A 144,179-nucleotide genomic window follows, 5' to 3' on the forward strand; every position below is an offset into this window, starting at 1 on the left:
TGTAGAGTTGCAGCTGCTGTAATGAAGGAATATTACAAAGTTCCCGACAGCGACTTCGCACTCAACCAGGAACTACTCCATGCGTTGGCCGAGTTCAAATCGTGTCTGTTGCAGTTGTCTGCTCTGAACAAGCTGTGTGGCGCGGAGCTGCCACCGCCGATGTTTTCGCGAACCTTTAACGGCACGCTGGTCTATAATCTGCTTTACGCCGCGACGCATGCTCCAAACCAACAACTCTTCCTAGACAACCTGTTAAGCCCTGCTCCCACGGTCTACACTTTCTTTAAAGGGCTCTTGGAAATTTATAAAGCCCTTTTGTAATGTAAATAGCTCCTGAAAGATAATGCTTTAAGTATGGTGAGATTTTATAATTTTGACCTATCTAATATGTATGTAGGTAAGTATGTAAGGTTTTTTTATGTTACAGAATTTTCGATATTACTGATTAATGTATTGAGGATTGTATTGACTATTTAACATATTTAAACATAATTTCAACCAAAATTTACCTGTTATTAAATAAATAATTAATAAGATATATCAATTATTTAATTAAAAAAAGCTTATATTTAAATTTATTAAAATTATCACCTTAGTACTTTAGTACCTAATTACAATATACATACATCAACTTTCAGGAACCTTAGCTTCATCTTCAATTTTTTCAATATCTTCAATACTTATGTCTCCTGAAAATTCATCATCATTGGTAATAACACTGCCCTTTTTTAAGAAAGGCTCATGCAATGCTTTGTAAAGTTTTTTTGCTTTAGTGGCTCCGAATCCAGGGCATTCTGCCAGCCTACTCTCAGTTGCTTTGATTATGTTTGCTAGAGTCCCAAATGTTGTTAGTAATGTCATGGCATCTGTTTTGTTGACTGGTTTTACTGAAGATAATGCATTAATGATCTGAAACAAATATACTTTTTTAGAAATAATATATTCTTACAAGAAAGGTAATAAATAACAAACACGAGGTAACATAAAGGGTTTTTATTTCAACCAAATGCCATATTTTGAGAGGTTAATTTATAGGTAGGTACATACTGAACAACTTTCACGATTAGACCAATCCCGAAATTGGCTGTTGGCTGTTTCATACATTTTGGCTGGTCAATGTCAATGTTTTCTATGGGAAAGCCAAATATTTTGTCCTGATTTTCTAGAGACAGTTGCTCACCATTTCAATTTGGCTGAGGGTTAAATAACACCCACATAAACTTAAACCCACAGTTTAGATTCAAATCACTTCACTGTATAACCTATCTATATCCAAATAAATGATTAATACTAGACTAGTAGTAATAATACCTATTAGGAGATTAGGATCAACTATTCAGCTATATTCCTGTAAAAAAAATTGATGGTGGGGGAGATTCCTGTCATCAATTACAATAGAAAGATAAAAGTTTATTCATTCATTTACCTTCTGATGTGGATCATTCTCAATCTTCTCCATGATTCGATCAGGTGGTTTGTTCTCATATATTTTGTAGTTCTCAATGATTTTAGCGGCTTCCTCGGGGCTCCAAGCCAGCATGAGAGTCATATCAGTCAGGAGGCATATCCTCGTTAGATTCTTTAATGCAGCATGAGGATCTTTAAGGTCAACCTGAAATATAGTTTTGTTGGTAGTAATGAGGCTGTAGCCTGTAGAGATGACCATGGTACAGCAGTAACATGTCAAAGTACCTATTTTATTTATTTAAGTAATATCCACTTTATACATGATCCCATTTTATATAATTTCTCACGTAATACGCGATTTGTACTGCTTTTAGTATTATTCACAGATAACATAATACATTTGAAACACTTTTTACTGTATAACTGGGTTTTACTGTATTAGTAATACTTTGATTTTACGATAATAAATGTTTCATATACTTTCTGCAAAAATATAAGTGATTAATTTCCTTACCTGAACTAAAAGAACTCTCAGTTCATATTTCTTTCCTAATTCCTTTAGTCTATTGTTTATATAGTCCGGGTTCAGATTGTGGTATCTCACTGAGAGAAATAGCACACAAATAGTTTTACCTATCTCATAATCTGGAATTATATCATCATATTCCCATGGGACACTGGTCACAAACTTTAGTAGAGGGTTGCCACGCTATAAAGAAAAAAAAACAAGTTTATTATGATATTTGGAATGGCCATAAAACAAGTAGGGTAAGAAGGGTAAGTGGCCAATATTAGAGGGAGCGTCCAACATTAAGAGTACAAATAAAAATACTCTTTATGGCACACTTTACAAAATCGAAAACAGTAGAATAAAAATTATCACACATTCTCCAATTCATCTAAGCACTTTCCCAGTGCATTCTAAATGAGAACAGGGTCTACAAAAATCTTAAACATGTATTTTAGCAAATACCTTGTGCATATAAGGTTTTACAGCTTATTATCACGATGATACACTAACCTGCTTTTGATTTACTAATACACAATGAGTCTTAGATGACGCTGGTTTTGATGCTCCTTCTGATGTACCTGACAAAGAATGAAACTTATTTTTATAAAATAAAAAAAGCGTTTTTATACGACACGACCAATTTTATTAGTTATGGTGTTGTATCTTTCCAAAAGTTAAACTTACTTGGCTCATCCAGTTTCGGTTGCTTAGGAGCCGTTGGTTCACTGATTTCTGCCAAGATATCGTCAAAGCCATCCTCAAGCTCCATTTTGTCGAATATAATTATATTAATAATTTAGGTTCGTATTCTATCATTTATTTATTTTTATATATAACCCGCAAATTCTTGGATTTCTTCACTTTTTGACGGATAACGGAGGATCCGAGAATGGGTTTGTTTTGAAATTTGACAAAAAGTGTATTTACAAAGGTAGCATCAACAATCACTGCAATGGTATATTAATTGATGGTCACTTTTCTAATTGATGGTAAATATAAAAATAAAAGTGTTTTCAGTGGATAAATATATAAGACAGCGAAAAAGATAAGAAAATGTATACATATATTTCTTGAAAATTTGTAACAGGCTGTTTCGATAGCAAACTTTGTACATGTTAAGATTATGTGACATTCCGAAACCAAACAAATTTTACGCGATTTTATAAAAAAAACCTACTAATAAAATGATCGTTACATTATAGGCTATGAGAGTCAAATTAAACGTATGCAGTTAAATACATTTGGCACATAAGAGATATATTTCTTTACAATAAATATATTTCTTTAGCCTGACCTTTTTACATTGTTAGGAAACAATTCAGATTTCGAACGCTTTCGAATCCTAACCTGTTTATTTAAACTTTGACAGCTGGTAGCTGGTGCTGTTGTTGTTTTCTTTGCAATGAAAATTATACCATTAAATTTATCTAAGAAACAATTTACATATTAGTTATTGCAATCGGACATCGGACATTTTATGATGAATTAGTTTTAGACATGAATAATTTTAAACAAAAGTCAAATAAAAACGATGGACCCGGTGAAGATGACGATCTATTTGACGATTCTTCAATTATGGCTCATTTTGAAAACAATTCGTTTAAAGATAGATCTAACTTCTCTAAAAGTGTAATTAACGACTCCCTGAATAACAGTCATAATTCTTTTAATGTCAGGTAAGGTATTTAAAGTAATAATTCGTAAAACGAAATAAAATTTTAGTTTCCCGCCACTCCTGATTTGTACAAGATGCTTGAAGGTATTGAATTTAAAGTTGAGACCGTACGCCACGTACATGCTCTATTTCACTATCTAGCCATGCCAATTATTAGATTATTACCATGGTTTCATATTTCCATCTGGCTCAGACCGGACTACTTAGGTTCACCCACTAACAAAGTACTTTATAGAAACATACTCAACTTGTGTTGTAGTCTTGTGTGTGACTAGTCTGTTCTGACAGACTAGTTGTGCAAAACATAATATTCTACTTTGCACTGTGAGTTGAAAAAGAATATTTAAATTTAAATGTCATCTTAAAGGCTGGCAACGCACTTACAACCCCTCTGGTGATGTAGGTGTCCATAATTAGGCAATGGTAATGGTGGATCCCTCCTATATTAAAAAAAAAAACCGGATAAGTGCGAGTCATACTCGCCCACCGAGGGTTCCGTACTTTTTGTTATAGCGGCAACAGAAATACGTCATCTGTGAAAATTTCAACTGTCTAGCTGTCACGGTCTGTGAAATACAGCCTGGTGACGGACGGACGGACAGCGGCGTCTTAGTAATAGGGTCCCGTTTTACCCTTTGGGTGCGGAACCCTAAAAGAACCAAAAAAAAAAAAAGAAAAAAAAGCGAGAGAGAGAGAAAAGGAAGAGAGAGAGGGAAGAGGGAGAGAGAGAGAGAGGAGAGAGGTAGAAGAAGAAGGAAGATGATCTGGTGGTAGAACTATAGTTTCTAATTATAATTCTGTTTCCAGTGCTCTGTGTTGTGATGAAGAGATCAGTGGCTACGACCGGCTGACTGGCAAGACATGGATTTATCCCACCAACTACCCTGTCAGGGACTATCAGTTCAACATTATCAGAGCTGCTCTAATGAAAAACACTTTAGTAAGTTTCATTACTTGTTACTTTCAAAACTAATTTTATCAGTCTGTTGTCAGTCTGCACTGATTGTGTAACCATGTCCATTTTCCATCATTCTGGCATCAGTCAAAACATGAATAAGATTCAAGTCAAAATTACTATTTACAATTATTTAAATTTCATAATAATAAAAGACGTTTATTCAAGAAGTTTGAACATAGGTATTTAAGAAAATGTGATATAAATATTGATAAAACAATAATATAAGATAAGTTTCAATGAGCATTTTTATTTAATAGGTGAGCCTGCCCACAGGATTGGGTAAAACATTCATAGCAGCGGTAATAATGTACAACTTCTACCGTTGGTACCCCCTCGGCAAGATTGTGTTCACCGCCCCGACTAGACCGCTGGTGGCTCAGCAGATTGATGCTTGCTACAACATCATAGCCATTCCTCCTAGTGATACTATTGAAATGACAGGTATATCTCTTTCCTATACTTTACGGTGTTATATTAATTGCAATAAATACTGCCTGTATATAGGATAATTTTTGGACCGTTAGCCATATTATGCGAGGTGATTAGGTAGGTCATACTGAACAAGTTTTTCTAATTGACCAACCCCGAAATTCCAAAAAAGATTTGGGCTTCCCATAGAAAACGTCGACATCCACTCGACTAAAATGTATGAAACGGCCAAAAATTTTTTGTGATTTCGGACTTTGGTCCCATAGAAAAAGTTGTTCAGTATGGCCTACCTAATCACCTTGCACAATATGGCTAACGGTCCAAAAGTGACCCTGTATATGAAAGGGTAAAAACGGGACCCTATCACTAAGGCTCTGCTGTCCGCCTGTCCGTCTGTCTGTCCGATTGTCTGTCTGTCTGTCCGTTTGTCTGTCTGTCTGTCTGTCCGTGTCTGTCTGTCACCAGGCTGTATCTCATGAACCACGGTAGCTAGGCAGTTGAAATTTTCACAGATGATGTCAGATCTAAGTGGGGATCCCATACAAAAAACGTGATTTTTTTTGCCGTTTTTTGCGTAATGGTACGGAACCCTTCGAACAGTGCGCGTGTCAGACTCGTACTTGGCCGGTTTTCTTGCCGTATCGCTACACTTTATAAAACAAAGTCCATCGCCGCGTTTATCTGTTTGCGTGTTTGTTCGCGATAAACTCAAAGAGTACCGAACGGATTTTCATGCGGTTTTCACTTATCAATAGAGTAATTCTTTATACGAAGGGTGTATAATTTGCTAAGCCGGGGCGGGTCACTATATAATATTTAAGTGTGTCCTATAAACTTCCTAATTCGGTCTGCTTTGTAATAATTTCAGGGCACATGCCAGTCAACACTCGAAAACTCCACTGGCAGACTAAAAGGGTATTCTTCGCCACACCCCAAGTCATATACAACGACATCAAATCCGGGATCTGTCCGGGCGACAAGATCCGGTGCTTAGTGGTGGATGAGGCGCACCGTGCGCGCGGGAACTACGCCTATTGCCAGATTGTGTCCACTTTGACCGAGATGAAACACAAGACATATAGGATGCTGGCCTTATCAGCTACACCGGGGAGTAAAGTTGATGATGTTATCAATGTAAGTTATGTATTAATTGGTAATCGTACGGTAATGGCATACTGTACAGTCAGCAGCAGAAGTCGCTAAGCGGGCGAGGTATTCAAAATTACCTACCTTGACATGCTCTTATTCTCTCAACAATAAAGTCGCGTCAAGATAATTTTGAACAACTCGCCCGCTTAGCAGCTTCTGCTGCTGACTGTACCTTTAGCCAACAAAGTATACAACTGATAGCGATTTCTTGTTATCTCACAACTAAGTGTGCACTAGACATGTGCGCCGCGCCGCCGCGCCGCCGCCGCCGACGATTTTTCCACGCCGCCGCCGCCGCTAAATTTGACCGGCGTATAATCGGCGTGGGAAATTTTGATACCTATCGTGTCTTATTCCATGTTGCGTAGTGAGTAGATAGTGTCAGAGGTATAATTTAAAGATCCTTATGCTTTTTCGCTTATTATTTGCCAGTGAAGCATATTAGCATAATTTTTGTTGTTGCGGTGTTAGCTGTGATAACGATTTAGCGTTAATTTAAACAAGATCTTGTTTCTGGATCTCAGGTTATTATTTGATATTTTATCGCACAGCTTTTTTGTACAACGCATTTTGTTTTTATATTTATTTATATTTATATTTATATTTATTTATTTAATGAAGTGCAAGCTTACAGTACTACACCAATTCACTTACACACTAGAAAGATATATACATGTCAGAAAAATTACAAAAAAAACATGCAAACAGAGAAAATGTCAAGAGGGATAAAATTTACAAATTCAGTCAATTAATTAGCTACAATATTTTAGATGTCGACAAAGATAAAATTTACAATTCAGTCAATAACTTACAATATTTAGAATTGAGAAAGATTCTAGCCGTATTGCATAGGTATGCTAAACTACTAGCGAACATGTCGGCATCTGCGTGCTGAGCGAGCATTGAGTGTAGAGTCCATAAAGCGCGAGAGGTAGGAGCGTGCCTCGCGTAGCATGTGCGAGCGGAAGGGCGCTGCAACAGGCATGGCCAGCGGCGCGGCGCTACCGCTCCGTCCACATCTTGGGGTATCCTCTTAGGAACTACCAATCCCATCCTCTCCAACACCTCTGGGCTGTCGACTCGATGATGAACGATCGAGAGATAATGAACTAAGAGTAAGAATTTCCTCCTCAGTTCAAGCGTATCCTGCCCGACCATCCCCGAGACAAAGATGGAGGGATAGAGGTACGGATAGTACCCATAGGCTTTTTTATATAACCAGCGAGCAAATTTGCGCTGTATTCTCTCCAACATTAGAGAGTACTTGTTTTCGTGAGGATCCCAGACAAGAGCACCGTACTCTAATTTGCTGCGCACATAAGCGTTATATAGAACTTTAGCTACTCCAACATGAAATTGTTTACATATGCGCATAACAAATCCTAAAATTTTACTAGCCTGTTTACTAATATTAATAACATGTGTGTGAAAGTCAAATTTATCCACAAGAATTAAGCCTAAGTCGCGGATTTCGCTAACTCTCTCCAGAGTGACGTCAGCTAAACTGTATTGAGTTAGGAGTGGCGAACGTTTGCGTGAGAAAGTTATCACTTTGCACTTATTTACATTGAAAGGTAGCCGATTTAACACACTCCACTCAGCTGCAGCATCAATATCAGCCTGCAATGCCACACTGTCAGCCACACTACTGATACCTCGGAACAGCTTCAGGTCATCAGCAAAAAGGAGGCATTTAGCAGTGCGAGCTACGTCAGGCAAATCATTCACCATAAGGAGAAACAGCGTAGGCCCCAGAGTACTGCCCTGACTTACTCCAGACCGGGTGTAGTAATCGTTTGATTCAAAACCGCTCACCCTGACATACTGTTGCCGGTTGGACATGTAACTCGCGAAGAATTTTAAGAGTTTCGGCGTAAAACCAGCTAGCGCTAGTTTCCCCAACAGAATGTCGTTATTGACCAGGTCGAAGGCCTTCCTGAAATCGAAGTACGCAGCATCAACCTGGCGTCCCTCATCCATCTCTTTACAGACATAGTCAGCGAGAGCTACGAGATTAGTTGTTGTAGACCGGGATTTACGGAAACCGTGCTGGCTTGGGTGCAGACAATCAGCCACCTGACGACTTATGTGGCGGTTAAGTACCATTTCGAAGACTTTTCCGAACACTGGTAGAACTGCTATTGGTCTAAAAGAGGTAACATCAGTGTCCTGACCTCCCTTAGGAACTGGCGTAACTCTGGTGGTTTTCCAACAATTTGGGTATCTGGATTGATTTAATGAAAGGTTGTACAAGTGCAACAGAGGCGTCATTAAGGCAGAGGCACAATCTTTAGCCAAAAATACAGGGATACCATCTGGCCCTCCAGATGAACGAGGTTTAAGGCGCTTAATAGCCATCATGAAGTCAGTCTCACCAACCAAGGGAATTGAGATCGACCTTGAGTCGCTCGAGGAGTAAGCTACACGCGCCGCGGCTGCAGCGTCAAGGCATGGCTTGTCCTGTTGAAACACTGAGCTGAAGTACTTAGCGAAGGCATCCGCAGCACCCTGCCCACTCACTATCTCACCATCAAAATGAAAAGAGTCATCACCGTGATGTCGTTCCCTTTTTTTGTCCTTAACGTAATCCCAAAACTTTGCCGGACAATTTACAATACTATTTTGGAGATTAATTATGTGTTGCTTATAAGTTTTATCGATTAAATATTTCACGTGCGCTCTATAATATTTAAACAAATGTCTATTGAAATCTTTGCCCTCACTCCTGAATCGCTTCAAATGGAAATATTTGAGTTTGATGTAATGTATAATTTCTTTAGTGTACCATTTTGGATAAACGTATTTGGAATGGTATCTAGTGCGTTTTTTTAGGGGAACAAAATTATTGATGCAGGAGTAAAGTTTGGCATAGAACATTTCAGCAGCAATATCGACATTATTGAAGTCTAAGAGATCGGTCCAATCAATAGCAGAAAGGCCCAAATATAGTGATTCATAGTCTGCCTTACGCCAGTCCCAGTCTGGACAGGAACCAGCGCGCGGGGACGGTGTCACCACCGGCAGCGGCGAACGTATGCCGCACGGCAGTGTGGCTGAAACCATAAGTGGCGGGTGGTAAGCATCCATAGGCACTAACATTTCATCAACTCCCGCGTATACCGTTACTCTATTCTCATCCAGATCACTCAGCACGAGATCCAGCATACCTCCATGTTCATTCACAATGTTGTTATGCTGAGTCAGTTTACAAAAATTACAAAAAATGTCAAAGTCAGATTTTACATTAGTACTACACGAATTAAGATTAAAATCACCGAACATTATGAGACACAGTTTTACATCAATAGTCTCTTTATTGTCAATTTAATCAGTGAACTAAAGTCAAGAAAATAGCAGGTTCATATCCTAGGACATAAACATGCTATTTTCTTCTTAGAATCTCCAGCAAGCTGTAATTGCGTAATTTATAATTTCTCGTATGATTCTGGTGACACGCATGAGGGTCATCAACAAGACATCAATGTCATCATATGATAGATATGATTTGAATTATTTATCACATAATATACAATTCCATTTAAAAATACACACGATCAATTCTTAGTCATTTTATGGTGATTATCAGCTTCTTTTACTTAGTAATATATATTTCAATCAAAATTATAAAAGTCAGGTTAAAACTTCGTAATAAGCATTACCTAAACAATGATACCTACTTATAGGAACTTAAATCACCAAATATCTTCACTAAGCTAGGAGTAAAGAAAACAAAGTAGACCTTAACATTCTATAAAACGGGACACTCCAAAGACATTCTGTTGAGCGAATCAACCGGCCAGATAAGTTTACTTTCGAAAACGACGATATCTTTAGTCTTACATAGTTTTCTGTTAAACTTCAGTTCAGACAAATGTAAAGTATTCATCATTATATCGTAACAAATCCTAAGTGAGGCGACAGCGGCTGCGAAAAGTCAATATAGATTTAAGGCAACTTAAAGATTTTTTTGTGTTTTATTTGTATTTCGCTTAAAAGTAAGTAAAAATACAGCCTAAAATGTAGCGTTTTAAAGTATCCTTTTTAATTTAATATTTAAACATACCGTTGGTAACTATTAAGTAGGTATTGGTAATAAATGGTTGCCAAGTGACATGCCGGGATATAATTTTCGGCAATAATTTAGAAAACACACATAATATGCTTTGGATAGCCTAGTAAATTATGCCACGCCGATTTCACGCCGATCACGCCGCCGCCGCCGGTCAAAAAATCATCGGACGCCGCCGCCGATGATTTTACCATCGGCGCACACCTCTAGTGTGCACTGCTGGTTCTTGGTAGATTCTGGAATATAATATAGAAAAGGAAGCAAGATATAAAATTTTGTTAAATTTGACGATGTAATTAATGTACCTACTAGGACAGTGACACACTGGAGAGTAAAGTTGTCTACAAACCATATGCTTCCGTACAGCGCCATCTACGTCAACTGGCTAAACTACGACTCTTACCAGTATCAGTTCTTTTTTTGTCTTTATTTATTTAACCTTTATTGCACAAAAGAAAATCTTACAGTACAAAATGCGGACTTAATGCCACATGAGGCATTCTACCAGTCAACCAGTCAGTGTTTTTGATAAAAATAAATTGTCTTTGTATTTTACTCATTATCTTCTTTTGCATAAGTAAATTGGACTCTAATTTGAATAGTTTTTATTTAATTTCAGGTAGTGAAACACCTAAACATAGCCCATTTGGAGCTGCGAACAGAGAACTGTATAGACGTGGCGCCGTATAGCCACTCGAGGAAAATCAACACTGTTGTCGTTCAATTAGGACCGGAGCTGACGCAGCTAAGGACCCATTATGTTGAGGTAAACTCTATTTCTTAAGCAATAAGGCTGACAACTGTAGCTGCGACTTGATAACTATAATATCCGCAAAACAAACTGACAACCGGGGTCGTAAAACTTCTCGTTCACACTTGTATAGTCGTAGTAGGAGTGAAAGAGATATGTTAGTATGATCTTAGTCGTCATTTTGGTTTGTACCTTGCTTACAGCTTGGCAAAAAAGAGTAGAAATTAAAAAGTGGCAACACTGTAGTGTCGTCCCGTTTTCTTATATAGATCGGTTTGAAAGGGTTGATCCCAATTGGGTCGCAAAGGCATAGACTAAAGAGCGAAATCCCGTGCCGTGATTGGTCCGTTCAAAGACACGGACGTCACACAAAGACACTTTCGACTCGAACATGGAGTAAAATTACCGTATGCGTGGCAGAGGGGGTAGCGCGACTTTGCTCAGCCTGGAGGATGTTTTGTCTGTGCGCAACGGCATTGGATATGTACAGTCAGCTGCGGAGAAAAGCGACCCCTCTTGCAAAGAAGTTTATAACCGAATAGTATTGCTGACTGTAGTTGTAATTTACCGAGTGGGGCTGATGAATCTAATTAAATCACCATGCTGAGGTTGTAGCCACTTGCTTGGTATTTTGAACTCTATTGCCTAGGTAATAAGGCTGACAGTTGAATACGAATATAGCTGTTAAAACTCTTTTGAATGAACAAAGACAAATTGATAATCGTATACTTACCCGACAAACGCCAATGTATCGGGATAACAAATACAATGAAAAGTAATGTGGTTATTTCTATAATCTTAGATTAAATTTAAAAGTGGAAAAATTACTGTTAAAAATTAAATTTAAATTATTCTAAATTTAAATTTATTCTAAGCTAAATAGCGTCGTTCGCAGACGTATCTGCTTGTTAAAAATTAAAATATTTCTATAATTTTTGTTAGTTTTCAATCAATCAATCAAAGCATTTACAAATAAAAATATTTTATCTTTGATTTGTGTTATTTAAGTAGTCAGTTAGTCACACTACTATATTTGAGTTTATTGAAATTTTCTAGATTTTGGATGGGTACGCGAGAAGACTGAAACAAATGAACATTCTACCACACAACATTGGTAACTTGTCAAAGGGTCGCATTGTGATGCTGTATAAGGAATATCAAGGAAAGGAGCGGGGGAGTAGGTATGTATTATCAGAGATATATATAACTCCGTATAAGATAAATAAAGTCTAAGACAAAAACACGCCTCGGAAATCAAGAAAAAGTCATTCTCGAATAGATGGCGCCATTACCTTTGGCCTATTCTCGACTAGATGGCGTTGACGACACCGTTTGATATTTAACAATTTTAACACATATCAGTGAAAGAATATGGGTCAGTATGGAACAATAAAAATGAAACATCATTTATTCGTAAACATATTTTGATTAATTTATACATTTTCAATTTTATTTTAAGTTTTAATCGTGTGTCGATAGATGGCAGTAAATGTACCGTGACCGTGAAATTTACTTTGGCAATAGCCCTCTATACTATCTATTCTCTTTGGTATTATGAAAGTCGCTTCTGCTCACGACTTCGTTTGCGTGGTATGATGATTTCCGTGATAAAACCATCCTTATCCTTCCCCAGGACTCAAATTATCTCCATTCAAATATTTTATCTAAATCGGTTCAACGGTTTAAGCGTGAAGTGGTAACAGAAAGACAGAATTACATTCGTATTTATAATATTAATAGAGATTAACTATAATACCTACATATTGCCGGCGATAGAACGACAAACTATCTTCTTTTGCAAGAAACGTACGTGGAGAATACAGATTACGTGTGAATGAAACAGATGCATTTTGAAATACTTATAATAAAATCGGACCAGTGTGGACTCACCCACCGAGGGTTTCGTACGAATTCAACTTTTAGTATTTATTGTTATAGCGGCAACAGAAACACATGTCCTGTGAAAATTTCAATTGTCTAGCTATCACGGTTAATGAGATACAGCCTGGTGACAGACAGACAGACGGACAGTGGAGTCTTAGTAAAAGGTTTCAGTTTTTACCCTTTGAGTACGGAACCCTAAAGAAAGAGTAGCGATCGTACGCGACACCACGGTAACATTTATATATACACTACCACTGACTGTTTAAATTTGCAGGCACCCACAACACAACTACATAATGAAAGACTTCACACTCCTAATAGCCTTATACCACGGCCTAGAGTTACTAGTAAAGCACGGCGCTCGAGTCTTCCTTAACTTCTTCGACGACCATCCCGAGAAATCGTGGCTTCAAGCCGATGATCGGCTCACGGCGTTACTTGAACGGCTGCGCGATGATTTAGGAGTGAACCCTATGGCACTCGACACTAGTGTTCTTCCAGATGGTTCTATACCTGATGTAAGTATTTTCTTTGACTTCTTTAACAAAAATTCAGAGAAATTCTGGCTTCAAGCCGATGATCGGCTCACGGCGATACTTGAACGGCTGCGCGATGATTTAGGAGTGAATCCCATGGCGCTCGACACTAGTATTCTTCCGGAAGGGTCAATACCACATGTAAGTGATTTTTCCAAAATTCGACGAACATTTAGAGCTTCATTCTGGCTTCAGACTTCAAATAACGGCAAATTATTTAGGAATTTCAAAATTCACAAATAATTTTATTTGTGAATTTTGAATTTGATATTGAGAGCATGTCAGATGTTGGATATGTATAGTTGACAAAAGAATAAATGAAAACGATTTGCAAATAGGTAATGAAGGAACTGACGCAAGGAGGAGTCACATTTGTTATTATGATTTAGAAATTGGCTCATATCGATATCGAAAACACTTGAGTCTATATTTTTAATCGACCACTGCATTTTTGCTCTCGTCAGACCAGCGCTTCAGAAAATTAAGCTTTTTTTTCAGGTACCCAAAGACCTGCACTTTGGCCACCCAAAATTCGACAGACTGAAGGAGATCATGCTGGAACATTTTCAAGCCGCGAAGCGCAACGGACAGGATACGAAAGCGATAGGTAAATATGAACATGACAAGTTTCTGTCTAAGTATTTCTGTATAACGTATTAGGTTTAACCACAGAATAAATAATAGTACTAGGTACAGAAGACTCACTCTTTAACAAAACGCGTCTGTTACGATCAGGACAGATATGGCCGCTAGGTGGCGACAGCGCCACGCGCGGCTTATGGTTAGCCACCAATATTGGTGTGGAACGGATGTACTTGTAGCTACCTGTTGCAAAGCAACGAAATCGCGGATTGAGCCACGCCTGGTTTAGCTTTCTCCGAGTGCCGTGAGAAATAAATACCGGGGTGTAGCTTAAATGTATATTTGACTCCTGGAGTACTTGGAGTTTTCATTTTTAAACAAAATATTACAATTTAGATATATTTTCGTGGGACGAACATACCTAATCTGACAATGTTCAAAATTTGACCCAAGATATGGTTCATAATCTATTAAAATAATTGACAACAACACCTAATTTTCAGTATTCTGCGAATATCGCGAGAGCGTGAACTTGGTCCATTGCCTGTTGTTGCAATGCCGGCCGCTGATCGTACCACAGATGTTCGTCGGCCAAGGCGCCTCTGGTAAGTATTAGTCAACATTTGTCACAATTCATGTAGGTACATCATCATACAAGAAACATTGGCCGTCAAATTTGAATCAATGCTATTAAAAAATAAAATTTTCATTTTAAAATAGAACAAAAGCAACTCTGTTCCATTTAATTATGATTTAAATTTCATTGGAGGCAATTCGTACTGAAATTAGGACCGGGGAATGCTAGAGAAAAATAAAATCGGCTGTCTATAATAGTACACCGGTCAAATCTTACAATAAAAAAACAATGCGTGATGTAGTTCTGTATTTTTTGTATATTGTTTATAGTCCTTAGAGGAATGTGAGACTATGTTTTGCAAGCAAAAAAAAGTTGTGCTCTCTGCGTAATTTGCGAAAAACTGCAAAAATTTCGGACTTTTTTCAGATTTTACAGTTTCATCATAAAACTATGGGTTTTTGGTCAAAACTTGCTATGTAATGTTGAAAGAATATTAAATTTGGAACAATTTAAGCCCACTAACAGCGCCGCATGTCAAATAGTTCTTGAGATATGGGGCTTTAAAAAAAGGGTATTTTTTCCTTGGAATGAAATTACAAGTTTTTCCTATATTTTAAGACAAATATCGGCACAACCGCTCATGCTATGATATATATGGCAATGAAAGTTATAGCAAATTTAATTACCTTTCATTTAAGTGCTAGAAAAAGTCAGTAAGTCTTACAGTACTGAAGTTATCGTAAAAAAATGAAATTGCTATAATGGGGAAGGCAACTAATGTATTGTTTTAGGCATTATCAAAATCCCTTCAAAAGGCAGTACCATTGTCGAGAACGCAATCTACGATTATCTTTTACCGGTTTTCCCCGATAGCAGTAGAGCGACGTCGGAGATCAAACATTTTTAAAATGCACTCACGCCACTCACCTCTTAAGCACTTCTTTCATTCATTAATGAAATCAAGACACAATCTGTAGTTTGGCTTGTTTCTCGGCTCCACTTTTTGGTTGTAGCCGTAGATTTCATGATGCCAATTCTGATTTTACAATCTGTTATGGTTTTGAACTTGTTTTAATACGACCGACCTTGACAATAGTTCACGGTAATCGGCGTGGTGTTGGTGAAACACACTGAAATTACTGGAAGTCATGTCATTAGTATCTAGCTTGCGCTCGCTTATTGGTGCTCTTGAGTGTACTCTGAGTCGTGGTAATGGTAATACAAGATCACGATAAAATCCTAACCATAACAAATTGATACATCAGAATCAGTTACCATTACCCACTCTAGGTATACGTTTGTGTTATAATCCACGGGTTTTAACTGGCAATATCCTGTTACTACTAGTCTTTACTAGATAGGTGTATAAACTGACAAACCAAATCATTTATAGAAAAAGAACTGAACGAAACACGTAGGTAAGTATAGATAAGTGTGTGTTAACATGATGTGCCAAGCCGGGCGGATTGCATACATTTGTTTCATATCGGTAAGCTTACATACCGGTTTCTTTAGCCCTTGACTCGTATAAGCGATATTAATAATGAACTACAGCATCATGTTGAGTAACTGGCGTGATTGGCGTTGGGCGAGATTTTATAAGATAATTAAAGAGAATATTAATTAAGTTAAGATTAAAAAACCCGTTTTGAACACCCTAAATCCGATAAATTTCCGAATATTTTTAGTTAAATGCCTATATCTACAATCAGAAAAAAGTTTCACTTGTATCGTGGTTTCATAAAACCACACAATTACTTGTTTTCTATTGATAAATTGACCCATTTACTTTCCAATTATTTTTATTTTTTTACTATAAATACATTTATTTTATACAGTAAATACTACTAGTGAAAGAGGTATTGCTAGTTACAACCCATGGATTGACAACTCTCTGAGCAGTAGCACCACATTCATTTCAGCCTAAACAACCATTGGAAATGAATTTGTAATTTATTGTGTAAATTCGGTAAACCATTGAAGAAGTTTTGATATACTGGTTACATGACAAGACTGAGTCACATACATGCCCTATAACTAAACGTTTACCTAGAGTGGGTAATGGTAGCTGATTCTGATGAATCATTATGTTACGGTTAGGATATTATCGTGATCTTGTATTACCACGACTCAGAGTTCACTCAAGAGCACCAATAAGCGAGCGCGAGCTAGATACTAGTGACATGGCTTTCAGTGTGTTTATCCAACACCACGCCAATTGCCGTGAACTATAATTATTACCGTCAAGGTCGGTCGTATGAAAACAAGTTCAAAATCATAACAAATTGTTAAATCGGAATCGGCATCGTGGGATCTATGGCTACAAGCAAAAAATGGAGCCGAGAAACAAGCCAAACTACAGATGGTGTCTTGATTTCATTACTGAATTGAAGTGCTTAAGAGAGGGGTGCACTTTAAAAATGGTTGATCTCCGACGTCGCTCTACTGCTATCGGGGAAAACCGGTAAAAGATAATCGTATATTGCGTTCTCGACGATGGTACTGCCTTTTGAAGGGATTTTGACAATGCCTTAAACAATACATGAGTTGCCTTCCCCATTATAGCAATTTCATTTTTTTACGATAACTTCAGTACTGTAAGACTTACTGACTTTTTCTAGCACTTAAATGAAAGGTAATTAAATTTGCTATAACTTTATTTATTGCAATATATATCATAGCATGAGCGGTTGTGCCGATATTTGTCTTAAAATATAGGAAAAACTTGTAATTTCATTCCAAGGAAAAAAATACCCTTTTTTTAAAGCCCCATATTTCAAGAACTATTTGACATACGGCGCTGTTTATGGGCTTAAATTGTTCCAAATTTAATATACTTTCAATATTACATAGCAAGTTTTGACCTAAAACCCATAGTTTTACAATAAATCTGTAAATTCTGAAAAAAGTCTGAAATTTTTGCAGGTTTTCGCAAATTACACAGAGAGCACAACTTTTTTTTGCTTGCAAAACATAGTCTTACATTCCTCCAAGGACTACAAACAATATACAAAAAATACAGAACTACATCACGCATTGTTTTTTTAGGAGATTTTTTTGTAAGATTTGACCGGTCTATAGGGTATTTGACTGTATTTAAAATAAATTATTTTACACCTTGCATGAAATAAATCACTAAAAGATTAATAAAGAAACGTAGACAGCAGTTATTCTTAGACACAATTTATATTTTAAAACCCGTATAAAACTATAAAGAGTAGTTAATTTGATTGTGACGTCACGTGCTAGTGATTCAAAATTTCTAAGTCAAATTCCATAGTAACCTTCGAGCAACACCGGCTTCCGACACATCGGTACAAAATCGTTTTGACAGTTCGAAAAAAGAAACTGTTTTGACTAGTATACCTATTGTTTGGTATATATCCACAGGGAAGGACAACAAGCCAGTGGTATCACAAAAGCAGCAGCTGCGAGTGATGCGACAGTTCCGAGAGGGCGCGTGCAACGCTTTAGTGGCGACTTGCGTCTGCGAAGAAGGCCTGGATGTCGGCTCGGTCGACCTCATCTTATGCTTCGATATCTCTACAGCATCGCCAGTGCGGCTCGTGCAGAGGTATACCTTGTCTTTGTTATTGTGTGTCGTGTGATGCCACAGTTCCGTAAAGGCGCGTGCAACGCGATGGTAGAGACTTGCGTCTGCGAAGAAGGCCTAGATGTCGGCTCGGTCGACCTCATCTTATGCTTCGATATCTCTACAGCTTCGCCAGTGCGGCTCGTGCAGAGGTATACTATATCTTTGTTGTTGTCTGTCGTATGATGCCACAGTTCCGTAAAGGCGCGTACAACGCGATGGTAGAGACCTATGTCTGCGAGGAACTTCTTCGGAAGAAGGCCTGGATGTCGGCTCGGTTGACCTCATCAATCTCATCATGCTTCGATATCTCTACAGCATCGCCAGTGCGCCTTGTACAGAGGTAAACTAAACCATACATGATATACAAACTATCTTGGAAAATAAAGTCAGTAAAAAAGGGCGCAAATTTCTAAATCGAACGTTCGTCCCGACAATTTTCAAATAGACCGCTAGGTTCCGTGACCATTAAATACCGATAGGTTCATTTTCCGTTGGAAATAGGGCGCTTGACACTGAAAGTGTTATTAAAACAAATGGTTTAATGTACGTAGTTATGTATTTTAACTAGCATCCATAAAATGTTTCAACCAAATCATTCACTCTAGAAAATATATTTTGTCGGTAATCAGTCCATAACTACTGTAAATTGCTTACTGGTTCCACCAGCTCCAGTAAAATCAACTACAAACTTATTACTTTTTTTATCGTATTCTATTCCTTCGCTCATAGTACCCACTCTAGAAAAGTAAGGGATTTTTAATGTTATCACACTATCCGACTGGGTCGGATCTGACAGAGTGTAATCCTGTTGGGTACCGTTAATTTGTCTCATTAGAGATAAAGGTTTGTTGCTGCTTATCCCTGCAATCATACCTCCTGTTTCACTCCAAAAATTAATACCTAAGTAGCCTTTGTTTAGTATTTGTATGGCTTGAATTTGTGCTGAATTTTCTAGAATCATAACAGTTTTACTGTTAGCATATTTTTTAATCTCGGACTGTTTAACTCCTGGCAATATAACATATGTGTATTTAGCGTCAAATGGCATTTGTCCGTGATCGATTATAAATTTGCGATATATTCCCGTGTACAAATTTTCGTTTGCATTTATATTTATATCCTTATAAGTTCCAGATCGTGTCTCAAAAATAATATCAACAGTTTGTCTATCAGGAAAATAGTAACCGATCGACGAAAGTTGATGATCTGATTTTAGTAATAGCCAGTTTACAATAAGTTCTTTTGTTGATTCTTTTATTTGTCCATTTTCAAACCAGACTTCATATTTATATGCATCATTTAGGAGTCTGTTCTCAACAATTGTTTCGATCGATGCTGGTGTACTTCCAGAAATTCCAGCAACCGAGTGCTATTATTTGTCCTTCTACTATAAACCACGATTTTTGTGCCTTGAGATCCATTGACAATGATTGGTCATAATTTTCAAATCCTTCTTTATTTAAAGCCATTCCGACCACCGCTTGGCTGCCACTGGCTACACCACCGACCCAATTTTCTTTTGAAGTAAAGTGTTGCCAACTTGACAATTCATCATTCAGGTCTATAGTATCGACTGTTGTACTTGGAATTCTATACGGATCAACCGTTGGCCAATAGGCGTTCCTAAATTGAACGTCATCATAGTTAAATAAATAAATGGCACCATCTGCGGTGTGCCATCCACGCGTATTCTCATTGTTACCTGATTCGAACGCTGAAATACGATTGGAGTATAAACTTAAACCCAACGTATAATTCATAGTTTGTTGAACAAAGCGATCCATTGATGCATACATTTTTGCTCCAACGAATGGCATCTTATCTCCTACTATAGCAGAATCATTTAATAAACTAATCGTAATTAGTAAATCTTTATACTTTCTTGCGTTTGTAAAGTAGTAATCCGGATTCTGGCGCATCCAGTACTTTACTGACTCTTTTAGTTTTTTCTTATTCTCAGCTGATGCGAATGTTGCTATAGTCAACAATGTGTACATGACATCTGAGCCAATTTGTGTAGTTGACGGTTGCCTAGAAATCGCACGACCGTTGACTGGGGCTATCATTTCCCCCCGATATACAAGTGGTAAAAAAGCTCGTTCTACGCATTCTACAAAGGGTTCTACTCGGCGGGAAGATATAACAAATTTAGAACCTTGCGTAATTACAAGCATGTCACCCATTTTTTTAACTAGATCATTACCATACGCCCCTGTGTAAGGAATATCGTAATGCTCAATATAGGACCCGTCTTTATAAAACCCATCATATTTCGTCACCGGTAGCATTACTTTGACAATACTCTCTAGTGCTTGAGATATTTTTGCTTCGTTTTTTGTTAAAATCCCCAAGCCTAGAACAGCTCTCGCAAGTTCAACTCTCTGCGAACTAGACGCTTCGTTTCTTGACATGGTTACTATGTAAAATGTTTCATCTTCATCCGTGCTTTGCAGTTTGTAATATGGATCTTGAACATATGCGCTAATAATATTTGTGTACTGTTTCAATTTTTCATCTGTTAGTTTATTATTAATTATAATCAGAATATCAAGTAGATATGTCGGCGCACCGATTTGCCAATGCCACCAGTTTCCATAACATCCCTCCCCATCATACCGTTCTGATGACACCATAAATTCTAGACAATCTTTTACTGTTGAGAGAAGTGTTGCATTCTTATAATATATTGTTCCGTTCGTTCCATAAGCTAAAGTCAGTATATACAACATACGAAACTGTATAGACAAATCGTCTGAACGTGTAGCTCCTTTCATGTCTGGCCAGAGTATTTTTCTACGAGGACTTTTGTCTAATTTTCTATAATAATTTTCAGCCTCTTCAGATATCGCATTAACGTACTTAATTACTGCAGCATTTGTGTTGTCGAAATCGTCAGAAACTAATAGGTCCCGGTATTTGTTACTCAAGTTTTCAAATTCGTTTGTTACCGTTGATTTTATTAATTCTTGAGGTGATAGAAGTTTCCGTTGTTCGAAAGTCGCATCAATTTTATTTTCATATGCTAAAATACAAAAGTTACACACATTCCATTACTTAAATAAAGTAATATACAAAGTTATCACAGTAAGAAATTAATCCACTACTTACTTTTATCCCGTCTATCTATGAATGTTACAAAATAACTGTACACATAATAAATGCTTCCCGACACCAGTATGAATAAAAAATAATTCACTTTTATTATACGACTGTCCATAGCTTCCTGCTTGCTTCATATTCACGAAATGCCGGGTTATCCTACGTATATATTAATTGTATTTAGAGCATTTTCCTTGAAATCTGACTCACTCTTGACCATTTATATTATTTGTTGTTATGCAAATAGGTACATAGCTATATAAAGCTGTTTAAGCTTATAAATTTATCTATAAAACAACACCATCAAAACGTGGTCTCTATTTTTTTTTTGCAAATCCCCGTATGTACCGTTTGTCAAATATTTATACCGTTTATAACAACACACACACACCCACACACACACACACACACACACACACACACACACACACACACACACACACACACACACACACACACACACACACACACACACACACACACACACACACACACACTAGTAAAAACAGGAAACGCTAAGTGATTTTCCTAGTGACATAATTATAATCAAGTTTTATTTTGTGATATATGAATACTATTAGTGACATATATTACCTACATATGTCCATACTGTAGACATAACTTTGCGTGAGTCAGCGGAAAACTCACAGTTTGTGTTAGGTAAAATCTCTTACACGCTACATATATTTAAAAAAGCTGAAATTTAGCACAACTTAGTTATTGTTTAATTTGTAGGTACTTATGTCCGCATTTTTTTTTATATAATAAAAGTGTTAAAACAAAAACACAAAATGACATCTGTACTTATATTATTCTGACATTACAATAGTTACCAATGGACACGTCCAAAATATCATTATTTAGCTGATTTAGGCAGTACATTCTAGCGCTTAATTTCCTTCTTGCACACTGTTAAAAATTATGTAATTTTACATGCAAAAAAATTACATAATCCTGTAAAATTCCTGAAAAATCTGGGAAATTTACGGAAAAATATGACATTTTACGTAATTCTCGTAAATTTTTCATTTTTTCGGTAAAATCAATAATTTTTATGTAGTTTTACATAAAATTTATGTAATAATCACTAAGCCATGAATATTTACATAAAATCTGTAAAATTACATGGAATGTTCGGGATAAATACATTTTGGTATGTATTTTTTACGATTGAAGAGGGAATTTTACTTAGAAATCTCGCAATATTACCTATTTTCGTGAAAAATACATTTTTATGTAAATTGACTTACGTCTTATGTAATATTCCGTAAGATATCAGTAAAATTACAAAAAAACATTATGAAATTTCCCAACATTTCTTTAATTTTACATATATTCTGTTCAATTTACTGTTTAAATGGTCTTTTTACATAACATATATGTAATAATCACTAAGAGATGGAAGTTTACATAAAATCTGTAAAATTACATGGAATGTTTGGGACAAATACTTTTTTTTATGTGTTTTTAACAATTAAAAAGAGAATTTTACATAAACATCTCGTAATTTTACCATTTTTTTTTCAAATTACATATTTGTGTAAATTTACTTACGTGTAATGTAATATTCGGAATAATGTCAGGAAAATTACAAACAATAATATAAAATTTCCAAAAAATTCTTTAATTTTACATATTTTCTGTAAATTTACTGTTTAAATGTGTCGCTTTACATAATAAATATATAATAATCACTAAGAGATAGAAGTTTACATAAAATCTGTAAAATTACATGGAATGTTTGGGACAAATACATTTTTTTATGTGTTTATATCAATTAAAATGGGTATTTTACATAAAAATCTCATAATTTTACCTAATTTTGTGAAAATTACATTTTTGTGTAAAGTTACTCACGTCTTATGTAAAATTCCAAAAAATGTCATTAAAATCACAAAAAACATTATGAAGTTTCCCAACATTTCTTCATTTTACATATATATTCTGTAGAAATTACTGTTTAAATGGTATTTTTACATAATAAATATGTAATAATTACTAAGAGATGAACGTTTACATAAAATCTGTAAAATTACATGGAACTTTTGGGACAAATACTTTTTTAATGTGTTTTTAACAATTAAATCGGGAATTTGACATAAAAATCTCGTAATTTTACCATTTTTTATTGAGAACACATTTTTATTACAATTTACTTACTTCTTATGTAATATTCCGAAAAATATCAGAAAAATTACAAAAAACATAATTAAATTTCCCAACATTTTTTTAATTTTACAAATTTTCTGTAAACTTCCTGTTCAAATGGGTCTTTTTACACGATACATATGTAATAGTCACTAAGAAATGCCCGTTTACATAAATATCTGTAATACTACAATTGATTTTTAACAATTGGAACGGGTATTTTACATAAAAATCTCGCAAATTTATTATTTCTTTTGAAAAATACATTTTTATGTAAATTTACTTAAGTCTTATGTAATATTCCGAAACATGTCAGTAATATTACAAACAATATAATGAAATTTACCAATATCTTCTTAATGGTATACCTACATATTTTCTGTAAATTTACTGGTAAAATAAATAAATAATATATAGGACAATTTTACACAAATTAACCTAGTCCCACAGTAAGCTCAATAAGGATTGTGTTGTGGGCACTTTAGGTATAAATGTATAATCGATACATTCTTGAATACATAGGCAACATCCATAACTCCTGATGAACAAATATATTACGTGATAATAGACACACAAATAAATGCTCTGACCAAGATGCAAACCCGGGACGTCCTGCTTTATAGGCAGGGTCACTATCAACTAATAGGCTAAGGAGGCCGTGAATATGTTTTTTTTTTACATATTCAATATGTATTGTATAGTAATCACTAAGACAATGGACTTTTACATAAAATCTGTAAAATTACATGGAATGTCAGGGACAAAAATAATTTTATTATATACGTATTTTTCTATATTATATAAAGCTGCAATACGACTGACTGATGACACAATTGTTCTCCCAGAAGGAGGTTCGTGGTGTGTTAGACTTTGACAGTTTCATATAGAGGGCGGTCTCGTGATCTCCAGAAAATTCCGACTTTTGGTCTACCGCTTCCGGTCAGAAAAATGTTGGACGGGCCGGCCAAACGGTCAGACCTAGGTGGTGCTCGACCAAATGTCATAGAGGGACCCTGGCAGTTTTTAACGCGGCGCTGAGCTTCGAAACCCAGCGCTGCCGTGTCACGCGCATCTCATGTAACTTTAAAAGTCGAGTTTCGAGATAATTACGTTTAAAGTTTTAAAGATTCAAATGCTGTTATCGTTGACGGTTCGTCGTAATTTTTTTATTTTATCTAATCTACATGTAGGAAATATGGTCACAGACTGGGCCCTTTAATTTATGTTTCGCATAATTGAATAGTTTTCATTTTATTCGAATTAAATGTTTCCGCATGATCAACTCTTCCATACTATAGTGGTCACACGAAGTCATGTAAGTCAAGTTACATGACATTTGCGTGATCAGACGTGACACGTATTACTATAGGAATATTGTTGTCGTATAAATCAAGCGCTCGGCCAGTCATGCCTAACTAACTTAAGAAACGATGTTGATATTTTGGTTGTGTCAGTCATACAACTTAAGTTAACTGAGTTGTGCCTGACGCCATCGGCAAAAAAATGAAGTTACATGAGTTAGCCATATGCTTTTCTCAGTAAATAATGAAGATTTTCAAAATTTTCTTATAGAAGATATATATTTAATGGTTTTTAAGACGATTTAGACTGGTTATTCGTAACTCATGTAACTCGAGTTAACGGAGTTAGGCGTGACACGGCAGAGCGAAGGTCGAAGGCCGAGCTCCGCGTAGGGCCGAAGGCCCGGAGCGTCCTTTTCGATTTCCCAAACACGCGAGGCCGAAGGCCGAGCTGCAGGAATGAAGTGCTCGCAAGCGGATCTTTTTGTCCTAGCAAAAGTACAACTTTATTTCTTTTTCCCTTTGGAAAACAAACTACTACACAATTACAACAGCAACAACAACATTACCAACAACAACACATCAACAACAGCACCAACAGCAAACAACACGCGTACCGCGGGGAACTTTACATAAAAGTGTCGTGATTTTACCTACTTTCGTGAATTTTTTTTTATGTAAATTTACTTATCTATTATGTAATATTCAGAAAAATGCCAGTAAAATTAAAAACAATACAATAAAATTTTCCAATATTTCTTTAATTTTCTGCAAATTTACTATTTCAATGTGTGTCTTTACATTACATTTTTATTTATTTTATTTCAAACAAGTTAAACAGCATAAAAGTAAAAATACCAAACTACTACTTAACTAACTTAGCGCCACTTGCACCGTCCCACTAATCCGAGGTTAACCGGTTAAACCGTTAATCCAGTGTCAAATTGTACTGGTAACCAAGGTAACTCCAGATTTAACCGGTTAACCCCGGGTTAGTGGAATGGTGCAAGGGGCCCTTAGGGTGGTATTCCACCTGTCAAATTTGCATTCAATTTCTTTGTCCAATGTCAGTGCATCTCACTCTCTCATTATTAAGTGTGAGTGATAACAATAAATAAGTACCTACTGTGTGTTTATAACTTTTTTTTATTATTTTGTAAGTGTTTTTATATTTTACTTTTATATTCATATTATAATTAACCTAACTTAAGAAGAAAAATAAATAAAGAGAATAAGTACTAAAAAGTACGGAACCCTCGGTGGGCGAGTCCCACTCGCACTTGTCCGGTTTTTTTCACATTTATGAATTCCTAGCTCTTGCCCGCGAGTTCGTCTGGTAACATACGAGTACCCATTAAGGGTGACTCACGTTAGACCGGGCCGTGCCCGGGCCGGAGCTTCCGGCGCATCGTTTTCTATGGAATGCATCACGTGTTCGCCTGTCATGTCATAGAAACGTACCTAAGCGCCGGAAGCTCCGGCCCAGATGCGGCCCGGTCTAACGTGAGCGTGAGTTATCCTTTACCTACATACATATAATAGAACACAAACTACTTAATGCCTAATGGTAACATTCCATTTCTAACCGCAGCTGCATTACTGTCAATTTTACTATGGAAATTGACAATGACAGCGACGCGTTCAGTACCGGTAGTGCAGCTGCGGTTAGAAATGGAATGTTACCATAAAGCTGCTAACAGTGCTAACACATTACCGCACCGCACCAAGGACATTGTCAAGGTTGTTGTCAAGGTCTTACTTATGGGTGCGTCGCAATGACCTTGGTGCGGTGCGGTAATGTGTCCAATGATATGTTTGTCCAATGTCATGGCATCTCACTCTCTCTCTCAAGCAAAATGTGAGACAAAACACACATTGGACAAAGAAACAGAAACTGGACAGGTGGAATACCCTAATACAATTCCGTGAACAAGTTTTAACCTGCTGAGAATGCCGCCCGTGCGGTCGAAATTAAGAAGGTACTTAGGTACTTACTTAGTAAGTAGGTACAGTCACCTGCAATAATATGTTACTCTTCAAAGGCCGCAAAAATATCTGACACGACCTTATCTGTAGAGCCATAAGAGCGTGTCACATATTATTGCGGCCTTCGAAGAGTAACATATTATTGCAGGTGACTGTACTTACCTAATTAATTTTAGGCAAAATCGGTTTGTGCTCACACCACATCGTTACTACTAATACCTACTTAAAGATAAATAGATTCATTAATATTATGTAAAGATAGAAATACTTAGTTACTTAATACGAAATCTACATACATATCTAGGTAGGTACCTATTTATTTGGGTTCGTCTTTGACGTCTCTAAAAATAAATATGTCAAATATTCATATCAGACATAGGCATTTTTGAGAAAATTTTACAAGAATAGAATAACTTACAAAAAATGTATGTGGTTTGACAGTTTTTATGTCAAAGCGAGGTAAAGTCGCTAATTCGCCACCACCACCTGGCGGGATAAAAAGTTAGTTTTCCTCCCAATTCATTTTTAAGTAAATATGGGATAGGGTAAAATGCCCCAATTAGAAAAAAGGTAATCGATCATGACGTCTCTTTTTATTAAAAAATTAAGTCACAGCAAATATGTTACAAAAAATTATTAACTACATGTAATTAAAAACTACATAAAGCTACAACTAACTACAATATAAACTAAAATTATAAATAAAAACCTGGCTCCAGCTCTGTGCCTTTGGGCAGAGTGCCAAGAAGGCTGGCGGCATTGCCGCGCTGTCCAATTGTATATTTCCACAGTTTTGTCTTTTCTGGTTCCACTAGGTACGGCCAGGGTTCAGCATCAGCTCAGCTCTATGTATACTAATACCTTCTCCCGAATGTAACAAACACTTTTCTCAAAACCACATCAAAATCTGTTCAGCTAAACGCGAGATAATCGCGGACAAATACACCGTGTAACATGAGGAAACCGAAATATTTTAAACCGAATAATTTTAACTGCGTATTCCTGATCATATTTAGAGACAAAAATGTCCTATAAACTTTTTTGAAACTCGCCTAGTTTCAGAGATAATATTAATTAAAAAAAAACAAGTTTTTATTGTTACACAGTGTAAAAGACCTTTTTGATGGTGATGTTGCTGCTATGGGACGTAGTCTAAAATATCCTTCTTGATAGATATCAAAAAGTGACAAGTAACGCTTTGCAAAAAGTAGGTTTTACGAAAAAAAATGTAAAAATCAATTTTAAGTGAAAAGTTTACCAATCAACATCAAATAACATTTATTTTTATGTACATGTACATTCAAGAAATTGAAAAAACAAAACAACAACAAAAATTTTTTTTTGGTGAAGTATACCTAAACTCATCTTACATTTTTTCTTTCTTTTGACCTCAGAAATGCGTGGTTAAAGCTATTCGGTTTCCTCATATTACACCGTGTATACTTACAAACATTCCGTGTAGTTTTGGACATATTATAAAAGTTATTCAACGATTAATGCAGGTGGCTGGTAATAGGGCACTTTACCCTATGATAATAAATCTTCCTCGCGCTATCCCAGCTTTTTGCCACAGCTCATGGGAGCCTGGGAACTGCTTGGCAACTAATCCCGGGAATTGGCGTAGGCACTAGTTTTTACAGAAGCGACTGCCATCTGACCTTCTAACCCAGAGGGGAAACTAGGAAACTTGTTGGAACTAGTCCGGTTTCCTCACCATGTTTGCCTCTTCACCGAAAAGCGATTGGTAAATATCAAATGATACCTATTTCGTACATAAATTCTTTTCAACTTTACCGTATGATAAGCTACAAAAAAAATTAGAAAACTAAGGGATTCAGATAGGTCATTCATTGGCTCCAGGGAACCCCTTAATGTGAATTACAGCATCAAAGTTGGAAGCAACAAAACTTACGATGTTATTTATAGGTACCAATGTCAGCAATTATTGGTAAAATTGTGTACCTAATTATTAATTTCGAAAAATAAACTATAAATCTTCAAATATGAATTCATATCCGTTAGCACTCGCGGATTGGACGAATTTTGTGCGGCACTGGCTCACACCCAATCACGGATCAATATTATAACGCGCGCCAATGGCGCGCGAGCTACATGGATCACGCGATCGCTAGTCAGGCGCACCCCCCCCCCCCCGCCACGAACCTGTAGCTGCGCAGTTCATGAGTTCACATCAAAATGGCGCTCGCTCACTCGCTGTGCGTAGAACGTAGTACTTGTGTAAACGTGTAAATAAATTGGAGATAGCATACAAGAAAACAGGTAAATATAAGTATTAGATATACCTTTACTTTCTTGCATCGAATATCTAGTGAAATCTGCATTAGACCTCAAAACGTTATGTACTTCCAGAAAGGGTTCGCGGTTCAACTTTTTTCTAACGGTTTCCTCGGCGTCCTTTACAAAGTCCAGTTGATATCGTGTCCTGTCCACGTCCAGGGTGGACCTGATCTACAAAATCTTGGAGCAGCCGCTTTCGTCGTATGCCATTAAAAAAATGTAAGTATTTATTAGCTAAGTACATCTAAATTTAAAACGATATTAGTACATGCTTGATTGTGTAGGTTAATTAAATAGTCACCAACACTAATAAATTGTGTTATTCTTTTACAGTAAAACATGCCCGTTATTAAAATTTGGTCAGTAGACCAAACAATCAAGAAAGCTGTTCCAATAATGGACCCAACTTTAAAAAATATCATTGAAAAAGGTGAGTAAATCTAAATTAATTTGACTTTTCGTAATGAAATATTTTTTGTGTAATTGTAGAATGTAGTGTATTGTAGAATAGACTATAATTGGATACCTACTGTTAAGCATTAATGTGCTGACTCAAACCACATTTATTTTGCAGTATGATGTCAATTTAAAAATTTGACGCTTGAAGTTGACAAGATAGAGCTGATGCTGAACCCTGGCTGTACCTAGTGGAACTCAGGTTTGGTGCAACATAGGCCCACGCTATTTTGATCATCCGTCACATAGAGGGAGAGCAATACCCAAGATATAATTCATAATCCATTTTCTTCCAGATGAGGTACCATCCTAAATATAGTAGTTCCATTTACTAATCTTATTAACTTTTTCTTTTCCAGGAACCATTAACCAGGGTTCAAGTTGCAGAGCTATCCGAAATAGCTGCGCCTAACATTGTATTTTTAGGTGAGACTTAATTATTATTACAATGATAAAATGCCTTACCTGCGAAGCATAACACTGTATGTTTCATATAATTTATAATTAATCATAATATAATCTATATGAAACATACAGTGTTAAAACGTAAATGTATTGAATAAACCTGTGGCCCTAGTGAAAAAGGGTACAAGTGTCGCGCAGCTTAGTTGTAAAAGGGGCATGGAACTTACACCCTTTTAAAACTGCGCTGCCCGAGACTTGTACCCTTACTCACTAGTAGTGCCACTTAACGTAATACGATAAATTATCTTATTTGAGGAGGAAGTATTAAATTTGGGGGCCTATTATATTACCTGTTTTAACCATTATGTTTTTTGTCCACAGATAATGAAAATATAATTATATTACTTGCTGGTAGAAAAAACGATTGTTAGCGAAACTGAGATTCTGCCTACGTCGTTACAACTATTGATGGCGGCTTACTGCAACTTGAATATGGAATATCCAGTGGACTGTCAAAACACATTAGAATTTATACAAAGGTATATTTTTAAAATAAATCCTAAAGAAGGAAGTCATAAGTAATAGTTTTTGATTTTTAAAAAGCGTTTTTCAATTAAAAGACATGTCAAGATCGCTTAACTTCTTGCAAGTTCTTTCTAATGCTAAAAAAACTAACTATAATTAATGTCAGTAACAAACATTTTCAGACAATTCGTTACTTGAAATGGTATAGGTTTCACGCATTAGATTCACATAGGCCTTATTAACCGAAACTTTTATAAGACTAATTCATAAGAAGTACTTATGTACATAAGATATAATTTATAGTGTCGTATATGTCTTCTACTTTTTGTACTCTGTCACAGAATAAATAATAATAATATGCACGTAGACGTGTATATACGCGTGTGCTCTATAATTTTAGTGTGTGAAAATCAATAAATTTATTTCTTTGTAATTTTGTTTTTTATTAAATAACCTCCAAACTGTAAATTGCTTGTTGTTTGTATATTATGACTGATAAAATTAGTTCGTTTTACATGTTATTAGGCGATATTTCCTAAAGAATTCAATACAAATTTTGTACATTTACATGCTATCGATAATTCTCAGGATTTTGCTATTAGCAAGTTGGTATTTTTTTTTTCTTATGTACTTTAATAAATGCAGTCTGCAGACAGGCTGCATTAATTAAAATACATAAGAAAAAAAACTAACGAATGGTTAATAACTAAATCCGGAGAATTACCGTAAATGTACAGAATTTGTATTGAATTTTACAGAAAAATATCCCCTAATAACATGAAATATTACCTAATTTTACAGGTAATAATACACAAACAACAAGTAATTTTACCTTGCCCATATTTAAAATCACAGTTTTCTTATGTAAAAATACATAAATTGTATCAGTAATATTACCGAATAAAATGGAAAAATACTTAAAAATCATTAAAAATACATAAAGTTTGTGGTAAAATCACATACGCAAACTGTAATAAAACACGATAATTTTGTAATATTACTGAATAAAAAGTAAATATACTTAAAAAAACATTAATAACAATTAAAGTTTGTGTAATTTTACAGACGAAATCTGTAACAAAATACATAATAATTCGGTAATATTCCCGAATAAAAAGGAAAAATACTTAAAAAAATCATTAATAATACATGTACTTTGTGTAAATTCACATACGAAATCTGTAATAAAACACATATTACTTCTGTGATATTACCAAATACAATGTAAATATACATAAAGTATCATTAATAATACAAAAACTTAATGTATTTTTACATACGAAATCTGTAACAAAACACATAATAATTGTGTAATGTTACCGAATAAAAAGTAAAAATACTAAAAAAACATTAATAATACATTAAGTTGGTGTAATTTTACACATGAAATCTGTAACAAAATACATAATAATTCGGTAATATTACTGAATAAAATGTAATCATACATAAAAATCATTACTAATACACAAACTTTATGTATTTATACATACGAAATTTGTAACAAAACATACAATTACCCTGTAATATTACCGAAAAAAATGTAAAAGTACGTAAGTGAAATTTTACGGATATGTAAAATTACATAAATGAGATTTTACAGATTATGTAAAATTACATAAGTGAGATTTTTACATATCTGACAGTATGATTATGTAAAATTACATAAATGTAATTTTACATAACCGTCAATTTGTTTGATTATGTAAAATTACATAAATGTAAAATTACATAATAATGAAATCAGGTCGATATGTAAAATTACATACGCCTTGTAAAATTACATAATTATGTAAAAATACAGAAAAGTTAGGGCAACGAAAGTTGCCCTAAAATTATGTAAAATTCCCTGAATATTTTTAACAGTGCAGGTGTGGCCGTACCGGACGAGAGCGCGGAGGCAAAGTCTTCATTTTGGTGACAGAAGGCAGAGAACACCAGGTTAGTCGACTACGTCCCTTAACCTTTTCAACACCACAGACGGCAATTGACGTCAACGCAAAATCGTGACAACGACGCCAAAGACGGCATTTGACGTCGATCGTTTTTTGATGGATATCTACTGAAAAACACCACACAAATTTTACCCCCGTGGCATCAGTGGCACGGCAAATGGATGCGCCGTTTGGCCTTCAAAAGGTTAAGTTAGTTCGTTCTTGAACATTCTTCCTCGGGGTTAAGAGGACGTTTAATCTAATATCGAGAATTTTTTTCGCCTAAGTGGCTTGAAACTTCGTAGAAAGACATTGTGACAGACAAACGTTACGTGTTGTCAAATTGTTAAACCAACATAAAATATCACGCGAACGAGGTCACGTGAACAGCTAGTTACCTATTACCTTTTATATAACAGTAATAATCTCTATAGACATTAATCCCGGCATGTGTCTATTGATCAGTTCATAAATCTATTTTTAAATGATTTGTACAATTTTTATGAGAATAAATAATCGGACCGAAATCTACTCTTCGGACTTTATGTGTCGTGGTTTATTTTTTATGATATACATCTAATACATTTTTTTTTGTTATTGGAATCGACGTAGGTACTTCGTTCTAAGGGGGCCCACTGATTACCAGTCCGCCGGACGATTGTCTGTTCGGAAAGAGAAGAGTCGTGGAATGTATTGGGCCGTATACATTAAACGACTCTTTTCTTTCCGCACAGACTCTGGGCCCGATTCGGATTTTGACATAGACATCTATTAGATATCTTTTAGACATCACCAAGATACGATAACGATATGTTTAAGATCTAACCTGTCAAATTTCCTTTAGTACCGTTTGGTAACTAAAAATTGGTAACCAGCTTCGAAACGGGAAAAAATACCAATTCGTAACTGGCTTCAAATTGGGACTTTTTCATTACCGATTTGTAACCATGTTTGGTAACCGGCTTCGAAACGGGAAAAATAAATCCCGGTTTGTAACTGGTTACAAAATGAGACTTTTGAATTACCTATTCATAGCCACGGTTGGTAACCAGCTTCCAAACGGGAAAAAATATCCCGCGTTGTAACTGGTTACAAAATGGGATTTTGAAGTGATTCATTAAGTTGTATTAAGGGTGGAAAGTAGAGATAGGGCAGTAAAGGCAGCTTGCTGTCACTCGAAAATGGTCTTGGGAAGCCATCTCTGTTTAAGTGGTGGCAATTGGCATTCACAGATTTTTGATAAAATGTACAGTCAGCGAGAAATTATCATTAAAACTTAAAATAAACGTATGCAACGACAATAGGTCTGAAGTGCTTTCGTATGTATATACCTACACCGTTTTAGCCTCGATTTGGTAGAATAAACTCCGATCAGTAACTCTAGCTCATCATGATGGGGGGTGACCGGCACGTATGGAGGTCCAAGGGGGAGGCCTATGTTCAGCAGTGGACGTCTTATGGCTGAGATGATGATGATAATGATGAGTAACTCTAGCTCAATACGTAACCGGCTACAAACAGGTAATTTTGAATTCCCATTCTGTAGCTGGTTACGAAATTTTGGTTACCAAACGGTACTAAAGGTCAAATTTGACATTTGCGCGATTCTGGAGATACTCTTGAACGGTTTCCACAGGATATGACTTAGCGATCCAATTAACATCTAATAGATATCTTACTCTATCTAACGTAAAAGTGACATTGGTTGCCCGAATTGCGCTGCAAAAAGAGAACTAGTTGATATATAAACTATAACGTATCTAGAATGGATCTAATACGTGTCGTCTCTTGTGAATATCTTGAAGTTCGAATACGGCAGTCTATCAGCCTGTCAGTTAAACGCATCAACTGACGTGCTGATAATCTAACTGGTAATCTGTCGGCCCCTTAACAATGCGAAAATGCAAAGCTTTTTCTTCAATATTTCCTTTCACATCCAGACACTAATGGACTGTATGCGTCGTCGAGATGGTCTGAACGCCAAAATCCTTCAGTCCAAGGATGTGGCCAACAATCTGTACAAAGCCAACCCTCGCATGATGCCTCACGATTTGACGCCGGTGTGCAAGAAGATGTTCATCACCGTACAGAAAAATGAGACTAAGGATACGAAAGCACAGACAGACAAGGCAAAAAAGGTAAGTTATGATTTTAGTTTTGAATGATTCACGGTTAGTTTCACTAGATTTATAATTATCATTTATTTATTTTTCTTCTTAGGCTAGGTCATTTATAATATGAATATAAAAGTAAAATACAAAAACACATAAAAAACAACAAAAAATAAGTATAAACACATTATAAAAAACCTAACCTAGGGTGCCGCCAGCAGCGGGGCAGGGCCCAAGCTGCCGGTGGTCAGGGCCGCAGAGAGAGGAACCGGCGGACTATCCGCGCCGTGTCCAAGATTATAATTATTATTATTATTCAGCCTATATACGTCCCATTGCTGGGCACAGGCCTCCTCACGAGCGCGAGAGGGCTTGGGCTATAGTCCCCACGCTAGCCCAATGCGTATTGGGGACTTCACATACACCTTTGAATTTCTTCGCAGATGTATGCAGGTTTCCTCACGATGTTTTCCTTCACCGAAAAGCGACTGGTAAATATCAAATGATATTTTGTACATAAGTTCCGAAAAACTCATTGGTATGAGCCGAGGTTTGAACCCGCGACCTCCGGATTGCAAGTCGCACGCTCTTACCGCTAGGCCAGCAGCGCTCCTTCTTCTTCTAGACTTATATCGACCGGGATATGAATCGTGATTATTTTACTTTTTGTATTGTTTTCGAGCTCCCGATATTTCGACGCAATTACATGCATCTTGTTCAAGGGTTGTTGCGTCGAAATATCGGGAGCTCGAAAATAATACAAAAGGTAATAATCACGGTTCATATTCCGGTCGATATAAGTCTAGCGAAGTTATGATTTATAAAGCACATTTGGAGTTTTTATGCTCAAATATCAGAAAAGAGTTTATAGAAAGCAGATTCAGGACTGACATCTGTCATAATTCAAGTAATGCAATAAATAAACAAAGTTATAATAATTTTTTCACCACACCAGCTTGGAAAGGCTTACTTTGCACTTCAAAAACTGATAGCAAAGTTGCATTTTATTCACAAGTGAGGCTAAGTAATTAAATGCAAATTCTGAGTTGTTTTCTTATGTTGGCTGGTAGAAGTGGTAGAATTGACTTTTAAATGATGATTTTGGATGATAAATATTAAATAACATTCATTTGAATTTGATTTTTGTTTGATATTTTACATTTAATATTTGCTTTGGGTTGGTGTGGTGAAAAATTTTGTGTTTCACTCGGGGGCAAATTTTGTTTAACCCTCGTGCTTTAAAACCCTCGCTACGTTCAAGATTCCATTTTTCGAACCATTCGCTACGCTCGTGGTTCAATTTTGGAATCTTTCGGTTGCTCGGGTATCAATATCAGCACGAGCGGTTAAACAACAACTTTGCACCCTTGTAAAACAAATATAAAAATTTTACCTTCCAATAAAATTATTATTATGTTTCCTATCCACATCGGATATCTTCATTCATTGAGAGAGTAACGCGATCGTTGACCAATGATGCCGCTAGCGTCTATGTAGTCGCTCCGCCCCACGCCGTGACGTAGTTCCGCTTCCACTTCCTGCGAACCGTTGCTCGCTTCCCGCTACTCGCCACCGCCATGTCATTGTTGAGGAGTAGTACCGTCGGCATAAAAGTAGCCTAGTAGCCTGCCAGGAAGGCATTACTCAGATATCCGATGTGGATAGGAAACATAATAATAATTTTATTGGAAGGTAAAATTTTTATATTATGTGTTCCGTACTCCACATCGGATATCTTCATTGAGACCTGTTTATTATCTCCTGGTGGCGAGTTAGCGGGCGCGCAAGCGATAGGGCTACACCTACTGTCATAGAACTCAGAGAAAGAATAAATATGTATACACCATATTGCAACCCATGAAATCACAGTGACTCGTTATAATGTGAATTACAGGAAATTGAGAATTGAAATTGTAATCTCAGGTTCGAATCTGACGTTAAACTGGTTTAAGAGAATTCTCATTCGAAATCGCATCCGATCCGCAGAATCTCGGCGAGTCATGTTCCCAATTAACATAAGCGAAAATATCGCTAAGTGAATAGCTTTCCAGCCAATTTAGTTATTAAGTACATCGTGGATCAAAAGCAATCGTAGGCGAGGCCGGCTTGGATGAGACTGTGGCTGAAAGAAATAAGCGAAGTGTCCCCTAACATTTTGTGTAATTCTCGCAAGGTGACGGACCCAGACTACCTACTGATACTTTATTCCGGAGCTTCTAAGAGTTCAGTCGGTAAGACACGTTATCTGGTTTAGAGCCGAATTTCGGACACAAAATAATAGCGTTAAAGTTATCTATGTAATTGCCCGGGCTACAGTGTAGTAGAGTAAGGTCATTGACCCTGCGGCCTGATGCTAACAGCAAAAGTGCGGCAGCTATTCTATCGTACTTCTTCTAACGTACCTAACGTTGTAGGGCTATTTAAATTAGGGCAAGTAGATGTCTCGCGTCCCAAGCTGGTGCTTTGGGAGGCGCTGGTCTCGCTATTAATGGCGTTGGAAGAAGGCATAGTGTCCGATAGTGGTTCATACACAGCACTTGTGAGAGGCTTATGAACGAGTATCGTTCTGAAAGCTAACATGGATAATAGAAATAGACGTCTGAGATAGCTCGCTACTTCACTGGATAGAGGTACCTGGCAGTTGATCTTATTTTTGATGCACCATAAAGACCGTTTCTACATTGTGGCCGTACATGCAGCCTAGACAAGGGGACGATCTAGGGGCTCCCGTTACTGTTTTCTATACAAACACAGTACCGGAATCGGGAATATCCGGTTCTTCCATATTAGTGAGACAGTGACAGTTGCGTTTCGTTCGCTACGTAGCGTTAGACCTTGGCATGTTATATGCATGCGCCAGTCACGCCAGTAGCGGATGTCACTCCTGATCTCGCCAGCTCGGTGTTGGAGCGTCCTATCTGACAGGAGTTACGCCTCATTCTTAAGGTCGTTGACTCGTAAGGGAGGGCGGTCTGACGTTGTGTTCACTAGGACCGCCAGTAAATTGCAAGCTTACCACAGCTGCTTTAAGACTCCTTATCACGCCGTCGCAGTACACAGACTAGGCTGGGAGGTGGAGACATCCATGCCAAGTCTCACAGGCAGCTGTCAAAGGTCGTGGTAGCAGTTCAATGAGTCTGTTAAGAAATACCGTGGCACAGTGCGAGGGCTCTCGAAAGCGGAGGCCGGCCAACAAGGCGCCTGTCAGGTGAAGACAGTCTCAGCGGCTGCTGGGCGCAGCTGCCACTCGGGCGCGCAGTGACTTCTTGATAAACCGTCGCCCTCGGGGGTTGTACCGACCTGGCAAGTAGCAAGCAACCAGCGCGACCTGTAGACGATCTGCTGGCATCAGCAGTTTTTTGCGACAGCCGTAGTAACGGAAGGGATGTAGTGTCGCCGTCGTTTTATGTATACTGTACCGGTGCGGTTGTATGTTTACACTTCTGTCGTCAGCGCTGCAGATGCGGCCCGTTAACGGTTACTCTTCGCTGAAAGGGCCTTACCTCGTACATTGTCTACCAATATTGGAGATTGTAACGGACTGTTTGCATAAGATGAGGAAGAAAGTGGTGCGAGGCTTTCGGCAGCTCCGTGTTGTTGGGGACTGCCAAGGCTTCACCTTCCTCCATGAACTAAAGTTTGCGAATTTGAGACTGAACAGAAGGCATTGAGTCTCATTTCTGCGAGAAACTCTGCAGCAAGGCAGGCCTGTATGTCGTGAAAAAGAAAACTTTCAATCGGTGTGTTGTGCCGCGTGTCCCACGTGATGTCTAGGAGCGTGATGGTCTAATTCGCTTTATCCGAAGAGACACCCTATATCGAGTTAGTATAGGGCATCGAGTTAGTAGCATGCTTTTAAGGAAATCGAACTGATGAAATCAAGTCTAAAATCGATTTTGGCGCTTTGCGTAACAAAACTGTTTCGATAAAGTCGAATACAGACAGATGGAAACTGCTGGAGTCCTCCTGGCCCCTTTCTCTTAGCACCGGAAACTCAAGCTTGTTCAGGCGCAGCGGGTTTATTTGTCCCATTTTGTTTATTATGGCTTTTCGCACGAGTTCGTCTTTGTAAGACGGAACTTAAGCTGGAGAGCGCGAGCAAGCAGAGATAATTATGTGAAGTCTGCAGACCTTTTCGATGCCTTTCACCTCGGTTTCGAGCGGTCGCACAGGGCCTTGTCGCTAGCTGTTCTCCGGTCGGACCACTCCATGGCCTCGAGAAGTCGTAGGAACTTCGAAGCGACACAGCGAAGTCGATCAGCACCTTTATGAAGCCCGGGAACACGACGTATTTTCCTCTGAGTATCGACATATCTTACCGCTTTCAACTCCGGGCAGTCGAGCCGCGCTAGGACGGGGCTCTTTACGACCTTGTCTGCCGTCGCCGGAGGATTCTTTAACCGAAACCAAGACTTAGCGGTTAGGCTTAGCGGTCTGTTCGTGCTGTACCATACCATACCTATACCTGCACCATAGCTATAGGCGCCTGCGTACCTCAATGGAACCATGTGGACAGGACAAAACTGATACTGTGGCGCCCAGCGAGCAAGGGACGACATCGTCGTAGTTGCAGCATCGGCGTGATTGTGGCAACCGCCGCCGCTCGGGAGGCGCCGGTGCGTGAAGCTAGGGGCGCCATCGTGGCGGCCGGGGGGGGGGGGGGCACCGGTGCCTGAGGCCGGGCGGCTCATGGCGGCCGCCACTGGTTCGGGAAGCGCTGGTGCGTGAGGCGAGGACCCATAGTGGCGGCCCGCTCTAGAGGCGTTGTCGCGTGAGGCGGGCGGCTCCATCGTGGCGGCCGCCGCCACCGGCTCGGGAGGCGCCGGTGCGTGAGGCGAGAGGCGCCATCGTGGCGGCCAGCTCGGGAGGCACCGGTGCATGAGGCGGTCGCCGTCTGGCTGGCTGGTCTGGGAGGCACTGCTGTGAGGCGAGAGGCGCCATCGTGGCGGCCAGCTCGAGAGGCGCCAGTGCGCAGGTGGTGGTGCCATCGTGGCGGGCGGCATCATCGTGGCGGGCAGCGCCATTGTGGCAGCCGCCGCCGCCGCGTCGATGCGTAATGCGAGAGGCGCCATCGTGGCGGCCAGCTCGGGGGGCAGGCGGCGTCATCGAGCGGGCGGCGCCATCATGGCGGCCACCGTCGCCAGGCTCAGGTGCGAGAGGCGCCGTCGTGGCGGCCAGCTCGACAGGCGCCGGTGCGCGTGACGGACGTTACCGGCACGGGAGGCGCCGATGGCTAGGCTCGTAGCTGCACACATCATCACGGCGACGCTGTTGCCCTCGGCGGTGCCATCGTGGTGGCCACCACCGGCGCGTAGGTCACCAGCGACGTCATGACGGGCGGCAACCAACGCGGCGATCGTCGCTGTACTCGTAGCATTTCCACTGCTTACACGTAACTTACCTTCCTTCCGCTAGAGCAGTCGGGACGCAGAAGCGGTCCGCCTTCACCTTGGCGCGATCCACCCGCGATGCGCCCGCAGCTGCAGGAGCGGGCGTGTGACGTCTCGCAGAGCCACGCGGATCTCTCGGAGTCCCGCTGGACTGGAAGCGTCCGCACCGCAACTGCAGCAATAGGAGCGGGCGTGTAACGTCTCGCGGAGTCCCGCGGACTGGAGGCGTCCGCACCGTGACTGCAGCAACAGGAGCGGGCCTGTGACGTCTCTTGGAGTCCCGCGGACTGGAGGCGTCCGCACCGCGACTGCAGCAACAGGCGTGTGACGCCTCTCGGAGTCCCGCGGACTGGAGGCGTCCGCACCGCGACTGCAGCAACAGGAGCGGGCGTGTGACGTCTCTCGGAGTCCCGCGGACTGGAGGCGTCCGCACCGCGACTGCAGCAACAGGAGCGGGCGTGTGACGTCTCTCGGAGTCCCGCGGACTGGAGGCGTCCGCACCGCGACTGCAGCAACAGGCGTGTGACGCCTCTCGGAGTCCCGCGGACTGGAGGCGTCCGCACCGCGACTGCAGCAACAGGAGCGGGCGTGTGACGTCTCTCGGAGTCCCGCGGACTGGAGGCGTCCGCACCGCGACTGCAGCAACAGGAGCGGGCGTGTGACGTCTCTCGGAGTCCCGCGGACTGGAGGCGTCCGCACCGCGACTGCAGCAACAGGAGCGGGCGTGTGACGTCTCTCGGAGTCCCGCGGACTGGAGGCGTCCGCACCGCGACTGCACGCACCGCGACTGCAGCAACAGGAGCGGGCGCAGTAACAGGAGCGGTGTCCACCGTGGCCCGCAGCGTCGCGGTGTCTCGGAGTCACCTTGGACGACAGCAGAAGACGCGGCGCGCGCGGGCGGGGGCGGGCGCCGGGCCCGCGCCCCCGCGCCGGGGGACGGGGCGCCCCGGTCGCGCCGCAACTAACAACACGAGGTACTCCCAGGCTACTGCCTGAGAACCCTCCGCGAGTGACGAAGTAACTTCTAGAATATCTTAAACTGGCTCACCGGATGGTTCGAGACAATCCAAACCTCCTTATCAGCGAAGCGCGGCACCCGGCAGCGGCGCGCGCAGGCCGTCCGCCGCCGCGCCGCCCGGGCGCCGCCGCCGCCGCCGCAGGCACGATGACCGCGCGTTCCCTCTCCGATGCGGAGCGACTTGTTACCACTTGTTAACAAAAACCACTGACGCACTTCCTACTTCGATCTCGAAAATGCGAGTTATCGGTAACGATTTTAGCAGCATGGAATGTGAAAATTAATTTAGCAAGAAAAAAGTGGGTAGAATCGAAAAGCACCGTTCGATGGCTTCGATCGCGAGACCGCCAAAAGACTAATAGTGGCGATCATAAATCGCCACTATTAGTCTAATAGTGGTGAATAGTGGTGTCCATATCTCACTATTTTAATCGACCGAGCTTTGGATCGGAAATGTTAAAGCACCATGCTGCAAAAATATACGCAAAAAATATTTGCGGACCATCGGTCAAGACGGTCGACGAAACAATGACATGGCGGTGGCGAGTAGCGGGAAGCGAGCAACGGTTCGCAGGAAGTGGAAGCGGAACTACGTCACGGCGTGGGGCGGAGCGACTACATAGACGCTAGCGGCATCATTGGTCAACGATCGCGTTACTCTCTCAATGAATGAAGATATCCGATGTGGAGTACGGAACACATAATAACTATTGAACCGAGAGTAATTATGACTACAAGTATAATTTAAAAAAAAAACAAACGTTATGTAGATACAAATTTTATAAGTATAACTTACAAAATCAATACATTTTTATCAAGTACATCCGTCTGCTCGTTTGCCTCGTCCTACATCATAAAAAAATGTAATAAAAAAGGCGACCTTTTATGTTGCGCCGTCGCAATGAAACGGTATTATTTAAAGACTTACCTCCTTAATAAACGCGCTACAAGCCTCAATTAGCTAATAATCGTTTGTCTTTATCTGTCATTATGACTTATGTATTTTTAAGAAAGGGATAAAACATAATTTGACTAAATCAGGCCCATAAAGTTTTACGAATAAGAGGGTTACGACATACCAACGACCATTTAATTAATGCAACTATTTTCATCGCTTTTTGCAGACTTGTCCTGAAAAATTTTCTTTACTTTTTTTTTCCTTTTTTTTCTTTTTAGAACCAAAAAGACTTGCGTAGCATGCTTACTGCCAGTACAAGCTCTTCCACATCTGCCAACACTGTCGAAGGGGCCGGTTTCATCACGAAGAGCGAATTTCAAGAGATATTTCCCGATGGGTATCAAGAGACGGATTATTTGCCTAAACCTAAGGAGGTCTGGGCCATGGGTAAAGGTAAGCATCGCGATTTATAATATCCCCTCAAAAGTAGCCGACTATAATCACATGATTTACTTGAGCCCATTACTTGATTTTATTGTTTTAGAAATGTTCAAGGATGCAGCACGCGCCGAAGGCAAATTGAATTTGTCAACTTGGCTGGAATGGCAAAGGAACCCGCAGAATACAGTGAAAGTCGAGCACTCGACCGACACCCAGGTTTTGACGTCCCTGCTGCAGTACAGTGACGCGAAGAGATTTGATTTGCCGCCTTCTACACAGAATCCCAGTAAGTTATCATTTAATTGCCAAATGCGTTTTCATCATCTGAATCTTGCTTTATTCACACTTCCTATTTCAAAAGTATCCTCTATGGAGTATCTGGGGGCACGGTAGTGCCCCCGCCAAGACGAGCAAAGAGAAGCGCAAGGGCACTACCTACCTTTTCCCGAAGCGCTTCGTCGTTTTTTTAAACCCTCATAACTTGGGTTTTGATTATACCAGATACTTACTTTTATGTTGATCGCTATCAAAACTTAAAATCATAACGCTTGACTTAGTAAATATGATTATTTATCCTTACTCGTATGTTCACTTTTAATTTTTAGCATTTAGCACACAGAATTTGGCAACACAAAATTTCTCTACACCCACCCCAGAAAAACCTAAACCGCCTAAAAAAACTAAAAAAGCTCCAGTGATCAAGTCCCCTGTAAAGAGATGCGGCGGTGACATTAGAGCTCTTTTCAGCACAGCCACCAAATCTACCAAGAATTACACTAAATTAATAAATGATCTGGGCATTCAAAATGACGGAAGTATTCCAACTAGCTTGATCAACTTACTGGTGGACCTAAGGTTAGATAATGAAGTAGTGCGGAACTGCTTAATTTGTCAGAACATATGCGATTGTACCTTCATTGAAAATATAAGGAAGCACCGGAAAAAAGTTACAAAACCCCTCTTTTTAACCAACCTAATATTGCCAGATATCAATTTGATTGACGACTTGGATGCAGAGACGCTTATGGCGCGAGAGAAAACTATTAATAATAGTCAAGACTTATTTGAAGATTACAAAGACAGCACGTATATGGAAGTTAAGAACAATTGCAGTAATTTTGATTTAGAATTCGATTTTGGCTCGCCCGATAAAATTGCTAACTCAGATGACAAAGTTGCTGAATCCGTTGAAAATACTGACAAAAATTTTGATCTGGGTGATATTGAGGAAATATTCGCTGATAGTAGTCCCGAAGAAGCCATTATTAAAGAAGCAGAAGCTAAAAATGACAGTGATCCGAAGGAAGCTTTGGGTTTCTTTGGATTAGACAGTATTGAAGACATTTTTGGTGAATCTGATGAAAGCAGATTAGAAGCGTTACATGCAAAAGAAAATAAAACGGAAATCAATGAAAATAATAATCACGTTATAGATCAAGTTGATAAGTTCAAAGTGCAAGTAACCGAATCGGAAATCGTGTGTCCAGTTAGTCCGTCAATTTTATCAGGACAGATGAAGACGTCAAAGAAACCCGAAACATCACCCACGTCGCCAATACTTTGCACTCAGGTTCGTAAATTTCAGCTGAGTACAAAAAGAAATCAGCCAACGAGTTCCACACCATTAGGAAATGCTAAGAGACAGTTGATACCTCCTACTACAAGTACTAGTAGCAACGTTGATCCTATGATATACAATAAATCAGATTTCAATGTAAATAGTAAATCAGTGACAGATACAACAAATAAGAGCATGTTTACGATAACGCAGCTTGTCGAAATGATCAATAATAAAACTGATCGTTCAATAACTCAAGCGAATATTTCCAAAACTTTAGAAGAACCTAAAGTAATGGAAGAGGATGATAGAAGTACATCACCTATTCTCTTAACACAAGCTGTCAGAAAGAGAACTGCACAGAGTTTAAATAATTCAATTAAAAGTAATAATTCTGTTATACTTGATAAAAAGGCGGAAAGCCTGATTGTTCTTGATAGTGATAGGAGCAGTGATTCAAATGAAGCTACTCAAATGTATGATATCGAAGACTTAAAAAATTACTCTGAAATCAACGAATCAAAGATTAAAGAACCTTTTAGAAGTCCTTTAAGTAACAAACGAAAGTTATCTGAAGATGATGACGTGACTTTAAATGCTTCACCATATTTTAATAAACGTCAAAAATTTGAGAATCATGAAAAACCGCTTACACTGCAAGAGAAAGTGCTTGCTGCTCTCAATCGATCCCAAAAACCAGACAATCATGACAGTAGTGTGAACTTTATGTTTTCTCAAAAAGAAAACGAGAATCCTCAAGAAAATATTATAAGCCCTAAAGATGAAGTTGATAAAGAAAAGTATGTAAATAGAATGAATTTAGAAATGCTTCAAGCTTTCAGACGGGATAGTCAAGTAAAGAATCCTAAGCGGTTGTTCGAAGATAGTCGGATAAGAAAAGTGTCTTTGCAGAGGAGGAGACCATTGAGTGATAGTGATGATGATTTTGTCAATGACGACAGGAGAAGTCAGAGGCCGGTGGTTAGCAGGGACAGTCACAAGTCAACTACAAATCATAAAGTGAGAAAAGTAAGTAGCTCTTGTTAATGTTTTGAATGTGATCCATTCAGTCGTATTAAATATATTAACTAGACCTTGGATTGAAGTGAATTTAGTGGGATTTAAATCAATTTTAAAGGATAATCACGCACATATACTTTTAAAATTCAGATTTGAAAAATTATTGTACATTACAAAGCTAAATCTAGTATCCAGTTAATCGTCACTTTGAACCTCGCATAGGTATTTACCTAGTGCGAGTTTTTTGTGTATTTTCATAATTCACATAACTGTCATGATGGACTTTTTTAACCTTTCTGAGTCCTTGACTTTTAGTGAAACATTTTTGTTTGGTTATTTTAATATTAATTATGGTTTCTGTTTCCAGAAGAAAGCAGGAAATTCGTTCCTAGAAATAGAGGCGGAGGAATCAGACGACGCGTCGGGCAGCGACGACGAGCATTCAGACGACAGTGTCGGCAGCATCGTCGACTTCATCTGCGACGAGCCCGTGTCGCATTCGGACATACAGGCGCACTACATGAGAGCTGTCACGTGTGTATCATTGTTTACCTTACTAGACCTACGATAATTCGTTCCTAGAGATAGTGGCGGAGAAATCAGACGACGCGTCGGGCAGCGACGACGAGCATTCAGACGACAGTGTTGGCAGCATCGTCGACTTCATCTGCGACGAGCCCGTGTCGCACTCGGACATACAGGCGCACTACATGAGATCTGTGACGTATGTCCAGCTACTGAAATTACCTTATACCTATAGACTAAGCTCTCCAATCTCTATACAAACTGGTCTTCCGAAAACGGAAGGCATTGCGCTGACAGTTATTTCTTCATAAATATACCCCGGGCACCCCGGCCCCAGCTTATAATATTTACCTAATACAGGATTTTTCGCTATTAAACAAATTGACTAATGAAAATTTTATACGTCAAACCTTCTGCGCGGTATTACAATATCTGGCGTTCTCAAACTGCGCGCTGTACAGATGAATCGCTCGCGGCGTGGGATTATTTTTGAGCTCTAGTCACGCTTTTTCAAACAACGAAACTGGTTACTAGAATTACTGTAGGTACTATATTTTCTATTTTGGTAAAGCGTATTCTTAATTGGTTTCGTTTTATTGCAGGGGTACTGTGAATGGTGCATTCAAAATTCCTGAACTACCCACAAGGTTTAAAAGGGAGGAGATATTCTCGCAATTTGTCGAAGAGGACTCCTATGAAATGGTAAGCGAGGCGTTTTCGGACGTGTATCCCAATAGTATATTCCGTCACAAGAAAGCAGTGGGGGATGAAAAAAATATTAGCAGCCAAGATAAAAGTATTTTTTCACATCTGTTCTGTTCTAGCTAGGGCACTAATTTTTACTTTTTAGCAGAGTATTTTTTATCTTAAATAAACGTGAATAATTTCCTCATAGGTGATCTCATGTAAAAAGCAGTATGTGTCACATGGTAGCAAAATTATTTCCACCTTGGCCGTCAACCGTTCCCTCACTACGCTCAGAATCCTATTTGAGAATCACTTCGTTCAGGATTCAATAAATATGTCATTTTGCTCCCTTGTGTCATTCACACTCGCTTGTTAGTAGGTAGGGTGAGACAGATAATGATATGACCCAATTCGTCAGTTTGGTTTGCTATTGCATGTGGCATTCATTCATTCATGTGATTTTCATACTATCAATATGGAAAGTAAAAATCCACAGGCATGTTACTTTTTGTTTTTTTACAGGATAGCTTCTGCGTCGATTCCCACATCGGATTAACCCAAGTCAACGACGTGTCCGAGTTAGAATTAGCCGAAATAATTCTCGAAGAGAGAAAAGCTAAGAAGCAATCCAAACCACCCAAGCGCCAAGTCGATACAACCACCAATGGCGATAGTCCTTTAGTAATACGCAAAAAGAAAAGTGCCATAAGGCAGATACAGAGTGACTCTGATGATAGTAGTTAGGAGTAGAACTTAAGTTCAGCTGGACTGAACCGTTTTTAACTGTGATATAACTTAATACTTCAGTGTATACATACTCTAATAATTTTTATTGATTTTGAAATGTATAGATACCTACTAGATCCATTTATTAGACTTGTAAATTGTGATTTTATTTCGTTTCGATCGATGTTTTTGAATTTGTATTCAGAACAAAACAAATTCAACCCTATTTCAAATAGCACTAGTTTTAAATTCAGCTGTCACATGGGGTTTACTAACGAATGGGCCAAAAACGTCTCCCAAAGTATCACATCCCAAACTATGTTTCCCAAATTATCATTTCCCAAAAAAATGTTTGGCAAAACAACTTATCGCAAATGTTCAGTTAGCAATAGTCTTTTTTGGCAAGTTATTGTTTAGCAAATAATTACTTGGACAAGTTTCATTTTACCAAATATTATTTAGTCAAATGTATCATTAAGCATAACTTACATGTCCCAAAATATTGCATGGCATACAATTTACATACCAACAGAGAGCTTAGGAGGCTGCAGAAAATGTAACGTCAAAAAAAAAACATTCTTACTGCCAAAAATATGTAGTAAACTCCAATTTAATGTAAAATGATAACTAGATTTGTTACATCTTGTTATTCTATTAAAGCAAATAACACCAAAGTAATCATTGTAACCCAAAAATAGTAAATAACCACCAATATTTAAACCACATTTTAGTTTAAAATGTCATGCAAATTTTTTACATCTCGTTATACTATTAAATTAATTAATCCACTTCGATGACCTTTTTCTGGTACATAGTATTTCGTTTCTGTAAGGATCGCAGTTCTAACCTAACCTAACCCACTTTTCTAATAGCATTTCGATTCTGTGAGGGTCACAGTTCTAACCTAACCTAACCCACTTTTCTGATAGCAGTTCCGTTTTGTGAGAATCGCAGTTCAAACCTAACCCAACCCACCCAAATTACGTAGAATTTAACGTACCGATATTAACATAACAAAAAGTACAAATTTAAATAGAGATGCCTATTTGTCAAATTTGCAAAGTGACAATTTTGACCAAACATCTTTTTGGAATATAATATTAGACAATAAAAAACGTTTGCTAAATAAGTTTTTGTCCTAATAACATTTGACAAAGTAAAATCATGCCAAATGATAATTTGACCAAATAAATTAAGTATATGCGAAGTGTGACTTTGCTAAAGGTTCCTTTGGGAAATGAAACTATTGCGATAAGTTTGTTGGGAAGTGAAATTTGGCGAAATGTATTTGGCCCAAACGAAAGTACACCGTCACATGGTATTTAAAGTGGCATCAGGAGGGCAAATGGCCTCGACTGTTTAATTAAGCTAATGTATGAATAATTAAAATTGTAATAACGATTTCGAATAATTCTGCAGATAATTTAATGACTTTATAAATAATCATGTTGATAAAGACGTGAGAATAAAAGTTCTTGTTTTTATTTAATTATTTATTGATAAATTCAATGAGGGAGTCAACTTGGGAATACAGTGTTTTCATGTACAAACAATAGGCGTTTATTTATGACAGTATATATACGAATCAGTATTATAATTTTATTATTGCTTTCCTTGACAACCGAATTATGGGCACAGCAAAACATTTTTACTTAAATAACAACGTCGTCATCTGCAAAAATATCTGCACTCTTATCGCGTAAATTATCTCTTGACACCAATATTATGTTGACATTTAAATAGCTACTAACGCATATACATTTTTCTAGTGATAAACTGATATACGTACTGAATTAGAATGTGCCGTTGCTATATAATTTTAGCTCACATGCCGTGCTCTGACTAGCCAAAGTCTTGGCTAGGCCGCCAGCCGGCCTAGCCAAGGTTACAATCGCTATCGCTTCGACAACGAACCGCTTTGTGCCTCTCTATCACTCTTCCATATTAGCGCGACAGTGACAGTTGCGTCTCGATCGCTACGGAGCGTAAGCGATTGGCATGTTGGCTATGCGGCAAGGTCCGTTAAAGAGGTAAAGATCTGGGCAATGTTATTCATACCTTGATAAAACATTTGAAGCCTACTAACCATACTTTACCTTTTCGCCGCCATTGACTTAATATAAAGTCAGTACATTTCGTTCCCCACACGCCACGACTTCATATCAAGTCGCGGTTTTGGTCAGATACGTGCAATTTTTGACATGGCGTTGACACTTTATTACTTCATTGACGTGGCGGCGAAAAGGTTAAGGACGACCTAACTACATAGTACTTTGTGGTTTACATCCTAACAACACGATTACTCTTCCACCTTCTCTCTCATATCGACATCTTTCATCTCCCTCATGTCGACGTCCTTGAGCGGGCGGCTGTTTTTCTGTAGGTCTTCTATTTCGGCCTGCAGCTCCGCGTACCGCTTCTGTAGCTGCTTCTCACGCTCCGTTTGGCGGTTCACGTCTTCCGTCAATGACTGAAAGGATAGAAATGAAATATATGAACGACAACGACAGCCATTAGTAGGTAAGATAAATACGAAAATAATGGCCACATCGTAAGATCGTAACTTATTATAACACTGCAGCTTTTTCAACTAATCTCTTTCAATTCACTCATCTCGATACGTAGTCGACCAATCCCCGCGAATAGCCTTTTGGCTGGCCTTGCTTTGTTTTAGCTTGTTTGTGGTACTTGCAAACTTCTCTAAGAAAACGATCCTTCGACGGCTACAACAGATATAGTCGCGGACGGTCTGGAACGCAAAATGACTAGTGACTAAGAGCGATATAGGCAAAATGTTACACTAGTCATTTTGCTTTCTAGACCGTCCGCGAATAACCCCTACAACAGTGTGACAGTGTGTTTAAGGTCCAAAACCGGTGTTTAAGGTAGGTATTGCATCATAAGATTCATGAGAAATGAAATGCTTCGCGACATAAAACTGTCAGTGCTTTATTAGTCTTCTTTGCCTGAAAATAACTGAGTTTGATCCGTTCTATTTCAGATTTTTTTTAATGCGACAGCTAGTATTTAGATCGATAATGGACTTAGAGCAATATAATTGACCAATGATAGACCGTATGCCATTGCAATAGGGTTTCCAATTGCTTAGTCATCTGTGTTGATGATGGAACATAAATCAATGCCAAATTACCTCTATTCTCCTCGGAATGGCGGCCTTCTCCTGCTCAGCGAGGAACTTGAACGTGGACAGCTCCAGATTGGCCTGTTCTATTTGGTCTTGCAGCTCTTGGAACTGTTTCACGAGCGACGCTGCTCTGCTTTGGTATCCACCTGTGAACATTAGAATGATTACTCATATGGTGTTTTTTTTTTCAGATTAGAAATTTTATAACCTCAAAAGCAGTGGTAAGTAACTATTTTCCTCCAAATTTAAATTGGAGCAACTAATGTAACTATGCACTGAATTATAGTGTCGTTAACATATTATTGTACCGAAACATTAGATATCATAGGGACCCTGGCATTTCGGAAGAAAAACACAAGACTATGGCCGTGTTGCATAATAAACTGCAACTAATATTACAAGCGGAACTCCTTTTCCAATAAGTTAGAAAAAGAGTACCGTTTATAATATTAGTTGTAGTTTCGAGTTCATTATCGTTACCTGTGAGTACTCTAAGTTTCTTCTCCATCTTGGAGCACTTCTTGGCCTCCTTCGCCATGTGGTTCCTGTTCTGCTCTAGCCGTTTCTCCGCCGACTCGAGTCTGTCCTTCTTGCTCGCCAGATTGGCGCGCGTGTATCTGTTCTGGCCGGGTAAGAATAAAACCTGCGAAGACAATGTTTTGGAATTTCATACTGGGCCATACTATGACCCACAGACAAAACATACTCCAGACTGAGCATAGTCGCGCTACTTCTCTGCCACGCATACGGTAATTTTACTCTATGTTTGAGTCGAAAGTGTCTTTGTGTGTCGTCCGTGTCTTTGAACGGACCAATCACGGCACAGGACTTCGCTCACCTCGTCCCGTTCACCCCCGCATTTTTGGCATCATCGGTTGCATGAAATAATCGCTCAAAACTCGGTCTAGAGGATTCCTAGTCTATGCTATGACCTGATTCTTGATTGTGACTTATGTCGATTCCGAAAAGTTTGACGATACCAAAATTGTGGATATTCACCGATGTTTGCATTTGGGACCAGAAACTGTGATAATGACTAGTAAACTAGTGGCTCTGTGAGGTGTAGAACTTGCTAACTCCCATGGCTCTGTCATATTAATAAATTTACAAAAACAGGAACATGCGAGACTAACAAAATTACAAAAAACCGGGCAAGTGCGAGTCGGACTCACGCACGAAGGGTTCCGCACCATAAAGCAAAAAAAAACGGTCACCCATCCAAGTACTGACCACGCCCGACGTTGCTTAACTTTGGTCAAAAATCACGTTTGCTGTATGGGAGCCCCACTTAAATCTTTATTTTATACTGTTTTTAGTATTTGTTGTTATAGCGGCAACAGAAATAAATCATCTGTGAAAATTTCAACTGTCTAGCTATCACGGTTCGTGAGATACAGCCTGGTGACAGACAGACGGACGGACGGACAGCGAAGTCTTAGTAATAGGGTCCCGTTATACCCTTTGGGTACGGAACCCTAAAAAGCATCAACTTAGCGTAATTTCCGATATAGAGAGAATGTCGAGAGGAGCTCAACTTGATAGGCAAGCAAAGAAGTGTCACGGTGGCATGGGTACCAGGACACCAGGGAGTAACGGGAAAAAAGCAGACGAGCTGGCGAGGATAGGGGCTGAGACGGTATACATAGGTCCGAAACCGGCTCTGCCTATGTCAGCTGATGTCACGAAGGGAGTCATAGAGAAGGTAAAAGAGATGGAAGCACAGAGAGAATGGGAAGAAGAGACTGGATGCAGACAGTCGAAGATGATGAGCAAAGGTATAGACCACAGGAGAACCAGGTATCTTTTGAAACTAGGTAAGAGCAGTCTGAGACTACTGACAGGTATCATTACAGGTCACAATACTCTCAACAGACACCTTAAGATAATGGAAATTAGTAGAGACGCCTCCTGTCCACATTGTGGTAAGTAGGAGACCAGCTTACACCTACTAGCAGAACGTACTATGTACGCGGCACCGCGATATAATACATTCGGTAGAGACACACTAGAAGAAAACGAACTAAAGGACGTCGAACTCAAAGATGTCCTTCTGTTCTGCAGGAAAACAAGAAGATTTGAGGAGAATAGTGTGGGAATGCCGCCGGGACAGTAACCTGCAGCTCCAACTCCAGGGAACCGGGCTGAATGAACGCGACAAGCGATCGACAGCCCGCCTGCTTCCGGCCGGGCGTCCCTACACTACATCTACATCTACATCGATATAGAGAGTATATTTCTGTTCCTTCCGAACGGTAACACCGGGATATTTATTTTGATCTTTTGACTGTATAAAAATAGCCTCTTGGGGTTCAATGTCCTAATACTAGTACAAATTACCTCCAATTAAATGGAATAGTTTATTTATTTCGTTTCGTTCGTTTTTAAAACAAAACAATTTCAACTCTATTTTCTAATACCGTTGATTCAAATTCGATTGCCAATTTTTCTTGTATGGTGGGCCGCTAGAGGATAGATAGTGTTGATTCTTACCTGAGCTAAGCACTCTTCCCAAACTTGTGTGTAGGCATCGAGACTGAGGTCCCCATGTCCCATACCAGAGCGGACCACTTCTATTTCCTTCTGCAACTCGGCCTTCGCCGCGTCGAGCTCTTGAGGGGTGAACTCCTCGTATGGATGCTGCTCTAAGTATGCGAGGTGGGAGGCTTGGAGTTGTACTGCTCGCTTTTTGTCGACACCTTAATATGAGATAAGGTTTTTAGGTTAAGTGTCCCTTTGAGTGTTAAATGTTTTTATATGTTTCCTGATATGAAGAGCAGTAGGTACCTAAATGTTTCTATAATAATTCTTTCCTCGCTGTTCACAAGATGGCCGACTCTTCACAGTTCCTACGGGCGGTCGATTGGATGCGCTAGACCAGGGGTCGGCAAACTTTTAAAGAGAAGAGCCAACAGTAGAAATTATACGTTTTATGAATCTCGAAGAGCCGTAAAAATTGATTCGGCGGGTCTATATCTTTCAGGTGTTAATCGTTTCAGTGTTTCGAAGAGCCGTGACCGCAGGTTTGAAAAGCCGCATGTGGTTCTCCGAATCCTGCGCTAAGCCACATTTCAATGAATAGGTATGAATTAAAGTAAAATACGAGTTTATTCAACAACAGCAATACAATACTTGGCCACAGAATAAATAGTACTACCGTACAGAAAGGAAACTTCCTACAAAACCGAAGTTTGCTAGCGATTCAGGGTCGAATCATGCTATCCCTTTCTAATATATCGTACTATCCGTTTCGGCTATTTAGGGTTGTCAAAATTCAAGTGATTATCTTATCTGTGGTCGTGCACGCAAAAGAACGTCAAGCGGTATCAACCCTAATAATCGGTCGGAGCAATGCCGAGCCGAGCGGAGCCGAGTCTGCCCGAAGTCAGGAGGGTCCCCACTGACCTGGCGGAGGGTCGTGTAGAGCGTCATAGTGCAGCATGGTGACCATCTCGGCCTTGAGCAGCTCCTCCGCGCGCTGCAGGTGCGTGAGCGGCGCGCCGCCGCGCGCGCGCAGCACGGACGCGTTGACGTCGGCCGGCCGCGCCAGCAAGCGCTGCACGGCCGTGGAGCGGAGAGCGAACGCGGCCAAGCCTGGGAAAGAGAACACGAATAAGCACTCTGTCTCATTTATCACGGTTGAGTCCACAATTGCTTCGGAGCTCATGGGTCTACTTTCTGAATTATTCTGCCAATGTATAATGACACGTATGCCATAGCTTTCCGCTTCTAATGGCCCGAGGCAGCATAGCGAGAGCGAGACAGTTTTCGCAACACAAAATTTCGGTCATATTGCACCTGCTATGACGTGAAAGCTCCTGGTATATGTATTGTACACAGCTATCGCTAAATAAAAGAAAAATATCGAAATATGTAGCAACGGAATGTCCAGAAACTGCTTTATAAAACATTTCCTTTATTTCGACGCCGCACCAAGGTGTGTGTCGACATCACCAAGCTTAAATGGAGTTGGACGGGACATGTTGCTAGGCAGAGTAATGGCAGGTGGACCAAAGTATTGACGGATTGGTGGTCGCTTTCGGATGAAAGAAGCGCCTGGCGTCCGTTGGCTCGTTGGGTGGATGACATTCGAAAAATCGCGGGGCACTTTTGGATGAGACTAGCCCAGGACCGGGATAAGTGACGTACACGAAGATGCTCAGCAGTGGGCGACTGGAGGCTAAAATGATGATTTCAAGAATTGTTATTATGTACAACTCACGTATTTCCTCCTGCTCTCGCAACATCCTGGCATCTGCATCAGCTTGGTCCTCAAGGCGCGCGGTGGCGGGCTCGGCCTCCATGGGCTCGTCGTCTTGATCCGGGACCACGATTTCGTAGTCGTTACGTGGTGTTGGTAGCGACTGCAGCGCGTTGCGCACTGATGATTTTAGCTGAGGATGGAATTATGATTAGTGGCGTATTATGAACAGATAGGCCCAAACACAAAACATTTATATTTTTATTTTATTTATTTAGATATTGCACAAAACATTTAGGAGTGATTTTCACTTTTGGAAAGTCTTTATTCTAAAAGGTAGACGAAAAAAAATAGGGAACTGGCATGGTTATGACGTATTTAAAACTTGAACAAGATTGCTACCTGTTTCTGCATTTGGTTGACTTGTTGTGGCGTGTCCCCGGCGCTCAGTCTGTCTTCGGGATTGATGCTCAATTTGTCGCGCAACCCTGGAGTCTACAAAGGTTAAATTAAAAAAAAATAAGCAAGTTGTTAAGTATTTATATCTTTAAAGTTATAATGTACATTTATACAGATTTTTAATATCAGGATTACATTCACTCATTATTTTACTGTTTTTTAACGATTATTAGGGCTGGCTAATACCATGCCATATTGTAATATTTTTATGTCCTGACACTCATGACAATGACTATCTTTCTTTCTTTCATGCTACTAGGTATAATACTTTGGTTTTATTTATGAATAGCAATTAAAACCTTCAATGAATATCTTCTAAAGCTTAAAGTGACTGGCAACTCACAACTAGTCCGGCAGGTGTGGGACCGCGGCCCGGCGTCGCGAAGCTACCAGGCGTCGACACTTCGCTACGAGACGACCTGTCGTGAAAATTACAAATAGACAATGTGAAATTTTTGAGAAACGACTAATTAAAAGCAGGTTAATTGCTCAGATAAAATGTCAAGTTCCTAAGTCAATATTTTAAGAGAGTAAAATAACCTGCATAGCCCTATTACGCTCGCACGACGACGATTTGATGACCGCGTATTTTTACTCCCTTATTCATAAACGTCTACTAAAGTTGACAAGCCGATAACAATCTTTTGTCCCTTTCCATTATATCAACTCGTTGGAAAGGGACAAACGATTATTATAGGCTTTTAGTACCTACCTAAAGGGGGTGGCGAGCACGGTGTTGGGCGTGGCGAGCGCCTGCGTCTGAGGAAGGGCGCCGGAGAAGTCGCTCTGCTGCAGCGGCGTGTTCAGCCCGCCCTTGAGCGGCGTGTCCACGTGTGTTAGAGCCATTACGTTCTGGGCTTCCATTAGGATCCTGTGAAAATGAGATTCATGTTATAAGCAAAATATTCATCAAAAATAGAAACAACGTGAAGCTAATATTACAATAAGAATATTAACTGCGAATTAATCACTACAGAGGGCGCTTGGAATTAGTTCCAGCGATAATTCATTGTCTGTAATCTACTTAGATTACAGAATCCCATACTTATGGGTTATCTTTCCCTAAAAATAATTTTCTGTACGCTTTCTTTTCTATTATGAAACATGGAATTTGTTCACTTCAATTTCTCTTTTCAGTTGGCACCAATTGGGATTGTTCATTTTTTTTAGACCCCCATTTTTATTTTATTTTCTGAAAATATAGGTTAATTTAAGATACCAATTTGAATGATTTAGTAATTCGTGGCTCGGTTGAATATTTATAATTTATTGAAAATATGAGATACGACTTCTCGTAAATTACATGTCGTCGGCTGATTAGGATAATGCACAAGCAACAACAAGCATTAAAAAAATAGTTGTCATTGTCAATTGATTGTAATGTCACCTGTCGACAATGTCAGTGTCACGTGTTTCTATAAATAACAATCGTCTGGAATGGAAAACTCGTTTATTTTGAATCATTAATTTCAAAATACCTACGCTATAAATTTGAGAAAGCTGATTCCAGAAATCTGCCTAAGTTATATAATATAACTTAGTTTTATTGGAGTATGTATCCATATAGCATCCAACTCCAACCATAACTTGGCTGAAATCAAGGGAGCAAAAATACAAATGTAAGTTACCTACATCATATATATTTTAACTGATTCGATTTGTAAGAAGATTGGATTCATAAAATCGTTACAAGCGTCCATTGCTAAAGGTAGCTTAGCACCCAGTGGGTGCCTTCTACCGGCTTGTCACCATTGTTTGGATATTGTACTACATACTTATACTACTATATTAGGAACATGCCAATTTTGCTAATTATATCCTATTATTTCAGGTCATCGTGATTCCTATTTAGATACAGCTGTGAGATATGTAACTGCACTTGGGCCCAGAACAAAGTTGAGCATTTTGTATTGAAACGAACGTCATAAATTATTAATCGTCGTAATACTTTACGACCGTAAATAATGCCTGGGAACAGAGTAAATAACAAACCATACACTTCTCTTCTGGATGGTCAACAAGAAGCCATCATTGTCAGATGCTCGTGCAGAACATGATAAACATACATTTAATGTAAAGTTACTATTTTTTTTTGGAAACATATATAACATATTTCCCAAAATAATAAAAAAGTAGGTAAACAAAAACATGTTTTATTATTCACAACTCTTTATTAAGTCTTGTCCACCATGATATCAGCAGCTTGAACTGCAACATGTACCTGGAAATTAGAAATTATATCTTTTTAAAGCAGTTTCAGGCTGAATTTTGAGTATGGCTATGTATTCTTGTATATTCCTTCTTTCTAGTAGGCACCATCTCTGTTTAACGGTTTGCCTTTAGATACTCTGGCTACATTACCACTGAAAATCAATAGATACCACGACCCTACCAATAAAGTGAGCTTTTAAATACTTAATTGTAGTAAATTAATATTAATTTTATACTTACATCGACGTGATTCTCACAGCAATACTGTGTGTAACACGTGAAGTAGGTAGGTATTCCAAGTTTAATTCACGGCACCATCTTTCACGTCGTAGGTCTTCGTGGATTCGAACTATTATTTTTGTGAATCATTCCCACACATAGGAACAAGGTTTTTGATATATTATTAAGCAATGAAATCTACTGTTTAGGTATTAATTATAAATCAAATTGTAACAAACAAGCGCAGCGGTATAACTGAAAATTTTTGTTATGACAATCGATGACAATGATAACTTTGACAATACGTGAGTGACGGATTTATTTACTATGGGTCGATAACTTTTATTATGCAATGACTTTACATTCAGCCCAGGAGAAGGTCAAACTAAGGTCATAAGGATATTTGTTGAAATATCTTCAATCCTCAATTATTATATCGCAGCAAATGTCGGAAACTGTTTAAAAACCTTATATCTCGAAATGGTTTTCGAAATAGAACATTTGAAAAAAAATGAACAATCCTAATTGACACGTAGCACTGTTTTGCCGCACCAAGCCCTACGCAACGCGAACATCCTTGCTTGACAAGCTAAATCTGTATTGATTAGAGATGCAACGGATAGTTGTTTGGCCGGATACCGGATATTCAGCCTAAACATCGGCCGGATATCCGGTATCCGGCCGCCGAATATTCGGCCAGCGGAACTATAACTACTTTTCGGTTTTTCAGGTGCACATTTTGCAGGTTTGTCCTGTTTCCTAGTAAACGTTCGCGCGGACTCATTTCTAGGTACGAAATGAGTGCGCGTGCAAGTCAGTGGAATTATTAAATTGTTTTAAAATAATAAACAGGTACGAATATGACCGTGTCTGTCTCTTAAATCGAATTGGTTTACTCCGAAATCAAGCAATGTTACTATCCGGTATCCGGCCGGATAGTAGGTCACTATCCGGTATCCCGCCGTATAGTAAAACAATGGCCGGATAGGCCGGATATCGGATAGTAACCGGATATCCGGTGCATCTCTAGTATTGATGTTGCTTGGGTGTATGAACAGGACCCATTACCAGTATAACTAAAAATCACAATATCTCATAGCTTTCATATTATTTCTTGGATATTATAGTATAGTATTTTAGGTAAGGATAATGATTGATCAGATGAGCTAAATTTAAATGCTGTCCTGATGCTGCATGGGCGTACGCAAGGCAGTTGCAGGTGTCGGAGTGAGCGCATAATCGGCTAACAGGGCGTCCGTGGCCGCGCCTGCTTCACCTGCTGATTCTAATGCTCGGCCTAGTTTCACATTCAATTTGTAACTTTATTACCTAAGCTATTTGGTTTATATTCTGTCAATACCTGTCCTGATGCTGCATGGGCGTACGCAAGGAAGTTGCAGGTGTCGGAGTGAGCGCATAATCGGCTAGCAGGGCGTCCGTGGCGGCGCCTGCTTCGCCGGCTGACTCGCGGGCCGCTTCGGAAGCTCGGCCTAGTTTCACCACTTGCTGGAGTTCCTGGGGGTGAAGTGATATATTGATTAAGTTTCTTCGCATATTATGTAAACGTTCATGCTCGCATCTCTATCCCATTTAACACGTCCACTGTCCGTGCCTATTACAGAGCCGTAAGGTTCACAATTCAGATTGAGACTGTTAAGCGTTATTTCCGAAACATCAAGCAAAACAAAGAAATGCAAGTGTAGACAATTAATTCATTTGTTTTGAATAAGGGAGCGCTAATTATGCTGTGTGTGACACATGTAACTATGTACTATGTAGTCAGAATTTTAAATTTGGTACGTTTAAGGTGCACTAAATAGCAAAGAAAGTGGAAGCTGGTCATTTTTTATGGAAATCACCATACAGTGAGACCCGTTTTCATTGGAGTGTATTTATTCTTCACTTACCTGGTCAGTGACTTGTGGCTCCGGCAGAACAAGCTTGCTGCGTTTTCGCGCGGGCTGGTCGCCTTGCAACATGGCTTGCGGTACATCGTTTTCCTTGCGCTGCTTTAGCTTCTGCTTGTCCTTACGCCTGTCTTTCTAGAAATTAAATCAAAAATTACATAATTATGCAAAATTCTGTCTAAAATGAACTGTGACAATATTATGCACAACTTAGGGCCAGTTGCACCAACCACAGTTAACAGACTGATCAACGTCACGCAGCAGAGATCTATGAAACTTCCCATACAATCAAATTTAGCGAACATGTTAACGGTGACAGATGGGTTGGTGCAACCGACCCTTATTAGGATATAATTCCCTTTTAAATATGTAAAGTTATAAATAAAATAAAATAGCCTTTATTTATAGAACAAAGAAAAGTGCACATTATCTCTCGGAGAGAGTGGAGAAGGCTGGAGGAGGCCTTTGCCGAAGGGCAAGCAGACAAAGAATACAAAAGATGGGAGATAATAGAGAGAGAGAGAGAGAGAGATAATATGTAAAGTTACCTCTTCCTTCTCCGAGTGCAGCTCCCCATCGAGATGCTGTTGTCGAAGGCGCGAGAAGTCGGGCGCCATGGGGTCGACGACCTCCGTCGATGTGTCGAAGAAACCAGCGGCTGGCCGCTTCTCGAACGGAATCTCTGAGTTGTAGTCGACGCCACGCTTTTTCTTGCGCCTGGATTGGAATTAAAGGCAATTTAAAAGTGGCAAAAGTTATCTCCTTTAGTTTAGAACATTTTTGAATTCTTGCAAAGGCTCTCGCACTCCAATTTGTGATTTATAGTATTGTACAATGCGTTTTCTGAAATGCCAGCTTGTTTGCGTTTACAACGCGCGTATAGAGCGCGTTAAAAAAACGCAATGTCCATAATCTCCAATAGAATGTAGGTGTGTAAAGCAATGCTTGTATCTGACTCGCGTGTGCACCCATCGATACAAACACACGTCGATGGCGCGTAAAAAAATACGGAACTCATTTTTTTATAGTGTGCATAAGTTCTAAGAGATAAATCTCGTTTATTTGCTTAATAAATAAAATATCAACAAAAATCAATTAGCTTGGTGCATATTTTCATTCTTGACAATCTTGACTATCAATTTTATTACACAAAGACTTTCATAGTAGTTTCTATAATCAAGGATTTTAAATTCATCATTTTGATGAGAGAATAAAATAATATGAATAAATGAATAGTGCATATGACAATAAAATAACTGAAATAATGCTGGGTTACCTCATAGGCACAGCAATACCAGCAGCGCTTAATTCTCTCCGTTTCTGCAATGCAGCAAGCCGTCTTGCTTCCTCCAACTGTTTTTCTCTCGCTTTCCTTTTAGCCTTTTTGCCTTGTGTGTTGGCAAGACGCGCACGGGCCTCTGATAGCATTTCCAGTTCTAAAAAAAAGGTTTAGTACAAAAGTATAGACCAATGCAAAAACTAGAGAAGGCTGGGAAATGCTTGATACCTACATGATTCTAATTATAAGATCTGATTATAAAAATGTATATTAGTGATGTTAATAAATGAGGTCTAAAGACAAAAGGGATTAACAAAGAAAAAAATTGATATAGAAGAGAAAAAGAGCAATTCTGTATGTGGAGACGTGCCTCCCCTTACTGAGAATTTTCTTCTTTGCGTTATCCCGACATTTTGCCACGGCTCATGGGAGCCTGGGGTTCGCTTAATATAAATAATCCCATGAATTGATGTAGGCACTAGTTTTTACGAAAGTGACTGCCATCAGACCTTCCAACCTATATTTTGATATTTTGTACATAAGTTCTGAAAAACTCATTGGTAGGAGCCAGGGTTTGAACCTGCAACTTTCAGATTGAAAGAAAGGCTGACAGTGCTCATTCCCCCTAATGAGAATATAAATTTAAATAATTATTTAATCTCACCATCTTCATCCATATCTTTAGGGTCAGGTCTGGCAGGTTTTGTCTCGGGGTTGGGGTCAATTTCACCCGGCTTCAGCTTGCGAGGATCGTCTCCCATGTCCTCGCCCTCCTCCTTCTTTTGAGCTTGATCCCTGTAAGTTGGATATTTGACAATGGTGTAGAAGAAATACTTAAAAATCCATTTTTTGTATTTATTTAACTAGAGATGCAATGGATAGTTGTTTGGCCAGATGGCCGAATATCCGGTATCCGGCTGGCAGAACTATACCTACATTTCGATTTTTAAGGTGCGCATTGTGCAGTATTTCCTAACTGACTGTTTCCTAATGAATGTTCGTGCGGACTCATTTCTAGGTTTGAAATAAGTGCGCGTGCAAGTCAGTGGAATGCTTAAATTGTTTTAAAATAATAATTGAGTATGATTATGTTACGACCGTGATTGTTTCTTAGATCCAATTTGTTTACTCCGAAATCATGCAATGTTACTATCCGGTATCCGGCCGGATAGTAGGTCACTATCCGGTATCTGGCCGGATATTAAAATAATGGCTGATAGGCCGGATACTAGATAGTAACCAAATATCCGGTGCATCTATAGTTTTAACATTAGTAATTTAAGAGTCTAGAGAAAAGAATGAGTAAATTTTTTGTCACAATTAGTTTTTGTCTGATTCAATTAAAATAATTGATTCTTCAAAACAATATGAGAAATGAATTAAAAAAGTGCATGTTAGGGAGAGATTTGTCCTTAAATACATATTTACAGGAATTACCTGCATAAGGTATTATACTTACAGTAAATATTCATATCTTTCCAAGCACTGAGCTGCGGTACGACCAATAATAGGAGCAATAGTCCTCCACTGCGTCGGCATTAGCTTGGCCAGGTGCAGCAACTTCTCGTCTTCCTCGCGCGACCATTCCGTCTTCTTGATGCTGGGGTCCAACCATTCGTACCAACGGGCCTTGCACTGTTTGGCTGACTTGCGGTGCAGCAACGAAGCGATACGAGACCACTGGTTTTTGCCATATTTCATAACAGCCGCTTTCAGGATTTCATCCTAAAAGAAAATCTCACTCGTTAAAACTGATCAAATACAAGTAATGATAACACGAAGATGTATCGGAATAAAACAAACCTCGGTGTTGCGCCAAACGCCGCCTTTTATCATAATACGCGGCATTTTGGCGAATTATTGTTTCCTTGGCTTGAAAATAATAACAACACTATTTGGTGATGATAATATCGCTTATGCTGGTTTAATTAATTTAATAAATTGCAAATAATGAATCGCGTCGCACACAAAACTCATGTCAAATTAGACAGATTTGATTTGACATTTGGATGAGACGCCATGTTGGATTGTTTTTTTTTTAATTCAACACTATTGTAGACGCGACGAAATTTCGTTACTTATTTTTAGGGTTCCGTAGCCAAATGGCAAAAAACGGAACCCTTATGGATTCGTCATGTCTGTCTGTCTGTCCGTCCGTATGTCACAGCCACTTTTTTCCGAAACTATAAGAACTATACAGTTGAAACTTAGTAAGTAGATGTATTCTATGAACCGCATTAAGATTTTCACACAAAAATAGAAAAGAAATAAACTTTGGGGGTTCCTCATACTTAGAACTGAATAGTTTGCGTGAGAGACACTTCTAAAGTGGTAAAATGTGTGTCCAAACTTTAGTTTATGAAACCCGACAACATCGTTGACGAACTTAGTGCTTTGCTTGCGCACGGTGCCGGAGGAGTTGTATAGAGTTTGTGCGGAAAGAGAAGACTCGTGGAATGTATAGAGCCCAATACATTCCACGACTCTTCTCTTTCCGAACAGACTTTAAACTATACTTTGGAAAAAAAAAAACTATACTTTGGCTTGGCAAGCCAGCTGTCATTACAAAAAGGCGGCAAATTTGAAAAAAAAAGCGGCAAATTTGAAAAAGTGGGTGCGCCAGAGTAAAGTATTGCCTGATAAGTGACAATTTATTGATGACCATAATGGACCATGCATAGGAAAGATCCATACTTACTAAAAACATGTGTCAACAACATCATGCTTCTTGTGAGTTCAAGAGTTAAAAGAAAATCAAGTTACATTAAAAAGCGTTTTTTATTTGTTACACATACATAACTAGGCCATCTCAACATCTACATTTTCAGTAACTTTCAACTTTATCGTGATTGTGTTAGGAGTAGTTATATCTGCCACCAGGATTTCAGCACCATTATATAATCCTAAATCAGTTATCTTCTTCTTCAGGTTGTCCCTTGTTCTCTCTTCTATGCTTTTGATTGAAGACATGTACAGTGTTTTATTGCGCCCATTGATAATAGTGGTAATACCTGAGAAGAAAAGAAAATCTAAAGTTAAAATACCTACATGGATAATTTAACTAGTCTAGAGTGGTTTTATTGGTCCTAATATTCAATCTAATGTACAGTCAGCTATTACTGACCCCCCCTGGCATAGAAATTTATTTGCCCTTACTACTTAACCGACCTGGGCTCTTCATGCTTCATGTGAGACTATTATCAAGGTAATTTATGGGCATGTGGTGCGGAAGGATGAAAGTTATGTGACGAGAAAGGTATTACGAATGAATGTGGAGGGATTTAACGGGAGAGGAAAAATGAGGAAAAGTTGGATGGACTGTGTGAGAGATGAAATGAAACGAACACAAGTGAATTATGAGATGACGGGCGAGAGAGAGGTATGGAAGAAAAAGACATGCTGCGCCGACCCAAAATGAATAGGATAAAGGCAAGCGAATGATGATTATCAAGGTAATTACTTTGATAAATTTTATCAAACATTTCTAAGGATAATCATTGTTAAAAAACTGGTCAAGTGCGAGTTCGGACTCGCGTTTCAAGGGTTCCGTACATCACACAATTTTCAACAATTTTTTTTGTACATGAAACGTGACGTGAGTGAAACGTCTTGAAAAACCCGAATGGGTCAATCAGAAAGCAGATGTAACATGAAGTTTTCTGGCGAGGTGGCTTATATCTCTACAACTATGCAAAGTAGCTTAGATAGGAAGATTAAATGCCGAACAGTAGTACAAGTGTCCAAATGCGAAAACTGAAGACCGAGCTCCGCCTAGGGCTGATAGCTCGGAGCGTCCGACAGGTCGCGCTTACTACAACTTCCGCAAGTGTTTTAAAAATGAAGGCCGAAGAGAGATAATACCTACAGGGTGGCCAAAAACTAAGTGCATTCCCGTAGCCGGGGAGGTTTTCGGATTATACTGAGCTTTACAACTTTTACAATGGGACCAACCCCGAAATCACGTAAAAAAATTTTCCTCCCATAGAAAACGGACCGGCCAAAATGTATGAAACAGCCTAATTTTTCCTCGCGATTTCGGGGTTGCACCTTGGCAACGGAATACACTCAGTAAATTTTTTGGCCACCCTGTATAGTGCTTTTTAAAACACGGAACAATAGTAACCTAATCAATCAGTACTACAAGTACCAATGCGGCTGTGTGCCCGATACAGCCTAGTCGCATTTTTTGTGGTCATTCCGACTCACGCTTGAAGCTAAAGGCACGCCTCTTTGGGACGCTTCGGGCCTTCGGCCTTATGCGGATATCGGCCTAGGGCCTTCGCAATAACTGTCTACATCACGTTTCACTTAAACCATTGCGGCTGTGTCCCTAAAAAAACCAAAACCGCATTTTTGTTCTTAAATCCGACTCACGCTTGACTGCAGATTTCTAATAGGTTTTCCTGTCATCTTTAGGTAAAGGACTATTTAGTGTATTTTTTTCAGAATTTTAGACCCCGTAGTTTCGGAGATAGAGGGGGGGGAATGGTCATTTTTTGTCTATTTTCTTGAATAACTTCTAAACTTTTTATTGTCAAATTTATAAAAAAAATATATTTGAGATCCTCACAATGAGCTCTTTCGTTTGATATATAACACGATATAGTTTGCAAAACTTTATTTTTTAATTTTATCGTTTACCCCCCAAAAGTAGCCCTTATGTTTAAAATTCATTTGTTTACGTTACATATCCGTCTTTGGGTCACAAACTTACATATGCGTACCAAATTTCAACTTAAATGGTCCAGTAGTTTTCGAGCAAATTGGCTGTGACAGACGGACGGACAGACAGACGCACGAGTGATCCTATAAGGGTTCCGTTTTTTCCTTTTGAGGTACGGAACCCTAAAAAATATTCAAAGTTACTGAACGTTTTCATGATAATAATTCCGATAATCATTGAAAATCATCCTTTTGAAACTTTAACCCTTCGAACTGACCTGGGCTTTTCATGAGATACTTGGGCTCTTCCTGGAGCTTAGTAAGTATGGTCTGTAAGGTAGCTTGGGCCTCCAGCTCCATGGTCCTGGTGGTGTTGCTGCAGGCCACGCAGTCCGCGCGGCGGTCGGCGCTGAACGTGTAAGTATACACTCCGTCAGCTATGTTCAGTACCATGTAGTTGTTCATATTCACGCAGCAGGATGAGGCTAGCTTAAATACCTGGAACAGGAGATAAGGGTGGGTTATTCTAGCCGTTCACTGTCATTGCGTCTCACTTTCTCATTGAGCATAACGTGAGACGGACAAAGAAATTGGACAAGTGGTATACTACCCTAAGAGCCATATTTTGTAATTTTGTAACGTTTATAATATTGACTTCGGTTACCGCGATAGTTACTCATGCATGAAATAAAACTATTGTAATGTTCAGTCACAACACAGGAGAGAGGAGGCGGGAGTAATTTTGATGACGTCATTATTTTGAAATAGATGGCTTACGCTAGTGTCTACCGGCAGTTTTGTTTTGGATACCAATAACTATGGAATTGGAATGACATACGACATACTAAAAGTTGATAGCAGTTACCGGCTCTGAACTATATTCCCACATGAGAGAGGACTATTAAATCTTGCTGTTTTTTCATTGAAAAAAATAAAAAAAAATATTTCCGAAGCTCCGCCTTGTTAAAGATTCGTATTTAAATAAATTCGTATTTTTCATCTAATTACCTTCGACCATGGACACCCGCAACACCAGATGGGTTGTAAGTGCGTTGAAGCGGCCTTTAAATGGGCTTACGCTTCTTAAAAGTTTCAAGGTCGTATTGCTGTAGTATTTTACAAACGTGCCCGTAAATTACGAATGAACATAAACATACCTCAGTAGCACAAGCCGCGGCTATAGCCGCATTTGTACTGGCCACCGCCGGTATAATATTCTTCAACACGCCTTGCGTCAATCTATACGTAACTCCCGTAATACCGTGCTTCATCGCTCTCTCCTGCGCCTTCTCTAAGACCCAGGCCACGTGCTGCGGATCGTCGCCGTCCAGGGCAGTGGCGTTGCCCCACGGATTCTCCTTGGACCATTGCAGTACCTTTACATATTCGATGCAGTGCTCTGGTAATCTGAAATAAACATATTAAGTTAAGTTGCGAAAGACTTATTATTTTAATCTTTTCTTTCCAGCACATTGTTTTGAACCTCTACTGTTTTAGCGTTATTCATAAACGCGCTACAAGCTTCATTTGGTATTATTGTTTTTGTTAATCTGTCATTATGTACCTATTTACAAAGGAAAACATAAGACTTTTTAAAATCCTATTTCTGTTACAAACCCCCTATAAACTGAGATCTAGCAGAGACAGAGGCAGAAGAAAGTTTCGTTGCTAAAACTGTTAAATGTAGAAATTATAAACTCTAACCCCCTAATTCATAAATGCGCTACAAATCTCAATTACTTAATAATTGTTTGCCCTTATCTGTCATTTTGACTTATGTATTTGTAAGAAACATACTTTAACTAAATCAGGCCTGTAAAGTTTTTTGTATAAGGGGGTTGTTTGATGAATGAACCAGTTTTTGATATTTGTGAGTGTGTTATATGTCTCTCCTTTTTCTCCGAGCAACGAACAGAGAGGAATGGAAGGTCTTAGGGGAGGCCTATGCCAGGAGGCAAGTCGACCGATGTCAACTCTAACAAAAATGACAACCAACCTTATTCTAAATATTTAAAAATTATAATAATTAGCAATAATAAATGTAGATACAAATAATAATAATAATAGTGTAATATGTTTGACTAATATGAATAATTTGACAAATATCCAATAACATGACAAAATGTACCATTTAAAAATTTAAGGTCGAAATAAAAGGCTATTTTATTTTAATTTTATTTTATTTTGTTTTTTATTTATATGTCTCTCCTTACTAATATCCCTACTCCGTGTTAATATTATAAAAGCGAAAGTAGCTCTTCACTCTTAAACCTCACAACCAAATAAGGTGAAATTTCGTATCTAAACATTTTGAGCACTAAAGGGCATAGGATAGTTAAAGAATAAAGAACTGAGTTTACCTTGGTGTATTAGCAATGGTGCAAAGCGGAAATGTGACCTGCGGTGGATACAGATCTAGTGTGCACTCGATACATGCGCTCATGCCTGGCAGGATCACTCGGGCGTTGCCTTTGAAGCCTTCAGTACCTCCATCCACTAGGGGTATCAGGCTACTTTGGTCCAAAGTTCCTGAAAAAAGGTATGTAATTCACATGTGTACATGAATGTCATGAATACATCTTTAATTCTAAGCAGAGTTAAAAATTATTGAGATATCACATCTTGAAAATTATTGGAAATGAATCATTATCTGATGAGAGAGATACATACAATAAATTAAAATCATGCATCACTAAGATTATGTTTTATACCATCATCATTATACTGAAGCAGGGACATCAGCATGCCGTTAAGCCAACGCCTAGCCACAATGGAGTCGAGACCACAAACAACAATGTGGAACTGCCTGTAAAAACCCTCATCCATATCCTGGATGGCACAGTGATGAGCAATGGCCTCACAACCTGGGACTCTGAAAAAAATCACTCTCTGTCAATGCACATTTTTTTTTACATTAAAAGTTTACATATATGATTGTAGGCAGTGGCGGATTTCCCATAAGGCACAGTAGGCCCGGGCCTAGGGCGGCGAAATATTAGGGGCGGCAAATTGTGACAATAAATTCGCTGATGATAACAAAAAATAACTCAAAATTAGGCCAGGCAACGAATTCTCAAAAAAAGGTACCTATAGAGGGAAATGCTTGAAACACAATTTTTGACTTTGTACCTAACTTTATTGGGACTATCTAGGAGGTGAACATATCAAAAGTCCCCGGCCGTAGCCCTTGAGCAGGGGGAAGAGAGAGGTTTGAAGGTCACATTTTTCAGTTTTTCGCTTATATCTCGGAAACTATTTGTTCTAACGAACGACATGATCATTATACAAAATGAATGTTGGTTAAATTTGCTACAAGCTACAATTTTTATGATATCTGGAGGGCCCTCCACACTTGTGCGTGAATCGCGGCGCGAAGCCGCGAACACGAGTGTGGCTTCGATTTCGCATATTGTTGACGCCTTCGCGCCTTGTTCCCCGTTTATAGGGTTCCGTACCCCAAAAGGAAAAAACGGAACCCTTATACTCGTGCGTCTGGCTGTCCGTCTGTCACAGCCTATTTTCTCCGAAACTGCTGGACCAATTAAGCTCAAATTTGGCACACATACGTAAGTTTGTGACTAGGGCTTGCAATATCGGATGGTCTCCAATTCTGGAACTGATTTTCGATATTGGATTCGAATTCCGGAATTCCGGAACTGGTTCCGGAATTAGGGGTTATCGTATTTTACTTAATTTTTTTTGTAAAATCCAACAAAAAATGTGAAATTCTGATACTTTACGTTTATTAAAGTTAATATTGTTTAAGAGAAATTTAATTTGAAGTACTACAGATAATTTCATCTCTTTTTTACCACCTTATTAAAATGGTTACTTTTATTCAATTCTATGATACGCGGTATTTATTCGGGGAAAATTTAGTTGCTAGCAAACCATTCAATGGATAATTTTATAAAATAGTTAAATATAACAGCTCTATAATCAGCCTACTCTTCGTAACATAGTACGTAGTGGTGTTGTTTAAGAAGTTGAAGGTCGAAATTTGGCTTTTTCCTTCCCAGATCCTAATTATGATTCAGAATATCATATATTATATGCTTCTACAGGATCCCAAATCGTTGTTAGAGAAAACCTTCTATCTAAATCGAAGATTCGCTCATGTAGGATTGAGACTATTCTGACTATTCTAAGCAAGTAAAATCACTTTGCTTTTTTTTTTATGAGCCCATATTGTCCCACTGCTTTATCAAACCGAAAAGTAAAATATACCCATACTATAGGTCACTGAATGACTAAGAGGCACTTATTAACAACAAAAAACATCAGTATAGTGTAGTTTCTTAACAATTTTCAATAATAAACGTATTAAAACCTGAAAAAAGTACTTTAATCCAATTCCGGAATTTTCGATATTCAGTTGTATCAATTCCGGAATTGTAATATCGGAAAATTTGTCCGAGATTCCGGAATTTCGAGATTCCGGAATTCCGGAATGCAAGCCCTATAATTGTGACCCAAAGATGAATGTGTAACATAAATAAATGAATTTTAAAATGGAGGCCATTTTTGGGGGGTAAATGAGAAAATTTAAAAATAAAGTTTTTGAGACTATATTGTTTTACATATCAAATCAAAGAGCTCATTGTAAGAATCTCAAATTTTTTTTTTATAATTTTAGGATAAATAGTTTAGCAGTTATTCAAGAAAATAGGCAAAAAAATGTTTTTTTGTTTCTTTTTTAGATTTTTTGAATGTTTTGTAGGTACATAAAAAGTCAATGTTATTGGTAAAACTGTCATTTAAAATGAAAAAGTATTTGCTTATTTTTTTCCTATGCTCATGTCACAAGGACGTATAGTTTCTGATATATAATAAGCGAAAATGTGACTTTCAAACCAAACCCCCGCTCAAGGGGACTTTTCATATGTTCACCTTCTAACGAGTCCAAAAAATTTACTAATTGTAAGTAAAAAATGTGTCCAAAGCATTTCCCTCTATAATATATCTTGTCGTTGCCTGATCTAAATGTAGTCAATATGATGGGTGCTGATGCTGAGAAAGGGGCGGCTACAAGGCTTGGGGCCTAGGGCGGCAAAGACTGCAAATCCGCCACTGATTGTAGGCAGATGAATACTGTGTCTTGGGCAAGATTCAAAGTCAAGGCCATGAAATTTAGCAGTTAAATTTTATTTTTAAAGTTGTGTTTTAGCAGACTGGCCATGTATAAAAAAAAACTGTCTAATCAAATGCAAGTGTCAAGATACTCTAATGCATCTGTCTTTTTCACTTCTAGTTATTGGTACTGTATAGATAAACAATTTGACTCACCGATTATTAACGAATTCAACAGCACATTTAGCCTTTGATAATCCAATATCATTCTTCCTAAACAGAAATTGTCTGTTCAAATTAGACAACTCTATTGTATCCATATCTATAATATGAATTTTTTTAAAGCCCATTAGGGCTAGATCTTTTAGCAATTCGCAGCCAAGACCCCCAGCTCCTATTACTAAGATTTTGCACGAATTCATAATGAAATCTAATATTTCAGCAGAAGGTTCAAAATCCGGGTGGCAAAATGGACCAGATCTTTCTAATAGTTTTCGTATATTTAGCCATCTTCTTTGGAGGTATTCCGAAGTCTGCTTCTCGCCACCAGCCATTTCTCTGTTGAAAATAAATGTAAATTTCAATAAACCGGTGAATTGAAATTAGTTAGCCAAGTTTCTCCTGATCTCTGATTGAAATTTAGTAAATACAAAATGTAGTACACTTGGGAAGAACTTACGATACTATCTTCAAAATATATGAATACCAAAACTAAATAGATATTAGTTAAACAAGTATATCGGCGAACACAAATTCACAAGAAATGCAAGAAATGAATTTGAGAATGTCAAGTTTAAAAGTGTCTCTGTCAAAAGTCACAGCACGTAAGCCCCCAACACAGCGCAGCTTTTTCAACGCGCGTTGAAATGACACAAATGTATAAATGAGCGGACGACGGATGCAATATACGTCAAAATCCTGTCAAACGGTATACGTAATGCTTCGTAATAAGACGTATACGTATATTGCATCCGTCGTCCGCCCATGTTTATCCACATGTATCTATTCACACGACAGCAGTGGCGCTTTTTATTAAGCTTTGTTAGATTTTCGACTTTAACCTTGGTCGTAAAATCGAATTTGGAGTGCGGACAGATTCAAACGCTTTTTTAACGCGCGTTGAAAAAGCCAAGGGCCCAACCTTTTCTGTTCTCTTTCAAGGCGCAGCAACTAGTATCATTTCTCTCTCCTCGCTCTTTTAAAAATGCCGTTTGTCAAAAAAGGACAACCATAACAGTTGACAAGGTGGACTTCAAATCAAGTGTTGCCTTTCTTGATGCGCCCAGGCTGTGTATGTGTGCGTAAAAGCGTATATGTGTGCTTTCATTGTGCTCTTTTAGGGATGTGAAAAGTCGATTTTAATCATGTTATATATCGATAAACGCTACACAGCGGAACGAAATAGCGATTAATTGAAGCTTCAATATCTTCGTTAAACATAAACATAATTGAAATGCTAATGGATAATGAATATATTATAATATAATAATATAATTCAATTATTGCGGAACACCTATTTTAGGAGGTATTTATGTATTTTAATTAAATATCTGAACTTTGCCTTGGTTCCCTGCTGGGGCGTGACTATAAAATTGTGATCTGATAACCACAATAAAGAATAAAAGCGTTTTTGGTCATTTTAGGTATCGTTAAGCCTTTGAAGTTAAATTAAAATTGCAAGAAATGTCGATAGTTTATCGATATGACTTTATCGACATGGCTACAGCAACGTGGGCCGCATTGTTAATCGTACACTAAACAAAAGTGGCAACAGTGACAGCTCGCTGAGACTACGTCTTTATATATTATAAGTCTATGGAAAAAGCTCCCGTGCGTATGGGGCCTTAGTGTTTTTGGGCCCTAAAGCATGTTCAAGACACATTTAAAAAATCTGATGCGGTTAACTACTAAAAACGTGTCAGCGAGTCGTTGTAGCTTATCTGTGGTTTTTGACATTTCTGACGTGGTTGTTTCTGTCGACGAGAAAGGTATAGCATAGTTAGCAAGTAATTCCGGATAACCATCTTTTTAACACATTACAAAATACAACCCCTAAATTTAATAATAAATAACCATGTTGGACAGTTTATTTGACGATGTGAAACGCATGAACAAGCGACAGGTATGTTTTCATTTATTAATTCTGCGAGATGACGTGAGCGGCGCGTTGGCTGTTATTCATATGAATTTTCATTGATTTTCAGTTTATCTACCAAGTGTTAAGCTTTGGTATGATAGTGTCTTCCGCGCTTATGATATGGAAAGGTTTAATGGTGGTCACGGGGAGCGAAAGTCCGATCGTAGTGGTTTTATCGGGCAGTATGGAACCCGCTTTCCACAGAGGTGATCTGTTGTTCCTTACCAACTACCCGGAGGAGCCGGTTCGTGTTGGAGAAATCGTCGTATTTAAGGTTGAGGGCCGCGACATTCCTATTGTTCATAGAGTACTGAAACTACATGAAAAGTAAGTGAATTTTAAACATTTTGCAAGCTTTGTTTGATTCACTATGTAAAATTCAGTTAGTTATGCAAATTTTGACGTCAATTTAATAACTTATGATTAGTGAAACTATTGTTTTCACATACAAATTTTGCTAGTACCTCATACACAACATACTGTAACTGTGTAACTGTATGCACCATCTTTATAAGCAAACAGGAAAACCATTTACCTGTTATTTTTCATTAACACTAAACAAAAAATATTTGTGTAGTTGAAGTGTATGATTCAGTACTAAAACTTTTATTTTATTGTTCCAGGAGCAATGGTACTGTAAAATTTTTAACCAAAGGAGATAACAATAGTGTGGATGACCGAGGTCTGTACGCACAGGGCCAGTTATGGCTTACGAAAAAGGATGTAGTGGGTCGTGCCAGAGGATTTCTGCCTTACGTTGGAATGGTCACAATTTATATGAATGAATATCCTAAGTTTAAGGTGAGATAATTGAATGAATTAAGCAATGAGCTGTTTAGTTAGCAAAAATGTGTTTATTGGTGTCAAAAAAGTACTGGCAAAGTAATTGGCAGTCAATTTGAATCAATTGTATAAAAAAATAGAATTGAATTAGGTTTGATAAGCAAATCTATTCAATTTAAAAATAGGATGGTGGGATGCTATAGTCTGTATCTTTAGGTATTGAAAAGAGGTAAACAAACAATTTGTACATTTTCGTGTAGTTATAACATTTATTGGTCAACCAACCAAATACTCTCTGCCTCGCGTTATCCCGGCATTTTGCCATGGCTCATGGGAGCCTGGGGTCCGCTTGACAACTAATCCCATGATTTGACATCAACCAACCAAATACAAATACCTTTATTTAAATACCTAAAGATACAGAGTATAGAGGTTAAGGTTTTCTCCCCTAATTGCTCTAGCTTAAATTAATAATTATTTGTAATATGTGCCTTGTAAATTTGACAGAGTCAAAACTTATTTGGCCTAGTCCTAGGGCTGTTTGACAAATTATTAGCCTACGGGGCTATCCATAAATTACGTCATCGATTTTTGAAGATTTTTGACTCCCCCCCCCAAAATCATCCAGAAATCATGCTTCGAATAACCCCGTTTCCTCCTACGTCGTGCTACCGTCATCCGATGTCCAGACCCCCCCCCCTAATTTAAAATGACGTAATTTATGAATAGCTACACAGACAGACACACCATTTTAAGTTAACTCAGGTCTTGGCATGACCAACTAGAAATGTATTTTTATTTGCATAGCTACATCAAAAATAATTACAAGTACCTTAGTCTACTTGAATAAAACATAGTACAAAAGGCAAAATAACACAAATAAGGCCACCATCACTTAAATAGTATGAATAGTTTCATCTGTTTGCATGGAGTTGAGGTCACGTGACTTTGTCCTTTTCTCTTAAACATTAACCCTCTTATTCATAAAACTTTACAGACCTGATTTAGTTAAATTATGTTTTATCCTTTTCATACAAATACATGAGTCAAAATGACAGATAAAGACAAATGATTATTAGCTAATTGAGGCGTGTAGCATGTTTTGAATAAAGGGGTTAAAAGATATGGTACTTTTTAAAGTATTTTATATATAATCTATAGCTGGTCAAGCAAATCCTGTCAGTAAAAAAAGGCGCGAAATTCAAATTTTCTATGGGACGATATCCCTTTGCCCCTACATTTTTCAAATTTTCCGCCTTTTTCAACTGACAAGATCTGCTTGACCAAGTATATATTTTATTAAAAGTTGTGTTTTCTCTTTTCCAGTTTGCTGTGTTGGCGTGTCTAGCAATCTATGTGCTCGTGCACAGAGAGTGACGACATTTTGATCTGAGAGTTGTGAACATAAGCATTTGTAAAGAAGTAACATCGGCACAATGGTGTATTTAATTTTATGAATAAATGAGGTTCTCTCTAGTGTTATTAATAAATATTTTATTATATCCTCTTGATTTTAGCGACGGAAATAGTAAGTTGAAAATACTACATCTACATACTTACCTTATTAGGTACTCCACCTGCCCAATTTCTTTGTACAATGTCATTGCATCTCATTGTCAGTCTCTTATTAAGCGAAATGTGAGACGAAATACACATTGGACAAAGAAATTGGATGGGTGGAATACCATCCTCAGACGGTAAAGCTGTGTGGTAAAGAGTTTCTAGTAAAATGTAACTGAGATTTTGGAACTAAATCAAGTATGCATATAATTTTTCTTAACGTAATACAAGTCAACTCAGCCAGTCAGCCAGAATATAATAACTTCTTACAAACTGCCTCAGTTAAATGTTAAATTGTTAAATGGTAAACATACATGTGTGGAACAGATAATAGAATGATCTTTTAACCTCTTGCATAAATGTCAGTTATTTTTATGAAAATAAATTGAAATATCTTTTTATATTTACTTCATAAGAAGTCATTGTAACTAGTTTTACGAAAAATAATAACTTAAACTTTCCGAAGATTATCGGAGTCAAATACTTATTTGGTAATAAATAGGTAACAGAATTAGTGCTGTCACCAATTCTTGAGATTAGATTGCCAATCCGGACCCCGGGTGAAGCGCTAAAATATGAATTTGTTAGGCCTCATTCGCAATAGCGCTTATTCAACGCACGTTAAAAAAGCGTTTGAATGACACAAATGGATACATGTGTATTTATTCACACGATGGCGGTGGCGCTTTTTATCAACTGTGGTTGGAATTTCGACTTTAAACCTTGGTCGTTAAATCGAAATTGGCGTGCGGACAGATTCAAGCGCTTTTTTAACGCGCGTTGAAAAAGCGCTCGTGTGGCCGCCTTTACAGAATGTAGATGGACAAACTGGGGCTGATAGTACGTCGTTTTGGTCCGGGCTCGAAACTATAGATGTCGCTAGTAGTAAACGCGTAGTTGGCTACTGAAAATATTGGTATAGTTTGAATAATCTCAGGTGAATTTTTCGAGTAATTTATTTTTTATACAACATTACAGACTATGTAAATCTATAATGTTGTATAAAATTAATATTATTTTCTTTGTTAGTGAAAATGACAAAATTCTGCAGTTTTCATTGGTTGTACAGATTAATTAAATAAATAGGAATAACTGAGTTAAGGAAATCTAGATAATTAATATAAAGCCTACAGTCGCTCAAAAAAAGAGTAGAAATTAAAAAGTGACAACACCGTAGTATCGTCCCGTTCTCTTATATAAATTGATTTGAAAGGGACGACACTAGTGTTGCCACTTTTTAATTTCTACTCTTTTTTGCCAGGCATGTATATATCAAACCTCTGTATCTCAAGTAATGTCTAGGTACCAAAGAATATAATACTCACTACTAGGTACACACTTGTCTAGTTACCATATTATTATAATACCGCAACGTAGGTTAGTGAATTCAATTGTAACTACCGACTAATTATTTCCCTCGGCTACACAATTTAATTAACTCCCGAATTATTAATTTAGTGCGGCAAATTACGCGTCGCGTGGGCTGGTAAGATCTTAGCTATTCACTCCAATCCACTCTACACCTGGGGTCGTGCAATACCTAACTTAGAATAACCCTAGCCTAAATATAAGGCGACGGACGGCGCTGAAGCCATTTAAGGGTCATACTAGCCGCCAAAAAGCGCTCCCATGCAATTAAAGTTTTCATTTTTATTTTGAAACTACGTGCTTAAAGTACATGAAACTTGTCATGATATTTCCAATACGAAACACTGATACCTATTAACCCCAGAAAGAGGACGTCATAACAATCCTGCCGACTGCGCCATGCCAAGGTACGCAGTTTGCAAGTTGTGAATCAAACACGGGCGCCGAGCTGTGATTGGTTTATTGTAACATGCGAGTATGATGCTACCCACCTTTGCCAAATGGCCGTCGAGCAACACCGCGAAGGGTAACGGCATTCGTACTATTTCCCCTCTGCCGAAGCATAAGGTACAACTGTACCTGTAGCTATGCGTGATGTGACTCATCCGTACACAATAATAATAGTTCGAGGTTTGCAAGATTTGTCTTTGACGTGTGTAAATTTCTATGTAGGTATTTGCGTCGTAATTACACATTGGATTTTGTATGTAGTGAGTGAAAAGTGCACGTTTCATCCCGCAAAATATTTCAGAATGATTTGTACCGTAACATATCGCATGGGCTCCTCCCTTCTGAGATGGCGGAAGCCGGGGTTGTTCGAAGTAAATGACCAATAAATACCAATACCTACAGCATGTCATGTACCTACTTATTTGAAAATAATCTTATACCTTAACGCACTTTAACGAATGTAAATTAATCGTATCAATTCAAACTTTTATAAATGACGAAAATGATAAGAATTGAGAGTCTTTTGAACCACTCGCGTAACCCAAGTAAAGCGAAGGAATAAGGCACCAATGACGTTGCAGTATCCTCCCTCGAGAGCCGATCTGCAGCGACTATGATAAGTGAGCCACGATAAAGATTGATAGTTGTTCAAGCCCGCGCCGACACCTTTCGGAGTCCAGTCTGTGATGATATTAACGGACCAGTGATCTGATTGCTGGCGTTTTTCGGAGCGAGAAACGGCCCAGTCATGCGTTTTACTCTATACTGGACCTACTGTATCAATTTACATTTCTCGTTTAACATGGAATGTTTGCGTAGCGATTTTCTATTTTTAGCCGGGTCAGGTAAAATATATTTAATAAATCTGTGATAAATTCTATATTGGCAGGATATTTCGAATTATTTTTCAACACACCAGTTTAGAGGCTATATTCTGCAAAAACTGAAGAAAAACTAGCATTTTATCCACAACACTGGCCAAGTAATCTGATACAAATTTTGGTTGTTTTCTCGTGCTGGCTGAGAAATGGTACCTATTAAAATCTAAATGGTATGTACTAACATTTTGTCTATTCAAGTTTTTTTAACTGTAGGTATAATAAGGTTAGGTATTGCATACTTACATTTTTTTTCACATTCCATAACTCCCGTGAGAACAATATGTCCTGAAATACACCTACGTGAAATAAGATCTTTTTCGAGCAAATATGATAAAAAAAAATTGTAGACATAAATAGGTACCGTATCTACAGCGTACGTACGGTAAATACGAAAAAGCAAAATAAATATTTGTGCATACGGATGTTGGAATGATAGAAACAAAATAAATACGTTTGATAAACAGTATTGCACGGTTCGATTTGGTCTATTCGATTGGTAAGTGCAAAGGTTAGGATTTAGGAAGCCGTCGTGGAGCGTGCGAAACTTCCTTATAAAGTTTTCGCTCTATCGAATCGTGGCGTGGGGCTTACCTCGTTCCGGTACCTAAATAATATTTACTTCGGTACGGAAATATGTTATTTAACTTACGTTCCGTGAGGGCTGACATGTTTGGGAATAATATCTAGAACTTCGGACTATTTGTTTACCTAGGTTTGTTTAAATGTAGATAGTTGGGGTTAATTATTCAGGTTTTACTGTTTGATTACCTGAGAGGCAATAAATTTGTCAAAAATGTCATTTTAAATACAAGCTTTATCGCTGACTGTACTTTTCTTTCAACAGCAAGTAACTCGTCAATGCAAATAACAAAACCAAATAAATTATACCTTCAAAACATTTTCAAACATTCGGTTGCAAGCTCACATCAAAGTACCTATCGGTACATTTATCTGTAAACTCTCGGCTTCGCTCGCCAGCAATAATAGCTCCTAAACAGGCGAAACCACGCTCTTGAACTCCTATTGAAATGGTTTTGATACGACCTTGTGACGATCGTCTTGATGATTGGCGTGCGTCTCACACGATTTTGACATCATTTTGTATTCATCATTCAGCGAGAGCGATTTCCAAGGTTGTATCAAAACCAGTTTAAAACCATAACAAAATGTCAGATCCGAATCTGGCTCCTGATAGCCATCTCCCCTGACTACAATAATAAACTCTGAAACTGCACTAACTAGTCGCGTGAACCGAACTTTTCATGTATTATGTATAACACTAAAAAACTTCACTACGAACGTTCTATTTAAAGTTTTTACAACACTATTAATTTTATCTGATAGGATCTTTACACCCAATCTAGATGGGTTGCACCTTTTAATGGTGTTTCGCTGTTTTTAGAAGTGTAGTAAACTTAAAATGTCATTAGGTTTAATGAGATTTTAAACAACCCAAACAATAACAAAATAGCTATATTACTTATATTTAGGTACGGTTTTATAACATTGACTCACGCTACAGAGGGCGTCCAAAACTTCAGTTTTCTATAGAAAGCATCACGTTATAGAAAAAACCGGCCAAGTGCGAGTCGGACTCGCGTTTCTAGGGTTCCGTACATAAGTCCGACTCACGCTTGACTGCACATTTCTAATAGGTTTTCCTGTCATCTATAGGGAAAGAACTATTTTGTGTATTATTTTCAAAATATTTGACCCAGTAGTTTCGAAGATAAAGGGAGGGGGGAATGGTAATTATATGGCTATTTTCTTAATAACTTTTAACCTATGTATTTTAAAATTATAAAAACACTATGTCCATCTTTGGGTCACTAATTTACATATGTGTACCAAATTTCAACCTAATTGGTCCAGTAATTTCCGAGAAAATAGGCTGTGACAGACGGACAGACAGACAGGCGCACGAGTGATCCTATAAGGATTCCGTTTTTTCCTTTTGAGGTACGGAACCCTAAAAAATGTCGGTAGCATCGACCCGGGCCCGGACCGTTCTAGCGTTTGAGTCATCCTTTAATCATGGAACCCCGCAATAACAAATCTGACGTTTTACATGAAATATATGTATCTATGTGACATAACACGCGTAACTAAACCAGCCTGCTAAATAGTTCTAGTTCTTAACTTATATCGTAACTTAACTACATTGCCACAATTTCGTGTCCACATCGCTTTCAGTAAATGTTACTTTATTGGGAAACAAAAAGAATCGCATTTGTACCACAGTTTGTCGACACGGTACTATTTATAGGCCAATAAAGTAGTAAAATACGTTTCTTAGAGGTTTTTATGCCGGACGACTTACATGTGGTGGGTATGTAACATTTAAGCCTTCTCTAGCCGCGGTCAGGAAGTAAGTTTTTTCATCACACTTGCTCGTAAAAGGTGTTATTACGGTCTGTAAATCCAAAATTTCGACCTAAGGCTGTAATGTATTTTTTCATCACACTTGCCTGGCGATGCGGTCTGTAAATTCTACATTTCGACCTATGGCTGTAATGTACGTCCGAAATTAGGCAGAAGCTAGATTTATTTTACTTTTTTCCCCTACAAGTGTGATCAACCTTTTCAAAACATTACCTACTGTCAATAAATAGGTAGAAAGGGCGGGAAACTTCACCTGTGCGCGCGTATTTTTTTTACATTTTGTAAAATTTAATTATTTTTGTGTTAATAGTGGTCATCTCAGTGTAAATAGTTTGTGAATATCATTAGTAGTTAGTTTATTATATTTTGTATATATAAATTCGTCATCTAGGTAAGTTTATTGTACATTTTACACCGCCATGAGCGGTGACGACGGGGAGCCTCACGACCCAGGGGGAGGTGGTCCTCCAGTTTCTCATACAATCACTATTGAAAGTCATGCATCTGATCAAGACATGAAAGAATATCACAGTGTGGATACAGACAGCTCTGTATCTTCTGTGGTCAGGAAACGTAGGACAGCATCAAGGAAGATTTGTCGTCATTGCAACAAAAAAAAGCGACATAACAAAGACAAAAATAGGGATAGGGAATCTATCCAAGATAATTGTGATTGTCAGGGTTCCTCAAACAGTAATCATAATAGTTCACATTCTCAAGCTCCACTTACAGCCCGTGCTCCTGCTCCGGCCTCGGCCCCGGCTCCGGCCCCGGCCCCAGCCGCGAATCCTGCTGGTATTACCTCCTCTCAGCCCACAGTCACGGTTAGGAACCAATATATTCATACAGATAGTTCACCATACATTGTACACGTACAGAAGCAACAGGAATCTAACAGCGATGGCACCTCAATGCATTCAGTTGCTTTTGGCAACTTTTTAAAGCGCAATAATTTTAAAAACATCGTAAATGGCAGTGTTAAACGTATAGGCCGCAATAGAGTCTCAATGTCATTTTCAAAATATGAGGATGCCAACAATTTTCTGCAAGACAGCCGACTGAATGAGAATAAATATAAAGCATTCATTCCATCCTTTAATGTCATCAGAATGGGCGTAGTTAAAGGTGTCCCATCTGAAATGTCGTTAGATGAGGTGAAGGATAACATTAGTGTTCCGGTAGGTTGTGGGGAAGTCTTAAAATTAAGGCGGATTAATTATAAAGTCATGGTGGAGGGTTCTCCAGTCTGGAAGCCATCACAAACAGTAGTACTAACTTTTGATGGACAGGTTCTACCAAAACGAATTTTTATGTGTTACAACGCTCTTCCAGTAGATTTGTATGTTTATCCAACAATTCAGTGCTATAACTGTTCCCGGTATGGCCACACACAGGTGCAGTGCAGATCTAAACCCCGTTGTTACAAGTGTGGCCAGAGTCACACTGGGTCCTCTTGTACTATTGAAGAGGATTGTGCTTCTTGTTGCCTATGCACTGGCATTCACTTTGCTACAAATAAGACTCGCTGTCCAGAGTATGAAAGACAGAAAAATATCAAGCTTTCCATGGCTCAAAATGCTATTTCTTATATAGAAGCAACAAAACTGCACCCTCCTGTGACTAAACCGTATGCAGATGTGGTTATGACCACTCCAACATCTCTCCCGACCCAAATAACTAGAAATAATAGTAATTCAGGCACAACTACTCATTCATATAAAAAAACAGTCTTTCTCAAACCTCGCAGTTTGCCAAAATCCCAGAAAGGTTTTGACACAGCCTCACATTACAATTTAGCTAAAGATTACAACATGCCATCTCCCTCCGGAAATGGTTGTGCCATTGTGCAACAATTAAACAATAAAACTACCAATGACCTCATATTAGAACTTATTCAACTGTTAAGTATTAATTTACATAAAAAACATTCAGAACCGTCCAACGCTGCACATATTAATACTAGTCCTTCTCATGGATCCTCCAACAATGGCCAACAACTCCAAAATCCTTCAGTGGAATTGTCGGAGTATCAACAATAAAAAAAGTGATTTAATCCATTTAATCAAAAAGTATGACCCATTTGTTATTACCCTATCTGAAACTTGGCTCAGGTCTGAGTCATGTTTCAGAATTCCTGGCTATGCATGCCTCCGCGAAGACAGGTCGGATGGGCATGGTGGTGTAGCCATCCTTGTAAAAAAATCATATCATTTCTCTCATGTTCCATTATCACCTCATAATAATGAATTTTCCATCATTTCAGCACTTGTAGATAACATTTGTATAGTTTCAGTGTACATACCTCATCCTTCGCTTACCATACTTAGTGAAGTAAGAAATATTATATCAACTCTTCCTACTCCATGTTTGATATTAGGAGATTTTAATTGCCATCACCCTGCTTGGGGGTGTTTCAATTCAAGTAGTTTAGGAGAGGAAATAATAGACATAGTCGATTATTATAATTTATGTATATTGAATTCTGGTGTTCCCACACGTCGGTCTGCTCCCAATGAAAATCCTAGCGCATTAGATTTATCAATTTGTAGTTCTTCCATTTCACATTCCTTATTGTGGGAGGTACTTCCACTTTCCTATGGCAGTGATCATTTTCCAATTCTTATTTCTTTTCCTATTAAAAATAAACCAGTTCTTAAAAGATCTCCACTGTTAGCATATAAACTTCAAAATGCAGATTGGGATAAGTTTCGCAAACATATGGATGAGAGGTTGAGTGAATTACCTGATGTATCTCGGGAACATTTGTTTAAAACTTCTGATGCTTTTGCTAAATTTATAATTAATATAGCTGATGAAGTATTTCCTCGTAAGAAGTCCTCTAAATATAATATTCCCAGTCCTCCATGGTGGGATTCTGAATGTTCAGAAGCTGTTAAAAAGAGAAAACAGAGCGAGTTAATGTATAATAATAATATGAGCGAAGAGTACTTTAATTCCTTATTAGTTACTTTAAAAGAAACAAAACAGTTTTTAAAGAAGAAGAAAGTTGACAGTTGGAGAGCCTTTTGTGCATCTTTGAGTCCCAGTACTCACCCGTCAGAAGTTTGGAGGAAAGTTAGAATGTTTAGAGGAGCTTTTGTAGAAAATAACGCCATCAATCTTGAGCCTCCAGTAGCCGAGAAATTTTTAGATAAATTAGCTCCTCCATTTGTCCCATTCCCTGTGTGTCCTGAACTGGTTTCCCGTTCCAATATTGATAATGATAACATGCAGCGTTTTAACAGTCCATTTTCGTTATTGGAGCTAAAGAATGTCTTATCACATGTTATTGATTCTGCACCAGGATGCGACGGTATTCCATATTCATTTTTGAAACATTCTAGTGACAAGGTTATAGGTTACTTTCTTAATATCATCAACGAGATTTTTATGACAGGTGACATTCCACCAAATTGGAAAATACAGTTGGTGTTACCCTTTCTTAAACCTAATAAACCCCGTAATGATCCGAATTCTTATCGTCCAATTGCGTTATCTTCTGTTTTGATTAAGATTTTAGAACATTTAGTTAAAAATAGGTTAGAATGGTTTATTGAGAGTAAGAAATTATTACCCGATATTCAATATGGTTTTCGCAAAAGCAGAAGCACTTTAGACTGTGTGGGTTTGTTAGTTTCTGATATCCTTTTAGCTTTCTCGAAACGGGAATATGTCGTAGCTTGTTTTATAGATATCAATTCTGCCTATGATAATGTAAATATATCAATTCTTGTAAATAAATTGTTCCTCTTGGGAGTTCCTGAACGCTTGTGTAATATTATTGCTGCTATGTTTTATGAACGGTTGATTAGGTTAGATTTAAATGATAAAGTATTACATAGGACAGTTTGGAAAGGTTTACCACAGGGTTCTGTTCTAAGCCCTTTACTTTTTAATGTATATACATACGACCTTAGTTATAATTTGCCAAATTATACATCCATTTTACAATATGCCGATGACATAGTGCTCTACTCTAGAAATAAATCCGTTCAAAAGGCCTGCGAAATTATAAATACTAGTTTGAAGGAACTAAATGTCTATTTGAATAATAATGGATTGGACCTTTCAGTTCCGAAAACCTCTGCAATTTTATTTTCTCCAAGGAAAAAAACTGTTAATGAAAATTTATCCTATGGTGGATCTACAATTTCCTTTCGTGATGAAGTTAAGTATTTAGGAATGGTTTTGGACTACAATTTGTCAGCTAAGGGTCATTGTAATTATATTAAAGGTAGATGCGAACGCTCATTAAACATTTTGAGATGCTTGGCTGGTGTATGGTGGGGCAGCCATCCTTTCTATTTGAAGCTTATTTATAATTCAGTTATAAGAAGCGTAGTTGATTACGGTTCTTTTCTTTTAACACCGGGCACAGAAGATGCCTTTAAAGTATTAAATGTCATACAGAATAAGTCACTAAGGACAATCCTTGGTGCTATGCGAACCAGTCCAGCTAATGCCATGCAAGTGGAATGTGTTGACCCACCTGCGCATTTGAGACGTCAATTTTTATCCGATAGATTCATTTTTAGGACTATGCAATTTTCGGTACATCCTCTTATCACAAAATTATCAACTCTTTATGATCATATGCAGTCGTCTCCATATTGGCGTAATAGAACTCCTCCTTCTATCTTCTCCTACTGTTAGACATATTAACCTTCCTATATACGAGAAAGATTTTGACTCTTTGATTATTTCTCCGCAAGTATTTCTAGACTCCAATATTTCTAAGGATAAAATAAGTGCTCAACCTGTATTTAACAACTTAGTGGGCGAAAATTGGTCTGGTTGGCATCACATATACACAGATGCATCAAAACTTTCTACGAATAGTTGTGTAGGGGTTGGTGTATTTCATCACCAGTATAATGTTGTACAAAAAATTAAACTTCCTCCGGAATCTTCGGTATTTACTGGAGAACTATTTGGTATTTATAAAGCTGTTGAGTATGTTTGCATGTTCAATTTAAATAAATGTGTAATTTTTTCCGATTCTAAAAGTGGTCTCCAAATTCTTTTAAAATCACCTTTCAAAATGACAAACAGTTACCCTTTGTTATATGAAATCCGAGACATCTTGTTAAAATGCGAAAAGAAAGGGCTTACTATAAATTTTGTATGGGTGCCAAGTCATTGTGGAATTTCCGGAAATGAGAAAGCTGATCGTCTGGCCGTAGATGCTGTTGCTTCTGGTGATATCTTTCCATATAAAAATTATTGTCATGATCTTCTGTTGCTCCCCAAAAGATATCTCAGGTTAGCCTGGGAGTTCTTTTGGTTTTGGAGCAGCCTGGAATCTGGAAATTATTATCTTAAGATTCAAAATGATATCCCTATAAAGCCGTGGTTTTACAATAAAAACTTTAATAGACGCGAAATATCATGCTTAACACGCATGAGACTGGGCCATACAAGTGCTCCTTCTGATCTTGCTAGATTTAAATTTATTGATGATCCTAAATGTGACTGTGGTGCTGAGGTGGCTGACATTAACCATATATTCTTTTCTTGTCCCTTATACGATCGCACTGTTTTCATGGAAACTTTACAATCTAAACATATTCCCTTTCCAACTGACATCCCTTCCTTGCTTATTAATCATGATTTATATAACATCATAGCATGCTTCATCTTTCATAATAATATAAAAGTATAGTCTTTATAATATCAAGTATATGTATCACGTTGTATTCTTATACCTGACCTGACCACTTTTTCCAAATTCCGTTTCTTTATTCCTTTCCGCGTTTAATTTCCTACCCTTTTACTTGACGTTGGCTACGGGCAACACCGCCCTCAAGTCCATACAAAGAAAAAAAAAAATAAATAAATAAATAAATAGGTAATGAACACCGCTTGGGCCTTGGGTATAAATCGTTATGAGTTTTACTTTTAATACCTTAATAAATCTTATAAAAAAAGAAAATATGTAGGTAGACAACATGTTAGGCAACAGAAACTATCATTATGTAATGAAATACAATTTCTTTTGTAATAAATAATAAAGACTATAGGTAAACTTTATTACGTATGTTTTAGCTACCGACTGAATGCTCACTCGTTAATTTATTATTCATGTACAAATAGTATGGTATTGTTCCAAAACAGCGTAGATAATGGGAAATTAGTGAACAGTTATCATTAGCTATAAATTATTGAGTGAATGTGATAGAAAAACCGACATGCGAGGAAAACATTCAGGTATATTTTTCAGTTAAATTAATGTGTTGCTAGCGATTTGTAGGTATTTTAAAAGCTGATAAGGTAGGGTTATTAATACCGAAACTCCTCTGAAAACCAACTCTTACCAAACTTTGAAGTTTGACGTTTAAAATAACACTTGCATTGCGTGTGCTATCAACATCGATGCAGACTTATCTTGGTCTAATTTCTATTGATTTCTGAACGAGACAATAATGACGTTAAAGAACAATCTATCCCTTTTGTAGCCATCATCAATCATGAGCATCTGTCAAAAGTCGGTGTTCTGAAAATTTCTTGTTTTGTTTTCCATCGTATTTCCTCGGAAACGTTCGTATTTGTCATGCTACGTCAGTCAACCTCAGTACTTTTTGTACCGAGACTGACTGAAATAGCAAGACAGGTTCGGACGTTTCCGTGAAAATACGATGGAAAATAATTATGTACTAGATGTGTTGGTAGTTAAAGCAGATGCACTTTCGTTGACTTATTTATATCCCATATAGAGTTGCAGGGGCGGGACGTCAATATGTATAGACTGCATCATTATTCCACTTCCCTGGCCATAAAGTGCTCGTTTGATAATTCCCCCTGCAATCCAGATTCACATAAATCTTCCCCCTTATCTATTACATGCGGCAATATGTTAAAGTGATACCTTTCAATTATTAACTATGATAATATTCTATGTTGGCGTTATGGTGATTGGTGAAGCGTTTATTATGAGATCAGATGCGAGGTGATAAAAATATACTCATACTGTCGAAATAATATTGTAGTCGGTAATAATGTAATACTTGGACTTGTGAAATCCGTCCCCTTATAGTACCTAATACCTACCTTGACAAGTAAGGTTTCTCGAGTATTATAAAAGTTTGAAAATTCGTTTTTTGAGATATAACGTAAAAAACAAAAAACAAAAGGAGACGGATTTAGAACCGATCCTTTTTCGTTTGAAACTGGGCAAAAGAAATTTAACAAAAGAAATATCTAATTTTCTTCCATCAAACACAACATTTTTGTTTCATAAGTTTCATAACCACCGCAAAATGCACGTTGCAAGACTCTCTGGAGTTTTTATTCTTTCCGATCATAATAGATTTTTAGATTCATTGATTGGGTTGTCAAATGCTTTGGTTTTCTGATCCTTGTAAATGCTAAATAAAATACACTCGTTAATATCGAAGGTAAAAATCCGCTTATCATTTTAATACAGTCCATCCCCATCCCACCTTTTTCAATGCACTTAAGCCACGCCAATGCAGTTCGGGGAAACGCGTATTTTTTCCTGCGGTATATATTTTTGTTCAACAAAATAACACTGTTCATCATTTATTCGGATGGCCGGTCCGCCGGTCCCAACGCGGGGGAGCGTTCATAAACAGTGCAGCCGGGAAGTTTGGCAGCAAAGTTCTGCGTATTTACGGCAGCGGGGACCTCCGGCGCACTGCCACCAAATTCAGAAAGCCATAACCACTATAGTCTCTACTATAACTTGACCTGGGGACCCGTAACAACTATGAACTAATAGAGCTTACTTTAAAACTGGAACGGTTGACGTAACTAACGCACGGTTTTGTGAATGACGGCACTGCAAGCGCCAGGCGCCATCTATCGCATATGAATTTTTGGCAAACGTAGCGGATGCCATTTTTATTAACGTTTCGGTTACTTATGCATTTCTATGTATCTGTTTGGAAATAAATTGGACGGCATATATTTCCAGTTTACTTAATCTGAAACCATTTGAGTTTGATTCTCATAAAGTAAAACAACAGTTGTTTTAGGCCCATAAAAAACATGAATGTATACTGTATTTTGTAATGTTATTAAAATAACTTTTATCGAAAACAATCATCGTCGCAAAACAATATGCTATCTTTTAATATAGGTGGATGCTGCCTATATTTTTTGAAAATTCAAAGACACGTTTTAGTCGTAAATAATATAGTTTCATAAAAAATGCGATATGCAAATTAAATGGCAATCGTAAATAGATAATTAAAAGACACATTTTGAATTAAGTGAAACATAAATGTAATCTAATGTACCTATTAGTTACTATTACGTAACACTAAATCATACAACATACCTATACAGACTACAATATTAGTCAGTAGCAGTCTACCTACATTTTCCTTGTGTACCTACTTAAATTTAGTAGACACTTACGAGGTGCAAGTGAACCTAAATTTCACTTATCTCTTACTCCGGACTGTAAATTCTCTAAAGTGTCACATTATAGAATATCAAAAGGAGTCTTACATTGGTCAAGTAACAAATTCAGAGTAAGAAAGTATATTTCCCCAGCGACCTTTTACAAAGTTAACAAGGTGTAGCCTGGGAAATAAATAAGGGAGAGCGGCGATTAATATTAAGTACTCACATTTTTCAGTCTAAGTAGTCAACATTACTAATGCATAAATATATTTTAAAGCGACTTTTTATTCGCTTAAAAGTCTGTTATTAATAGTAACGATAAAATTAAATGAATTTAATTGTATTGTTGCACCGCGCCGCTATATTTTGGAGCGTAAATTTTATGGTTTTTATTTAGATACAAAATATATAAAGGATTTATTAATTTTACTAATTAGAATAACAATAATAGGCTAGATGACAACTTTCATTTGGTTTGTTTTGAGAATCAAATAGCTCTAGTAGACAAAATGCCTAATGGCATTCTCTAACAGACAACCATCGGGCTAAACAGAGACAAGTAAAAATAGCGCAAGGAGAAAATAAAGAAGATATTTATTAGAACTATCGCAAACAGCTGAGACTTTATACATTACATATAAAATAAAGAATATAAATAGTAGAATACAGGTATATTTATTAAAATACTTTGTTAAGAAAAAACAGGAGCTGACTTTTAAATATTTTAGGTAAATATACCCGTCTCGCTAACGGAAGCGGCTCCTAAAACTAGTGCGATAAGGACAAGGCGAAAAATCCTGCGTAAAAATCTCAATAATCGAAGTTTTGTACTTGACTGTTTCCTCCTTCAAAACTTAAGCAATCGTAACCAAAGGGTCTAGCAGGCTAAGCGAACAAGAAGTGCCCCCAACGACGGATTTGGTCATTCTTTCAGGTGGTGTACTGGCAGGTCCTAAGAACTCTCTATGCTTAATATCAGTCCTCGATCTTCTTTTGTTTTCGAGTTATTCAGGATAATGTAAAATCATCAGTGTATCATTGAAAGTGTCATATTTTGTAAACCGTTCAAGTTAGATTAACCAAACAAAATTATATTTGACAACAATAAAATAGACTACAAAATGAATATGTTTAACCTGCATCATGTCCTTATACTTCATTATAAAAAAAAAAATATTTATCTTCTCATTATTTTTTATACTATTCGCGGAGGTACACCTACAAAAAAAATATGCATGAGTAGCCACTAATACCCACTATATACACATATAAACATATTTGCATAAATCTTCGTGCGTCATGTCAAAAAAAAAAACATTATCGAACAAGGATCTCTGAAACGGCTCTAACGATTTCGATGATATTTGCTATATGGGTGTTTTCGGGGGCGATAAGGGCTCTAGCGCCTTAAAAAACAAAAATATCAAAAAAGCAAAACGGTTCGACACAGATATTGACAATATTAATCTGAGTTGAAAAAATCATTGCTCTAGCATCAAAACCCACGGAGGAAACAGTCGTGTACGTTTGTATGGAGAAATGCCCACTCCTGTTGGCTCTTAAGATACGTCAGTTAATAGATCTAGAAACGATATGGATTAGATATATACTAAACAAGAATAAAATATACCTATATTTAATATAATTTCTAGTCAAGTTGAGGTAAGAATATTTTTCCTGTCGGTAAAGTTTTTACTTATATAAAAAGTTATATAATACTATGAAGTATTTGAACAAATTAAATTATTTTCAGAAAATATTTTAATTTGTTTTTATCAAGTAGAAACACTACTATATAAATTATAAACTGAAATAAATGTCATATTCTAAAAAAAAGTGACCAAGGCCTCCAGGGCCCCAGGCTGGAATCGAACCAGCGTCCTCTGCTATCGCGGCAGGTGCCTGAACCACTCGGCCACCGGGCCACAGCGGCATTAGTCAAATTTTTCCAAGTATATGCACTTCTTACATAACATACACCTTCTTATATAATTTAATAATATATCTTATATAACAACAGGTACCTACATATGAATAGCAGTACCTACTTAAGTGTCAAAACAGTCCTAGCTTTCAGAAATCTTAATTCGCTCCATTTTACGGAATGTACCTACCTAAATATTTTTATTCAGACATCTGTATTAGTACCTACGCATATTTTTAAAACGCTTCATACACAAGACCTATTATAAGTAAATTTATATTCATGCAGCTTAGCAAATAAACGAGTTGAAAAATGTCGGTAAACAAAACCCAAGCTTAAACGTTTCACCATTTTATCTGTAAATACAACTTACTGTAATCCAAAGCCGAACGAGTCTGCTTTTTTATTTGTAAATCTGAATAATATTTTAATATAACGAACGTAGCAACTAGAAACCTGCATTTTTTTTATTTACGAGATAATGTTATAATTTATAATACTTCTACGAAAACAAATTAAAACATGAACATGCGTTTAGGTAATTACCTATGCCAGTTTAATCAAAGTTAACATTCATTCAAAATGCAATAAATGACTGAATCAGTATTCAGTAATACTTTACCCTTCCTTAGAAAATGGACCAGCCAAAATGTATGAAACAGTCAAATATTTTTTTCGCGATATCTGGGCCGGTCCCATAGTAAAAGTTGCTCAGTATAATCCAAAAACCTCCCTGGCAACGGAAACGCAGTAATTTTTTAGCCTGTATATATACAAAACATGGATTTTCAGTTCTTTATGTTACACGTTGTACCTATATCGGTTTAAGTAAAATCCTTGAGGTAAACAAAAAGATGCACATTAATTAAGAGGTAGTTAACGTGTTGTGGAGTTTAAGCAATCTAGCCGGGGAGCCTTCCTCGTTAGGACCTTTCCACACTGTCTGATACAAGAACTACTTAGCTATACATACATATGGGTACCTAGTAGTGCCGATATATGGAACAGTACAAAATATGGGCCTTTACCTCGGTGACGTACGCATTTACCGGTAAGATGAATCTGGTGATAATAGTACTACCGTACAGAAAATAAACTTCCTACAAAACCGAAGTTTAACAGCGGTTTAGGGTCGAATCATGCTGTCCCTTTCTAATATATGGCACTATCCCTTTCGGCTATTTAGGGTTGTCAAAATTCAAGCCATTATCTTATCTGTGGTCGCGCACGCAACGGGACGTCAAGTTGTGTCAACCCTAATAATTGCTCGGAGTAATGCTGACCCGAACGGAGCCGGGTTTGCCCGAAGGGACGAGTTTCGCGCCCATGCTGTCAATCCTGATGCTGCAATATTTGTGTACAGGAATATTGATCATCATCATCATCATCATCATTTCAGCCTATATACGTCCCACTGCTGAGCACAGGCCTCCTCTCATGCGCGAGAGGGCTTGGGCTATAGTCCCCACGCTAGCCCAATGCGGATTGGGGACTTCACATACACCTTTGAATTTCTTCGCAGATGTATGCAGGTTTCCTCACGATGTTTTCCTTCACCGAAAAGCTAGTGGTAAATATCAAATGATATTTCGTACATAAGTTCCGAAAAACTCATTGGTACGAGCCAGGATTTGAACCCGCGACCTCCGGATTGAAAGTCAGACGTCATATCCACTCGGCCACCACTGCTCCTATATTATATCGAGGAATATTGATATCGAGCCGATAATGTGAACCGCTCTTACAGCCAGTGCGTACAGCGTTCAGAATTTATGTAAAAGGCATGTAGCAGCTAATCTGGTATCCTGTGCAAGCGAATTAACGACTTAAGAGCTGTGGAGGAGTTTAAAGGTAAACTCAGACGCTGCTTACGCCTCTTGATTAGCCCGCCGGCACGTTGCAAGTCGTTCTACTTTAAAGCTTAGGCGATTGCCTAGGAGAGGCTACAGAATATCGGCTGGAGAAAAAAAAAGAATCAAAAAGATATTAAAATCTTGCAGCCACTTTCACTCCCAACTCTCAATATTGAGTTGAATAGCGACTTCCCAAGTTCACCCTTAAACTTTGGATCGTCTGAGCTGCCAAAGGTACGTCAAGTTGTGTCAACCCTAATAATTGCTCGGAGCAATGCTGAGCCGAACGGAGCCGAGTTATATGTATATAAGAAGAACACTGAAGTGTGTGATTGTATCTAGAGTATCAAAAAATTCAAAAACATCACATACTTACCCTAGGCCCCAATTACACATCGGTGACAGGTGCGACAGTTGTAAAACATTACTGTTGCTGACGTCACATGCATCCATGGGGTACGATTACCACTTATCATCGGGCGGGCCGTATCCCTGTTTGCCACCAGCATTGTATTATTAAAAAAAACTTTATTATTTCGAAATGCTTATTTGGGCGTTTTCAGAAATTAATATGTATATAATTATGTATTGAAAACCTGATTCTTTCACATCTGGACGTTCTTGGGCTCATTCTACTCAGAATCGACAGCATTCTCCATCCCACCATCAAAAAAAGATGTCCCAAAATGTCCATTTCATTACGTCACGTTTTAGTATGAAAAAAATTTTCACTTGTATGTGCCTGACGTAGTGGAATGTACAATTTTCATACAATTTTTTGGGACATTTTATTTTATCATCAGAATTGAATATGCTAGTGATTCTGAGTTGAAAGAACCCAAAAACACCGGGATCTGTGAGAATCGGGTTTTCGATATTTATTTCTGTAAACGCCCATTTGTCGATCCGATTAATCTGTAACCAAATATATTTCTAACGTAAAATTTAACTAATTGACCTACTTTGGACGTGTCACACTGATTAATCGCTTTGATAGTGGTACTTAGTTATAAACCGCGTAAAATGGATTTTGAAATTATGCACTTGGTTTGAATTAATTTTTGGAAATGGAAATTAACTAGACTACTAAACTAAGGCCTGGAAAAACATACTGTGAGCTACGGATAGACGGACTGGAGAGAACTCAAAGGGAGTGAGAATCTTACTAACAAATTGTCAGCCATTTTCAGGTCTACCTATTGTTGTCCGCATAAACATTAAGAGGGAACGAAACTATTAGCCCCTCGTTTCTCTCCGAGAGTGTAACCCGTGCTTCAGTTCCACAAACTCCTGAGTGATAGTTAATGAACCACTGAGCTGTTTCTCACAAACACCCCATAAGTCTAAATGACGTACTAATTGCCTTGTTACATTTTTAATTGGGAGTTTTGTTTTATTTTTCTTCTTTTATTAGCTTTAGAGAGTTTATATTGTTTACGAGAATCTGACTAATTAGTAATTTAAACATCACCTCATCACCTCGAGGCATTCCAGGGAAATCGAAATCGAAAGTGACTTTCAGTGATATTCCAACTTAGAGAGGAAACTAAACAAACATTATTGGGAAGGGTCCGGTTTTCGTACTATTATTACCTTCACCGAAGAGCTAGTGGTAAATATGAAATTATATTATTTCAATAAAAAAAAAACTACATTAATTTGAAACGAAGTGGCGTACTCGTATTATACCTACAAATTGCCGCAGTGTACCCATACCTATTAAGTGTGTCTACCCATATTATATATTGAGAGTCACTCGAACACGCCGTTAAATTTTAAAACGACATAGGTACTTAAATTACAAGAAACTTGACATGAACAGTGACGTAACATATATCTGTGTCTGGTACCAGCTATATTTGTCAAAATTGTTACACAAAAAAGAAAATAGAGGTTTTGTATGTAATACTTTTACAGTTCGCTCTAATTTATTTATAAGGATTATAGTTTTTACCAACGAAAACTAAATAGTACTAGATATTCCGTTACTTGAAAGTTTATGTTATTTCAGAATATTGTTTTAAAATGAGATTGTAGTTAGTTTTACATTCCTGTTAATGTTTTTTTGTAATTTATATTAATAAATGCCTTCTTGTTCAAGATTAGGGCGTATGTCGTATTTTCGATTCTATGGCGGCGGCAAGGTTCAGTGTGACTCTTAAGCAAGCGTGGAACAGTAAAATCATAGCGTGACCAAGCCTCGCCGAGCCGGGCGATATTTCGTCAAATGGGAAACTCCGAGTGAGCATAATGTTATCTGGCTTATTATTTTGGGAAACCATGAAACGTTTTGTGCGTTGTAATTTGACCTAATATGGAAAAAAATGGCTAGTTTAACTTTTTTTTTGTGAATTTTTTTACTTTCGTGATGTCGAGCAACATGCCTAGGGTAAAAGAAAAAGTTCTTATAATTGGGACAACTATATGTTTATAAGTGTGCTTATAGCTATGCTAATATTTAAAGCAGCTGCCTGACCTGCGGTGAGAAAGGGTACAGTAATCTTTGGCGGTGAAATAGGTGCCTGACAAATCCCTAAAATGGTGATCCAACATTGGCTGTTATAAAATGTTATAAGGGTCATTTTTGGACCGTTAACCCTATTGTGCGAGGTAATTAGGTAGGCCATACTGAACAATTTTTTCTATTGGACCAACTCCGAAATCACAAAAAAATGGGAAAGCCAAATTTTTTTTGGGATTGGTCACATATAACTTCGTGTGACAGGGACAAAAAAAATAAAACATTTAAAAATTTATTAATACTATCACGTTTTCCGTGTCATACGATGTTATATAGGTAACATTTTATAACAGCCAATGTGGCAGCACTATAAGTTAGAACAATATCCTGTATACGCAATCAGCCACCTAACGCGTGTTTTCATAACAGACAAACAAAAGTCGAATCGGAATTCACTCACGTTCAAGCGTCCGCTTGAACGACAAACAGTTTTTATTTAACCTTTTGTTTGATTAAAAAGAACAGCATAATTGAGTTTTCCATTGAAAATCGATCAGTCAAATGAAACGCAGGTTTTTGAAACAAATGAAAAGTGCCGCTCAACTTTTGCGCTGCATTTAACTTTTCGTGGGGTGACAAATAATTTTTCATAACGAGCGAATAAAATAGGTGTAGGGGAAAATTGGGAGAGTTGAATCACTGGGAGAGTTGAATCACTGGGAGAGTTGAATCACTGGGAGACTTAAGGTAAACGTACTGGTGCTTTGGTGGTGGTGGTGGTGGTGGTACGTTAACGTGGTCCCAGTACATCTTGAAACTTAAGTCATTGTCAATAGAGGTGACAGCAAGGTGTCATCTATTGGGCATTAGCATGTCGAGCACTTCTAGTACGTTTACCTTATATGTAATATGATGGTGTAACTCTCCAAGTTCCATAAGGTGCAATGGTTTGTACTAATATAACGATAATACCTACATGTTTTGGTCGCGAATTAATTTATCGTCGTTTGCGTATCAATTTAATTCAGAATTCTGAGAGATTCAACTCACCCGGGTGGGCATTTCTCCCGGACTTCCCGTACGTTTTGTCGTTAAGAGCGTTTTTCATGACTGCCATCTCATTAGGCGACAAGGCGGGTATGAATGGTGGATCAAAGGGATGTTCGTGAGCAGTCGCCACTCGCCGTCGAGAGGTCGTTACCCGGCCGAGCACACTCGTGCTTTGACTCCCTTCTCAACAATCTTGGACTTGAGAAACGTGAAATTTGATTATTGAAATAATATCATGAGGTTTATACGGATATAAGCTAGGCGAGGCCGAGCCAAGTTGCTGAGTTTCAAAGTCTTGAAACTGTTTTCCAGTTATGTGAGATTGCACGGGACTGTTATCGATGTCCTCGTTACGTCGTACCTATTATCAAATACCTATAATAGTGGGCAAGTACGTATTAACACGATTTCCATTTCATACATCAATTTTCATGTGAGAATTGGGCCTCCCGTACATTGGCATTCTTCTTCCTTCAACAGAAATATGTAGGTCACCCCATACCATACTTTTAACAAATAGGATTCTTTTATAAAAGATAAGAATTTCATTTTAAAAAGTGCCTTGCCAGCAATATTGCGTTGAGTAAATTCTTGAGATGTAATAAGTAAGATAGACAAACCTTTCATTTTTAACTCTGCTCAAATGGTTTAAGTACGAGTAAAATCTGATTGGTACGCGGTTTTAGAATTGTTAATAATATTTCAGATAAGTAGGTACAAAGATTTAAGGATGACTCAAGTTAGACCGGGCCGTGTCCGACCCGGAGCTTCCGGCGCATCGTTTTCTATGGAAAGCATCACGTGATCGCCTGTCATGTCATAGAAAAGTAAGCGCCGGAAGCTCCGGCCCGGACAGGGCCCGGTCTGGTCTAACGCGAGTCATTCTTTAATACATTCTCAATTACTGATAAAAAAATATTAAGTTCGGATAGGTAGACTCGCCATTCGAATAGAGTTGAAAGAACCTAAGCGATTTGTAAATATTTTATTGGCGGACCCTTCGGTACTAGTGACTTGGGATAACTTTTACATAATAAAATAGGTATCTAATACAAATTTCTGGCTGACAACGCAACAGATTTCGAGTTAAACCACTTATTCGCAATTTGAACTTTAGGTGCCTACCAGAAAAAATGAAATAGTTTTACGTAAGATTTGTGGCCCGGATGAGAAGCGGCAAATTTATTCAGGATTGCCCTAAGCAAACAAAACGTTCTCACGGGAATAAACCAGAATATTTCGGGTTTTTTAGGTAATCAACTTCTTAAAACGTCTCATGAAACAGTAAGTTGCAAGTTTATTTTTTGTTAAGCAATTTTGAACGCATTTTACTCATAAAGGATGACATAACAGTTACTATTTAATATAATATAGAAATGCAGGGTAATGTTAGTGCAATTTTCTTCTTTATAGTGTATTATATTAGCAATATCGAAGTCTTGAGAGACAGATAAAGAGCACGACGCCTTAAAAAGTTAATATTGTTAGGTAATAACATATGACATTTGAACATCATTATGGGTCCCGGGTGCTCGCATAGTTGGCAACTCCTTGCTTTTATAGGATTCAAGGGACATAAAGTCATCAAAGTCAGTATAGATCGTCCGTAGGGTCGCACTATGCCCCGGGATAAATAGCTTGTCTATGAACGAATATATTTTCTTTTATATTTACATTGCTCAAGTGCTCCACTCGTTTAAAAATGTAGGTATATAACTAAATGAACTTATAATCCGACATAAAAAAAAGGACGAGGCAAGGTTATCAATTAGACCTTTAGACCGTATTTTTAACAGCCCGTCAATTGGACTGGACAACAACTACACCAGTGTTGGCAATGTTGGCAACATTGCCAACACTGGTGTAGTTTGATAAGAAAGAAAGAACCAGTATATTATTGTAACTATTTGGTTTGGCAGCAACTTCAGAACACGTATTGCTATCGCATAATGTTATCCTTTTTGATCGGTTTGACTTTACCTTTTTTTAGGGTTCCGTACCTCAAAAGGAAAAAACGGAACCCTTATAGGATCACTCGTGCGTCTGTCTGTCCGTCTGTCCGTCTGTCACAGCCAATTTGCTCCGAAACTACCGGACCAATTAAGTTGAAATTTGGTACACATATGTAAGTCTGTGACCCAAAGACGGATATGTAACGTCAACAAATGAATTTTAAACATAGGGGCTACTTTTGGGGGGTAAACGATTAAATTAAAAAACAAAGTTTTGAAAACTATATCGTGTTACATATCAAACGAAAGAACTAATTTTGAGATCTCAAATATATTTTTCTTATAAATTTACGATAAAAAATTTAGAAGTTATTCAAGAAAATAGACAAAAAATGACCATTCCCCCCCCTCTATCTCCGAAACTACTGGGTCTAAAATTCTGAAAAAAATACACAAAATAGTCCTTTACCTAAAGATGACAGGAAAACCTATTAGAAATCTAGAGTCAAGCGTGAGTCGGATTTAAGAACGAAAATGCGGTTAACGTTTTTTTAGGGACACAGCCGCAATGATTTAAGTGAAACGTGATGTAGACAACTATTGCGAAGGCCCTAGGCCGATATCCGCATAAGGCCGAAGGCCCGAAGCGTCCCAAAGAGGCGTGCCTTTAGCTTCAAGCGTGAGTCGGACTGAAGACAAGAAATGCGACTAGGCTGTATCTGGCAATTAGCCGCAATGGTACTTGTAGTACAGTCAACAGCAGAAGTTGCTAAGCGGGCGAGGTGTTCAAAATTACCTTCACATGCTCTTATTGTCTTAAGTATAAAGTCGCGTCCAGATCATTTTAAACCACTCGCCCGCTTAGCAACTTCTGCTGCTGACTGTACTGATTGATTAGGATACGTTTTACGTGTTACGTGTTTTAAAAAGCACTAGGTATAGAGGGTGGCTAAAAAATAAACTAATTGTATTCCCGTTGCCAACGTGCAACCCTGAAATCGCGAAGAAAAATTTGGCTGTTTCATACATTTTGGCTGGTCCGTTTTCTATGGGAGGATACTTCTTTTATCGCGATTTCGGGGTTGGTCCCGTACTAAAAGTAGCTCAGTATAATCCCAAAACCTCCTCGTACTTTGATCACCCTCCTGTAAGTATTATCTCTCTTCGGCCTTCGCTTTTAAAACACTTTCGGAAGTTGTCGGAAGCGCGATCCGTCGGACGCTCGAGTTTTCAGCTCTACGCATTATTTGGACACTTGTATTATTGTTCGGCATTTAATCTTCAGAGATGTAGAGATATAAGCCACCACGCCAGAAAACTTCATGTTACATCTGGTTTTTGATTGACCCATTCGGGTTTTTCAAGACGTCACGTCACGTTTCACGTACAAAAAACAAAATTTGAAAATTGTGTGATGTACGGAACCCTTGAAACGCGAGTCCGACTCGCACTTGACCAGTTTTTTTAAATATTAATTTCATTTTTCCATTTTTATTATTAAGTTATTTATTTACAAAATTGCTGCAATACAATCAAACGCAAATAGGTACCTAACAGGAAATACATTTAAAACAAATATTTATAATAACGTTTTTTGTACGGCGCAGCAAATCAAAATGGCTTGAAGTTAAACTTCTTTTCTTTTGCCAGCATTATTAATATGCCTATCATATGCTAAAACCAAATCATAATTGTCATACCTACAGTCCACAATAAACATATTTAAGTTCTTTATCAATGACAGCTTAGTAACTTCAAATCTCCGAGCTGCAAATCTATATATATAAATGCAAGTGTCCTGACTGACTGACTGACTGACTGACTGATTCATCAACGCAGAGCCGAAACTACAAAAGCCAGAAAGTTGAAATTTGCACACCAGATTGCATTTATAAAGTGTACAAGAGATAAGAAGCGATTTTGAGAAATTCAACCCCTAAGGGGGTTAAAAAGGGGGTGAAAGTTTGTATGGGGTGAAAGTTTTCTTTTAAGCTAGGAATTTGAAACTTCGTAAAAAGATATATTATTAAAATACAAGAAAACTAATTTCAGCGTTTTAGAAAATTCATCCCCCAAGGTGGTGAAAAAGGGGTTGAAAGTTTGTATGGAAATCAAAAATTTTTTCGAGCGCGGGACTTGAATCTTTGTATTTGGGGATATTATTAGAAGACGATAAAAGTAATTTCAGCGTTTTGTAAAATTCATTCCCTAACAGGGTTAAATAGGGGATGAAAGTTTGTATGGGGTTAAAGTTTTCTTTTAAGCTAGGAATTTGAAACTTCGTTAAAAGATATATTATTAAAATACAAGAAAACTGATTTCAGCGTTTTTGAAAATTCATCCCCTAAGGTGGTGAAAAAGGGGTTGAAAGTTTGTATGGATATCAAACATTTTTTCGAGTGTGGGACTTGAATCTTTGTATTTAGAAATATTATTAGAAGACAGGAAAAGTAATTTCAGCGTTTTGTAAAATTTATCCCCTAACAGGGTTAAAATGGGGTTGAAAGTTTGAATCCATTACAAATAGTTTTGAAACTTCTTAGAAAGGCATAATAGCCGATTACAAAAAAAGTAATTGCAACGTTTTTGGAATTTCAACCCCTAAGGGGGTTAAAAAGGGGATGAAAGTTCGTCTGCGGGTGCAAATTTTATTTTAAGCATGGAACTTAAAACTTTGTAAAAACGTTTTAAATTAAAATACAAGAAAACTTATTTCAGCGTTTTTGAAAATTCATCCCCTAAGGTGGTGAAAAAGGGGTTGAAAGTTCGTATGGATATCAAACATTTTGTCGAGCGCGGGATTTGAATCTTTGTATTTGGGGATATTATTAGAAGACAATAAAAGTGATTTCAGCAATTTGTAAAATTCATCCCCTAACAGGGTTAAAATGGATAATAGGGTTAATATGAAAGTTCGTCTTGGGGTGTAAATTAAATTTTAAGCTAGGAACTTGAACTTTTTGCAGAAAAAAGGTATTAAATTAAAAAACATGAAAACTTATTCAAGCATTTTTGAAAATCATCCCCCAAGGTGGTGAGAAAGGGGTTGAAAGTTTGTATGGAGATCAGATAATTTGTGAGTGCGGAACTTGAATCTTTGTATAAGGGCATTATGAGAATGCAAGAAAAGTAATTTCAGCAACCAACATCAAAATCCACTTGACTTAAAACTTCATACAACTTGCTAAAAAAGAAAAGTACTTAATTTCAACATTGCTTGGATATGAAAATTATAGAAAATTATAGGTACTAAAGATGTAAAATGTTGAAGATAAAATTCCACGCGGACGAAGTCGCGGGCAACAGCTAGTGTACTTATAATGGTAAAATTTTAGCAGGAAAGATTGTATCCATTACATCCTTTCTAATAGGAAATCCAGCTTTGTAGCGAGGTTTTCGCATATTTCACCCAATCTCGTTTTCCTAGTAAAAAAATTACGAAACTTACTTTCACAGTAGTAGTTCGGCCAAGCATATTTTTTCTTTCATATATACCTACATTTTCCAATTCCGATCAGCGCGGACGGAGCTTTGCGATAGCGGAACTCTTATTCATATTCGTATATGCTTTTGGTTCTTTAGCTCTGATGCAATACTAACGTAGTAAAAGCTTTTAATAATACTTCCTGTAATGGATTTGTAGCGACAGTATGTAATGTATGGGACGTCAAGTACTTCTCTCTCTCGTCTCAAGTGACCGCGCTTGCTACGATTTTTCTCTAGTTAAACTATAGAATGACTCACGTTAGACCGGGTCGTGTCCGGGCCGGAGCTTCCGGAGCTTACTTTCCTATGACATGACAGGCGATCACGTGATGCTTTCCATAGAAAACGATGCGCTGGGAGCTCCGACTCGGTCAGGGCCCGGTCTAATGTGAGCCATCCTTATTTATTCACCTATTATTTCAGTCCACCGAGATCGTGGTATACATAAGGAATGAAAAGGGCGTCTTCGGCGGTACAGTCTGCGCTCTATACTTTTGCTTAAATAAGTAGGTACTGGTAACTAAAGTAAGGATGCTAAGCGCAAAGAATTTTGTGCACCCACCTGTTCCTATCCATATCGCAAGCGCATAGTTATATTACTATTCCGCTTGCACAGTGGCATTGACCGCTGGCATCATGGGCGGGACAGCTTATAACTACGCGCGTGGGAATGAGATAGGAAAAGGCAGGTCAATGTACGAATTTTTCCGTCCATACCAACAATCGGTTACATGCTTGTACGTACAGTCGACGTCAAAGATTTGTTTTCATGTTTACATTTTTCTTTTCGCCTTATCACAAAGGAGTAAGGTGCAAAAGTGTAAACATATCTTTGATGCCGAGTTTATATACCTACTCGTATTTTCGTTCCTCAGCGTTTTAAGAACCCGCAACAATAAACACAAATCGTTGCTGTAATCTATACCTCGCGTTTAAACAGTGCGGGAGCTAAATGCGTATATCGTATTCGGGAAACGGCTTTTATTCGTGATTATTAAGCTGTTCCGGTTAGAACTGAAGCCTAATTAGAGCTCGCAATTTATTACTGTGCAACTAAAACGACGACCGCTTTTGCCTATTTGTTATTGACACTACCGTTCGGTTCGCCTTTGTGGACTAGTGGGCACAGTATAAGTAGAAATATTTTGTCAATTATTTGTCAACCTATCAAAATGTGAGCTTTTACTTGGTTTGATACTATAATTTCATATCATATCATTTATTTAGCAATAGTCATTGTCATTTATACATAATTATATACCTACAATTCACTTAATGATCGAATTACTAGGTTGATTAGCGAATTTACCTGACATTTTTAAGAATAATAATTTGAATATATTTAAATCACAAGTCCATGCTTGGCTAATACAGAGATGTTTTTATAGTGTTAATGAATTTTTAAATAATGATTTAATGGGATTCGATTGTGTATGACTTTATTTGTATTTTATTTTATTTCGTTTTGTTATTGCATGAGTTGTTAATAAGACTTTAAGATTGTGATTTATGATTGTATTAATACTGACATCATTTGTTATGTAGTTACCTAACATAGGAAATATTTGTTTGTACACCTGTAAAGGCAAGGAATGGAATTCCTTGCCGGCGTCTATATTTCCGTGTTCTTATAACCCGGCAACCTTCAAATCAAGAGTGAACAGGCACCTTCTGGGCGAGCTCGCTCCATCGTAGGCCACGTCTACGCCTCGGCTAGTCTGTGGCCATGAGTAAGCCCATTCATAATAATAAAAAAAAGGTAGAGTCTTGGTGAGTCCATAAAATATTGTTACAATAGTAATTACTGGCAATGTAACCCATTTCTCACAAACAATAAAGATTATGATTATGATTATAATGAATTTTCAGATATTTTATTAAAACCCAATAATCCGGATAATATGTGTTCGCGAAACAGCGAAAGTTTTAAATGTATTCTATCTGTAATATTGTTTCCAAACATTTAGATTTTTAAAAACACCAAGCCGGTATTGAACACCGGTATTACCGGTAACTAGGTATATTAGCGGTAATACGCCGTAACGTCGCACGCGAAGGAAAGCTTGTTTGTTTCGCGTATAAAGATGGCGGGAAGATGGGATTACTGATACTCGTACATGCGTCACGGATTTTCGAGTACACGGTGATTTGGAACTGAGAAATCAAACCAAACGTAAGAAAAATATAAATTAGGGATGTACCGACTAGAAGGGAAAGCCGACTATTCGGCCTCATTTGTAGTCGGCGATTAGTCGGCGACTAGTCGGCAAAAATGGCCGATTAGTCGGCACTTTATAAGTGACAGAAAAACGGGGCATAAAGAAATAAACAGCAAACATTAAATTTACCATACGCTTTTCACCGATTTTACCCAAATTCCTATTTAGGGTGCTTACGAAAACTTTTGTTTGAATTATTGATCACAAGGTCGCTTTGTTATCGAATTGTCCGGTTGTCGTATGAAATATAGCCTTAGGATTTTTTTATTTATTTTTATTTTCAGCGGTACTATTTATAATACAGTGTGGAAGTCTAATACAGGCGAATCTCTTAACCGTGGTTAGTATAGGACAAAGTAAAGGTAATTAAATAACATTTACTTAAAGTTGCAACAGTAATTTTGTCCATACAAAATAATTCAGCCCGCAATGTAATGCAAACACACTCACGTTAAACGCTCGTTGACAGTTACTTTCAAAAACTCCTATTGCGTATGTGTCATTAACTGTCATGAGTGGGTAAATAATAAATAAGTATGATGTTTTTTATCTGACGAAATTACTACCTAGTTTAAAATCAAATTACATCAAAAAATCTTATTAAAGCAATCATTTAATAACGACCCATTGAAATTACAAATGAAATGTACTGAAGTTGCTGAAATACTTACCTAAAGAAAACCAACTAAAAGAGAAAACTAAAAAACACAATTTACAACAATACAAATTCTGAGAAACCTGAGTTTAGTTTTGCCCCCGCCACCCTTCCAGTTACGGGCAATCCTTCGCGAGCTCGCTGTATCGCGTTTACAATAATTACTCGAGCGTTTCTTGGTACAACCCGATGAGGGAATCGCTCTCTGTACACAACTAGCGCTCGATGACCATTTTGTAGTGTTTCACCGTAAATTAAAATCATACAATTACTTTTGAATTGAAAGACTTACATTGTCAAATCAGAGTTGAGATAAAATAAGAAACTTGCAATTCCACCAAAAAGTTTGCCACGTTTTCACACAATGTGCCAAGTTTTGTGGTGTTTAAACGTTTTTAGTTAATTCTCGAAATAATTTTGGTAATAACTGTACAACTATTAGGCGGGCCGTATGCTTATTTTCCAAATCAGGAAAATTAAATACGAAATGAATACACAATAATCACTTATGAGATACTGATATTAAATGAATTTTCAAAAGAGGTGTGCTATCAAAGGTGCTTGTCTATTGCTCAGATTAGAAATAATCACGTCAAGTGCTGTCATCGTGACTGATTAAAATGAAGTCAGTTTCTTGTTGATAAACATGATAAATAAATAAGATTTAATATCTTTTAACACGCCTAGTAGTACTTTTATCTACCAAAATAACTACAAAACATTAAACGCAGTGTAATGCTAACATGTATTGTGAATATTCCTCCAGATAGGTAAGTTTATAAATGCTATTGTTGTATTGCTAATGAACATTTGACTTTTCGGTACCGCAACCATGTTTACAGTACATTGCTGCTGAGAAATTTAAAAAAAAATAATTATGGGGTCGTAATGAACTGCAACTAAAAAAAACCTTTTACTTCATGATTACACTAATGAATACTATGTCCGATTTAATTTATCGCCCGTATAAGACTTCCACACTGTATAACGAATAGCGCGACGAAAGGGTTAAAACGGTTGTAAGAGCATCTGAACCGAACTTAGACAAAACGTATGACCCGGCCGACTAGCCGACTAGTCGGCCGACTAATCGGCCATCCGAGCGCCGATTAGTCGGCTAGTTGGCTAGTCGGCCAAATCAATAGTCGGTACTTCACTAATATAAATATTCCTTTTATTCTATTAAATAATGTACTTAAGGTAGATGTTAGCCCCTGGCTTCCTATTTCCTTCGCCCTGCTGGATTATCGGCGTAGTTAGGAGTACCCTCCTGCTCAATTTTGGTAGTATCTTAAAAGAGACCGAGATATTTTATTACCAAAGAAAAATAAATTTTGTTATCAAAGAAGATGAATTTGGCGTGAACAGTTTTAAAAAACCGGGCAAGTGCGAGTCGGACTCGCGCACGAAGGGTTCCGTACCATAATGCAAAAAAAAAAACAAAAAAAAGCAAAACAAAAAACGGTCACCCATCCAAGTACTGACCACTCCCGACGTTGCTTAACTTTGGTCAAAAATCACGCTTGTTGTATGGGAGCCCCATTTAAATCTTTATTTTATTCTGTTTTTAGTATTTGTTGTTATAGCGGCAACAGAAATACATCATCTGTGAAAATTTCAACTGTATCACGGTTCGTGAGATACAGCCTGGTGACAGACAGACGGACGGACGGACGGACGGACGGACAGCGAAGTCTTAGCTATAGGGTCCCGTTTTACTCTTTGAGGACGGAACCCTAAAAACTGACTTAGAATCTGAACTTCCCTCAGAGAAAACTAAACCCTGTTGAGATAACTTAATTTAGTTATTGCCACTTAAAGTTTCATACGATAAAACGGCAAAAAATAAAAGAAACGCTCGAACAACCGAATGTTTGACGTTAGAAATTGCGAGTGCGCCTATTCCGTTCATCTGTAGCAATTTCAATTAATTTTTCTCACTTGATCGATCGTCGCAGAACAAAGCAATTACGACACTGGAACGTAACCGATCGCAATTAATTTGTTTTCGCCTCGATGCGCGTCCGAAAAGGCTCTTTGTAGGCGTCAATTCGACACCATTTATATTAAATTGTTTGTGCTGCGTATTTATTGGGTAGACAACAAATTCCGGCACGAAAAATGTGATGTGTCCTTTTTAGGGTTCCGTAGCCAAATGGCAAAAAACGGAACCCTTATAGATTCGTCATGTCTGTCTGTCTGTCGGTCTGTCTGCTTGTCTGTCTGTCTGTCTGTCTGTCCGTCCGTATGTCACAGCCACTTTTTTCCGAAACTATAAGAACTATATTGTTGAAACTTGGTAAGTAGATGTTTTCTGTGAACCCCATTAAGATTTTCTTACAAAAATAGAAAAAAAATACAATAAAATTTTGGGGTCCCCCATACTTGAACTGAAACTTAAAAAAAATTTCTTCACAAACCCATTACATGCGTGTGGGGTATCTATGGATAGGTCTTCAAAAATGATATCGAGGTTTCTAATATATTTTTTTTCTAAACTGAATAGTTTGCGCGAGAGACACTTCAAAAGTGTTAAAATGTATCCCCCCCCCTGTAACTTCTAAAATAAGAGAATGATAAAAAATAGAATGATGAAAATTGGTTTGAACGAGATCTAGTACCTAAGTAGTTTTTTTTAATCGTCATAAATCGTAATCCGCAATTTTATTATGTTACTTGCTGCTACGGAACCCTTCATAGGCGAGTCCGACTCGCACTTGGCCGATTTTTTAAGAAATAAGTTTTTGACATTAAAATAGCGGATGTCGCACTAAAATCTGTCTTATTAATAAGCAGGCTCATTAGAAAATGTTCTCTTTTCCCTTTGGGTTTAATATTACGCAATCCATAGCATAGTATGATAAAATGTAATTCAAATTAGTTAAACCAAAAACCACACCCACGTCCACCACCACGTCCACGTCCACGACCACGTCCAGATGGTCGACGACCGGTTGGGCGTCCTAGGTATCGCTGGTGCGATGAGGTCGTGAAAGTTCTGAACGAGCTCGGTGCCGTCGATTGGACAGAAACGGCGCTAGACAGAGAAGCATGGCGTTCCTTAGTGTCAGAGGCCAAGATCCAGTTCGGGTCGCTGCGCCACGGCAGTAAGTAAGTAAGTAAACCAAAAATGTATCTGGCCGTCTTCATTCTTGGAATCAATGTCTTTTCGAGTTTTCCGGTCATTTAAATATTTATAAAACTAGTATAATGAAAGGAACTTTCTAAATGCATATAGTTTGTAACACTTTAAATATTATGTAGAAACATACCTACACAAAAATCTTCAGGCTTCGGTTAGGAGCTGGCAACTCCTCCTGCTCAATTTCGGTAATATCTTAAAAGAAACCGAGATATTTTGTTACCAAAGAAGACGAATTGGCATAAATAGTTTTAATAAACTGACTTAGAATCTGAACTTCTCACAGAGAAATCTAAATCCTGTTGAGATAACTTAACCTAGTTATTGCCTCTTAAGTTTCATACGATTCCTACTTCTAATCACTTCAGATTCCTCTCTTCACTTCTATTTAAACTTTCATCATCTTTCTTTTCTTTTTATTTGTTTGTGCTACTAATTGTTTCGGCTCATTGACCTAATTCCTATTCAAAATAACGAATGTTCCGCAACATAACTAAGATTATCTTATGTTTATTTGAATATTTACTATCTAAAAAAAATAACGCTACCTAAGTACCATGAAAATTGAATAAAAATACATGAATATTTGGATTCATTCATTGATAACCCCATGCTTGTATTTTTAACAGGATGGGGTTAAAAGCATTTTCCTTCCTCGAGGCAATAAATTAAAAAAACTGGCCAAGAGCATGCCGGACTATGTTCAGTGTAGGGTTCCGTATTTTCCTTTCCGTTACAATAGACCAGGGCTCGGAACCGTATTTTTAAAAACCCCGAATTAGCCCAATATTGTGTTTTATTTTATGCTCTTTATGTAGGACTTAATCAAGTATTTAGGTAACGAGTTTGTATTATTAGATGGTCTCATTAAAAATGAAATAATAAACCAAAGAACGAAAAAGAACGAAATAATACCGGTATTTTTGTATGGAGTAAATACCGGTTTCCGACCCCTGCAATAGACCTTGAACGGGTGCTTTTTGTAAGTATTATGTACGTAATATTTACTTTATCAAAAAATATTTAATGAAGACCCCTTTATTCGTTTTGAAATACCTATCCAACGACACCCAACATTATAGGATTAGAGCGAAATAAAAATTGCATCCCTACTTTATGTGTAGGGGAGGTACTCTAGAAAAAAATGACATATTTTATGGTGACATTCACAACACAGAGTGTTTTGCCTTTTTGGTACGGAACCCTAAAAAGGTCATGTTGCATACAATATACAATTTAACCGAAATAAACAAAGAGTATCCTCAAAAATAAATTAAGTGTTAGCTACGATTGCCTAGATGCGTTAAAGGCTTTACCGCGGTAAATCTCGAAGCTATATATATTTATTTAAAATAACTTTTGTACCCCGCTAAAGACGGGCTTTCACGGGACCGAAGCATAAAAAATAGGTTTAGATTTGTTATTCAACTGAAATAAATACTCGTATTGCTATTCACAATCACGATTGTGGCACGATTGGGATTTGTGTTTTTTACGGTTGTTTTTAGGTATTACTTATATTATAAGCCTATACAGAGTCCCACTGCTGGGCAAGGGCCTCCCCCCTCGATTTCTATTCGTTTTAGATACTTATGGTTACTATATTATAACTATTATAAGTATATGCACATGTATTATACCTAATACAGTGGAAACTGGATAAGTGGAATCGCAAGGGACCGGCTGTTTAGTTCCGCTTATCCAGGTTTTCCATTTATCCAGTTTTCCACTTAACCAGGTTCGGATAAAACGTTTTCTCACTTACAGAGGCTCTCGCTAACAGAGGTTCTGGATGCTAGTAATGTCGCTTATAGAGGTCACGTATAGTATGGTCAAATAAAAGATCAAGACTTAAATAATCATCATTTATTAAATATGTATGTAGATATAAATGTATTAACAAATAATTTTTAAGAAAAAAAAACCGACTTCTATGGGGCCCGGTAAATGATTATGGTAGATGGTGCACTATGTAGAAAAGGAGGTAAAACCAGTACTTTCTAGTAGCATTTCGTTTCCGTAAGGGTCGTAGTTCTAGTCTAACCTAACCCACTTCTCTGATAGCAGTTCGGTTCTGTGAGGATCGCAGTTCGAACCTAATCAAACCCACTTTTCTAGTAGCATTTCGTTTCTGTAAGACTCGCAGTTCTAACCAAACCTAACCCACTTTTGTTCGGTTCTGTGAGGATCGCAGTTCAAACCTAACCTAACCCACTTAACGGCGCATGCGGTGCGGTGTACGGGAGTTTGAGCGGGAGGGGTTTGGCATCATCATACCCACATTTTATGGTAGGTAATCATAGTGGTTTATTTAGTTTAGGTATCATAGTGGTTTTCCGGGTCAAGTTCCGGGTCTCTGAGTGAGAGTCCGGGTCCGAGTCCCGGTCCGAGTCCGGGTCCGGGTCCGAGTCCGGGTCCGAGTCCGGGTCCGGGTCCGAGTCCGGGTCCGAGTCCGGGTCCGAGTCCGAGTCCGGGTCCGAACCGGATCCGGGTATGAGTTCGGGTCCCAGTCCAAGTCAAAATCGAAATTCGAAATCACCAAACATGTACTATGCGTCGTTGAAGAGTTCTGTTCTGATCATCATCAGCAGTTCCACTTCATCAAATGCGACAGTTTTTAATGTAAATGCTTGATTTTATGATGAAAATTCAAAAAATTCTATACGTATGCCTTTAAGATTTGAGGAGTTCCCTCGATTCCTTATGGATCCCATCATCAGAACTCGAGCTTGACAGAAATGTGGCTTAAAAACTAAACTTGCTTAACAAACATAACGAAGAGGACAAATCGCCAAACGTGAACTATGCGTCGTTGAAGAGTTCCGTTCTGATCATCATCAGCAGTTCCACTTCATCAAATGCGACAGTTTTTAATGAAAATGCTTGATTTTCTGATGAAAATACAAAAATCTCTATACGCATGCCTTTAAAATTTGAGGAGTTCCCTCGATTTCTCATGGATCCCATCATCAGAACTCAAGCTTGACAAAATTGTGGCTTAAAAACTTAACTTGCTTAACAAACATAACGAAGAGGACAAATCGCCAAACGTGAACTATGCGTCGTCGAAGAGTTTCGTTCTGATCATCATCAGCAGTTCCACTTCATCAAATGTCACGTTTTTGAATGTATATGCTTGATTTGTTGATAAAAACACAAAAATCACCATATGTATGCCTTTAAGATTTGAGGAGTTCCGTCGATTCCTCATAGATCCCATCATCAGAACTGGATTTTGACAAAAACGGGACCAATCTGTATGCATATACATACAATCAAAAAAATAATTTTCAAAATCGGTCCAGTAATGACGGAGATATGGAGTAACAAACATAAAAAATAAAAAAAATAAAAAAAAACATACAACCGAATTGATAACCTCCTCCTTTGGGATTTGGAAGTCGGTTAAAAATTGGTATGTAATCCTGACTTTTAAAAAAGCAATACTATAAATAATCCACAGTACTCGTATACAATTTTCAAAATTTCAAAAACAAAATCACTCCTAATATTTATTTATGCAAGAGCAACCAGTATGTACTCATACAAAATACGTAGTTAAAACACGAACCATAATGTTAACGAAACAAACTACCCTCCTTGTGACGGTTTATTCAAAATACAAATTTTATAATTCCGAGCTGTTCCACTCATAGAGGTTTTGAAGACGGCTGCTTCCAGTTACAGAGGTAGGTAAAAATAAGAAATTTTTGAAAAAATGGATTCCGCTTAAAGAGGTCCCAAAATTCCACTTATAGAGGTAATTCGTTGCCAAGGGACTGGAACCGAGAACTTCGGTCCACTTAAAGAGGTTTTCCACTAACCCAGGTTCCACTTATCCAGTTTCCACTGTATATTATTTATTATACACTAGACTGACACGGGTAATTTTGAACTCAAACTTTAGAAATATGGTGTAATATGGTGGCAGATTCTATTGCGTTGTTTCATTGGCTAGGTACTATTAATGCTGAAAGGACCATCTCAGCGCGGTAGGTTCACTTCCTGTAACTCTTGGCTTTTCCACGAGCGAGCGTTGTAGCGCTAATAAGCTCGTAAAGTGTCATTCTATAGAACTTGCTAACTATGTAAACAAACCGCCATATTGAAATTGTCTCTGAATAATGAATTTTCTAGTGACTTTTGTTTACATAGTTAGCATGTTCCATAGAATGACACTTTACAAGCTCGTGCAATGCGAGCTGACACGCATCGGTTCGAGCGCACACACCCCGGTGTAAACTCGTATACGAGTGTCCCGATTTTTGAAGCACGTACCTATATACGTTTGCCGAAACGACCGTACACGCGCGAAAACAACGCGAGTCTGAAACCACCCTTATTGGAATCGGAAGATGTAATAAAATTTATACATATATTTGCTTAAATAATCCTTTTTCAAAACGAAACGTTTTTCATGGTAATTTTTGAATATATATCCAAACCTAAGCCGACCAAAATCCTAAACTGACCGCTGACTAATAGGTATCTTCGGGAGCAGGGCCCAGTCATTCGAACACGTATATCGGCCGGTCACGGAGACCAACGAACGTGCAATAAACCGAAGACGTGACGCGCCACACCTACCCTCACCTCGCATTTTTCCAATGCCTATATGAAGTTGCTATTGGACGCTTCATTTTATTAATTGAACTCGCAGATTAATATATAGTATCTTAAGAATGCAGAGTACTAAGTCGATGCACCGAGAAATGAATGTTGCGAGAGTACAATGTGGGTGGCAACCGGAAAGGTGGCGATCACTGAGGAAGACCTATGCCTTACACGCGTATTCGGGAAACGAGATAATCACAAGATCTAGAAACGATCAACTAGATTTACATTAGATATCGACTAGATGTGACTTGGATATCTAAGTTCCAGAATCGCGGAAACGTCAAATTTGATATATCTATCTTACAAATATCTTTAAATTATCCATATCGTAACTTGTTGAGGTCTAGTAGAGATCTAATACATTTTCAGAATCGAGCCGTATGTCGTAGATGTTTTTCAGCGGATAACTGTAATAAAATCAATTGAGTGAGACCTTTAACGTATTTATTGTACGATGAATGCTTAGTGCCCTGCTCTAAGCACGAATGACATCCATTCTGGTCCCTCCTGATTATGCTTTGGTTACTTTTTTATGACTTGGCTTCACAACGCCGTTAGCAAGCCTTAAAATTCTCTGCTATACTGTTGAATGTGATCTTCTTAGAGTCTATCTTTTCTCCGGTGCCTATGAGAGGATTGCTAAGCGGTACCTTAAATTGAAAAACAGTAACAATGCATTTAGTTAAAGCATTGTCAAAGGGCAAATGGCAAAGCACATCATTTATAAAATGAACACGAATGGTCTCATAAAACGGAATCATGAAAGTTTATACCCTGCTTTAGTTAAGGGCGGACCATTCAATCGTGACGTAAAAATTTTACGATCACACGTCAAGAGAAACACCAATGAGGCAGTAAACAGTCCCCTTCAGATACTTAAGTTCTTGTAGAAATTCATTAGCAATTACTCTTATCTGCATTGGCCATTAGATAAAATGAAGAGCAACACCTCAGAAAACCAATTACAGTTGAAAATCATTTTACTTCATGAATGCTACGGCAGTTTTTATTTTTCTATTGAACTCATGTTTAACATTTTAGGTGTTTTTGTATTTTCACGCTTTCCAGGTTTAAAAATATATGGTTATCCTGGGTGGTTTTCTAGAAAAAGGTTGAATCAGAGTTAAAACTCTTTTGCGTGGACGAAGCTTGAAAAAACAATTCCACACATATGTATACATAAATTACTAAATATTAGATACCTAGAATACAATATAGTAGATTAAAGGATAGATAGGTAGACGAAGAATTATACTTTTCCAAATCAGAAAAACACAATTACCAACTAATGAGGCTACGTAAAGTTTATTATAGCACTAAAAAACTAAATAATATCCACTATATTTTATGACTTAAAAAATCTTGCACGTGTCACAAAACTTTACTCCCCCGAACTGTCCGAAATGTTTGCTTGTCAATTATAAACATCATATCTCGAGTGATCATCACATATTTATAAAACTTTTTAGTTAGCTCACCTTTTCTATTTTGGGTTGTCCACATTTTCGCATTACTCTTATTTTATATAAAACTTAGAAAACATTTCGTTTTATTTGTTGGTAGAAATTTGTCTTTTGAAATATTCATTACGTTTCGTTCACATATTATAATAACTTTGTATTGTAGCAGGTAGCCTACAGTAAATACCGTCAACACGTCACGATTATTATATAAATACATGGTATAATAATATACTCCGCCTGGTACTCTCTTCCCGTCTTTTCTAGGACACCTGGCTGACACAAGCCTACGTCATCATACGACAGCTCTATATGATAATATGCGATAGCGCTATATATAGCGGCCATGTTATTGTGACGTAGGCTTGTGTCACTCTGGGAAGAGAAGACCATGTTTTATTAGACTATGATATAAATACAAGTATAAGATCGTTTAAAAGTACCCGCGAGCTTCGGTCAAAAACCTAATGAACGAACCCTCTTAACTAGTCCCTTTCGTGATCGAGTACTGGCCCTACACTAAAACTGGATGTGATCCTTTGTTCCTGATTGTGGACCTTTGTTATGAATACAAAGCAAATTTCGGCTTGTTAGGTTGGTTAGTTTCAGTTAAGCGAGAGTGCTTCCATAAAGATTCACTCTCCTTTTTTGGTTTAGAGTAAATTGTAAAAAGTTGAAAGCGTAGGCGGTTCAGGAATCGCGAAGTATTCTTGTCATACAAATAAATATATAAAAAAACTCATAATGATAATGGGTAACTTATAGTTCCATTTTTGTTTGTACACTGATTGCTCAGGACCGGGCCAGGGCCGGGCCGGAGCTTCCGGCGCTTCGTTTTCTATGGAAAGCACCACGTGATCACCGATCAGCTGTTGTAGAAAATGACATGTCGGACGCCTTGGCCCGGGCCCGGCCCGGTCTAGCGTGAGTCATCCTTGATACGAAGTACTTTACGAGTGTTCGATATCGAATCAATTGACCGAAATTGATTTAAGTAAATGTCACTTCAAAGGTCATGCAATAGCATTCACGACGTAAATGCAGTGAATAAAATGTCAAAATGAATGTTTGTCAGTTAAAAGCTGCTATAAATATCAAACTTTTTCATAAAGAAATACCTACCTTTTAGGAAGCCGATTCATTGTTGCGGTTTTGATTGTGTTTTGATACTTGAAGATCGCTCAGGATGATTGGTGCGTACGAAATGACGTAAAGGCATCCGTGATTAGGGTTGCCAGATTTTTTTTTCAGATATATAGTATTTGGCGGTTTAAAGGATCAAAAATAAAGTATACGCAGATAAAATAAAGTATTTCTTTAATTACCTATAACATATTTTTTGTTTGTTCTAGTTTCAGTTTAAAATAAAGTACCTATTTTAGTATACTTTATGTGTTTCGTATTTAATAAAGTATACGGAGGCCAAATATAGTAAAATACTATAATATATAGTATTTTGTGTAGAAATACTATAATATATAGTATTTTACTATATTTGGCTTATACTATATAGAAAAATGGAGCAAACAGGTACCCTAGAGGCTGTACCAGAAAGCAAGCACATCCAATCACAAGGTGGAAAGATGACATCCGTCTGACTCTGGGGCCATACTGGATGAGGGTTGCTGCAGACAGAGCCCAATGGAGATAGTTGGAGGAGGCCTATGCCTTACGGCACACGGAACTGAGGGATATATTATAAAAGGAAGAAAAAAAAAATGTAATTTAGTTCGGAATAAATGGCTTTATTATATTATATATTATAGTATGTCTGGCAACCCTATCCGTGATATGCGCGCCAATCACCAAGACGATCGTCAATGTCTTATCAAAACCATACCAAATTGTTAAATTAGAATCAAACTCTGGGTCCTTATGAACGTACATGTTTGTTTTCTCGTGCCACCGATTTTTATTTATAACAACATATTATATTACGAAAACCGCCATATAACAGGTAAAATTTTATCTAATATCATTTGAAACACGTGATTTACTAAAATTATTGAAAAAAATTGTAAGATTACACCATTGATTTTGATATAGAAATAAACAAACACGGAACCAAAAAGAAACATGATTCCCGGATTAAGTTGAAATTACCCGTTTCATTTATTTTATCCAAATTGAATGTAGATACATACCTTAAATACATTTTAAGCATAAGGTAACCTTGTATATTCCAATTTCATCCTTCATGTCCAGTAGGTTTAATTCCAATAGATGTAAGTAGAACGAGTTTGTATTTTGTATAAAACATACATTATATATTTGAATGCCACCAAATTTTGGTGTATAGTTTATTTTGTAAAAAGAATGTTGGAAACTTCATTTTAAATCAGGATTCGACCAATTCTATTTTTGAACGTTACTGTAGGTCGGGAGAAAAGTAATAACCCCCAACTTTGTTATCAATTTTGAAGTATGTATACTGCGTTCCGCTTCAATTCAAGTCGAATCGTTTTTTCAGACGAAAACTCGTTTTGAAGCGGATATTGCATCCGAGCACACCTCTGCAGATCAATAGGATGAAAACTATCCTAATAATTTGTAACAAAACACTATGAATTTTTATATTTTATCAATACTGATATTTTTATCAGTATTAATTTTGTATAAATGGAAATGTTAGATTGTGAGAAAATATTAATTACCTACATATAGCTGTCTATACAGGTATTTAGTTATGTCCATAATAATTGTTAATACTTATTCTATTACCTAATAGGGCACATAAATATTTACATCTTCTGATGTGGGCAGTTAATGCTTTATATAATGTACAGTTGTAAGCTTTCCTGGACTTATGCTAAAACCTAACACGAAAGATTAAAAAATATAAAAAACAAAACGAAATTTTCTAAGAAGTGGATACAATAGATAATCTACGCGCCAGAAGCGGCCTCTAAGCAGATAAAATACACATGATCTAATCGCATTAAAAGTTAAAAATGAGTTTCCGTTACGGATAAACGTTGAAAACGGCAAAATATGGGGAATTACCTAAGTGAGGATTAAGGCTCGCGCGGTGGAAGGTTGGACCTGCACATACACAGTTGTGCTGTAAGCAGAGACTGGACTAGGTATTGTAGTTTTTATCAAAAAGGCTTGTTTATCTATCGATCGTCAATCAGACACTACCTAATGGTAGTATTTTGCTGACATATATGACTAACTAAAGTCTTACTAAAGCGTGTGAGTCACTCACACTTGAGACCAGATGTCAGACTAAATCAATTGTTTTTGTTTGAAGACATCAAATGTTACGTGAGTTAACACACTAATAATATATAGAGGGTGTGGCCTGTAATATGAGCAAAAAATTAAACCGTAAGCTGTACTCCTCGTACTGACCAACATTTATTCAGCGACTTTTAAAAGTAACTTGTGGTTTGAATTTTAATACACTTTAAAGTTTATTCTAAGACGCAATGTATTGCAAATTTTGTTATATTTAAGGCGTGACAAGCAACGTCAGTTACAATGATAATGGCGTGGCGATGGCGTCCATTGAAGATAATATTTATTTTGTATGAAAAATGGGGAGTCTAAATACTTCGTAATTTTTTAAAGTTGTTGAACAAAAGTGTCACCGTTTTAGGAGTACAATATATGTTTTAATTATTTGCTCGTGTTTCAGGCCACACCCGATATGTATTTAGGTTTCTATGATATTATTTTGTTAGTTAACATTTTCTTGGATGGAAGGTTTTCACTTCTTTATGTTTAGAGCATATCTGACGTAATTCAGCTTGTTGATCGGACTACTCCAATCTAACCTAAGCCATATTACTGTTATTATTCTTCTAATGTGGTAGGGGTGAAATATTAAATGGCTGGGCAGACAGTAATTAATAATACGCCGTACGGCCAGAGCTGCCGGATGTAACAGAAAAAATCGCCGGACCTCACAGCACTCGGTATTTTCGAAGCAATTTTATTAGCTTTAAGCCCACTTGAGCTTACCTGTGAATAGTGATGGGCCGTTACGATGTTTTTAACACATTTACTGCCAGGGTTTGCTTTTCGCTACAAAGCGGAAAACACGTATTATCAACTACGTTCGTAGCGCTTAGCTCGCTGGCAGAATGTGTAAAGAATATAAGATTATAAATATCTTGCAGTGGACGTTATAAAAGTTAAACGATATTTTTATTAATTCCATCATAGAAATTTTAAGAAGTATGTGTAAGATTTTAAATGTCCAAACCAAACAAAGTCTGCAGCGGATTTGATAGCCCACGCAGTGTAAGTGTTATGTATACGTCATAATTTCATAGAAGTTTGACGTTTAAAATTACACTTGCACTGCGTGGGCTATCAAATTCACTGCAGACTTTTTACGGTCTGACTATAACCAGCACCTCGTACCTACCCGTAGGTATTAAAAAAGATTTTTTATTCGTTTTGTTATGGCTTCTATTTAAAAAATATTGTTTGCAGTCCGCTTCTTCGAGCCGATATGAATATATTTAGCTTGTTGTACAAATTCCCTAAAATATGTCGCTATTCCTTACGAAAACTGAGTAACGCTAGTTTATCATAGAATCTTTAAGAAAAAAACTACAGGTTGCACCCCGGGAGTGCCGACAGAAGTGAAAACTCAATGACATTGTAACAGTTTTTCGATCAGGTCACGTGTCCGTCTTACGAATCTTACGGTCACGTGACACCTGTCGCGAGTTTAACATTTTTTCCCCGTCACAAAAAGTGCACAGCGCCGCTAAAAAAGTTTTCACTTCAAAACTGTAAAACATGTGAATAAAGATTGGTATTGGTAACGTAGCAACTTATTTAAACACCGTTGGTAGCGATTCGGAGAAGCAAACTGCTGTGAAGTAACGTGGCTAATCTAAATAGGAATATTCCCAAAAAGGAGAATATTGGCACAGCACACCACTATTTGTGAAAACCTCAACCCCGATGATTTCATTATGAATGTTCCAACATTCGGCGGCCGGCGTAGGTATCTGTTTAAAAGCCGATATTAACTTTCGGCAGCAGATAATTCCAGTTACCTGTGATTTTGGGACGCTTTGGCAACGTAATTGAAGCCCATATGGGGGAATTTTAGATGATTGTTTTAGAACAAAATTTTTAAGGTCAATGACATCTAATCTCACGTTTGTCGAATAAAACTCATTCAGGCTACGGATTGCTACGCTGGGTAAACGTAGCAGCTATATGTATACAGGTTATACATAAGTAATTATAGCTTTTTTCAACTTTAAAAGAGTAGGTTAAGAAACCTATTGGTTCATTTTTTATTTGTTCTGATTGTTTTGTTCTAAACAAAAATGCAATATGTTTTGACCAAAATAGCCAACTTTTATTAGATTTATGTACCTATTAATTTACAAGAATTAAAAATTTCTAATTGTAGTAGAGCCAGCTTAAGAAGATTCTGAAAGGGACCATATCTGACGCGGGATTCGCGGGAATGCGTATCAACCGTGAATACATATAAAACATGTTGCAAGGGCTAGTGTAAAATATCGTATTACGTGGGAAATTGTAATAAACGTGATCGAATAAAAGATGACTCACGTTAGACCGGGCCGTGTCCGGGCCGGAGCTTCCGGCGCTTACTTTTCTATGACATGACAGGCGATCATGTGATGCTATCCATAGAAAATGAAGCTCCAGCTTGGTCTAACGTGAGTCATCCTTTAAGTAATGTAATAATTTAAACCAATTCATTCAGCACTAATACTACGCAAAGCATGGGACTTGCTGAATTTCTCGAGTTAAAAAAATATAGTATATCAACACAGAAGCACAGAATAAATAATAGTACTAGGTACTGAAGACTCACTCTCTAACAAAACGCGTCTGTTACGATCAGGACAGATATGGCCGCTAGGTGTCGACAGCGCCACGCGCGGCTTATGGCTAGCTACTAAAACTTTGGTGTGGACGGATGTACTTTTAGCTACCTGTAGCAAAGCGACGATATCGCGGAGTGAGCCACGCCTGACAGAAGCAACACAATAAAGACATCAACAATACTGTGCACAATTTACCTACTTCAATCAAGTGTAGCAATGTTTATACTATGCAGAAATAATCGTTCTTAGATTACCCGACATGCAACGTAACATGTTCGAGCTCCATCGTTGCGAGGAAATTGAAACAACTCATAGCAAGCAAGCATCTCAGATCGATGTTAATAAGTCAATAAAACGTGGTCGATTGAGCCAATCTTATTTTATGACTCCCTCGACTGCAAGATACAGAGACATATTTTTATAGACTTCCTAAATGTAATTTAGCGTGCCACTGACTGCATTCCAAACAATATCCCAGGGATTTATGGTGATGTAATCATATAATATCAATATTATAAATGTGAAAGTTTGTATATATTCATCCATTAGGCACAAACAGCTAAAGGGATTTCGGTGAAATTTTACAAAGTTAGATTATAACTAGTAACTAGTAAAACTAGCAAAAGGTCTTATTAAATATTTACCTCGAATTCTTCTCCTATGAAAAATGGAGCAATTTGGTAAGAGAGTGGAGGTATGTAGTTAGGCGGAGGGAGTGGGGACAGTTTAAACTTGTTGACTTAAATTTAAAAAGGTAATCGCATCCGCTAATTGCGTTTTTATAACTAACGCATCTCGCAAATCCATCGTACTGGGTACCATAACATTTTAAAGAAGATAGTCTATCTATGAATATACATATATCTCTGGCAAGATCAGATACCCTGTGTAAGGAAAGTTACCGAGTTCGCTTTCTATCTGCAATGGAAAAACAATAATGTTCGGAACTCATAAACTGATAAACAAGTATTTACATAGACGATAGAGGGTACAGTTCAGAGAGTTGCAATATTTAGGGAGACGTAGTACAAGTTAGGTTACATACCTGGCGGCTATACCTAGAGCAAATAGATATTAACAGTATTGATATAGGACATTATGCAAGGCGGATATGGCTAAGGTTATGACTCTATTTATAATTTTAATATCGTTACATCTTACAAAATTGTGTATTAAATTACTGTGAAATGAAAATGTTTCTATTAAACAAACTTAAATTAAAGTTACCACCATAAGCAATAAGATGTAAGTTAAAAATTCATTATAGGCAATTAGCTAAGTCTACCAATCTATGTATCGATCGATGTGTGTGTGTTCCCTCTGCTAATATACTGTCTTGCAATTTGGCAGAAGAAAAAACTGTTCAAATAGGGCTTATTTTGCCTGAATAAATGTTTTTTTTACACATAAATGTATTTTTTAACACACTTTGCGTGTGTATTTAGTATGTGTTCCGAACACGAAATTTTTTAAGTGTAATAGTTGCTAGACCAAGTTTTAGCAGTTCGCATCATAGATCAGCCAGATCGCTCACCCACTTACCATATATTTAGTTATGTAAGCGATTGCTTACCTACGCAAATCACTCGTTGAATATGCATCGCCTAGTTTAGGAGCTCAGTAAGCACATGCTTAGACTATTAATTTCCTACATCTTAGTTGAGAAATACTTTAATTTATCCCCTTATAATCCTTACAGTGTCAGTGCTTCGATGCTGTTTACGTTGTTCGCAAATTTATTAACATATTCTGAAGAAAGACTTATACCTTACCTACCCTACATATCTACGTGAATTTAAAGTTTTTTAAACAATCTGCATACATCTCGCTCGGACTTACTCGGCTCGGGCTTAGCGCGAAGGCGAAGTAAAGAGAGCGATATCATATCAATAACAGATTTTAAAAATCTAACTGTCGCTCTTATGCTCCAGAGAAAACCCCCCGAGTGACATGAATGTCTTTGAGGCCCTTCATGGCCATGATATGGAAGGGTGATAGGTACGATTCCCCACGACCGGGCTAGACCAGAGGTTGACGCATATTGCTAGATGCTGAAGAAATTTGAAGCTGCTATACAGTAGTTACATTTCATATTTAAGTAGGTAGATACAATTTACACAGTTTGCAACCCGGTCCACTTCTCGATGACGTTGTACTTTTGATGCGGCGGCAGGTGATCAGGCCCCGTCGACAACATGCCAATCGCTAACGCTACGTAGCGAACTAAACGCAACTGTCACTGTCACACTAATATGGAAAAGTGATAGAGGGACACAAAGCGATTCGATGGCGAAGCGCAAGCAATCGTCACCTTGGGTAGGCCGCCCGGCCCCGACGTTGGGACTCGTACATGAAACCTTAAATAGATTGTCGGGAGTTTAGAATAAGTTTGTACAATGTGAATTGATAATTGGGGTAAACCACACGCGACACTTTGTATTCTTAACTAAATGACTAGACATAATGAAATGCTAAATGGACTGCAGCCCGTTCCTACTTGCCCTAGTGGAACGTAAACGTATTCTAGTTCAACAAGGAGATTGGTATAATGAAACCAATTGACTTCGGACTAGCGATGGCCACCCGATTGAGCCGATAGCCGCGTTTTTATTTGTATTAATTTACGAGTAAGTAAATGAAAACTACTTTATAAAAAGTCTATCAATTCAAAAAAATCCTGATCCTGACATTTTAATGTTCCGTCCCCATTCCTGACAAAAGACCAAAATTCCTGACATGTCAGGAAAATTACTGTCATCTGGTAACCCTACCCATAATCTAAGTGATCTAAGTATTTGAGATATGAACAACATGTAAGTTCCCCTTCGAGATACCATTACAAGTTTAATTTGTATTCAGTTTGCATATGACAAACTCTTACTTATCTCATTGTTATACGATGAATATCTTGGTAATAATCTTGGTCAAGTAACAGGGCGGGCAAACTTTCGCTGTACAGCGTCGAACAGCGCCTTGCTCCAGGGTGTTAAGGAAATCCAATTAATTGGACAAACAAGCCATTAGACTACACTCGAGATTAACTGTATTTACTCAATGCCAGCTTTGCACGTTTTCATATCGATTTGAAGATTTCATTGCCAGTTTTAATGGGATATAGTTAAACGGCTTTAGTATTTTGTTCAGCAGGCCAGAATTTACGTAACTAATCGTTTATTACTACATATTTGATATTGCGCTTGCTTAGTGCTTAGTTATCGTAATTTACTGTCGACTTTTAAATTATATTAGCGGCGCAATTTGGGAAATGAATTAGAGATTCACTAGATATGAAATAGTAAAGATATGTGACGTTCCACGACAAAAGGTGGCGGCTGGCGCTTACGCTATATTCAACCGGGGCAATGGTACTATTTCATATCTAGTGAATCTCCAATTCATTTCCCGAATCGCGCCGTAATTCTCTTTGACAATACTTACTATAGGTAAGTATATTGCTACCGTAACTAAAAAGGTATTTGCTTCAAATGAACCCATGAATGTTATTTAGCTTGCTGATGGGATGAATTTATGGGGTCAAGGAATATTCGATAAACATGAGAATTATTCAATCACTGATCTCGGCCGTAATTATAGCAACCGTACAAATTCATTCATAAGTTAATTGGAACGGAAAAGTAGGTATTCACTTTTATATTGTAGGCTACTGAAAAAAGGAAAATTATTCTTGTATGTTTGTGAAAAATACATTTTATTATTTTGGGATATATTAATTATTTACCTGTAATTTTATTAAAGTCATATGGGGTATGGTCCCACCAATAACGCTGTGGGTGGGTGGATTCCCCAGCCAGCGGCTGCGGTGCGGAAGCCCTAACCATCCAGCACATAATCCAAGACTGCCCTATAACGCGCTATGACGCCAGTCCTCCCGAAGACCTGATCACCCTGAGCGACGAAGCCATAAAGTGGCTGAATGGTCTTAGTGTAGATATCTAAAGTAAACTTGCTAACTATGTAAACAAACCGCCGTAATGAAATTGTAAAAAATTATGAATTTACTAGTGACTTTTGTTTATGTACATTCCATAGAATGACACTTTAATTATATTTGTTTCTATTTTTACAATATGTTTGCCATACGATTAAATAAAAAATAGTCATATTATGTACCGCTATACTCCTGAAGCATAGCTATTTTTCCGCACAACCAATTCTCATCCAAAATTCCAAAGACTTATTACCCCCAACTACGCAAATAGGGATCTCTTAACTGTTACGAAACGTCTACACTTTATCAAGCAGCTTCATTCTCGTATTATTCTTGTTCGCGGATACCTTACACCCGCATGGAATCTAAGACCCTCGTCAGGCCATACCGAGATGTAATTCAATCTAGGCCGGCCCATCAATCTGTAAGGTACCACGCATATATTTCTGTTGATTTGACAAATGAGAAGGGTGTGGCGGCTATGCTATGTGGATGAGCTGAGAATTTTCCGGTTGGCAAAAGTATATATTAGTTTATCAGTTCGGATAGCTGGCAGCTATCAATAATTCCGTGTTGAGGTAATGCCCGTGAAAATGGACACAATGCGAAATTTTCTCTGAGAGTTGTTTTATTTTTATTTTATTTATTTGCAGATCCAACAGCAGTGACTTTAAGATAAAACAGTACAGGAAGCCAATTAAATGAACTCACAGGTAGTAACATAATACTAAACTTGGTGTAGGAATAGCTAGTAGTCAGAGCCTCATTAATAAAAAAAAAACACTAGAAAGTTAACGTTAAATAAACACCTATTTTTTATTAACATTTAGTTTAATTTGTTTTAATGTTACAATAGTTTAATAATTTTGAATACTTTTATTTTTATCTTTATTTATTTTTCTTCTTAAGTTAGGTTAATTATAATATGAATATAAAAGTAAAATATAAAAACACTTACAAAACAATTAAAAAAAAATTATAAACACATTATAAAAAACCTAACCTAGGGTGCCGCCGGCAGCGGGGCAGGGCCCAAGCTGCCGGTGGTTAGGGCCGCAGTGTGAGGAATCGACGTACTATACGCGCCGTGTCCAAAATTACCGCCTTCTGCATCTGACCCTTGATCCAACCACCTAGCGAGAGTCTCTCTAGGTGTTGGTCGAGACTCTTCGCTATGAGACCGTTCGCTGACACGACTATAGGAACAATGATCGTCGAGTCAACATCCCACATGGCGGTTATCTCGTGAGCTAAGTCTAGGTACTTGCTGGACTTGTCCTTCTCGGCCTTCACGAGATTCTCATCATGGGGGATGGTGACGTCGACGAGCACGGCCCGGCGCTGCGATCGATCTATCAGCACGATGTCAGGCTTATTGGCTACAATAGTCCTGTCAGTGATGATAGATCGATCCCAATAGAGCGTGGCACGACCATTTTCGAGAACTGGCGCAGGTGAGTACTTGTAGTACGGCACTTCACGGTCCACAAGGCCGTATAGGAGGGCAAGTTGCTGGTGAATAATTCTGGCTACGAGATTATGTCTGTGCAAGTACTCGCCGTTAGCAAGACGAGAACAACCGGAGATAATATGCCTGAGTGACTCTCCGGGACGGCGGCATGCCCGACAAATGTCGACCGTACCGTCCTTCAGGATATATCTCCGGTAGTTATTCGTCATGATAACTTCGTCCGCAATTGCACAGGCAAAACCCTCGGTTTCTCCGAAGAGGTCCCCGAATCGTAGCCAGTTCACCGACGCGGGTAGGTCTACATCGGGTCCCATGAGGGCCTTGTAGAACCGCCCGTGTAGCTGCTTATCCTTCCATACCGCCTTGCGGTCCTCGGTGCTTAGTACTACAGGTTTGCGCCAGTTCTCGTTCGCCAAGGAGAGCGGCGTGAGGCCCCTGTCAGCTGCCACCACATCACGATGCATCCCACACTCGTTGTTGAGGAAATAATTCCTGAGATTGTACACCTCACGGTTGTGGAGATTTTTGGCGTTTAGAAAGCCGCGACCTCCACATTTCCGTGGGATGTACAATCTCATAACAGACGAGCGTGGGTGCAGCATACGGTGTGTGGTGAGCAGCTGTCGGACCCTCCGATCCAGGGCATCCAGCTCGGTCTGAGTCCACCTTAGTATGCCAAAGGAGTATGTGAGTAGAGGCATTACCCAGGCGTTGAAGGCGCGCACTTTGTTGCCTCCTGACAAAAGACTGTTTTATTATTATTAATATAATACAAGTTATTTAGCAAAAAAGGTCCGAAAAAGGAAAGGTAATCCGAAAATAACAATAGAAATAAGCAACAAAAATATTACTATTATTAAATATTAAAACATACGTAAAAATAAATATTCAATAGTGGATTTTTTAAATTTGTAGTTTCATCGGTTTTATTATTTTAAATAAACTGCTAAGTATGGTTTACCTGGTTTTAATATTTGCTTATACTTCACAAGAGTTTTTAAAAATATCAGTAGCAAAATTCATTGTCAAGCGGCCTTACGTGAAATTTACCTCTCATGATTTTTGTATCACGGGCTGGAAGGTATTTATTGCCGACTCCCATAACTCACGGTATGATAACATCGCCGCCGTAGGTGTACCACACAGACAAGACATCCTCCAGACTGGGGCCAAATTCGACACGTACAACTGTCAGATTTCGCATCCACGTCAAATCAACAGTTGATTTTATCGCATACTGAGTTATGATTCCATCAACGGTGGATAATATCATTTGGTACAACCAAAACTCCACTCTAAACTAAGGGTGGTTCGGTTTGGTTTGCTTGTCACCCTAACTGTGGGTTGTTAATGTCAAATTTTGACATTGTACGTATTCGAGAACTTATGATTTTTCCCACATCAACGGGAGATCAACACGATACGTCAAACGTCGCTTGTCGAATAGGGGTCCTGAGCATAGTCGCGCTACCCCCTCTGCCACGCATACGGTAATCTTACTCCATGTTCGAGTCGAAAGTATCTTTGTGTGACGTCCGTGTCTTTGAACGGATCAATCACGGCACGGGACTTCGCTCACCTCGTCCCGCGCACTTTTGGCATTTTTGGCATCATCGGTTACATGAAATAATTACTCTAAACTCGGTCTAGAGGATTCCTAATCTATGGTGTACCAAGTTCGGAAGTCGTCATTTAATGTTACCTAATGGCCCGGATTTTTCTCATCAAATATAATGACTTAATATTATGAATAACGAAGATATGTAAAATAGAGCATTCAATGCAGTGAAGTTTAGTTTAATGGCGCCCAATTTACTGAAGCGGAAAGTAGTATAGGTAGAACATAGATAGCAGCTGGTCTATTTAGCCCATATTCCTACAATGAAGAGATTTAAGTATTTTATTTTACTTTAATTCTGCCTTGAATAGCCTACCTACTAAATAAATAATTATATGTAAGTAAACAAGGTATGATACGAACTTACGAAAACATACTTAATGTAAGTGATCATATAATAATAAGATAATAACCTATCAAAGTTTAAAATGAGATATTAGCGACTATACACTAAAATACTTACGGCTTGACCATATCATAAATTGTGTAGGCTCTAGTCTTGTAAAAGTGCATTGTCATGTGTTAATTGTCGCGTGATGCGTGTAGCGGGAATTATCATTACAATAAGTAAGTAAGTAAGTAAGTAATACGGTTTTACTTCAAAGTTAATCAGAAATGGTAATATAATTATGAGCCGCTCGAGGTGTAATTTAATCTTGTTTTAATTTAAACAATATTTATGGTATTGTGGTAACAGTAACACCTTTTTTTCAGAGCAACGTAGATACGTCACTTTATTAGTTTCCAGCCCAGCTTTCTGTTTCCGGCTTGTCAACCTGAGCAGACTTGTCCGCGTTTGGCCTCACTAATAGCACTAAAATAGATAACCGAATACATAAGGCGCTTAGGCATAGGGCATAGGGGGCTTGGGTAGCGGTGGCTCGAAGTCGAAGTCTTACAGAATTCATGCGTGGCCAAGTTGGTATCATTTGTAAAATATAATTCCAGTTCAAAGTTGGTTTTCATCTTGAATTGTAATTATATTTTACAGATATAAATAGTGCATAATTATTTTCCACCGTATTTTCACGGAAAAGTACGAACGTGTCTTGCTATTTGCTATCAGGATGACAAATACGAATGTTTCCGAGACAATGCGATGGAAAACAATTATGTACTACATCTGTAAAGTCATTATAGGAAAATTATTTTCTACATCATCGTCACCACTGTTTCAGTGTGCTTTTAAGCAGCAAACTACTTGAAATCTATTAGGGAGACAAGGCTCAGGTGTACGCAGACCAAACACGCGTAAAAACTTCAAACAGTTGCACCCTGAGTTCATAACCTCCCCTGTCGTAAATTACGCAACTCTCCCTCATTACCGGGGCCGGCCAGCCGTGGATGATGCGAGGGTAAGGGCACCCTGTACAAACACGGACAGATAACTCAAGTATTCAACTGCAGTGATCGTCCCCTGGGCATTGACTGACCGGCTTGAATCTTTCATATTTGATTACGCTAATGCTTATTGGCTATAAGAGTTGATTGATTGAATGAATAAGCAAAAGTGAACTTGATAAAGCTTTCCATGATTGATTTTAATCTTGAAGGTTCACAAATACTTTTATAGGTATAAAGATTTTTTACAATATTTGCTAGCAAGAAACTAGACAAGTTAAGTTTGTCCAGAGGTTAAGGTCACGTCGTATATACATAGCGAGCTGCAAATATGCATACGTAATTTACGCACTTCTAAATGGAATTCATTCTTAAAGTTGGTCTTTAGATGGGTGTACAAAAGGTGAGGTATGTAGAACTGCCTGGTCGATTTCATCTTATCAACGGCCAATTCGAACTAACTGTGATTTTAAAACTATATCTAAATGTCACTTTGATATCACTCGCGCGTGCATTCCGCTCGCACTTTTCCGTGACATTTGTAGCTATTGGCGCAAGCAAGACGGACGGGCGAATGATAATAAAATGACTGTTTTTTTACTTCAAATGTAAGTTTGAAATGGCATCTGGTCGTATTTATTTATCTAATTTGGTAAAGGTATGAGTGCATAACGTATAACTGGAGGGTAACTCGTAATGGACCACTCCAACATTAATTGAGCAATGCGAAACCGAAAGGTCACCTAAATAGCATTGGGTCTTCCACAACTTTTATTTATTTTAAACGCTTTTGAAACCTTTGTTGTCAGACGGCCGTTACACATGGAATTAGATTTTATTCGTGGATGTCGCCGCACCGTTTCCTGCCGGTTAAGTTTTATTTACACGGGAAAAATGCGGCTAGACCGTTGGTGAAGCGGAGTCCAATTTAATTTTTTGACGGCTCATGATATGATAACTTTTTTAGAAATCTTTGTTTAAAGCCTTTGACATGGCCACTTCTAGCCGAAGTGATCGTACCGTAGCCATATCACGAGGTGTCATTTAAATAAGTTATATAGCGCACACGAAATTAATGACGACCTAAATGGATTACTAGATCGTAGTTTATGTTTAGTTATGTATTGAAATTATTTGTATGCTTATAAAAAATACAGTAGGCCTGTAAACGCTGGCATTGCGAATAATGGCGTGTCCTGTGTAAAATGTAAACATTCGAAAATGTTTACAACCAGAACTTTTGGACTACCCAAGCGTGTATGATCCTTTAGTTATTTTTTATACTTACAATTATTTTCTGCTTCTGAAAGTTGATTGATATTAGAACACGTACGCATAAGGCTTTTTTCTGGTACGAGTAGGTATTGAGATACCAACGCCCTATCGACGTTTTCTCAAGAACGGATCCTTAATTAATATATATGAGAGCCATTTAAGGAATTTTTCGTACGGTGCCGATATTTGTTGGACGTGAATGGAGATTTATATGATGCTTTTATAAAAATTAATGTCGATTCCAGAACTCTTAATTAGTGAACAATTAAAATATTGGCACTATCATGGTATAACTTGGTTTGGTCATAAGTACGTAAAGAATACACATAGTTATTAAAAAAAATGTTGTAAGTTGTGTGTTGTGAGCTGATGGTAAGCGATCACGTTAGGTTTTGGACGTAATGCGTAATGTGCGTGTATCATACTTGATACAAGTATGTAGGAAATGGATTATTATAATAATCCATATCATTCCATATAGATTTTTCATGATCAAATGAAATGTTTTTGTGAAGGAAAAAAATTGGTAGGTATATTAGATATGAGCCCTATCTACAAACCGTGCAAACTTTTAATCCATATTTTAATATTTTAAGCGGATTTAATTTGGATTTACTCTCAAATAATTAAAGACCTAAGCAACAATTCCGTAATTGTAACCATAATAATGGAAGGGAAAACTTGGGAAGTGTCGCTAGAGCAGAATCCTCTACGGGCAACCATATTATCTTACCTGTAAAACGTCAGTTCGGGTCTCCGGGGTAATTTCAAATGTCTATTCTTGATAAGCTAAATCCACAAATAGCCTCAAATAGCTACGTATCAGTGTCGGCCTTTGTGCTTTGAGCACACTAATGGTCTGCAAATTAAGCGTGGGTTTAGTTCAGATTAATCAGGTTTGGACTTAGGATCCTTAATGTTGGTAAATTAACCTTTAAAAAAGATGAGTTGTACCTTTTTGTTCTTAAATTTAGCAAACCTCTGTTAAATTTTGTCCCATTCTAAGAAACACAAATGTCAAAATTATTATGACAGATACACCATTATTCAAGATTATTATTGAAAACAGTTGAAAGCCTTGCTTTTATATTTTACTTAACCTTTTTCCATGTCATATCTTAAAAAAATAATTGATATTTTCTAAATGTGTTTATTTATTTATTTAGTTAGTTATCAATTTTTTCAACGTTTAGCGGATAATAAACTAAGCAAACACTTTTAAAACAGTTTAACGATTTGCCCGATCCAATTTACCAATTAGCAAATACAATGTCTGGGAAATACTATGAAAAAGTCTATTTTCGTGGACTTTTTAATTTGAATGTATGATGTGAACCTATGATGAAGTAAATAATATACATTTTCAACGCATGCTGGTTCAAATTAAATATTTAAATTATTATTATGGTAAACACCTACTTATTACTTACTATGCAACGTGTTTAAAAATCGAGTGGATATCGTTTAAATAGGAAGTGTAGACTGTTCCTTATTCACTAGCTTCCAAGATCTATGACCTATTTGCTTGAAGTAAATTAACTAGCAAGACTAGTCCCGTCTAGCCTATTATTAGCCATCAATTTGCATTAAACTAAAGAGACGCTTCTAAATTTGCCATTAATTTCAAAAAGTTTTCCCTTTTTATTATGTTAATGTAAACTTATAAGTACAAAACTGCTTGTAAAGTCAATTGTCTTCTGTTTAAGTAAAACGTGTTTAATACATACCAATGGGAAAAGACAGACTTTGATACAGGCTTGTTTAAAAAAATATTCAGTGGACTTTGTATTAAACACATTAAGCAAAGTTGAAATTAATTATTAAAAATAATTCCGGCTCTATGTGTAATCTTCCTTGTAAATTATTTTCTACTTTTAATAAACTTTAACTACCTGTTTTACTGGAAAATTATAAGAGGGAAATTTTCGTTGAGCATTATTCTCTCGTTTATTTCATTAAATTATTACCGTTCCGGGAAAGCATTAAATCCATTTCTTTCCTGGATTACTGTAATATTATATTACATTTTTAATACCACGACGGTAGCAAGCAAGTATCCGGCCTGCCTATGCACCGCACCGCAGCCTATGGGCGCTTGTAACACTTGTGGAAGTACATGCCCGTTGTCGACCATTAAGCTTACAAGGCAGGTTAAAGTACAAAATATAGACCTCAAATAGCATACACAGTGCATCCTTAGGAGCACTCGAACCTCACAAATATATGCACCTGTTCTATGAAACTTTATCCATCATCCTAAAACCAAAACTGATATTCTACAGCTCATCATCAATATTTAAGAGCTATGCTCTTGTCGGTGGAGTAATCGCCACTCTTCTTTTTGCTGGGCCAGCCTTTTAATTCCCTCGTACGATACGACAGAAACTTTTTCTTTTATTTGGCTGAGATATGTGAGCCTGGGCCTTCCTCTGCCTCTTTTCCCCTCAATCTTGCCCTCCAGGATGTTTAAAAAGAATCTGTCGTGCCGTATCAAGTGGCCAACCATCTTGCCCCTTCTGTTAGCTATTGTGTCTAACAGGCATCTCTTCTCTCCTGCCATGCTCAGGACCTCTTCGTTCGTCTTCCTCTCTGTCCAGCTAATCCTTAGCATCCTCCGCCAACACCACATTTCAAAGGCCTCCAATCGCTCTCTGTCCCGTTGTGTTAGCGTCCACGTCTCACACGCATATAAAGCGATGCTCCAGATATACACCTTAACTAAGCGTTTTTTGACATTCTTCGAGATGTGTGCTTTGAGCAGATGTTTTTTGCTATTGAATGCTTTTTTAGCCATTGCAATCCTCTGCTTGATGTCCGCCGTGCATCTGGAGTCATTGGTAATAATACTTCCTAGGTATTTATATTGTTGAACTTGTTCTATTGCTGTGTTCTGTAGTAATATTGGATTGTGTAAAGATTGGTGTTTAGAGATGGTCAGAATTTTGCTTTTCTTACAGTTTATTTTGAGACCGAATTGTGTGAAAATATCATTCATTTCTGAAACTAATAACTGTAGTTTGGAGCTAGTTTCGGCAAAAGCCGCAATGTCGTCAGCAAATCGGATAAATTGAATTTTCTCCCCATTAAATGTAACTCCTCCTAATCTGACTTTACTATTTCTTGAATGGCATGTTCTATGAAAATGTTGAATATTAGCGGTGAGAGTGGACACCCCTGTCTTACTCCTTGGTTTATTTTGGCTTTCTCTCTCTCTTCTCCTATTTCGATGATTGACTCTTGATTTTTGTATAGTTGGAATATAATTTTTCTATCTCTGTAATCGAGTCCAACTTCACGGAGGATACCCATCATTTTTTTCCAGTTGACCTTGTCAAAAGCCTTCTCTAAATCTATAAAAGCTATGTGAGTGTCTAGGTTGAGATCTAGTCGCCTGTCTACTACTACTAGTCTAAGTGCTGAAATGGCCTCTCTGGTCCCTTTGTTTTGTCTGAACCCATATTGATCCGGTCCCAGATGGTTTTCAGCTATTGGTCGTAATCTGTTCTGAATGATTTTAACTAGAATTTTTGAAGCTTGTGAAATGAGACTTAAGGTCCGATGCTCTTCACACTTAAGGGTGTTAAGTTTTTTGGGCAGTGCAACTGTTTCTACAGCTACACTATGATAATACCAAATTGATGCGCAATAATCTCAATATCCTCTATTGTTCCATTGTATTGATGTCAGTGGGCAATATTCCATATACCTGGAGGAGATGCGCTATGACACGAATGTTTTACTTTGGAGTATTATTATTGTAGAAAATTAAAAAGGTTTTTTGATGTAAAAGTTCGATTCAAGTGATAATTGGAGCTTAAGTTATTAATTATCGTACCTTCCTCGCATGTTCGGAGAAAACCACTATAGGTATATCAAAGCTCATCCATGAATTATGTACCTACTAAAATTGTGAAATACCCAATTGATGATGTTGTTATCCTAAACTATTTCGGTCACAACGACTGTTTTGTGTTTACACTGAGATACGCTTTAAATAGGCCAATGTTATTAGTCCTGTTTATCAACTGGTGCGCTAGTGGCTTGAATATCCAGTCTTATTAATGAAAGTACGAGCGCACTTTGGGCATGTTAACATCCCACCGACATAATTGTATTGTACACACATTCAGAATCCAATTACCGAAATTCAAACACCAAAGTCAAGGGATATGACAATCGGCAAATCAGGGCCTTTGTAGCTGACTCCGGAACATTTATTTGGTTAACAGAGTTACGAAACCATGGAATCGATCTGAGCGTGTCAAAGGCGGATATAGATATGTAAGTTAATTTAAGTTATTATACATACAGGGGAGCGACAGCGATATTTTTATCCAAAGGTAAATGCTTTGTGAATGCTGGCTTTCGCAAATGCGTAGTACAATTTAATAGTGCACTATATGAGATTTCCTGTACCAAAGCAGCACCTTGCGAAAAATCTCTTTGCTACGCTCCATGCATTTTCAAAACAAAAATTAATACTACTACAAGAAGTGTCTTTTTCATGGTTACCTTTGCCGTCGGGATTGAATTTCACATATGTCGCTGCAGGTAGGACAATGTCTTATAAAGATCACAAACAGCTTTAAATCCAGATAAATTCTCGAGGTAAAGATGTGACAGGATCACGCAATTGAAAGCTTTATATCACTTACATTACGGTTTATATTATTATTGCATGCAGCGAACTAACAAGAACTCATATTAGGTATGTCTATCCGAAATTCTTAAGTTACAGTTCGAATGTCACATTGAGACGTTTCAAATAAGGAATGTGTTCGACAGTGCTGTCACGTTCAGATGGCGTGTTCGGGCGCAATTTGCTAGGTCGCACCGCCTACTGTAATAACGACTTCCGTACCCCGTCGTGGCGCCTCCTCAAATTGGTCGCTTATCACCAATCTACGGTGTGGAGACTATCGGTTGAGCTGGTCGCAATTTGTCAACGGCGCGTGGTAAGTTGTTTCCTCGTTTACAAATGGATGCTCGATGTTATAATGTCTTTTAGCAATAGTTATTGCATCAACTACAAATGAAGTGTATTTCATAATCAATTTGTAGTACCATCTATTAGGAAAAAAACCTACTGATCTTGTTTAATCTTTGTTTCACTTGACCATGACCATCCAGGCATCCATGTTAATGATTAAACTTAATGTTGAAAATGAGAAATCTTCGATATTTTATCTGATGACATTTTAAATAGGTGATTAATGTAAACTATCCGCTATCCTTCCCCGGGCCGCAAACTCTCTCCATATCAAATTTCATCTAAATTAGTTTAGCGGTTTAAGCATAAATAAAGAGGTAACAGACAGACAGTAATAGGGATAGTAGAAATTATATTATTTAGTTTTGATATAAAATTTAAGTCGAATCCGGACCCGAGTGAGAAATACTCGATAAATTTGGTACTCAAAATCATAAAGCGTAAAGTAGAAATACTTTATCTGTAGGCATCCATAACATACAGCGGAAGGAAAACTTTGGTGTACCCCGTGAGTATGTTCTAACTTACTGGTTTATTGCGACCCGAGATATTATTTCAAAGAACTCTCGGAATTTATTCCGTACATTCGTCTGGGAAAGGTAATCCCAGAGGTTCTTATTCGGCTACTTAGTTCAAATAGTATGTTCCAGAGGATAGCAAACCCCTTTTACTGTACATATTTGAACGTGAAATAGGATGTTTATGCCGCAGAATATTGACTGACTCCGGTTAAAAATTACAGAGGACCGAACGGTAAAACAACGTAGTCGTGCGATGTAAACATGCTGGCCGCAATATTACAAACGAATCGAGCAAATCTGGACTTCACAAGCATTTCCGACTTGTAGCTATCGTTGAAAGTAAACATATGTCACCAAGTGAAATTAATTGGAAAAAATATCTTACCACCTGACAATTAAACACAATTCTAGGTTGGTCAGGCTCCTATATTCTGAATATTATAGAAATAATCTTTGTGTCGTCATGTTTTGTAAAATTGTAACAGCGATATTCTAGCAATACGATACATATTCATTTAGACAGATTTTGTCACATTAGACAGATTTCAATAACTGTACAATAACCTCAATTCATTAGTTTTGGATGTAAGTAGTTGCGATAACTACGATTGGCTTTAGAACCCATTTATAGAAATAAAGTAAAGTAGGTATTTACTTACATACGAAAAAGCATTTTTCAAAGCGATTGTTACCAAAAATAAATATTACCAGATATTACTTTGTTTTTAATAATATATCTGTATATTATTTTTCAACCATCGGATAACTGTTATTGGCCTTATATTATGTAATAATACTTTGTAAGTTGTATATTTACGGCTGTTGTTGTCCTGAATACCAATAAAATAAAATAAATAAAAATAACTTTTTATTTAGATTATACATATTCAATAATTAACTAATAAGCTTATAGAATTACATTTTTAGGCACCGTCCATAAAGTAAATAATTAAATATAGGCTCCACCACCACTTGATCAATCTACCGACGAATATCACAATTAAACAAACTACGCCTTGACCCCGTTTTCTTTTTTTTGTGAGTTACATTTAGCTGTGTGAAAACTTACTATTTAATTGACCCGCAAGCATAATTAATTGTTTGGAATTGTATCTAGTATATTAAAATAAGTTATTTTAGGAGTATTTATAACATTTTTGAAAAAAAAATAACTCTAAGATTGAAGATGAACTTTGAGCCAGGTTGAGAACTGAATTATTAAGCATTTTTATATGTACCTACACCATGAAAGTGCATTGTAAATAATGTCATAACTCCCTGCCTTACTTCTTTATTAACGTTATATAACACTTTATAACACCAATATGGGAGCACCATAAATTGCAAAGTTTACAGGCCAAAAACATTGCCTTTAATTTTTTTAATTATACACAGTAGCATGCATAACGAACGTACTTAAAGTGTGCTTGAAAATCCACTGCTATTTACAACAATCCCACTTACAACTAGTTAGGGTTGGCAAACACAGTCGAATCATACGCTATGCCTGTAAGAGATGACCTAAATTGCTTTGTATACTTTCTATTGAGGTCATCTGTAATCGTACTGGGAAATTGGAAACAATAGTGGAGCTTAATTAGTAAAATAATCTATATTAAGACCAGAAAATGGTTTTACTTTTTTAATAATTAGCTATAGCTATTATAGCTACGTCACTTGTCATTAAATAATACCAATTAAGTAATTGCTTGCTTGTGTTTGTAATTTAATTGTAATGTATATTGTGTTAATCTTATGTTAATGTAATTTGTATTGTCTTGTGTGTAATATTATGTATACTGTGTGGACCATTGCAGTCTGTAAATAAATGATTTAAGCTATTAAGTAATTTATTTTACTTAATGAGCTCCTCCATTTAGTAATTGCTAAAATAATTATATATTATAACTTGGTAGGTAGGTTGAAATTCTAGAAAGGCTAAATATAAGTTTAAATACTTTCACAAATGATATTAGACAAACACATAGTAGGTGGGTACAGAATATGTATTTGTTTTCAATCGTATTTTGTCGGAAACGTTCGTATTTATCATGCTATTTTAGTCAATGTCAGTACTTTTTGCACCGAGACTGAGTGAAATAACAAGACACGTTCGTAAGTTTCCAAAAAAATACGATGGATATTAATTATGCACTACATCTGTACGCTCGTACAGTTTCCAATAGATCACTAACCTGTAGGTTGTGACAACCCTAACTAGTGCACGCCTTTGTTTGCTCACTCCTGTGGATTCAAGCTTAATATTTAGCAAGGTGTGGACTTCCGCGTTAATAATAAGAGATTTGTTAACACATTGCTCTATAGAGAGAACTGTCCATTCATTACACGGTAGGATAAACTGTAAATATTTTTCACTACATGTATTTTGCTTGTTAGCATTTATTTACATGGCACTAATATATTATAGAAGTTTTAATCCAAATGCGTTAAGAAATTATTTATTCCTTTTAAACAAAACTTTTTTTTGGTTTTTATTTTAATTTTACAATTCAATTAATCATAATTACTGAGTATATTTCTATCCAAATGCTGTTTTATTTAATTAAACATAATGATAAATAATACACAATAATGCAATAATAATGTGTTTATATTTTTTTTTAATTGTTTTGTAAGTGTTTTTGTATTTTACTTTTATATTCATATTATAATTAACCTAACTTAAGAAGAAAAATAAATAAAGAAATAATACACAATGATCAACTCGTACACCGTCGTTACCATTAAGGTAACAGTCCATTTCCAACGACAGCTGCATTACCTTAAGTCAATTCTTTTTGCGATTTGAATCTGATTATTTTTACTGTTAAGGTTCCGGTCGGATTCAGACTGCATTAAGGATGACTCCAGTTAGTCCGGACCGTGTCTGACCCTGAGCTTCCGGCGCATCGTTGCCTATGGAAGGCATCACGTGATCGCCTGTAATGTCATATAAAAGTATGCGCCGGAAGCTCCGGCCCGGACACGGCCCGGTCTAACGTGAGTCATCCTTTACTGCTACAGTAGCTGCGTCTAGCCTGAGTCATCCTTTAGGGAGTTTAGGGCCACCCCACATTTAGCGTCTTTCGAGCGTCGGCGTCTGGTCAGCGCTATGGAAAATGACGTCGCTGCGCAGTTGCGTCGACGTTGTGTCGACGTTGCGTCGAGCAGCGGCCATAGAGTTGTAGACGCCGACGCTCGAAAGACGCTAAATGTGGGGTGGCCCTTACTGCTACACTAGCTGCGTCTAGCCTGAGTCACCCTTTTCACTTTGCTCTTACTTTTCTTTCGTAATACAAGATCAAATGTTGGAACAACAATAAAACAGCCTCCTTTTATTTTAAATAAAGGAAACAATCCTTTTGTATTAAATTGTATTGGTACTATTGATATAAAAAGGACTATACAATGATTTTTTGTACCTCACAATCCGGCGCTTTGATTTTTGTGGAGAAACTACCTACACAATAAATATCCATTAACTAGAATCGCAAAGGAAACATTTTCTAAGAAGTTCAATTTATTCCATAATGCTTTTATAAAAGTTTATCACAAGCTACCGGAGCTATTTAAATTCCACTATTATATAAATAGCTTTTGTTCATTTCCTTGGCAATCCACTCTTGAAATTATACCTACTCTATAGCGTGACGGCCGCCCGCTGCAGCCTAGAATTAGTAAGGCATAATAGGTAAATATATAGAGATTTATGTTTTGATATAATGTGACTGAATCGTCGCTAATATTAGCGTTTGTTTTAACTCGAGTGCCTTTGGAAATTGATTAAGTCTAGTTTTGTATTTAAATCATAGAATTTATGTATGAGATTACTGTTGGGTTAGGGCTTTTGCGACGCATTTTTATACAAAGTAAATGGATAAAATAAACATTAAGTCTCTCCGGTTATAATAATTAAATTATCTAACTAAAAATCTATTTATTAAATCACAGTAGCGGCGACAAAAATGTTCACTAGATAATCTGAAGTTTAATGTTCTCAGATGTCTTTAAATGGACAACCTGGTGGGAATCGAGTTCTGCATACGCTCCGCCACTGTTATAAATCATTTTATTTAGTTATTTCTCCTTTGTATAGATACAGGTATGCGTATAATAATATCGTCTATGTTAGTAGGTAAACGTACCTCGTATCTGTACAGTCACCTGGAATAATATGTTCCACAACGAAGGCCGCAAAAATATCTGACACGATCTTATTTGTAGAGCCATAAGAGCGTGTCACATACTTTTGCGGCCTTCGAAGAGTAACATATTATTGCAGGTGACTGTACATGCGCTGTGAGAGGATAAACAAAAAGAAAAATTGTAAAGCACGCCGCGAACTAAAAGCTGCTATTTAAAAACGTATTCGTCAATGACGCAGGCTTAAATTTTTAAAACGTTTCACCGCTGCCGGGTCGTATTCGTAATTGGGCACATCTCCGGCGAACTAAACTTAACAGAGAACATTTTGCGTCGGTACTTACACGAATGTGAGTGATACTTATAAACAGAACGAGCAGAAAAAGTGATTATTGATTAGTGAAAAAGTTTACATTATTATGGTAGCCATGATCCCTATGGTCTTAGTTTGATTGCGACCGCGACGATACATTGGTTTTTCACCTAATAACCTCGACTCGAATGTTAAAAAATCGCGTATCTTGAGCGTCGTGTGGCCGTCTTTATCGCTCTTATAATTTGAAATATTGCGTTGCCGCCCTAGGGGATATTATCATCAGTTTACAAATAGGAGCCTATTTCTCAATAGACTAACATTATTAGCCCACAAACTACATACAATGTCAATAGTCGTTATCTATACGTTTCTACATACAACGAATACACGCTTAATTCTCTTGGCGTTTTATTAGTATTTCATATCAGTGATCAAAGGCGATTGGTTCCAAAACCTCTAAGTAATGGTCACAATGTCGACCAAACGGTGTAATCTTTGAAAAAAAAAAGTAATAATCGTGCGTTTTCAGAACCAACTAATAATATACAAATAGTTTAATCCAACTTTCCCAAGCCTGACCTACATGAGAACTCATCCCGAATATACATATTTATGATGCCCTGCTGAGGCCGATGCTATAAAGTTGAGTTGTTACCGGGCTGTTAAAAACTTCCAGCAGCGATTCACCGCGAAGCACGCGAGCTAACTAGCTGATTGACGGCAAGAGCTAAACACGTTCCCACGTGAGTTTCATTAAAACAACTATATATAGCGTTTGATTTTAAGTTATATTTGGATGGTGACTGCACTGTATGATTACGTAACTAGTGGTATTGTAATACATAGGTATCTAAGGATTGGCTGTCACATATAAAGGGACAAAATGCATGACGCAATCAAGAATTCTTGGGAGCTCTAGCAACTTATTCTATTATTAGCTCAGCTAAAATACACCTACATTAGAATGATGTAACCTATATCAGAATGGTGACTGCAGGAGCGGTTACTGTTGCAACGTTAAGGTAACGTTCGGTTGCCAACTGCACCTACATTACTGATTACTGCTAGCAATGGCAAGGTAAATTGCCAGTGACATCGGCCGCGTCAACACTACAGTTAAGTAGTAAAGCAACGGTGCTACAGTCGCTATCCGAATGTAACCATTGCCGGTAATGCTGTGTTCCTACTTGAAGTGAAATTTTGCTAAAAATTCCGACTGCAAGACGCCTTTGTTGTTTAACATGTCAAAGCCAATTCTCATAATAAATATCTATTATACCTTGCGTTGCCTAATCAGGCAATGGTAGAAGTTCACCAGGGTGGATCGTATCTATTATAACAATATAATTACAAGTCGAATGTATATACCTAACGCTGTTATATGCCTCTGTATCTAAGGACGTGGCATTACAAACGGACGTACATTTTTCATACTTCTAAACGTGAAATATTACTTATTGCAGTGTACATCGTTACTCATTTGTAGTTTTGGCACCAACACAGTTTACGATAAAATTTTCTTAATGAGTTTGAGTAGTAGGTTGTTAGGGTTCCGTACCCAAAGGGTAAAACGGGACCCTATTACTAAGACTGCTGTCCGTCCGTCCGTCCGTCCGTCCGTCTGTCACCAGGCTCTATCTCACGAACCGTGATAGCTAGACAGTTGAAATTTTCACAGATGATGTATTTCTGTTGCCGCTATAACAACAAATACTAAAAACAGAATAAAATAAAGATTTAAGTGGGGCTCCCATACAACAAACGTGATTTTTGACCGAAGTTAAGCAACGTCGGGCGGGGTCAGTACTTGGATGGGTGACCGTTTTTTTGCCTTTTTTGCATTATGGTACGAAACCCTTCGTGCGCGAGTCCGAGTCGCACTTGCGCGGTTTTTTTTAATGCAGTCAACTGGACACCTGGCTTTGGCTGCCAAAAAATTACCGCCGTAATAATGACCTTCGCTTCTGAATAGAGTACATGAGATATATTCTATCGGTGGTCTATTGAGTTGCTTACAACATTTGACACGTCTTTATATCACAAGATGGCAAAAATAGAGTCGAATTATGGTATCACAGGTAAGTTTATCCGGACGAGTTTACAAGAACAGTCGGTAGACGCCACCAGCGGTCTATTAGCTGTCCGCCGGACGTTTTCGGATCGTGTGCTGGGCAGAGATTGTTATGCTAATCACAAAAGTGTACTGACGGTAGCACAAACAACCGCTTTGGCCTATTGTTCGATACTCGTGTTTGCGGAACACATTCGCTCCCTTTCAATCACATACCGTTTGATCAAGTCATGTGCTAACCACGTCATATGCTGATATAATGGTTAATGGCTCGTATTTTACAAGTTACATGGTTGTAGTGAATGCCCAGTATGTATACTAATACCCGATACCTGAATGGATGAAAATCTTAGCTAAAGAAAGGTTTAGGTTAGCTAAGGCTTTCCTCCCAGAATAGGAATGTTTCCTGTACTTAAAATAAATTATTTCAAACCGTGCACGAAATAAAGCACCAGATAATTATTAGAAAAACATAGATAGCAGCTATTTTTAAACACAATTTGTATTTAATAAATCGGATTGAAATATAAAAAGTAGGTGAGTTTACCATGACGTCACTACATTAGTTTTCATATAAAGTCCATATTAGAAAATCGTTTTGAAAGTTCTAAAAAAGAAGCTGATTTGACTAGTAGGAATGTAGCCTATTCTGGGAGTGAAATTATCGAATTGGAGAGACGTATTACATATTTGAAAGTGCAATGAATAGTCGATAGGTACGGCTCGATTCGGGAAATGAATTAGAGACTCACTAGATATGAAATAGTAAAGATATGTGACGTTCCACTGCAAAAGGTACCTCATGGCGGCTGGCGACGCGATTCGGGAAATGAATTAGAAATTCACTAGATATGAAATAGTGAAGTTCCACGGAAAAAGGTACCTTATGGCGGCTGGCGCTTACGTCACAGCGCCGCAATAATATTGAAGCGGCGTTAATAATAGCGTAAGCGCCAATCGCCATAGGGTACCTTTATCCGGGGGACGTCACATATCTTTACACATCGTATCTAGTTAATCTCTAATTCATTTCCCAAATCGCGCCGGTTGTTAGTTGTACGAATACGAATAGTACCTACGTTTCAGCTACAAACCACGTTTGGTTCTGTGGTTCGGTCGAGCAACGTCTATAGACGTTGAATATATATTGTAATAGTATACAATAGTTTATATTCTAGGAATAGTACATTGTAGGAGAGGACGGAAAACCGCTAAAAGATGGACGAGTGAGTTCGAGGGCCGACACGTTAGTGGAGGCCCTCGAATAAAACGAGTCCATCTTTAGCGTTTCCGGCCGAGGCATTACATAGTGCTTTTCACGACTACTGCGAGGAAATAAGAAAACATTTGCATAACTATAAGTACTAGCCCGCGATTTCTCTGGTAGCAAATTACTAGCCACTGCCTGTACTGTCTCTTGAATTTCGGTAGGCGTCAGCGTAAGAATATCATTTTCTTCACTAGAAGAACTCATTTTTATAGCGAGCGTAGACACGCGTTTCTTATATTTTTTAGTCAAACACAATTTACACTATCCAATTCAGTAAGTATTTTCTGATCGCGCCTTTTTTACTTTTTTTACCACTTTTAAGAGGCGTTTTTCTGTTATTTGCTTCAAACCGACTCTAAAATTAGAAGCGTTTTTGCTAAAAAAACCACAAACAGCTACAAAAGTCAAAAACGCCTTAAGCGTGAACTGAATGGATAATTGTTAAAAAAAAATGAAGTGAATGGTTTTGTCATTTCTTTTTTTTTTAAACAAGAAATTGGTTCTATAAATAACCTAATTTTATTTTTGAAGGAAAAAGTTGCGCAAAAAAAGACCTTTTATTGTTTTTTTATGTTTCAAATGATACTCATTGCTGTAGCGAACTGTCACCAATGACAGATGATGATAACAATGAAACATTGTAGTAGTGGTGGTTCATGTGCTACAGCTATTGCCTACTTTCCAGCTTGGTTTTAGACCATCTATTACTACATTTCCGAACAGTGGCGTGAAAAAGTATTTAACCTTTCATTTTCTCATTAAATAGGTCTCATTTATTAAATAGCTCAAAAAATAACTACACAAAGCAAAAATGCATAGATTAAAATACTGACGATGCGACGTACTGACGATAAATACCGTGTGTGGCCTGTAATGTGAGCAAAAAATTAAACTGTAGGCTGTACTCCTCATACTGACCAACATTTGTTCAGCGACTTTTAAAAATAACTTGTGATTTGATTTTTAATACACTCTAAAGTTTATTCTGAGAAGCAATGTATTCCGAATTTTGTTATGTTTAAGGCGTGACAAGCAACGTCAATCACAATGATATGGCGTGGCGATGGCGTCCATTGAAGATAATATTTATTTTGTATGAAAAATAGAGAGTGAAAATACTTCATAATTTTTAAAAGTTGTAGAACAAAAGTGTCACCGTATGAGGAGTACAATCTATGTTTTAATTATTTGCTCATGTTACAGGCCACACCCGGTATATTATTATTTAGTTTGAATTCCCTACTTAATATTTAATATAAAAGCAAAAGTACTTAATTCTGTCTGTCTGTTACCTCTTCTCGCTTAAACCGCTGAACCGATTTAGAGGAAACTTGGTATGCACTATGCAGATAGTTTAATGTCCGAGAAAATATATTTTTTGTCAATAATCAGCATCATCATCCCACGCAGACGAAGTCGCAGGCAGACGCTGGTGTTGTATTTTACAATATATAGAGTTATTGTCATAATGTGTATTTTTTTTTAGTTTTAAATATATTTTACATTATAATACAATATATTATGCTAATTTTAAAGTATTTGTCTATGGGCCAATAGTTGATAATGAAGATTTTTCATTCATTCATTTTTTCATTTTTATCGTACCATGGGAAAACTCATTTTGTCAGTCTTAGCAATCACAGCTTTTCCAAAGAATATATATTAATAAAACAATCTTGGCTACTTTAAGTATCTACCTATAATAAATTCTCTGCTGGTTATTGGCTAGTTAACTCTTTACAACATGTAGAGAATGCTTCTAATGCAAGAGTATGTCGCTAGATAAAATAACAAACGCCAACTTCCTGCACGTAATTGTGTATTAAACGAAATGGTTAACACATTCCCCGCCTTATTTTCAGGCTATTTGCATTTAGCGAGCCTACGAGGCAGCTGGGTAAGGAAAAATTTCAATTGTGGTTGTATATAGCCTGCAAAGGTTCTTTCAGTCGCTTCATAAAACTAACAATATTGCCGCGGTAACAAGACAAGAACGTTTCTCCCGAGCCCATATTCTCGCTATTGTTTGGCTCAGTAGACTTTAGAGGCTTGAGCGCAGTGTTAGACTGTACGGACCATTGTTTAGCTTTCTTCACCCGCAAAGATGGATGCCACACAAAAGCTCGCTCGTTTCTGCACTTGTGTTTGTTTTTGTTATGCAATTGTAGGTTCTGAGTGCGCCAGGTGAGGGCGGATCTTCACTCGTTTGCGGCCTCAAGTGTGCCGCCCCTACTTACGGTGGGAAACATGCGACAGGTCTCAGAAATTGTTTAGATTCCTTTGTGTTGTCGTGATATACTGGGAACTCTCGTCCTGACACTTGTTATTCTTTTTTAATTGTGAATTTTAGTTAGTAAATAATTGTCACATTTACATATTATATGAGTATATTGCGGTATAACAGCATAATGTAAACCCCACAAACTAGAGCCTACGCCAAATCTTTGGATTCCCAATATTTGTAACCAAAGACAGGGACCACGCCAGGAAGTGGGAGAAAACCTTGTTTTATGAAGTTAACAATTTAACCAAATAATATTTTTTATCAATTTTATTTAAACCAAGGTATGTAGTTACTTAAAGTTGAAAATCTTCCAATTCTGCGTGTTACAATTAATCACTTTGCACTAAAAAGTGAATCGTGTTTTCGTAGTAGACGCTAGAGATATAGTTTGAGAGACTCAAGACAAGTTGTGGAGTGCTTCGACGGGCTAAATTAAGGTAGACGTCATGTACAAACGTACATGTGAAATGCAATATGTCAGGAAATGAAAGCAGTTGCGTTTCCTAGCAATAAGGTGCAGGTAACAGATACAATTTAGTAAATCTTATTAGGTACTTTA

General features: G+C 37.7%; 5 protein-coding genes and 1 long non-coding RNA gene across 7 annotated transcripts; 3 read left to right on the plus strand and 3 right to left on the minus strand.

Moving 5' to 3' along the window:
- Nucleotides 1-601: 601 nt before the first annotated feature.
- LOC134664804 (DNA excision repair protein ERCC-1) lies at nt 602-2,772 on the minus strand. Its single transcript, XM_063521545.1, has 5 exons — nt 2,603-2,772; nt 2,429-2,496; nt 1,922-2,116; nt 1,427-1,612; nt 602-909 (listed from the first exon to the last, which is right to left on the minus strand). The coding sequence occupies exons 1-5, from the start codon at nt 2,685-2,687 to the stop codon at nt 628-630; spliced, it is 816 nt and encodes a 271-aa protein (XP_063377615.1). The 5' UTR covers nt 2,688-2,772; the 3' UTR covers nt 602-627.
- A 526-nt stretch (nt 2,773-3,298) lies between these two features.
- LOC134664410 (uncharacterized) lies at nt 3,299-48,130 on the plus strand. Its single transcript, XM_063521036.1, has 18 exons — nt 3,299-3,594; nt 4,401-4,533; nt 4,809-4,992; nt 5,849-6,114; nt 10,818-10,964; nt 12,006-12,130; nt 13,108-13,351; nt 13,868-13,976; nt 14,455-14,556; nt 17,919-18,102; nt 32,210-32,279; nt 34,213-34,410; nt 41,968-42,142; nt 42,234-42,416; nt 42,736-44,717; nt 45,076-45,242; nt 45,836-45,935; nt 46,443-48,130. The coding sequence occupies exons 1-18, from the start codon at nt 3,416-3,418 to the stop codon at nt 46,662-46,664; spliced, it is 4,770 nt and encodes a 1,589-aa protein (XP_063377106.1). The 5' UTR covers nt 3,299-3,415; the 3' UTR covers nt 46,665-48,130.
- LOC134664413 (uncharacterized) lies at nt 28,811-30,774 on the plus strand. 2 transcript variants are annotated; one of them, XR_010098246.1, is made up of 5 exons: nt 28,811-28,937; nt 29,028-29,174; nt 29,289-29,385; nt 29,530-29,837; nt 30,198-30,774. It is a non-coding gene; the product is annotated as an uncharacterized LOC134664413 (long non-coding RNA). The 2 variants fall into 2 exon arrangements; XR_010098245.1 differs by having other exon boundaries at nt 29,289-29,837.
- A 743-nt stretch (nt 48,131-48,873) lies between the features above and the next one.
- LOC134664381 (cell division cycle 5-like protein) lies at nt 48,874-62,016 on the minus strand. The gene is made up of 16 exons (XM_063520969.1): nt 61,868-62,016; nt 61,524-61,789; nt 60,729-60,859; nt 60,062-60,221; nt 59,334-59,502; nt 58,786-58,920; nt 58,239-58,393; nt 55,161-55,319; nt 54,792-54,867; nt 54,392-54,484; nt 54,011-54,182; nt 53,194-53,382; nt 52,282-52,487; nt 50,272-50,434; nt 49,798-49,937; nt 48,874-49,116 (listed from the first exon to the last, which is right to left on the minus strand). The coding sequence occupies exons 1-16, from the start codon at nt 61,910-61,912 to the stop codon at nt 48,946-48,948; spliced, it is 2,430 nt and encodes an 809-aa protein (XP_063377039.1). The 5' UTR covers nt 61,913-62,016; the 3' UTR covers nt 48,874-48,945.
- An 807-nt stretch (nt 62,017-62,823) lies between these two features.
- On the minus strand, nt 62,824-70,597 carry LOC134664365 (NEDD8-activating enzyme E1 catalytic subunit). The gene is made up of 7 exons (XM_063520944.1): nt 70,476-70,597; nt 70,013-70,354; nt 67,438-67,598; nt 67,087-67,255; nt 65,884-66,133; nt 65,005-65,224; nt 62,824-63,075 (listed from the first exon to the last, which is right to left on the minus strand). The coding sequence occupies exons 2-7, from the start codon at nt 70,348-70,350 to the stop codon at nt 62,864-62,866; spliced, it is 1,350 nt and encodes a 449-aa protein (XP_063377014.1). The 5' UTR covers nt 70,351-70,354; nt 70,476-70,597; the 3' UTR covers nt 62,824-62,863.
- A 1,149-nt stretch (nt 70,598-71,746) lies between these two features.
- Nucleotides 71,747-74,206, plus strand: LOC134664406 (signal peptidase complex catalytic subunit SEC11A). The gene is made up of 4 exons (XM_063521032.1): nt 71,747-71,918; nt 72,001-72,260; nt 72,557-72,734; nt 74,043-74,206. Exons 1-4 carry the CDS (start codon nt 71,871-71,873, stop codon nt 74,091-74,093), a joined length of 537 nt encoding a protein of 178 aa, XP_063377102.1. The 5' UTR covers nt 71,747-71,870; the 3' UTR covers nt 74,094-74,206.
- The last annotated feature ends 69,973 nt before the right edge of the window (nt 74,207-144,179 follow it).

Source organism: Cydia fagiglandana, chromosome 5, assembly GCF_963556715.1.
Source record: "Cydia fagiglandana chromosome 5, ilCydFagi1.1, whole genome shotgun sequence".
Classification (NCBI taxonomy): domain Eukaryota; kingdom Metazoa; phylum Arthropoda; class Insecta; order Lepidoptera; family Tortricidae; genus Cydia; species Cydia fagiglandana.

Bases quoted from the DNA above. Each gene is read 5' to 3' on its own strand.
- LOC134664365 (XM_063520944.1), bottom strand. From the start codon at position 70,350: ATGGCTGGTGGCGAGAAGCAGACTTCGGAATACCTCCAAAGAAGATGG. The intron at 67,256-67,437 runs GTATAAAACATA...ACCTTTTTTCAG, and splicing joins GCTTCAGTATAATGATGATG to GAACTTTGGACCAAAGTAGC. The intron at 66,134-67,086 runs GTAAACTCAGTT...TGTTTATTTCAG, and splicing joins ACCATTGCTAATACACCAAG to ATTACCAGAGCACTGCATCG.
- LOC134664804 (XM_063521545.1), bottom strand. From the start codon at position 2,687: ATGGAGCTTGAGGATGGCTTTGACGATATCTTGGCAGAAATCAGTGAA. The intron at 2,117-2,428 runs GTTAGTGTATCA...TTTTCTTTATAG, and splicing joins TATTAGTAAATCAAAAGCAG to CGTGGCAACCCTCTACTAAA. The intron at 910-1,426 runs GTAAATGAATGA...TATTTGTTTCAG, and splicing joins AGAATGATCCACATCAGAAG to ATCATTAATGCATTATCTTC.
- LOC134664410 (XM_063521036.1), top strand. From the start codon at position 3,416: ATGAATAATTTTAAACAAAAGTCAAATAAAAACGATGGACCCGGTGAA. The intron at 4,534-4,808 runs GTAAGTTTCATT...TTTATTTAATAG, and splicing joins CTCTAATGAAAAACACTTTA to GTGAGCCTGCCCACAGGATT. The intron at 45,936-46,442 runs GTAAGCGAGGCG...GTTTTTTTACAG, and splicing joins AAGAGGACTCCTATGAAATG to GATAGCTTCTGCGTCGATTC.
- LOC134664406 (XM_063521032.1), top strand. From the start codon at position 71,871: ATGTTGGACAGTTTATTTGACGATGTGAAACGCATGAACAAGCGACAG. The intron at 71,919-72,000 runs GTATGTTTTCAT...ATTGATTTTCAG, and splicing joins AACGCATGAACAAGCGACAG to TTTATCTACCAAGTGTTAAG. The intron at 72,261-72,556 runs GTAAGTGAATTT...TTATTGTTCCAG, and splicing joins GTACTGAAACTACATGAAAA to GAGCAATGGTACTGTAAAAT.
- LOC134664381 (XM_063520969.1), bottom strand. From the start codon at position 61,912: ATGCCGCGTATTATGATAAAAGGCGGCGTTTGGCGCAACACCGAG. The intron at 58,394-58,785 runs GTAAGTGAAGAA...CTTCACCCCCAG, and splicing joins AGCCACAAGTCACTGACCAG to GAACTCCAGCAAGTGGTGAA. The intron at 52,488-53,193 runs GTCAGTGGGGAC...TCTCATATTAAG, and splicing joins TCTACACGACCCTCCGCCAG to GTGTCGACAAAAAGCGAGCA.